Here is a 108,852-nt window from a genome sequence, read left to right as displayed (position 1 = left end):
CAACGTTTTTATTATACGATGTTACATTCTACTGTCCCAACCAAGATATGTCAAATAAAACTATTTGAACATACTAAAAATACACCGATGGTATTCATAGTTTTTTCAAGCAATTACAAGTGGTGTGCAGTATACACAACATATATCAATTAACCTAGAAATCACCAAAACGTGTTTCTTACTGAAAAAAAAAATTGTCCTTTTTCATGAAATATACAAGGCACTGGCAGTTTGAGCCGAATATATAAGCAATGCATTATGGGAGATGAATTATCATTGTACAATAGAAAACTAGTGTCAGCTTGGAAACTCACTAAATTATGTTATTTGTTACGACTTTTTCACCCCATGTCCCGAAGCAACATTTTTAGTGCGAAGAATATTATCTCACCATAGAAACCAGTGTAAAAATGCCAGTTTTGACTATTTTTCATTTCAAACCCTTGTATCTCAGAAAATCAGCCGTTGACCCAATTTGTTTTCTTTTCCGATGGTATAAAAGTATGACGAACAAGACATATTTTTTTTTCCATACTTTTCAATTTGGCTCTAAACCTCCTCAAGTGTATCTTGATATGTCAGCAGTATAAGTTGATAATAGACCATTTTCCGTTCACTGCGAGAATCACGCGTTATGCGTGAAATCGAACGTAAAAACAGGACAAACAAAGGTCATAGCGTCGTAGTCGCGTCAAACATCGCGTGGGATTCGACAAACGCGAAAGTATTTCGAGGACATTTCCATGCTTAATAATGTGCTGTCCACATTTGATGATAGGCAATTTCGATTAAGTAAGGGTATTCGGAAGCAATATTCCTCTGTCGAAGATCGGCCGGTCAATGTAAGTACAGTCCCTCTATAGAGGGACTGTGATGTAAGCTACGAAATAAAGAAATTCTAGTTCAAAATCAAATCGTTCGATTTTTGCGGCAGACGTTCGACGCGCGTCTTTCATGCATCTCGCGAGATCTCGCAATTGTACGGAAAATCACCTATTGTCCGAGTATTAAGCAGATTAATATGCATTGCACACGGATGTCACGAACTGTAGCATAAATTTCTGTAATGTCGACTATAGGTGGCGCTGTTATGCTGTGAACCATGTGCAGTTTAAAAAGCCATGCTGTGTGCATTTTGGCTTTTTATTTTTGGAAATTGGCATCCCAAAAGTCTATTTGTTCCATATTTGATCTTTGTAATGAAATGGACACATATACATACTCATTTAAATTTCCTACTAATGCCTACTGGTCTTAACCACATTATTGAAAAATGTTGGAAAAAAATTAATTACATTAATATTGTGAAAAACAGTTGGCTTTGTCGTTATATCAGTTGAGAACAGTCTGCAGTTGAGAATGATTTTATAATAATAAAGAATAATCGAAATAATCAAGAATAAAAAATAATAAGACAGTAATGAGGACAATGCAGCTTTCCTTCAGTCGTTGGGGATTGTGTCTTGGGGTAACATGTAGTTATATACAAAATGTAGTGAGTTTTTTTCACCTATGTCATTTACAGCGTCGTCATTGTTCAGGTATAGCAGCCATTGTGGAGTCCAAGCTCTAGCCTTTTCACCACCAGACTTCCTCGCCCAAATTTGTTTTCACTTTTTTCTTATATTTTTCAATAATTCTGGAAATGAACCCTAATTTTGAAGCCAACAGACAAAATTTTCAGTTGCTACTCGAAAGAATTTGGCTATTTTTGTCCTAATCTTCTGAAGGAAAGAATTTGAATTTGTGAAGAAATAAGGGAACTGGTGGTGAAAAGGCTAGATCCATGATAAACATTGTTTGTGAAACCCACTCATGCTGGAGGTCAGATCACGTACGCACAAAGACCTACATAGAGCTCCATTGATTTAAAATGAGAGCAGCGATTTTTCTACTTCTTACAAACACACATGCTGTCAACCACTATCATCTACATGGTATATTTAGTAACTGCCAGTGAGAAAAAATGAAACCACACATCTCGTACAAAACACATAGCTTATACAGGTGACATTTTTAAAACACTTGGTTTTAAAAACTCCCAACTTTTATTGGTTTATTTACTAAAATTTACGTGTTTGTATCTTCAATAGTGATCAGAAAATACAGATGAAATGATTTAATCATAAAGAAGAATAGGTACAATAATATTCAGACTTTTCAGACTATTCAGACTTTCTCTTCACGTTCTACACGCGTTTATAACAGTGTTCTATTATTTACGTTGAATGAAACAACTGTATCAGTAAAAGCTATGATCACCGATCTGATAAGTTGAAGACATCATCTACTTGAAAGAAAGTACTGTACACGTTATTTCAATTTTATATCAATAATTCATTGAATTGTAATTTCACTAGTATTGCTGATGAAGTTTGTTACAAGTACCGGTAATACAATTTATTGTTTCAATAATAAATTCATTAATTTAAAACTCTGCCAATATTCTCAAAATATTAAAATAGTGAAATTAAATCGCAGTGAAAATTAATTATTTTACAGGGCAGTATGCCTGCTGACACCGTTTTTTTTCCCCATTTATTTTGGCTACCCATAAAGGGCTGTCAGCTGGTGATGTATTCAATGAATAAACATGGCAGTGAAACAACAAATGGTACTTATAAAAGAAAGAACAAAACAATATGTTTTTTTCACTATAAACTGGCAAAATAGCACCGTACAAAAAAATGTCTCATTCACAACAATTGCACATGATTTTATATTTCTAACTACTAGAAATTCAAATTGTGGCACCCATAAAAAAAGACAAGTGAATGAAAAAGACACTCTAAAATACGCTTTTAGGCTAAAAGTCAGAAAAGAGTATTCTAAAACACAGTTAAGCAAGCTGAACATCTCGATAATCATAGGTTTTTTTTTTCCCCAACAGCAAGACTTGTCACACGTAATTTGCTTTGCATGAAAACTATGACATAGGAATGTATCTCTTGTGTACAAGAATACACAAAAATAAACTTAAACTTGAAATGTCAAGAAAAAAAAATCCCTTTGTAAAGTTTAAAGCTATGCCACTATATTTTCTCAGATAAATTATATGAAACATCAGGAAAAAAGGCGGAACAGAATAATGCTCATAAGATCACATGAATTTTTGCAACTTTTTTCACAGCTGAAAATAAAAATGGACCCAACAGTTTTCAATTTAAAATCTCCACAAATATGAGGTACAAAAAACAAACAAAAAAACGCCCTCTCAGTATAAGTGCATTTGCAACGAGATGAATGGAAATATCAGAAATATCTCGTGCCAATTTTCTATTTATCCTCCCTCCACTCTAAAGTACCGGGTAGCGTGCAACCTAAATTCTGTAAAGTATTCACACATTTAGTTTCATCACAAGACATTATGTACTGTATGCACGCATAAGATGAAAAACTTTGACGCCAAATAAGAGTTGGTATAAGTCATATCATGACAACATTTCCCTCACCAGCATTATTTCGCAACTACGACTACTTCACCTGCGACGTAACCGTTGAAACAGAAATTAAAAAACAGCAGGAATCATCCTATCCGAAAAAAAACATTAGTCCAAAATTCACCCAAAATGTTTTAATATACAACATTTGTATAGATAATTATAGATAAATTGTATATATGTATAATATTTATTTACAGTTTGGTTGAAAATGAGATTGCTTTGAAAAAATGTGAAACTAGTTTTCTGTAATACATTCGTAATAACAAAACACCTTTAGGAGCACCGTACAAAAGCTGACATCTCAATATTTTTATTATATTATATTATATATATATGATATCTGATATATATAGATATTATGATGAGAGTAGGCAAACATCATAAATGGACAAGGTTTTGGAAAATATGCGTGGGGGAAAAAACTTGGATTCGCTTAAAAAGCTTCTGACACCAATTGTAAATAATTTTTTTCAGTAGCCGTTCTTTTCTTCATTTTATTGCTATAGTAACTTTTGTCATCTCATCATTCCTCCTCTGTGTTGTTTCCGGCGGCCACATCGCCATAGTGAGATCTTCCACAGAACAGGAGCTAATAGTAGGCTAAGCGTAGTTATGCTTAAAATTAACAAATAAACCTGTAAGAGAAGGTAAAATATTATTAAGATAACACAAAACAGAGAACTTTGATCTTATCAATTTTATTGTTATAATAATAGAGTACAAAGAAGGTAAAAAAAAATCCTTTACCTCTCTTGATAACATTCCTAATCTTCTAGCACGACTGCCGAGCACAAAGGAGAATTCACTGACTTGAGCCAGACCCGCAGCAACTATCCATTTTATATTGCTACCACCAACAGGCAGGAGAACGCTTAGCACAAAAACACCAGTCACAAACTGTGAAAAGAATAAACAAATACAACTCATTTGAATTATAATTAAAGCAGGCTACATGATTTATACAAATGTATTATATTGATACATGTGTTTGAACTCTGCAGAAATAAATACACGCACACACACACACAAAGTTAACAACACAACAATAACGCTGCTGAAGACATTATTTGTATATAAGGCTAATACCCCAATAAATGTTGATTCTAGTATTAATCATGGCTGTAAACATACAAAATGTTATTTTTTTGGACATAATTCAATTTTCCAAAAATAATGACCAAAATTCAGTATAGGACTCACCTTGATGATGACTACTGTGAAGGTCAGTGTCAATAACACAGTGAATTCATAGGCAACAAATGTAGGGAACACATGAAGACCTGAAATAGATTAAATGAGAGTCAACATACAGGTGAGAAGTCACAATGTTAATACAATGTACAGTCAAATCTGTGTTAATGAGGTATATAAAGAACACCTGTCTATAGTGACCACCTGTCTATAGTGACCACCTGCCTGTAATGACCACTTTTAGGCTGTCCCAGGGGCATAATATGAGAGATACTTTATTTTCCCGATAATTTATTAGGATTAACAGGTCAAATGTGTGATTTCATTTCCACATCAAACAGTGTCACCATTACTTTTGTTCTCTTAGTACACAGGTACAAAGATTCAACTGTCTTTACACATTGTGGATGAAATAAAAAAAAAAAAAAAAAATTTATGGAATGGAATTTCAAAACTGAAGTCTATCACTGTAACACTGCAAGCTGACAATATTGCATTGCAATACAACTGGCATTCAGTATGCTGTTGTGATCATAGGCATAAGCATTTTCAGTGTCAAAATACACAAAATTAATTTTGCAAATATGCTTTTGTTTAGAGATCAAAATAATATTTAGCATTGCATACATAAAACAATTTCTAATTTCCTCAAGTCAAACTTATTTTATTTTACTCAAATAAATTTGTTTTTTAATTCGGTACTATCTCATTATTCTCTGGACTAATGTCATGTCAAATGAACGAGTTGGTGACCCATAAAAAAATAATCCAATCTTCACATAAAGACCATTATAATGATGAAGTCTTATGGGTGGTCACTATACACAGGTTTGACTGTATTAGGAGAAACTATTTTTTTTATATATATAAAGAATAATGTTAAACACATATTATCATTATATGTATACTGTCACACACTATCCATACCAGTTCTTCAAAGCATGGTTATTAAAAACATGACCATGTTTAAAGCAAACAATACAAACTGTAAAACGGTTAATTATTCACTGGGTTTTAATTTTGCTTATTTCACTGACTGGAAAATGCGCTAAATTAAAACCCAGTCAATATGTAAACTTTAGCATAGAACACATTATCTAAATGATAAAACCATGAATATGCCTGAAATGCTAAATCAGTGAAATTTAAACACAGTACTTAAAACAATTTTACAGACAAAATACAAGTTGAAATAATAATATTTATATTTGACAAAACATGTCAAAATTTAACTTGGCCAAGATCCAAAAATGATTAACAATATATCCAAATGTGAAAAAGTTTGATTAGAAACTATTAGAATTATTATATCATAAACCACAATAAAAAAATTGACATGGAAGTAAACAACAAAAGGGCAAACGTTTGTTCCTCAAATAACCCAACTTTCATCCATGATACACGGGCAGTGTAAAGATAATTTCTAAAAATTTGCAAATTTCACAACAATATGAACTGTTACTATCGCTGGACTGATTCTGTCTTCAAACTACAGTTTATTTGGTAAAAAAATTTAATTTTCATGGCTAAATATCTTACCGATTGAGGCAAAGAATAGACAAGCAAAGACATCTCGGACGGGTTCAGTAAGGATGGAGATTTCTTCCGCCACAGTGCCATGTGAGTGGGAACTAATGATAACACCAGATAGGAAACAACCTAATTCCATGGATATACCAAGCAAATCAGTCACCTATGAAATGAGAAAACATATAAACAGACATATAAAAAGCTAAAGTTCAGTGGCACATTCGTAAAACTGAGAAACATTATAATCATTACATTTTTGAAAAAACTATGCAGGTATATATTTTGTGAAGGTTACACTTTGGAAGATTTAAAGTGAGGCTTACCATTAGCATGATGAATGCTAAACTCATGGATCCGAGTACCAGCATTTCACGACAGCCATGCTGTCTCAGTTTATGAAAAAACGGCGGCACCACGTATTTACTCGTTGCAACACTCAACGCCAAAACAAATGCCATAGCTGGAATATAATGCAGAGAATGTTAATCATTCAATATTATTTACATTTGCCATCGTGTTTTAATTATGCAGCATCATACTTTCATATTATGGAATTATGTGCTTGGACACACACCCTATAAACACCTGTGGTCAATCTACTGAAAGTTGCATTGATATACTTTATTCACAAAACAACCAATCATGAAAACAAACATGTATTCTTGAACGAGAATATCAAAAGGTGCACAATCAGACAGTAGTCCAGTCAATTTAGCAAATCAAATCATGCCAAACCTGTCATCTGAAAATGGTCACAACATGTAAAAAGTCTGGCAAAATCTAAGTTGTTTGCTCTAAAGCCGAGGACTTTTCTGGTCTATGGTTATGTAATTGCCATTTAACTTCTCCACTTATGAATGAAAGTACTTATAATATTGATTTAATCATTGAGAGAAAGTTTACTATGGCAGCTTTCTTAAGTCATGCTCGTTTGGAGCAGATTTTTCAGCTTTTTAATGTTACTTTTATCTGTACTTCAAACCAATGTTCAGAATAATAGTACTGGGTATAACAAGTTTGTTTGGAAAATAAGTTGGTTCAAAGTCAGCTCTTTGAATTTTTGTCGATAAAAAAAAACACCAATTATGTAGTGAATATTGAATTTGATGATTTAGTGCAATTTTCTAATCACATCAAAAATCAGAGAACTGGGTTTGATGTTTGTCTGAAAGAGCACATTTTGGTTAAAAGCAGTAGAACAGAAACAAAACTTTCAATCATTTTTGGGTTCCAAGAAATTTAGTTTTTTCTCTTAAACCTATGAAAGGCCTACTGAATTTTTTGATGCAATATTTTGTTACATTTTTATGTATTTTTATATAATTTTTTTGTTAATTTTGAACCAAATGAACAGAATTTCCAATTGGCTATATATAAGGTTTGTTCAACATTAAAAAAAATAAATATGGAAAACGACATGGCAGTTTATTTTTGAAAGATGACAAAAATTGTGTATTCAAAGTGGTAATTAATATAAACCAATACAGATTATTTATAAAATGAGTTTATTCATCGATACTCACCAGTGACAAGCTTTATAAGAAGCCATAACGTCCTCAGTATATCCATAATATTCATCCCTTGATGTGGTAACATTGTAGGTATCGGCGACCCAGCCATGGCAGGCAGAATGGCAATTAAGAGTCCCAGCTGAACATCTTGTACCACCAAAATACCTAACAGTGTAGAACTATACTCGCTGTCCCCCTGACCTGGTAATTTACATAGTGTAAAACACAGTATTAGTATTTGATTGGTCAGTGATGGCACAATGCTGCAGAGAGCAGCTTTTTGATTGGCTGTCGATTTGGGAAATACATGTAAAAGTTTTAATCTATCAATTAAGTAAAAAAAAAAAATAATAGTAAACTCCAACTTTTGTGTTGCATGCTTTAAACGTGCAAATGCATGCATTTATCATGCGTGCAAACGCATGCATATTTAAGGGGATAATGCATTAACCTTTTCACCACCAGTTCCCTCTCTTCATCACAAATTCACAATATAGTCTCATTTATAGTCTGCACTTTCCTTCAGAAAATTAGGACAATCACTTTTTGAGTAAAAACTGAAAATTTAATAAAATTTTTTCTGCTGACTCCAAAATCAGGGTTCATTTCCAGAAATATTGAAGAATATATGAAAAAAGTGATGACAAATTTGGGAAAGAAAATCTGGTGGTGAAAAGTTAAACAAATCGTCTGCTGATGCCATTTTATCTCTCCATGCAGGCTTTCAGCAGGAAACGTGTTATTGATTTAATAGTTTTGAAATCTGAATCGGTATCCATTCTCATAACAGTTACAGCAATTCCAGGCACTGATTTGGCGCTGAAGTAGTGCTAGATGTTGATAACTTACTACAATAGGTTACACACGTAGTTGTTACATTTACAGAAGTTGTTACAAAAAATGCAATTTGAAGCGCACCGGAAGAAAACTCCACCCATAAAAGTGGTGGTACATTAATTTTGAATTTATCCTCCAATAAACGATCGAGGCTCTCAACTTAGTTTCATATTTTAATTTGCGTCACATGTTATTTCAGTAAGAGGGGCACATAAAGTGGTGGCACTGTAAAAAACGTTAGTTACCCATAGTTATTTTACAGAACCAGCTGACCGACTGATCATGACTGAATTGTTGATCAAAGTGCATTATTCCTACTATGGAAATATCTGTATCACACCGATGTATATAACTGTAAGCTGCCTGCAACAACTGTCCTATGAAGACTTCATCCAGTATATCAATAATAAAATTGAATAGAATGGGTGTTATTCGATTATTAGTTCTCAATGATGAGAACCAAAAGGTTGATGTGCTTTAAAAAGCTTATCACTGGCAACACACAATCACACGTTCGGGAAGGTTTGCCGCCGTACAGACTCAAGTAGTTTTTGTCGAATTTCCCGTCCGTAAATACGCGATCGCAATGTTTTATAATATTCGACATAGTCTATAACGTTGTCAGTTAGTTTTTTAGTCGCGGATTGGTCGCTCTTACGCTTTCCTGGCAGGATACTCTCGGTGGTAACAAACCGTTTGACTGTCTGCTTTGAAACACCATTTAGATCTCCAATCTCGGCAAATGACAGTCCAAGAAAATACAAATCGACAACTCTTGTTCTCACTTCAACTGGTTTTTTGACTCATAGCTTCTCCATCGTGGTGTTTACACAACTTGGACAAATGCCGATTTGTAGACAAGCAATCAATACGATGACTGACCAAAAGTTACTGAGGACAGACACGCCACAAAGTCTGGGGCATCGGACTTTGTAGCAAAAATAGAAAACACTGTGGGCAATATCTGTCAATCAGTCCTCTGATTTGCAGCCGATGTTTATATTTCTAGTAACAACTTATGTATATTTGAAAACAAAGTGTGTAACCTATTGTAGTAAGTTATCAACATCTAGCACTACTTCAGCATCAAATCAGTGCCTGGAATTGCTGTAAAACAAATGACAGGACGGATATACTTAACAATGTATATAGCAACAAACAACAAGAGTTTATTATTTTCTAAGAATACAAGTAGGTATCTTTATTGTACATTGACAGGCACAAAGCTGGGACTTTGAGTATAAATGTCTTTATAATCATTTGAATATGGTGAGCTTCAGCGTTCAACTCCAAATATTTAATAGTGATTGGCAGATGGGCTAAACATTGTCTACACTTATAATGCATGTACATGACATATCAACTTAGACTGCCCATATATTCAAAATAAGTGCTCGCTGATTGAAAAATGTTGAACTATCTCAAGTCATTAATATTAATTAGAACTAACGATGATGTTAAGATACAATTTCTGGATTAGTTCATTTGAATACATACATGTAATTAAAAAAATAGCGACCACAGCTTTATACCTGTCACTGCGAAGTGTTAGAGAATAAAAATTAAGGAAATTGGATGAAGATTTTATATAAACATGCCCCTTACACTGGCTCCCACAGCATAACACCTAACATGCAGCTGATAGTAAGCCAATCAGAAATAAGGTTACAAACTGGTACATGCAGCTGGTAGTCAGTCAATCAGAAATAAGGTTATATACCACTAACACAAATAAAGTACTTGTAATGCTTCAATGCTTTAAGCATGCTTTAATTGAAAAGTTAGCAGTTCACTAAGAGTCCACAATCATGGTCAATGCTAAACGATATTATTATTAGTATTATTATGAAGATACTGAGGATACAGGACATATGTACATTCAAAGTGAGAGCTTTGTTTGAATGTGGTGACATAAATTATTATTATTATTATTGGATGTAATTGTCAGTGTAGAATGAAATGATGTCTGCTTGGCACGGTTCCATTGTGGTGGATGCACATAGATCAGATCAGATTAGATTAGATTAGATAGACTGATTTGCTTAACAACATTTAAATAGCTAACTGTATAGCACAGACTTTGACTTAATTACTGACTGCATCCGAATGTTGGAGCAAAAAACATATATTGCATTCATAAAAGTCATATGGGACTAACACATGAACATGACAGGGGGAGAAGAAGGTGGCCTTTTAAATGAATAGAGAAGCCTAGAGTTACACATTTATTATTAGCACATGCCTAAAAAGTGTAGACTGAAAAAAACAAAATTGACACCTAATGATAAATTGCAATCGATGCGCACCACTTATTTATTGGAAATATTTTGGTTTGAATGACACCAGACTAAGGGTAAACAATGGAGCCATACCTTACAGATGTGCATGATTAGTGTCTTTGCCTTATACATAATTCTGACTGATTTGGATAAAGAATTCTGATATAGCATTTTGACTGATTTGGATATGGATTTTTGATACAGAATTCTGATTGATTTGGATAAAGAATTCTGATATAGCATTTTGACTGATTTGGATATGGATTTATGATACAGAATTCTGACTGATTTGGATATAGATTTCTGATACAGAGTTCTGATTGATTTAGATATAGATTTCTGATACAGAATTCTGATTGATTTGGATATAGATTTCTGATACAGAATTTTGACTGATTTGGATATGGATTTCTGATACAGAATTCTGATTGATTTGCATATACATGTAGATTTTTGATACATAATTCTAAATGATTTGAATATAGATTTCTGATACAGAATTTTGATTGATTTGGATATAGATTTTTGATACAGAATTCTGATTGATTTGGATATAGATTTCTGATACAGAATTCTGATTGATTTGGATATAGATTTCTGATACACAATTCTAAATAATTTGAATATAGATTTCTGATACAGACTTCTAATTGATTTGGATATAGATTTCTGATACATAATTCTAAATAATTTGAATATAGATTTCTGATACATAATTCTGATTGATTTGGATATAGATTTCTGATACAGAATTTTGATTGATTTGGATATAGATTTATGATACATAATTCTAAATAATTTGAATATAGATTTCTGATACAGAAGTCTGATTGATTTGGATATAGATTTCTGATACAGAATTCTGATTGATTTGGATATAGATTTCTGATACAGAATTCTGGTTGATTTGGATATAGATTTCTGATACAGAATTCTGATTGATTTAGATATAGATTTCTGATACAAAATTTTGACTGATTTGGATATAGATTTCTGATACAGAACTCTGATTGATTTGGATATAGATTTCTGATACAGAATTCTGATTGATTTGGATATAGATTTCTGATACAGAATTCTGATTGATTTGGATATAGATTTCTGATACAGAATTCTGGTTGATTTGGATATAGATTTCTGATACAGAATTCTGGTTGATTTGGATATAGATTTCTGATACAGAATTCTGATTGATTTAGATATAGATTTCTGATACAAAATTTTGACTGATTTGGATATAGATTTCTGATACAGAACTCTGATTGATTTGGATATAGATTTCTGATACAGAATTCTGATTGATTTGGATATAGATTTCTGATACAGAATTCTGATTGATTTGGATATAGATTTCTGATACAGAATTCTGGTTGATTTGGATATAGATTTCTGATACAGAATTCTGATTGATTTAGATATAGATTTCTGATACAAAATTTTGACTGATTTGGATATAGATTTCTGATACAGAACTCTGATTGATTTGGATATAGATTTCTGATACAGAATTCTGATTGATTTGGATATAGATTTCTGATACAGAATTCTGATTGATTTAGATATAGATTTCTGATACAGAATTCTGATTGATTTGGATATAGATTTCTGATACAAAATTTTGACTGATTTGGATATAGATTTCTGATACAGAACTCTGATTGATTTGGATATAGATTTCTGATACAGAATTCTGATTGATTTGGATATAGATTTCTGATACAGAATTCTGATTGATTTAGATATGGATTTCTGATACAGAATTCTAAATGATTTGAATATAGATTTCTGATACAGAATTCTGATTGATTTGGATATAGATTTCTGATACAAAATTTTGACTGATTTGGATATAGATTTCTGATACAGAACTCTGATTTGGATATAGATTTCTGATACAGAATTCTGATTGATTTAGATATAGATTTCTGATACAGAATTCTGGTTGATTTGGATATAGATTTCTGATACAGAATTCTGATTGATTTAGATATAAATTTCTGATACAAAATTTTGACTGATTTGGATATAGATTTCTGATACAGAACTCTGATTGATTTGGATATAGATTTCTGATACAGAATTCTGATTGATTTGGATATAGATTTCTGATACAGAATTCTGATTGATTTAGATATAGATTTCTGATACAGAATTCTGATTGATTTGGATATAGATTTCTGATACAAAATTTTGACTGATTTGGATATAGATTTCTGATACAGAACTCTGATTGATTTGGATATAGATTTCTGATACAGAATTCTGATTGATTTGGATATAGATTTCTGATACAGAATTCTGATTGATTTAGATATGGATTTCTGATACAGAATTCTAAATGATTTGAATATAGATTTCTGATACAGAATTCTGATTGATTTGGATATAGATTTCTGATACAAAATTTTGACTGATTTGGATATAGATTTCTGATACAGAACTCTGATATGGATATAGATTTCTGATACAGAATTCTGATTGATTTGGATATAGATTTCTGATACAGAATTCTGATTGATTTGGATATAGATTTCTGATACAGAATTCTGATTGATTTAGATATGGATTTCTGATACAGAATTCTAAATGATTTGAATATAGATTTCTGATACAGAATTCTGACTGATTTTCATATGGATTTCTTGATACATAATTCTAAAAGATTTGTATATAGATTTCTGATACAGAAATCTGACTAATTTTGATATTGATTCCTGATTACAGAATTCAGACTGACTTGTATACAGAATTCTGATACAGAATTGTGACTGATTGAAACTAAATACATCAGGCAAAAACACTAGACCGTATTTATCCATATTGTCTTCCTTATATTAAAATGGAATGCATTGTAACCAACTACCTTTAAACAAATCAGCATACTCATTATTATGACCACCCATGGACTTTCCTATATGTATAGAAAATGTAAAACATTCACATGCAGAATAAAAAAATGATTGAAAGGCCAGAGGGAGATTTGGTATTGTTCATATCAGACCATTTTCACTTACAGCAGCTGTGATGTAATCACATGGTATTAGTGATACCAGGTGTTTGTTCAAGCTCTTGGGTTATGTGGCTTCAGTTTTTTTGTTTGTTTTTTTGTATCACAATTTAAATCATAAAATCAAGTAAATTTTTTTTATATATAAACAGAGATGAACATTTTTTATCATATTCAATAAAGTATTGTTCAAAGCAGTGACGCTGAGTGAATGCATGGTCTGATGGTGGGTAGCGGAATTAATAAAACATGCACTGCCACATTTATCGCCAGAACGAACGATTTCAATTTTTTCCAGTAAATATTACTGATAAACTAAATAATTCATGACAAGTTCAAAATGTTGGTCATGGCGAGAACAGGCGAGGAATATGGTGAGTCAAGATATAAAATAATTCAAGAAAATCATGAAATTTTTTGAAAATAACATATTCAACATATTAAATTGAGATGGCATATGGTAACACATTGATAGTATGTAAATGTGGTTAATGACTGGCTGCGATCAATGATCAAAGAACATGCACAACATATACTGGTATACAACACAAGTCAATGAAAGAAAGAGCCCTTCCTATTGGCCAGTTTAATGCTTGGTTACTCTGCTAGGACAGATAGAACACAAAAGCAGACTTTTTCTTTTGTTTTTTCATATCAGAATGCCTGCAAAAAAAATTCTCAGGAACCCCAATATGAAATTTGTCAACAAAGGATGTAATAATGCTAAACAGTATGAAAACTGATAATTTTTATGGTCAAAAGAGAAAATAATTTAGTTTTTATTAGTACTGTTTAAATGTTAACCTTTGACACAATTTACAAAACGATGCATATTTTTTCAAACATTTTGATTAGGAACTGTAGAAAATTTGCACTTGTGTACATTTTGTCCAAAATTAGCAAAGAAATTATGTTAATACACATTTTTTTAAAAAGTCAACAGTAATTTTGAACCAAAACAACAAAATTTGACATTTCTATATAAAAAATTATCAAATGATTAAAATGGGACTACTTTGTCGCAGGTGACAAAACTTGCCATGGCAGTAAAAGGGCTAACACCATTAATGCGGTAATTTGTTATCAACATCCTTTTTTCACCTTTTTTTTTTTCTAACTGCTATAGCAGAGTAATCATTTTTTATTTGAAGACATAGAACTGTTTTTTTATTAATCCTGGCTTGTTATAAGACTCTTATAATGTATGTTACACTGCAAATCTAATTAAAGTATTGTTGTGTTATGTTAAAATCTGATATCTTCCGTTCCTGCAACAGCCCATACTATAACAATAATACTAAATGTGTAGTGTCGATAAATAAGCATGTATTATAGACGACCAAACAGTAAATTTAAAACAGCAGGGCCAGGATTAACCTACATCAAATAATTCACAGCTTTTATGCGCACTCAACTCATGCATTTTTGTTTTAATTATTTTTGGATTTCATATTTGAATTTGTTTTTGACTTTTATCCAATAATGTGAAGTTCGTATATGTAATGGCAGCAAGCCAGCCATTGGAAAAATTCAAAACTGTTTTGTATTATTAAGAACACATTTTTTGGAAAGAAATTTTCTGAGAATTTGCTATAAAAATTATTCTCAGTGATAAATTGTTTTAAATTCTGAAGAAAAAACGTGGCGTACAAAAACTAGTTTAATTATGAACGTCCATTTCAAAGCCTTCTAAAGTAGGATTTAACGATATTAGAAAATTGCAAAGCCATTATTTCCATGGGAACAAGTTTGTGTACCTCTAATTTGTATTTACTTTTTGTCAGAATCTTTCACCTCAACGAAATATTACGAATTCTTTTTAAATTTCCATTTTTTTAATAGGTTATCAAATTATTACCGAAATATTTCAAAGAAATTAAAACCACCAAAGTAGCAGAAATCCAAAAATATTCAAAAAAATCTACAAGTGCACATTTCCTATCCTTCACCACAGAATTATAATAAAATCAGTTTCTTTAAAGGAACAATGTCATCATAATTCCATGTTTTATCAAAGCAATGAAAATTATAATCGTATCTTTATCATTCCGACACTGCTTCAACTGTGATAAATTAAAAAAGTATAAGACCAGATATTTTATGTATGACCTGGTACTTTCTGAGAAACAGATTCACAATCTAAGTGATTTGCTCAATTACCCTCTCCAAGTACAAAAACAGTAGTTATGACGACGCTGTTCATTTTAACTGACTGTATTTCACTATGAATACATTTATACACAGTATTTATCAGCAAACTTTCCAAACCCACTTTTCAATCCTTAACCACTCTTTAAACCCCAATTCTAAAGCAATTCACACTAAACCAATCTTTTAAACCAAATCCAAATTTTAATCACCATCCGTTATCAAATATTATTTTATTTTGTTACCTAGGAGAGAGCTTCTCCTGATCATGTCAAATGAATGATCCCCCTTCTCACGAGGACTCTTTGGATTGAAGCCTGTAGAGTTATTTGTAAGTCATTAGAAGAGTAAGATGAACTTGAACATGAAAAGCATATGTGCTATGCTGTTACAGTTACACTCTACGATCATTACTCAAGCTTTATTGGGTTTTTAATACCAACTATTCAGACAGAGAGCAGCTTGTCACTTCATTGACAGGTTTTTTCCGACATGTCAAACACAGCCTTATATATAAGCTTTGACTCAATTGGAAATATTTGATGATGCAAATTTTCAATGATTTTTTTCAGTACTTGCTGATGTCAGTGATTGTGTAAATTTGTATTCCATATATGTAGACGTTTGTTGCACCAAAATTTATATGTCAAATAGATAATTTATCATCAGAAAATTCAAAATATTGCATTATAAACCCATACCCCTCAGGGCTATGGATAATTCAAAACATGCGCACAGCAAACACAATCTTTTTGGGTAACATTCACCTCCTCCCTCTCATAACGAATGTAACAAACTATATAATCAACATCGGACGTTTTTTGCAGACAATAATAGACCATTTTCCATTCAGTGCGTGTGTGATCATGCGCTATGCGTGAAATCGAACGTACAAACAGGACAAACAAAGGTTACAGCGTCGTAGTGGCAACAAACATCGCATAAGATTCGACAAACGTGAAAGTATTTTTTGGAATATTTCCATGCTTAATAATGTGTTGTACACATTTGATGATGGTCAATTTCGGTGAAGTAAGTATTCAAATAATCAAATTCCCCTGTCAAAGATTGGCTACGAAATAAAAAATTTGATTTTTTTGGCTCGTCGTGCACGTCTTTCACGCAACTGGGGAGATCTCGGAGTTGAACGGAAAATCACCTATTGAAATCATTTTTGAACTCCCTTCTATCTAAACAAGACATAATCTGTTCATTTTTATGCACTTTCTTCTATAAGATACCCTCCATTGACAAGCACAATCTAATATTCTCATTAATAATACATTAAACTAAGTTGAAGTGCATGTAAATCATTTAAAGACAAACTGCTCATGAATATTCATACTACTCATAAATATTCATACCACTCATAAATAGCCCACCTGTGTCTTTTTCCTGGCTTCCTAAGAACTTTACAACCAGTGGAGTGCTGGACAGAGACAGACATGCTGCTACAAAGACGCTCTGACTGGGTATGATTTTCAGCATGTATCCAAACATTAGTCCGCATACCATCATCAAAATCGTCATAGCAACACTACCAAAGACAGCAACCCTCCAAACCTGTTGCATGAAATGAGTGAAGTGATACTGACATTATTAGAAATCACACAGATATCAGAATTCAGGAATCAAGGTGATTTACAATTATATTTTTTAGTACAACATATCATATTATTTTTAATTTGATTTGTCACAAAAAAAAAAAAAATTTTGAAAATGTTGTCATATTTGTCATTACTATGGACTTGCTTTTGTTTCTAAAGACACACTGACCTAAATTTCATCGCCAAACTGAAAGAGGTCGACCCGAAACATAAGTCCAGTTTTGGACTATGTATATCACTGCACATGTTTTGAGGCTGTCTTACCTTTCGTATTCTGTCAGGTGAAAACTCTAATCCCACCATAAAGAGAATAAAGAAGACACCAAATTCGCCAAGAGTTTCTACTTGCACTTGAGCCTAGAATATAAACATATGAACAATATAATATCGAGAAAAGTAAACGAAATGCAAGTGTGTACGACAACAACACAGCGCAACATTCGCTTTATCAGTAACTCAACCAGTATGTTTTTACGTAATCTACATTGTAATGTAAATTACCATACTTCACATTATTCAGTCCACAACCGTTTTACCCTGTTATTTGATTGGAAATCGTACCATAACAACTCAATAAGTAAGTGAATACAAAAACATTAGGCGCTATACATGGTGCTTCATTTGTTGTCAGAAAAAAATATATTCCATCAAAACACAATTTCTTGCAATGTTTCATTGCCTTAAAAATAAAAGACTCGCAAATTTATTGCATAAATGGGTAAAATACATTATACCTGTTATCATTATGAAAGCTGTTAAAACTATTTAAGTACTCATTTTACTTTTTAAAGAGTGCTAATCTTGTTAAGTCTCTTAAAAAAAACATACTGCAACTCTGCAAAGCAATTGTAAATACAAGGAAACTGATGAAAGTATCACACTGTATTCTGATTGGTTAATGGCTTACCAGGTCAAAGGACATATTTGCAGGTCAACGAGTGATAACAAAAAATATGGCTGATACAGAATTGATCAAGTGATCTAAAACATTCATTCACGATATAAACTTAAAGTTTACATTTCAAAGCAAACTAAAAAATAATTTTCTTTTGTATCAAACCATGACTGTACAATAAGCAATATTTTTAATTGTTCATAGTAGATGATCATATTGTCATTTTCAGCAATTATAGAAGCTAAAACCATTGTTTCAAAAAGAAAAACCTGAGGTCAGTGAAATTTTTGAGAACAAAAACCAACCCAAAATAATTAATAACACGCCATGCATGGCACAGTCCCTGTTAGTTATCAAAATTAAGATATATAGTTTTGTTTATAGTAATATAGTTGGAACCTAAACATGTCAGGAGCATGGATCCAGAAGATGATGATTGATTATGATGATGTTTTAACATTAAAATGATTGACATCTTGATCGTCAAATACGTACTTGTCCATATTGAGAAATATTGCTCTGGAACAGCATTAATTAAAGCAAAATGGCCACCAGTCGGCCATTTTTCAATACATCTATATAGCCATTTTGAATACCGATACATCTATATATCTATAACATGATGTAAAACGAATATATAAAATTTGAACATAATCAATCAAAGCATATCAGAGATATGCCTCTTGAAGTGCATTCATTTAAACAAAATGGCCACTAATCAGCTATTTTGAATCCGATCTGAAAAATAAAATGACGTGCATCAGGAACCTATAATCTCTAATGTAAGTACCAAGTTTGATCAAAATCCATCCATAAACGCCAAGATCAAGTTCTGGAATGCCAGAAATGCTTGATTTTGCAGAAATGCTTGATTGCAAAATCCAAGCCAAAAGATCGTACAACAACATCGGCAAATCTATTCCATGCTGGGGTCAATAACATTAACATATTTAAATGTATTATGGTAATTTGAACACATTGGCATCATCCATCGTTTTCATTGATTAATTATCAAGCGGATATTCATTTCTACAGCACCGAGCGTTGAAAATGCAATTGGAATCATTCGCTTATGATGAAATAAGTTGAAATTTATTTGCATTTCATAACAATTCAACAAATTCATTTTTTGCACGTTATTATAATCATTACTAGGTAATAATCAACAATTGTAAAACGCAACATGACCAGATTGTGCTACCACGATCATTCGCTACTAAGCAATGCAGTCGTGTTCGTTGTTATTTGAAACTTCTTTTAGAATATACTTTCGTTAGTAATAAATTGAAACAAAATAATTGTATTTGGCGCACAAGGTTCGTTAATATGATTTTTTTTGGAGAATGATGCGCGGTCTACTTATTAATCCAGCTAGAAAAAAATGCATACAATTTTAGTTTCTTTCGTTTTGGGTGGTCCAACTGCCGGTGTTGAAAGTCGGCGTAGGTGGATTTTCCAATGAAAATATAAGTCCCCCAAAAATATTTGAACATTTTTTCTTTGAAAATTTGAACCCCAAATAAGGGCCCACCAGCCGTGAAACCGCCCAGGGCGATTTTTCGTGTGGGAGAATTTACGGCAGAATCCGGTACATATACTAAGCTTTGGAGTTTAGCTTCTTCAATAATGTGATTGGAATTATGTTAAAACTTTTAAATGAAATGTTGTTCACAGGATTATACTGATTATGCATCTGACGTGAGCATTTTGACGATGAACAACTGATTAGTTATGAAAATTACATATGGATGCGTCTGACCCTAAAGACCCGCATGATGACGTATAAATGCAACAGACGTAGCAGGGTAAAAAAAACAAACAATTCCTTTCTAACCTGAGATTGATATCATGATTTGTATAGAATACATTATAATGAGTTTGTGAAATGAACAACTGCACAACAGCTTGTCGAGGTCTCTATTTGGACAACGCTGCTTATAGGATGAAGGGATCTTGTTATTAGCTGAAAACACAACAACTCATCATCGTCATGACGTGTTTGAATTTACCTTGATAATGTTGAACCCAGATGATCCCAGGATGACTCCTGCCATGATGTAGCCGAACATGGACGGCAAGTCGAGAGAATGACACACCCATCCGCATAAGAATGACAACACTATCATCAGTATGATATCCTAGAACAGACATAGTATTTATTTAGTTTTGATGACATGATATATTATTTAATTAAAACATAGCTTTTATAAATAACATAAAAGTCAAAATGACAGCGTGAATGTTATTCAAACAACACTGAAATGAGTAAGCCATTTTAAATCAAAACTTGTATCTTATTTACAATGTAGGTGGAAAGTTTGATTTCAATCAGTCAAGATATGTTAGAGATATGGCTCTAGAACAACAATCATTGAAACAAAATTTCTGTCTCATTTAATCCTATCGGAAAAACGTGATGGTCCATTAAATTTAAAGTATGTACCAATTAGGTCTGAACAATACTTGTCCATGAGGGATCGAGATCTGGGACCAGATTAAAATGGCAGCCATCTTGAATCTGATTATCACACAATTACATGTGCATATGTCTGACATGATGTTTGATGTATGTATCAAGTTTGAACATGATTGGCATGTTCAAGGCATATTAGAAATATACATGTGGAATCAGATTCATTAATCTTTTCACCACCATATGTTCCTGCCCATTTTTTCTGTACTTTTTTTCTCATATTCTTCAATATTTCTGGAAATGAACCCTAATTTAAGACAAAATTTGGTCAATTTTCAGTTTTTACTCAAAAAATTTTGCTAATTTTGTACCAATCTTCGGAAGGAAAGTCCAGACTATAAACAGGACTATTTAGTAAATTTGTGATGAAAAGAGAGAACTGGTGGTAAAAAGGTTAAAACAGAGCTCCATTATGTTTATATATCTACCAAGTATAAATAAAACCTATTCATACATAACCGAGATCCAGTTCTGGAATGGTAGAAATCTCCATTTTGGTGATTTTTAAAATGGCCACCATTTTGGGATTTTGAATCTGATCAAACAAATGCATGTGCATATACCGGTATATGGAACATACTGCATGAAGTATATGTAAAATTTGAGCATGATTGTTCATGGCATGTCAGAGATATAACTACGGAATAGCAAATAGCATTTTTAGAAACAAAATAATTATCCACCTATTAGCCATTTTGAATCTGATCCAAAAAAATGATAAAAATGTTCATCAAGGTTATATTATATCCAATGTATGCACCTAGGTTGTACAAAATCCATCCATACATGAAGAAGTTCCAGTTCTGGAATGGCAGAATGTTTGATTTTGATGAATTTTAAGCATACAAATTTTCGACAGTTGGCTCACTTAAATCAAATAAATGAATGAACAAGCATACATTTATGTCTCCAAAGCAAATTGTATGTATGAAGTTTGAATGTGAGAGGTCAAGGAATATCCAAGATACAGGTGGGTATCCATGCACTTGGATTAAGGTTAATCCATAAGTTCCCTCCCCCTTTTCAGACTTTGTTCAAATGGGAACTCATAATACCATATATACGAACAAACATGCCTTTCCATGGAAGTGTAAATTATAACTAAAAACAGACATGGTTTTACAGAAATGAACCAGCTCATTTTATCAGTACCACCATTCACAAAATTAAAAAATACATGTACAATTTTTTTTTTTAGAATATAATCATCGCCACGACCACTGTTAGATGAAAGTAAAGTACATGTACATTGCACAGTAATCACAACATCAATTGTTTAGATGTTCCAGCTGGCAAAGGCATGGAAGCAGACTCTGATTGAATGCATGGTTTTTCATTGTACGTATGTAGTGACAGATTTGACATGTCCTTGGCATGCAGTTGACACATGAATGTAAATGAAATATAATACCATATTTTTTCTATCTGAAGCACACATGGCTTACATGAATGGCGGACATGATGATGTTCGATTAACTAATTTTAGTACGCTATATATGCAGCTACTTTGAAAGGGAACATTTTGATGGATGCTTCTATATATGGTGTGGTATCTTTAGGTTATGTAACCCAACCCTTACCTGTATGAAATGGTGGTCTTCATGTGGTATTGAAGGTACCTTTAGGTTTTGTAAGCCAACCCTTACCTGTATGAAATGGTGGTCTTCATGTGGAATGGTGGTATCTTTAGGTTATGTAACCCAACCATTACCTGTATGAAATGGTGGTCTTCATGTGGTATGGTGGTATCTTTAGGTTATGTAACCCAACCCTTACCTGTTTGAAATGGTGGTCTTCATGTGGAATGGTGGTATCTTTAGGTTTTGTAACCCAACCCTTACCTGTTTGAAATGGTGGTCTTCATGTGGTATGGTGGTATCTTTAGGTTATGTAACCCAACCCTTACCTGTTTGAAATGGTGGTCTTCATGTGGTACAGTGGTATCTTTAGGTTATGTAACCCAACCCTTACCTGTTTGAAATGGTGGTCTTCATGTGGTATGGTGGTATCTTTAGGTTATGTAACCCAACCCTTACCTGTTTGAAATGGTGGTCTTCATGTGGAATGGTGGTATCTTTAGGTTATGTAACCCAACCCTTACCTGTATGAAATGGTGGTCTTCATGTGGTATGGTGGTATCTTTAGGTTTTGTAAGTACATACTGATTATTATTAGCATCTATAAGTACACTCATTCCTTGGTCAGCTTCATTTAGTGATTTCAGTGTTCTGTTCTGTTTTATTCCATCTTCATTAATTCGTAGGACAGCTTCAATAACGGCACTTTTTGACTGCAATTTAAAAGTCGAAGTTAAACTATCATCAGAGAAACAGACTGGAGGCTCTAACTGAGTCTCCAGACCAATTACATTCAAGCTAATTGGCTTGATTAACACTGAATGATGTAGTTTATGGTGTGGCCAAAGTAGAGTAAACCTAACGACGGTTCCATACAGTAGGACTGTACAAGTCTTCCAAATACCAAAGACGGTGTGACATTTCGTCACTGGCCATACAGTGTGACATTGTGGAACATGTGAGTTTTATATTTCTCAAGAAATCATCTCTGAAATCATTAGATACCAGTCGCTACATAAAATAATATCGAAAAAATAGAATTATTGACGTGATACATTCCTAGTTGTGAAAAAGTAAAATGAAGTATGAAAGTTACATTATACATTCTACTGTACTGTGATAATAACAATGACAATGTGATGTACCGGTAGCCACATATCTCGAATCTGTTGTGTACAATTAGCCCCTGCATGTTAGAGATATGGCACCGGAACAAAATTTTAGAAAACAAAATGGCCACCAGTCACATGAATTTTGAATTTAATTTGTTATATAAAATGTTTCAACATCCCATAACGTCTGTACCAATTTTGAATGGCACTCCCCCCCTGAACGTGGTTCTGTAATTTTAGAAATGCTTAATACAAATTCATTTTTAGCACTTTAGTCGCTGTCATCTTGAATAAGATCACAAAATGATGGCATGCATGTACATGTATATGTGATGTTTGCGCATGATCAGTTCTGCCATGTATGGCTCCAAAACAGAAATTTTGAAAAAGGCTCACTTGCAAGTTTAAATGAAACATGCATCTATCCCTCATAACCACCCAAATAATTCTTTCTTCAGATGACTGACACTGTTTACGATGATTTCACTTTCAATCAAACAATCATGGTAATGTTTAAAATTGATCTTTGACTGCATTTATTGGCCCTCATGCTTGTGCATACAGTTTTTAGGCTAAAATGACATAATCAGATAATTGTAGTGTGTCTGATATTTTGAGATATCACTGAGATTAAGATGCTTGAAGTCAAGATTCAATGTGGTAACTTTCACCAAAATCATTAAGAGCTCTTTTTGGGAGGACAAAAATGGCCACCAGTAAGTCAACTGTCCATTTGTTAGGTGGGACCCGAATTAACAGTACTCATTTTGTACTTTGACTGACGGTGAATAACTGATTCGATCAACTTCATAGTTATGACAATCCTTTGAGCTCATTTGTGTTGTCAAAGTAATGCACAATCTTGTGCATGAGTAGAGATCCCTAGATAGTGTGTTATATGATTATATCGATTTCGATTTGTCAAAGTCATGTACATGTACACAAGGGTATCAAGGGTATCAGATTTTATGTGGCTGTGTGTTGTAATTTTGTCATTACATCAGTTTGTTGTCAAAATATATAACCTAGTCAATCATTCTTGTCCCAATGTTGGAATGGAAGTTGTTTAATAGATGTATTGAAATAATGGATGTAAATAACAACATTCACTAATTTTTGACCCATGACCTCAGTGGGTGAACCAAGCGACACAAACAGTATATTACATGTACCTTTCCTACTTACCCTTCTTGATTCGTCAAACACATTCTCCATGAGTTGGTTTTCTAAGATATCAGCCGCCTGCGCTACCTCGTCTAACACAGAATCCAACATGGCTTCCACTTTAGTTCGGTTTGTATTACTCATATTTAAATGTCGTAAGTGTTCATAATACTCTAGTTGATGTTTCTCGGCAACTAATAAGTCATTGTATTCCTGTTCCTCCTTGAGAGTAGCCTCTCTGAGTGCGTCTAATCGCTGGCTAGTACTCTCCTTCATATTTATAATATCTTTGTAGTCTCCTTTTAAAGCCCTTTTTAGGCTATTTACAGACTGAAAAATAGAAATCTCAGTTTCATTCAGCTCCTTCTGGAAGATATGAAAAATGTGCATCTGAAAAGCTTTTTCCTGATGTGAAAGTTTCGGGTTAAACTCAACTTCCCGAATAGCACGGTCTAATTTTTTGACCACCGTCCTTTTTCCGATGAGCAATGTTTCTAAGTTTCTGCAAGACTGTGGTAGCCACTTGTTGAATTCCTCAGAAGCACTTGGCTGTCCGTACGATTTCCCACGATGCAGTTTGACAGCATGATCAGCAAAATCCATCCCAACACAGTCCACAGTGTCCAGGAGAGTGACAGAGATTGTAAACAGATAAATCAGCAACCTGATGTTTGTTAATTCCATTTTTGGTATTTTTTTCTCTCTCTCTTCTTCTCCCAAGTGTCACTTAAAGTGAATCGGAATCAGTGTCACATTTTCAATCCATCGTTCCTGTCAAGAGATGGAATTCCATTCAACTACACACAGGGCATCGATGGCATGTCACAAGCGGACAGCCGTGACATACAAAAGTGTCATTCCATTCACAAAACGGGGGAGAACAGCACATTTAGGGAGTGATTGCACTTTGATTTAATACAGTAAAAAAAGAGTCAACTGATTTTACGAATGGATTTGATGAATAAAAGAATTCTGATTTATCAACCATATTTTTTTTTTAAATGTAGTAAATAACGAAACAACTTGTTTTTTTGTTTTTTTAATGGAATCACCTGATACGCACACTGGTAGCACGCACTATATTCCTGATACGTTTTAGTCAACCTTGCACAACCTGTTACCAAGACAGTTAAAGTGGATGATTGTGGTGGCAGCTGTGCGCTGAATATAATTACTATCGTTCTTCAATGAAAACGCAAAAAAAAAAAATATAACTGAATAAAACAAAATGAAGACATCGTAAAGTTCCCATCAACAAGGGAACCCAGAACAAATGCATTCTACAAACATGCTCTCATTCTCACAGTGTTAATATGCTGATTGCGCAGCTCATTATCAGAACAACAAATTTTTATTCCTATTATTCATATTTACTGATATGACATTATTATAAATGGTCGTCCCACATCCTGTACACCCACACAAATACACAATCATATAATGCTTGATATAAATTATATTGACATACAGTTACATATATCTAGAGTTTTTTCCTGACACAAACAACATTCCATTTACCCCTTTATGAGATACATTCTGGCTTGAACTTCAGAATCTAGAGGGCAGTCAAATTCAAGTGTAGAGATATTGAAGTAAATATTTAGATTATCTTAATTTGAGGGCAATTACGATTGACATTTACTGGTAGAATAAGTAGTTTATTATTTCATTTTAATACTCATTAAATATGGAAATCTGCATAATAAATTTAAGGCCCCCCCCCTCCAATGCTTGCAGATATGGCAAGAAAAAAAGTTGGCAGGTATTTTTATTCTGTAAAAAACTAGCTAACACTGTTTTTACTGCTAAATTAATACACAAACTTTCATGTACTAAAGAAATATAAATGAAAAATATTGGTCCAAATCAATAATAATCTTTTCCCGTACATTACCTGATTTTGGTTTGTTGTGTTTTTAAAATTCAATTCAGATGTAGAAAGAAGAAACAAGCACTAAAGAATATTATTGTTATGCTAAATAATTATCATAATAAAAGTATTTTCATATGTAAATTACCCATCACACATGGACATAAATTGGGGAGAGAGAGAGTGCAACTGTTGCTCAAAGCTATTTACTTATCTAGGGTCTGTGGAGATGTAGGTGGGTGGTTTAAAAACTTGGTGGGCGAGGGCCACATTTTTATGAATTTTTTCTACTTTTGAACCAAATGAGCATAATTTCTCCTAGCTACCGGGGAAAATATTGTGACAGATGACCAAATTTGTCAATCAAAGGGATATAAAACATTCCATTCTGTATCCAGAAACTATGGGTTAAAACACAACAACAAATATGGCTGTAATTTTTCTTTGTAAGTGAGATGTTTACAATGATTTCACTGTTAACAATATGAGAGTTTATGTTCATGCGAGCACAGCTGTTCTCAGCTCATAGAGCAAAAACAGGAAATAGACAAAAAAAAAATGACGCAGCTTGACGTTTCCACTTGAGGTCATGCAACATACATGCGATGTCGTCCAGTGACCCGATTGCTACATGTAGTGTTGGCAGTTTTGAGACCGTGTACTTTCAAATGTGTCTTAGAATCTAGAAACAAGGCTTCAAGTCCTGCAAAACATTACAAGATTCGAACAACGATAACTGCAAACTGACCAGTCATATTTAAAAAATACATATAGTTTTAGTGGCAAGAATAATAAATATACCAAATGACAAGATACGAAAACCCAATGAAATGTACACTCAGCCTTCACAACATGACGCACAAAATCAGTCGCATTCTGACGACCGGTGATTTACCATTCATATTAAATGTGGATGCAACCTGCTATATCTATAAATATGTATCAGGATAATATTTACATAAATTAGCATATTTAACATTACAGTTTATTGTTTTGCTCACGTGTATCTTCATAATTATCCTAAATTTAATATGTACATTTTTTAGATGGTAAGGTGACCTACAGTAACATGGAGATCCATAACGACTTGTGTAAGCAAGGTGATAACAATAACATTCTCATCAATGTTTCAACTATGCTAAATAAATAACACCAGTTAAAGATTAAATTGTAAACGGATTAAATAGTAGAAACAAAAATAATCACTATATACGATACCATATCATAAGATGTGTTTTCTTGTTGTACAGGTACCTTTCACTTGCCAAGACAATGTGATTACCTCGTAGGAACAGCCAAGAAATCTGATATCACGTCTTAGCTACCTGGACCTGAGAAGAAAAAAAAAAAAAAGTATAATTTATTAAATATTATCATGTGAAACCACGAAAATTAAATATCAGCAAATATATTTTAGATAATGAATGCAAAGTACCACCATTTCTGGATGTATCTAATACATTGTATATTGTTAATCAGGGAGCACACATAGGCAAGGAAGCAGGGCAATGCCATATCGGAGTAATTTTAGTGCATTTGGTGTCTAGACACATTGTCAGCTAGTGTTGCTGGGAAGTTTTCACAGAGAAAAATATATTTGAGAAAGATTTCATGTTGTACGACAGCAAGGAAGTGCGTGTCTCAAGAAATACAAATGTATATTTTTTGCCAGCCATGAGCATCAGGGCGCTGCACCCCTGTTATTATTGTCTCACCCAAAGCCCTAACTTCTTTTTTTACATAGTACAGGTAAATTGACATAGACAGTTAAGTTGACATAGAGACCATTATGCCCTCAAGTATGGATCAAAGTCATTCATATGAGAGAACAATTTTTTTGATACAATTTTTTGCTTATTGTCTCATGAGCTCTAAATTGACTGTCACTGATGTATGGAAGTTCACGCACTCATGAAAACGTGGTAAAACGTGAATGGGTATTTATCTTTAGTTTATGGTAAACATTGTGCATCCTGCATTCTGGAATACATACTTCATGCAAATAAAGATGCAATACCATTGTCTGAATCACACAGTGTTATGAGCTTAATGTACCATACATGTACATATACTCCTCCATGTATGATTCTACTGTGGGGTAATGTATTTGAACTTGGCATAGCACAAATTAGTGCAGTTTGACAATCAGATAGTGACAATTGTATTTTTAATTAAAATGAGTCAAGTAGTATCTAGACATAACACACACTGAATCAACAAAAGTTAGAGGCAATGTAGCCGCAGATTATTATTACGAGAAGTCGCACTGCCCCAGTAATTGTCACACAGTATGGATCAATACGCGCCATCCGTTTGACGAAATAACCCTATTGATACAATATTATACAGGCTGTACCTTTGATAAACTTCCAATTATTGTTTCAGTAAACCACCAAACAAAACACCAAACAAAACAAAATGTTGCATGCTGCTCGTGTTGAGCTGAGTCGATTTCTGCTGTAAAATGCATAGATCTGATTGGATAAATCAAAATCAGAGTTGGCGAAGCATTTGGCATTACTGTAGTCATAAACAAAATGCCTGCTTGTAGCGTTGTGTTGCCCCAAAATGTCTGCTTGCAGCATTGTGTTGCCCCAAAATGTCTGCTTGTAGCGTTGTTTTGCCCCAAAACGCCTGCTTGTAGCGTTGTGTTGCCCCAAAATGCCTGCTTGCAGCGTTGTGTTGCCCCAAAATGTCTGCTTGTAGGGTTGTGTTGCCCCAAAATGTCTGCTTGCAGCGTTGTGTTGCCCCAAAATGTCTGCTTGTAGGGTTGTGTTGCCCTAAAATGTCTGCTTGTAGCGTTGTGTTGCCCCAAAATGTCTGCTTGTAGCGTTGTGTTGCCCCAAAATGTCTGCTTGCAGCGTTGTGTTGCCCCAAAATGTCTGCTTGTAGCGTTGTGTTGCCCCAAAATGTCTGCTTGTAGGGTTGTGTTGTCCCAAAATGTCTGCTTGTAGGGTTGTGTTGTCCCAAAATGTCTGCTTGCAGCGTTGTGTTGCTCCAAAATGTCTGCTTGTAGCGTTGTGTTGCCCCAAAATGTCTGCTTGTAGCGTTGTGTTGCCCCAAAATGTCTGCTTGTAGGGTTGTGTTGTCCCAAAATGTCTGCTTGTAGGGTTGTGTTGTCCCAAAATGTCTGCTTGTAGCGTTGTGTTGCCCCAAAATGTCTGCTTGTAGCGTTGTGTTGCCCAAAAATTTCTGCTTGTAGCGTTGTGTTGCCCAAAAATGTCTGCTTGTAGTGTTGTGTTGCCCAAAAATGTCTGCTTGTAGCGTTGTGTTGCCCCAAAATGTCTGCTTGTAGCGTTGTGTTGCCCCAAAATGTCTGCTTGTAGTGTTGTGTTGCCCCAAAATGTCTCCTTGTAGCGTTGTGTTGCCCCAAATTGTCTGCTTGTAGTGTTGGGTTCCCTAAAATGTCTGCTTGTAGCGTTGTGTTGCCCCAAAATGTCTGCTTGTAGCGTTGTGTTGCCCCAAAATGTCTGCTTGTAGCGTTGTGTTGCCCCAAAATGTCTGCTTGCAGCGTTGTGTTGCCCCAAAATGTCTGCTTGTAGCATTGTGTGTGCCCCAAAATGCCTGCTTGTAGCGTTGTGTTGCCCCAAAATGTCTGCTTGTAGGGTTGTGTTGCCCCAAAATGTCTGCTTGCAGCGTTGTGTTGCCCCAAAATGTCTGCTTGTAGGGTTGTGTTGCCCCAAAATGTCTGCTTGCAGCGTTGTGTTGTCCCAAAATGTCTGCTTGCAGCGTTGTGTTGCTCCAAAATGTCTGCTTGTAGCGTTGTGTTGCCCCAAAATGTCTGCTTGTAGCGTTGTGTTGCCCCAAAATGTCTGCTTGTAGGGTTGTGTTGTCCCAAAATGTCTGCTTGTAGGGTTGTGTTGTCCCAAAATGTCTGCTTGTAGCGTTGTGTTGCCCCAAAATGTCTGCTTGTAGCGTTGTGTTGCCCAAAAATTTCTGCTTGTAGCGTTGTGTTGCCCAAAAATGTCTGCTTGTAGTGTTGTGTTGCCCAAAAATGTCTGCTTGTAGCGTTGTGTTGCCCCAAAATGTCTGCTTGTAGCGTTGTGTTGCCCCAAAATGTCTGCTTGTAGTGTTGTGTTGCCCCAAAATGTCTCCTTGTAGCGTTGTGTTGCCCCAAATTGTCTGCTTGTAGTGTTGGGTTCCCTAAAATGTCTGCTTGTAGCGTTGTGTTGCCCCAAAATGTCTGCTTGTAGCATTGTGTTGCCCCAAAATGCCTCCTTGTAGCGTTGTGTTGCCCCAAAATGTCTCCTTGTAGCGTTGTGTTGCCCCAAAATGTCTGCTTGTAGTGTTGTGTTCCCCAAAATGTCTGCTTGTAGCATTGTGTTACCCCAAAATGTCTGCTTGTAGCGTTGTGTTGCCCCAAAATGTCTGCTTGTAGCATTGTGTTGCCCCAAAATGTTTGCTTGTAGCGTTGCGTTGCCCCAAAATGTCTCCTTGTAGCGCTGTGTTGCCCAAAAATGCCTCCTTGTAGTGTTGTGTTCATAATGCAATTTTACGCAATTTTGTGTTGCCCCAAAATGTCTGCTTGCAGCGTTGTGTTGTCCCAAAATGTCTGCTTGCAGCGTTGTGTTGCTCCAAAATGTCTGCTTGTAGCGTTGTGTTGCCCCAAAATGTCTGCTTGTAGCATTGTGTTGCCCCAAAATGTCTGCTTGTAGGGTTGTGTTGTCCCAAAATGTCTGCTTGTAGGGTTGTGTTGTCCCAAAATGTCTGCTTGTAGCGTTGTGTTGCCCCAAAATGTCTGCTTGTAGCGTTGTGTTGCCCAAAAATTTCTGCTTGTAGCGTTGTGTTGCCCAAAAATGTCTGCTTGTAGTGTTGTGTTGCCCAAAAATGTCTGCTTGTAGCGTTGTGTTGCCCCAAAATGTCTGCTTGTAGCGTTGTGTTGCCCCAAAATGTCTGCTTGTAGTGTTGTGTTGCCCCAAAATGTCTCCTTGTAGCGTTGTGTTGCCCCAAATTGTCTGCTTGTAGTGTTGGGTTCCCTAAAATGTCTGCTTGTAGCGTTGTGTTGCCCCAAAATGTCTGCTTGTAGCATTGTGTTGCCCCAAAATGCCTCCTTGTAGCGTTGTGTTGCCCCAAAATGTCTCCTTGTAGCGTTGTGTTGCCCCAAAATGTCTGCTTGTAGTGTTGTGTTCCCCAAAATGTCTGCTTGTAGCATTGTGTTACCCCAAAATGTCTGCTTGTAGCGTTGTGTTGCCCCAAAATGTCTGCTTGTAGCATTGTGTTGCCCCAAAATGTTTGCTTGTAGCGTTGCGTTGCCCCAAAATGTCTCCTTGTAGCGCTGTGTTGCCCAAAAATGCCTCCTTGTAGTGTTGTGTTCATAATGCAATTTTACGCAGCTTTTCCATAGTTCCCACTGTCAGGGTTGTTGGTATGTGTCCCAGTACTGTAAAGAATACAATTGGTCTAACTATTTTTGCACACTATCACTGATCCTATAACAGTGCATATTTTATACAGGTATTGTATTGTCCTTTGATTTTGTGTGTTCAGTTTTATGACATGCTTCCTCTCAACCATGAATCTCTCTTAAAGGGGAACTAAATAGAGCCTATTTTGGTGTTTGTATTTATCAAGTTATGTATATTGATTATAAATTTGAAAAAAAAAATTAAAAAAATGATTATCTTCAGAGTTATGATGATTTAAATATGAGAAACCATAAACCTGCGAAGGACTTCCGTTTGCGCCATCTTGCCATAAAAAACGCCCTCATGAGGTATAAACAGGTAAGGCAACAAAGCATGATGACGAAATAGTATCTGATTAAATATAAGCAACTTAGGGAGCCATAGTTAGCTGGACTGGTAAATTGACTTCTAGTCTAGGTTGTTTCGACTTTTACGTTAATGTTATTTACAAGCATATCAACATACAAACATTATGGATGTGAGATTGATCGAGACAGGCATTTTGTTTTGTTTTTTGTCTAACTGTCTAATAAATGCTGTTTCCAGTACTGCACTGTGCGGCGTGCAAATTATTCAAAGTATGGATGCTGGAGTATGCAATCTTGAGTTCGTAGGGTGGTGGTGGAAACATTTTCGTCTATGTATTCACGGGGCTGCACTGGCAAATCATGGGACAAGTGTCACAGGAACACCAAGCAGATTGTTCACAGACTTCCGTGTAATTTGAAATAAAACTTTCATCCGAACAAGGGGCATCGTCGACGATATACTAGTACTCTCATCACTCACACTGGACTGATCTGAATCGCCACAGTATACCGTACTTCCCTGATCATAAGCCCGGAGGCATGAACATGTAAGGGAAAAGTAAGGGATGAGCTTGTACTCGAAGACCAACTCAGAAAAAAATATTTTGTTTTGGGGTTAAACACTGTAACCATCTTGCAAACAACGAAAAATTATCCAAAAGAAATATTCGTTCACCACGCCGGGCTCGGGAAAATAATACTTATTTTTGAAAAAAAATGTGTCATTGATTTGAACGATACTTAGAATGAAGAAACAAACATGTTCATAAAAAACACACACATTTTATTACAATACGATTTACATACCGTCTGAATTTATGATGAAATAATGGGTAGGGTCTATGAGGAAACAGTGGACGAAGGCATTTATCATTATCTTCGTTTTGGTATGTTTTCGATCGTACGCAAACTCTCGACGCAAAACAATTTTCCACCATGAGGTTTTTCAGCACGATTTGACCTGGAACAACTTCCTTTGACATAACAGGTCATGTCTTTCATTAACCAATCAAAATGATGTGTCGTAATGATGCAATTTTCCGATTATTGACGATGATTTTTTAGCGCAATGCAGAAGTGAATTACCGCAATGTTAAAATGCGATCTGTAGCACTGATTGCAACGAAAAAACGATGATTTTTTTCCCTAAAAACTGGCGATTCGCAATTTCCGAAATATAAACGACGGTTAATAGTAACCGTGGGTAAACTGAGTGTGGAGGAAGAATTTAAACACCTTTCTCGGTCGCCAACATGTCTCATCGTTCAAACCCTAGGCCTTTCATGATAGTCTCAAAGTAAACCATGCCCGATAACCAGGTACACGTCTTGACGATCACATTTTTGGCTTTTCGAAGGCTACTACTCAAAGAAATATGAATTACTCCAGAATTGCAACATCGATGTTCATCCTGAGTAAATGACAGAATAGAAACGATGCGAATCACGTTGTGTACGTTCGCCATGCACTCTGAACTTGAAATTAATGCAAGTTTTCTCATAAAACTAAAAGCATGAACCAAACTAACATGCCAATCACGATTATTATGAAATGAAACACACCTTTTACAGGCATATTTTAAAGAATATCGTCGACGCCCAGTAAAAACACTCTGGGCTTATAATCGTGAATGCCCTCAACTCGATAAATACCAAGTAAAAACATAGGGATGGGCTTCATACTCGAGAGGGGCTTGCGATCGGGGAAGTACGGTACTTTAACGCAATTGGGCTTTCACTCTCAGAATACTGTGGTTCAAACGCATAAGGCTCTAACCCAAGTTTTAAAAAGCACATTGTGCATATAAAAGTTGAGTTTATACTAATAGTACACGATGCTTGGCAGCATGAACGGCTATGTACAATGGCGGATACGAATGCGATCAGATACTAAAACGTCATAGCTTTGAAAAGTACCCGGATGTTAAATATGTTCGTTCGTTAATTATTCCCCTCCATGAAAGACCTCCATGGCAAGCACTTCAAATGCCTATCCAAGCTACAGTTATAATTAAAACAAAATTAAACCACTGCAATATTATTTCGAATACAGTTTAGAATATACACAACTATAAATTAAGGCCGCATTTAGGTTCGCTTTAATTCTTGTTGCTCCCACCAGAACATAAGGTTAATACAAGATCCCTCCACTTAACACGGTTTTTAGCCTTGGTTTCTGCCTCTCCCCATGTTAAACCCATTTCCCTGAGTTCTTGCTCAACGGTTCTCCGCCAGGTGTTCTTCGCCCTGCCCCTTGGTCGTTTTCCTTGTGGTGTCCAGCGAAGAGCTATCTTGGTGTTGTATGAATCGGGCATTCTGAGAACATGCCCAAGCCATCTGAGTCTTCTAAGCCTTATTTGTGCAATGATGCAGGTGGCTCCAGTTCTTTTGAGTAGGTCCAAGGAGGATATTCGGCAGGGCCAGAACACTTTGCAGATGCGCCTGAGGCAGTTATGGTGGAAACTTGATAGCTTTTTCATGTCAACCTTGGTGACCTCCAGCTTTTGCTCCCATACAGTAAAATGGATTTTACATTGCTGTTATAAATTTTGACTTTAGTGCTGATGTTATACTGGCTGGATTCAACCATGAATAGTCTGTGCAAAATATTGAGAAATCAATGTTTTGTTGACAGTTTAAACCCAGGAAACTTACCTTAATACAGTGTGACGGTTGAAAATCTATGATCTATGCATTATGTATGTGAATATTTTTGTGTATATGATGGTGGCTGTGTTTACAACTGTGTTTCTTTAGGGAGAACATTTATTCGAGTGAACTAATTTATTTGGAGTTTCAGCCCCCAAGTAACCGATTGTAAAATGCAAAGGAAGAAAATCTTTTATTGTACCGGTAGATGCATCTATTTTGTCTGCAATGCAGGGATTTGATTCATTTGACATTGAAGAAAATATCACTGGGATTGCCAAAGATGATGTACTCAAATACACATCGACTAAATAGAATCTTCAGAGATTTTAAATTCATACGCCTACTATATCAGACTAAAGTGATACTGACTATTATTATACACCTAGCTCTGTAACCTATGATGCTGAGTGCTCCAATAATTGTTATTAATATACTCGTGTTACTGTAAATCAAGTTATTGTACTCTGTTTGACAACTTTTGATCAATGAAAACACAAAGCAAATAATCGCAGAGCATATATGCCAATTTTATGATGTACAAAAACCTTAATTTGGGTATTTTGATAATACCACTGTTAACCTTAATATACATTATTATTTTTTAAAGAAAAATATCATTTGTCACCAGGCACTGTCAGTGTATATTCGACGACATATGAAATTGGCATCTACATCTACAGAGTTTTCTTGAAGAAGCCCTATTTCTAGGGCGAAACGTTGGAATAAACATCACAGAACTGACCAGATGTATTGTTGTGACAATCCTTGTGTTATTTGCATATTATCAACCCGCAATACTAGCTACTGGGGATCGTCTGATTTATTAATATTGTTGATTATTAAATAAATAAATATTAAATATAATGGAACCACACTATTGGAGAAAGAACAGTACATAACCTCTTATTTGTATGAGATCATTTATATTTTGCTATTTTCTTGATCACGAAGGCTATAATGACCCTCAGGGGTTCGGTTGTATACCGACGATGTGTATATAATTGACAGATGAAGCAAAATACCTTCCTGGACCCAAAACGCTGCGAAACCACGGTTAGGCAGTGAATGACATTGACATTGTCAATGCTGGACATTGTCTTTAAGTCACATCCACAAGTAATCTGAAACTGTGTAAGTCAGGTCTAAAATGGTTTATATAGTTATTTAATTAATTTTGAGCAAAATATAAAATATCTAGTACACTGCTAAAATCAAAAATCGAAGTAAATTGCAAATCGCTAATCACTGTTGGACGTTTTACATGTACCTAGGGGTAATAATTAATTTTGATTTTCCATTTTTGTAAATAATGTCAAAAATAAAAATAAAAAACTAAAAATATTGCTACATATTCCTCATATAATTCAATATCAACGATTACAAGTTGAACACTCCTCGTTATTAGTGTGTGCGTGATCATCTGATGATCCTCGGATCAGAGTGAAACTTATCATTCAATCAATGTCAATATTTACATGTGTCGTTGATCGCTGACTTGTTTTTCGTGATTTACCACCAGTAAATCAGATGAGACACTCTTACCTTTAACTCCCTGCTTTAACTTATCGAGAAAGACCTACTCACTGATCGACTTGAGGTGAAATGACGATCACACAAGTTAACACATTGGTGATATCTCTAGTGCATGAACTCAGTGTGTACTATTGCCACGAAACATGTTTACGGAATCATCTGTGGTCGGTCTTTCTGTCAACTTCACAACAAACAAACTAACACTCTTTCATTTTCACTAATAAAGGATTATGTTTAACGGTACATATACTAGTAGTTCATATTCCATTAGCTCAAATAGTTCAGCTTGTATATTTTCGTTCATAGTTGACATTTTTTTTACGATAATTACTTTGAAAACGAAAAAAAACATGTATTGGAGGAAAGACTTCACAAGTCTCACGAGAATACGCGAGATGTAAACAGCTGAAACAGGAAGCAAAGTGCGCGTGCAGTATGTGATGTATTTACTCCAAAATTTTGGGATAATATGGCCAAAGAATCTGGAGATAGAAAGAACGACAAGAAACGTGGGGAAGTGAAGATTAAAGATAAAAGGAAAGAAAAAGAACTTCCTCCAACGAAGGTAATATAAGCACGTAACAAAATACAGTCGTGACTGTCATTCAATGATTCATTTTCATGTAACCTCAAAGTTTATTCACAATATTACTATCAGAGGGACTGTAACAAATCGTAATAACATTCGCTGTTACTATACACATTACACATTCCCTGTGAATTACATGTATGTTGACATGAGTCAATTTATAAGGGGTCGGCCATAATTTTTGCGGGGGGGGTGGGGTGCAGGCATGTAACACTTGCTTTATCCTATTAACAACTAACTTTCTCTTTGTAGTAATAGTTATCACAACTAATCTTTATTGCTATTAACTGATAGAAACATTGTATTTCTAAAGATACAATAAAGTTATTATTATTATTATTAGTCAGCTGGTACCATCATTATCATTTTTTTATTACTTCCTTATTAGTGTATTAATACTGTATTCTTTTACTATTATCTGTAACCATTGCTACTCTCTCCGGGGAGTGCGTAAGTGTTAATAAATAAATACTAGTAAATTATCGACACGGTTACTAGAAGAACGGTTAGGAAACTCTATTTTTAGATATGCTAATCACCATTGACTTCACTTTGCGTGTCCAACCATTATGACGTCATCGCTTATATTGCTAGCGCTGTTCGTTTTTTATGCGAGTCCAATAAATTGAAGAAATAGAGCTCATTAAGCCGAAAGATTGACGTATAAGCGCCACTGACTTCTATGCGAATGTTTTGTGATACTCAAAAAATGAAAATACCGATAGTTTGTTTAGTTGACAGATTTGCAGTCTGTGAATTGAAATTGACCATGGCATTTTGTACCCAAAAACACTGTCTGTATTGTAATGTTGGGTTACGAATAACATAACTAGTTTCAATCATAACTTTAGACAATAACGCTTTTTTTGTCTTTGTCGTAACAGTTCGAGAAAATTGCTGAAAAATCAGATTAAATTATATTTTAGTACAACGCATTGTTAAATTAATATTTATAGTTTACATCAATTCTGTGGGTTAAATACTCTAGGTTGATGTAGACAATTTTCATCGTTTCAGTAGTCTGTAGATCTGTGTCTGCTGATGTCCAAAATGGCGACGAAGATTTGTACCCCAAAAATGCATTTCTGAACATTTCATAAGTTTATTTTGTACATTGAATTATAATCAGCGAGTCTTTTATGAGAACTCTATGATAGTTTGAACAATGTTAGTTTCATTTTATCAGAGTTTGCAGACATTTTACTCCCAGATAGCAATGTCAGCCATCTTTTTTTGACACGGGTTGTATGGTTACATAGTGCAGTTTTAATCTGAATATATATATTTTCAGTGTTCATATTCCTACTAAATCCTGACAATGCTGTATAAATTTGTTACGAAAGAAGACATTACAGAAAACTGCAATTGATGGAATTGTCTTCGAACGAATATGTAATTTTATGCAAATTATGATCGCCGCAATGTCAGCAGTATGCTAATTCCCTTTGTTCTAAATGTTTATCGAGACACGCATCCTAACAACAGGAGTGAGAAAGTTTCCTGACCGTTCTTCTAGTAACCGTGTTATTGATGGCCAGGGGCACAGTCCCTCTATCTAAACGCTATACTGTCAAATGACTATGCAACTCCAACAACTGCTACAGGCATTCACTCGATGTTTATTGCTAATCCCCCAAAAAACCATGGTCATTTCGAGACCGCTGATAGAGGGACTAAATCACTGGATATCATAGAGTGGGTTGATATGAGCATGGAAATACAAACCACAGAAAGAATGTGAATGCATATTTTGATTGTTTATATCATCGCATTAAAAATAAGCTAATTAACACAAGTTAATGTTTTCTTTGACTTTGGTAGTAGATCAGGTCACATTACTCACAAAATAAGATGGGCACTGTGAACACTATAGATATAATACTGACTGATAAAATAAACAGGACGTGAATGAATAACAAGCTTCGTTTTATTTTTAGCTCCGCTGTCGATTTTGTCGAGCGGAGCTTATCATATGAGTGATTGTCCGTCGTCATCCGTGTCAATGTTTTACTTTTTCGACTTCTTCTTGAAAACTACAAGCCTAAATGTTTTGATACTTGGTGTATATGTACCTTGGGTAGACCTCTCTTAGGTTTGTTCATTTCATGTTGATATCTTTAATTCTCTAATTTTGGTGAATATTTTTGTCATTTTTGGTAAAAACTGATATTTTCGACTTCTTGTTAAAAACCGCAAGTGCAATTGCTTTGATATTACATCTATAGGTACTACATGTGGACCTCTCTCAGATTTGTTAATTTTGTAATGATATCTTTAATTCTTTAATTTTGGTGAATATTTTTGTCATTTTTGATAAAAACTGATATTTTCGACTTCTTGTTAAAAACCGCAAGTCCAATTGCTTTGATACTACATATATAGGTACTACATGTGGACCTCTCTCAGATTTGTTCATTTCGTGATGATATCTTCAATTCTCTAATTTTGGTGAATATTTTTGTCATTTTTGGTAAAAACTGATATTTTCGACTTCTTGTTAAAAACCACAAGTGCAATTGCTTTGATATTACATATATAGGTACTACATGTGGACCTCTCTCAGATTTGTTCATTTTGTAATGATATTTTTAATTCTCTAATTTTGGTGAATATTTTTGTCATTTTTGGTAAAAACTGATATTTTCGACTTCTTGTTAAAAACCGCAAGTGCAAATGCTTTGATATTACATATATAGGTACTACATGTGGACCTCTCTCAGATTTGTTCATTTTGTAATGATATCTTTAATTCTCTAATTTTGGTGAATATTTTTGTCATTTTTTGGTGAAAAGTGATATTTTCGACTTCTTGTTAAAAATCGCAAGTGCAATTGCTTTGATACTACATATATAGGTACTACATGTGGACCTCTCTCAGATTTGTTTATTTCGTGATGATATCTTCAATTCTCTAATTTTGGTGAATATTTTTGTCATTTTTGGTAAAAAGTGATATTTTCGACTTCTTGTTAAAAATCGCAAGTGCAATTGCTTTGATACTACATATATAGGTACTACATGTGGACCTCTCTCAGATTTGTTTATTTCGTGATGATATCTTCAATTCTCTAATTTTGGTGAATATTTTTGTCATTTTTGGTAAAAAGTGATATTTTCGACTTCTTGTTGAAAACTGTAAGTCCGATTGCTTTGATATTACATATATAGGTACTACATGTGGACCTCTCTCAGATTTGTTCGTTTTGTGATGATATCTTCAATTCTCTAATTAATTTATTTTGGTGAATATTTTTGTAATTTTTGGTAAAAAGTGATATTTTCGACTTCTTGTTAAAAACTGTAAGTCCGATTGCTTTGATACTATTCATATTGTTCATTTTCTAATGATGTCTTCAGTTCTTTAATTGAAATGTGCATTGCTAACAGCGGAGCTATCTCAGCCGATAGGCTGCTTGTTTATTTATTTATTAACACATACTTACTCCCCAAAGGGAATGGCAATGGTTACAGATAATAGTAAAAGTATACAGTATTAATACACTAAAATTGAACAGAAATTACACTTTTCGCCTCATCATGAAAGCCCAATTTTAAATATTAGAAAGGTAATTGAAGTATTACGTATTAAAACGAAGATTCACGGTAAACCATGTACATTTGAAAGTGAAACGATTTGCTAGACTGCACATGTCTCTTGGCCAATGTGCCATGTGACCACCGTGAAAGTAATATCTGGACAATAAAACTCTTCACAGCAATTCATGTACTACCGAGTATGAATCAGCGCTATGACATTCATAATGTGCCAATATTGACAGAGTACCGGTAATACAAATTTTACAAGACATGGGCTTATTTATGCTAACTAGATATATAACACCTAGGGTGACACATATTTGGAGTTGCGATTAGTTTTTGATAATTAGCAGACATTTTTTCTTAATATTATGAAATTCAAAATTTTTGTGATCTGTAGGTCATCATACGTCGATTACCACCATCATTTACTGAAGAAACTTTCAAAGAAGCATTGGAATATTTACCACACAACAATTACTTCCATTTTGTAAAAGCTGATAGAAGGTATCTTTTCTTCTTCTTTGAATTCTGCCCCCAAAATAGTACATGTATCCTGGTATGAAATATTATTGAAATAAAAAAAAATGTCGTGTCTCTTAAAGGGGAACCGATTCTATAAATAGGGACAAGATGGCCACCGCAATTAGTATGCTAATCCGAACCAAGCCGCTCACATCGTGGCAGGAGCTCCTGGAAATGTGCCATTTACGATATTTAGAGATCAAGCTGTGATTCCAAATACATTTCTACGGGAGTATGAATATGTACGCTAGTGATTACACTCACACGATTACACACTTGGGCTTTTGATGTATAAATGTTGTTGTTTTCAGTCAAAACGTGCCGCGACAAGTAAAAATCCTGAGTTTAAAATGGCGGCTAATGTATTCAAAATGCTTGTCAATCACAGTTTGTGTATTAAGAGAGCATAGTAAGCATTCATTTACTTAGTAGACAGAGGCGGAGTTAATTACCAATGAGCACGTGGTGCAATCTATGGGATTGAGCGGTTCCCCTTTAACATTTTTGCATGAAACAGGGCTCTGATGTGATTGTTTGCTGAAGTACAGTACAGTACAGTCCAGGCATAACTTATAAACTGGCTATTAGTTAAATATGCCTTTTCATAAAAACTAATAATTTTTAAAGTGAGTATCATTGTCATCAAAATATTTATTCTAGTATTTATATCACTTGTATGAAGTCAAACATACAGATTTGTTGCAGTTTTAAAAGCATGCTGAGCTACCTTTAAGCTAGCTTAATGTTACAGCAATTCCAGGCACTGATTTGACGCCAAAGTAGTGCTAGATGTTGATAACTTACTACAATAGGTTACACACTTTGTTTTCACATTTACATAAGTTGTTACAAATAATGCAGACAGAATGTCTGCAATTTGAAGCGCACCGGAAGGAAGCTCCGCCCATAAAAGTGGCGGGACATTAGTTTTGAATTTCTCCTCCAATAAACGATTGAGGCTCTCAACTTAGTTTCCAGCCTCAATTTGCGTCACATGTTATTTCAGTGAAAGGGGCACATAAAGTGGTGGCACTGTAAAGAACGTTAGTTAGAGTTACTAGTATTTTACAGAACCAGCTGACGGACTTATCATGGCAAAATTGTTGATCAAAGTGCATTATTCCTACTATAGGAATATTGGTATCACGCCGATGTATATAACTGAAAGCTGCCTGCAACAAATGTCCTATGAAGACTTCATTCAATATATCAGGAATGAAATTGAATACATAAATAGAATGGGTGTTATTCGATTCGATTTGTTGCCCTCAGCGACCGACCGAAAGTATAAAATATCGGGTCGCGTTTTTTTTTGGTTTTTTTAACAGGTTCAAATATTAAAAACTCGCCATTTAAAAATTAACGATCCCGGACTGTTGTTTGATCCCCAGGGTCCCCGAGGGGGATAAGTGGCGACTTTTAACCTCGGGTTAATCTGTATTTCTCGAAAAAAAAAAAAAATCCAACCGACCGACCGACCCAATTTTTCAATTTTCCAAATTGAGAGCAACATAATTTTTTTTTGTTGGCCTTATTAGTTCTTGACGATGACAACCAAAAGATTAATGTGCCACCAAACAATCGCTTTAAACAGCTTATCACTAGCAACACATGATCACACGTTCGGGAGGGTTGCCGCCGTACATACACCGTCTTTGAGTAGTTTTTGTCGAATTTCCCGTTCGTAAATGCTTGTTGGTCTCTACAATTTAGATATTTGACAGTTAGTTTTTTAGTCGCGGATCGGTCGCTATTACGCTTTCCTGGCAGTATAGTCTTGATGGTAACAAATCATTTGACGATATTATATATACCAATAAACGATATTTTATGGTATTTGTATTTCTTTGTATTTATGTTCTTTACCATACAAAAACCCTCTGAGGGTTTTTACCGTAGTAGTGTAATAAAGTTATTATTATTAAAAGCTGTTTGCTTTGAAACACCACTTCGATCTCCGATCTCGGCAAATGACAGTCGACAACTCGACAACCCCTTGCTTCTCCATCGCGGTGTTTAAACAACTTAGACAAATGCCGATTTGTAGACACGCAATCAATACGATAACTGACCAAAAGTGACTAAAAGACAGACGCGCCTCAACGTCTAGAGGCGTCAGACTTTGTAGCAAAAATAGGAAACATTGCGGGCAATATCTGTCAATCATTCCTCTGATTTGCAGCCGATGTTTATATTTCTAGTTACAACTTATGTAAATGTGAAATCAAAGTGTGTAACCTATTGTAGAATGTTATCGATATCTATCACTACTTCAGCGTCAAATCAGTGCCTGGAATTGCTGTAAGTAACTGTAATGTTCAAGATCACATTTTGCTATTATTTGCCCATCTTTGTTATTGATCTGTGTATTACCTTTTTATTATGGTTATGTATTAAGCGTTGTATTTCTTTTATTTAGCCTTGGGCCGAATGCATTCTCCAGAGTATACATCAATATTGTAAAACAGGAAGATATCATTGCATTCAGAGACAAGTATGACGGATACATTTTTAATGACACCAAAGGTACCTAACTGATCTATTTACACACAAACTATTTCATGTCTGCTGCTGGAATTGGCAATTCTGATACATAGTTACTGAAGCTATACACACTGTGTACGGTAATAACTTTGTAATGTATATGTGTTAAAAAATGAAAAGAAAATAGTGTGGGAAACCAGAAAATGCATTTTTTATTTCTGTTTGGACCATACCCTATTTACTCTATTAGCAGCATGTGCTAATGTAAATAACAGGTGTTTCTGATAAGCATGTATACATATTCACATGCACGCACGTGTGTCTGTAATTGTTTGTCGACATTTTTCTGATATGCTTGACCACATTCTGTTCAAATTTGGTACAAAGGCAACACATAATGTTATACATGTATTATGAATTTGTTTTTGGATTCATTGGCATTCGTTTCTGGTACATGTGATATTGTGTTTGATTTATGTCAGTGGACTTGGAACTTGGTTCACGATGCATTGTTTATTGGGTCATGCCTACCCCAAATTGTCTCAAAATTTTCAGCATTCTACAGTAATTGAAATCTACTTGACAAGTCATGTCATTGGTGTATTATTGCTAAACAATATCAGTAATTCTACCTTGACTAGCTATGAACTAGAATGGTCAAGGTGTTAAATATATATTCCTTATCACACATGGTAGGTTACTGATGCACATGATGCAAAGTGATTGTTTGGTGACAATTTTTGTTTTACTTACACTGTAATTGTATGTCTTTAGCCACTCCTTGGACAAATTGACAATGACTTATATTCCGCTAGGTGAAGAATTCCCAGCAGTCGTGGAACTTGCTCCTTACCAGAAGATACCAAAGAAAGCATTGAAGAAACCTGATGTAAAGTCAGGATCCATTGAGGATGGTAAAGCATTCTGTCACTGTAACATACTGTCCCATAGATCGCATTGTGTCTTGCAGTATCTTGTATACGTGTTATGCCGGACACTTTTGCAGTTGATGAGATTTCATTAGCTCCAAAACTGGACACAGTCCACAGGCTTATTGATTTGGTTCCGTCCCGCTGTTCATCTGTCGCAGAATCTCAGAAGTGCATTGAATGCTTGAATGGCCGACTGGCAGCCATATTTGACCCCAAAATTGCTTATAGACGTACATTTTACTTGTGTTAGAGCAGTATTTCCAAGTTGTGATAGCCAGCCTGTTTAAACTTACAATATGGCCTCCAAACCTCATAACTGGCACGTTTCCCAGACCACCTCACCATGATGTTACTAGCTTAGCTTACTAATTTCGGCTACTGTCTTGCCCTGTTTCTACCCTTGGTTCTCTCTTTAATAACAGCTGCTTCACGTTATTGCTACATTCATAAAATCTCGTCTCTGTGCTTTAATATCCTACATTGCACTGCTTTCACAATAAATATTTCCCGCCTATTTGATTTATTTTATTCTTCATTTTTCTTAGATCCTGACTATGTTAAATTTTTGGAGTCTCTGAATGCTGAAGTGGAACCCTTACCAAGTGCAGAATCATACCTTGAAGAGATTGAAGCCAAAGAACGTGAATTGGAAGGTAGAGGAAGTTTTGAATTTTTCTTATTTATTTCATTACCGGTGGCCCCATCACAGGATTCTCATGCATTTGGTTTTGTCTGTCCGTCTGTGCATTCATGTCACATCACAACTCTGAAACGCATTTTATTTTAATGTAATGTCTTTTTTATCAGTCATGCACATTTAGGGGTATTTTAGGTAATTTTTGGTCAAAAATAAATGATATTTTTACCTGTTCTTGGTGATGCATTGATCAATTTTATTCAAACTTTACATATTGGTAATACACAATACAATAGACACACTGATGGACACAATTTCACAATCAAAATGTTTGAAGGTTGTCTTTTTGGTTCAAAAATGATGTTTTTCCTAATTCTTGTCCATGCATTGACCAATTCCATTCAAACTTAACATATGGGTAGTACACAATACATTACATATGTTGATAGACATTATTCCGCAATTAAAAGTATTTTGGGTCGAAAAATATTATGAATTTTCATTTCTTCTAAATATTTCATTATTGACTGAAATGACATATATTATCATTGATCCAAATGTTATCCATAAAATGATTCATTCTCTCAATACAGCATATATTGGTTACATTTTTAGTAGTATTATATGTTGAGTATATGATGAGTATGCTTCAATTTTTGTCTACAACATTTCTTACAGCTGCAGGTCCACAGAAAAAGACAACACCTCTTATTGAATATATCAGGAATAGAAAGTTGGAAAGAGAGGTAAAGGTACTTTCGATAAATCTGTAGTACAATCACAGGTGTCCATACTCATTTCATAAAGCTTTTAAATAATTTGTCACCTTGTGTTTAGCGTGCTAGGGAGGAACGTAGAGAAGAAAGGAAGCGAAAAGAGAGGGAGAGGATTCGACAGCGAGAAGAGGAGCGGCGGAGGAAGAGAGAAGAGGAAAGGAAAAAGAGGAGAGAAGAAGAACGAAAAAAGAAAGAGGAGGAGAAGAAGAAAAGGGAAGAGAGAAAGAAACGAGAAGCTGCTGAGAAGGAAAAAGATGGTGAGAAAGAAAAGGAGAGTAAACTTGATGAAAAGAAAGATGAGGAAGATCTTCAGGTTAAGGTGAAAAAATAATTAATTATGTATTATCATGTAGAAATTTACTGCTGTTATCTAAAAATTGCGCATTTCTGCTTATCTATTATAATACTGAAAATGGAATTAAGTCTAGTAATATGGTGGTTTTCGTCTCATTCATTGTTGTTGTCTTTTATGAAGACATATTTGAATGCTGATCACATACTAGACACCAGGGAATGGAACTATCAAAAAACAGCCCTGCCAGAAAGTTACCAGGCCTGCATTAAAGATCACCATTGCATCATCAGGAATGCATGAAACTAACAAAGAACAGCCCTGCTAGAAAGTTACCAGGCCTGCATTGAAGATCACTAGTGCATCAGCAGGAATGCATGTAACGAACAAAAAACAGCCCTGCTAGAAAGTTACCAGGCCTGCATTGAAGATCACCATTGCATCATCAGGAATGCATGAAACTAACAAAGAACAGCCCTGCTAGAAAGTTACCAGGCCTGCATTGAAGATCACTAGTGCATCAGCAGGAATGCATGTAACGAACAAAAAACAGCCCTGCTAGAAAGTTACCAGGCCTGCATTGAAGATCACCAGTGCATCATCAGGAATGCATGTAACTAACAAAAAACAGCCCTGCTAGAAAGTTACCAGGCCTGCATTGAAGATCACCAGTGCACCATCAGGAATGCATGTAACTAACAAAAAACAGCCCTGCTAGAAAGTTACCAGGCTTGCATTAAAGATCACCAGTGCATCATCAGGAATGCATGTAACTTACAAAAAACAGCCCTGCCAGAAAGTTACCAGGCCTGCATTAAAGATCACCAGTGCATCATCAGGAATGCATGAAACTAACAAAGAACAGCCCTGCTAGAAAGTTACCAGGCCTGCATTGAAGATCACCAGTGCATCAGCAGGAATGCATGTAACTAACAAAAAACAGCCCTGCTAGAAAGTTACCAGGCTTGCATTAAAGATCACCAGTGCATCATCAGGAATGCATGTAACTTACAAAAAACAGCCCTGCTAGAAAGGTACCAGGCTTGCATTGAAGATCACCGGTGCATCATCAGGAATGCATGTAACTAACAAAAAAACAGCCCTGCTAGAAAGTTACCAGGCTTGCATTAAAGATCACCAGTGCATCATCAGGAATGCATGTAACTTACAAAAAACAGCCCTGCCAGAAAGTTACCAGGCTTGCATTGAAGATCACCAGTGCATCATCAGGAATGCATGTAACTAACAAAAAAACAGCCCTGCTAGAAAGTTACCAGGCTTGCATTAAAGATCACCAGTGCATCATCAGGAATGCATGTAACTTACAAAAAACAGCCCTGCCAGAAAGTTACATGTACCAGGCTTGCATTGAAGATCACCAGTGCATCATCAAGAATGCATGTAACTAACAAAAAAACAGCCCTGCTAGAAAGTTACCAGGCTTGCATTAAAGATCACCAGTGCATCATCAGGAATGCATGTAACTTACAAAAAACAGCCCTGCCAGAAAGTTACATGTACCAGGCTTGCATTGAAGATCACCAGTGCATCATCAGGAATGCATGTAACTAACAAAAAACAGCCCTGCTAGAAAGTTACCAGGCTTGCATTGAAGATCACCAGTGCATCATCAGGAATGCATATAACTAACAAAAAACAGCCCTGCTAGAAAGTTACCAGGCTTGCATTAAAGATCACCAGTGCATCATCAGGAATGCATGTAACTAACAAAAAACAGCCTTGCCAGAAAGTTACCAGGCTTGCATTGAAGATCACCAGTGCATCATCAGGAATGCATGTAACTAACAAAAAACAGCCCTGCCAGAAAGTTACCAGGCCTGCATTAAAGATCACCAGTGCATCATCAGGAATGCATGTAACTAACAAAAAAACAACCCTGCTAGAAAGTTACCAGGCTTGCATTGAAGATCACCAGTGCATCATCAGGAATGCATGTAACTTACAAAAAAACAGCCCTGCCAGAAAGTTACCAGGCCTGCATTGAAGATCACCAGTGCATCATCAGGAATGCATGTAACTAACAAAAAACAGCCCTGCTAGAAAGTTACCAGGCCTGCATTAAAGATCACCAGTGCGTCATCAGGAATTCATGTAACTAACAAAAAACAGCCCTGCCAGAAAGTTACCAGGCTTGCATTGAAGATCACCAGTGCATCATCAGGAATGCATGTAACTAACAAAAAACAGCCCTGCCAGAAAGTTACCAGGCCTGCATTAAAGATCACCAGTGCATCATCAGGAATGCATGTAACTTACAAAAAACAGCCCTGCCAGAAAGTTACCAGGCTTGCATTGAAGATCACCAGTGCATCATCAGGAATGCATGTAACTAACAAAAAACAGCCCTGCTAGAAAGTTACCAGGCTTGCATTGAAGATCACCAGTGCATCATCAGGAATGCATGTAACTTACAAAAAACAGCCCTGCCAGAAAGTTACCAGGCCTGCATTAAAGATCACCAGTGCATCATCAGGAATGCATGTAACTAACAAAAAACAGCCCTGCCAGAAAGTTACCAGGCCTGCATTGAAGATCACCAGTGGCATCATCAGGAATGCATGTAACTAACAAAAAACAGCCCTGCTAGAAAGTTACCAGGCATGCATTAAAGATCACCAGTGCATCATCAGGAATGCATGTAACTAACAAAAAACAGCCCTGCTAGAAAGTTACCAAGCCTGCATTAAAGATCACCAGTGCATCATCAGGAATTCATGTAACTAACAAAAAACAGCCCTGCCAGAAAGTTACCAGGCTTGCATTGAAGATCACCAGTGCATCATCAGGAATGCATGTAACTAACAAAAAACAGCCCTGCTAGAAAGTTACCAGGCTTGCATTGAAGATCACCAGTGCATCATCAGGAATGCATGTAACTTACAAAAAACAGCCCTGCCAGAAAGTTACCAGGCCTGCATTGAAGATCACCAGTGCATCATCAGGAATGCATGTAACTAACAAAAAACAGCCCTGCTAGAAAGGTACCAGGCTTGCATTGAAGATCACCAGTGCATCATCAGGAATGCATGTAACTAACAAAAAAACAGCCCTGCTAGAAAGTTACCAGGCTTGCATTAAAGATCACCAGTGCATCATCAGGAATGCATGTAACTTACAAAAAACAGCCCTGCCAGAAAGTTACCAGGCTTGCATTGAAGATCACCAGTGCATCATCAGGAATGCATGTAACTAACAAAAAAACAGCCCTGCTAGAAAGTTACCAGGCTTGCATTAAAGATCACCAGTGCATCATCAGGAATGCATGTAACTTACAAAAAACAGCCCTGCCAGAAAGTTACATGTACCAGGCTTGCATTGAAGATCACCAGTGCATCATCAGGAATGCATGTAACTAACAAAAAAACAGCCCTGCTAGAAAGTTACCAGGCTTGCATTAAAGATCACCAGTGCATCATCAGGAATGCATGTAACTTACAAAAAACAGCCCTGCCAGAAAGTTACATGTACCAGGCTTGCATTGAAGATCACCAGTGCATCATCAGGAATGCATGTAACTAACAAAAAACAGCCCTGCTAGAAAGTTACCAGGCTTGCATTGAAGATCACCAGTGCATCATCAGGAATGCATATAACTAACAAAAAACAGCCCTGCTAGAAAGTTACCAGGCTTGCATTAAAGATCACCAGTGCATCATCAGGAATGCATGTAACTAACAAAAAACAGCCTTGCCAGAAAGTTATCAGGCTTGCATTGAAGATCACCAGTGCATCATCAGGAATGCATGTAACTAACAAAAAACAGCCCTGCCAGAAAGTTACCAGGCCTGCATTAAAGATCACCAGTGCATCATCAGGAATGCATGTAACTAACAAAAAAACAGCCCTGCTAGAAAGTTACCAGGCTTGCATTGAAGATCACCAGTGCATCATCAGGAATGCATGTAACTTACAAAAAAACAGCCCTGCCAGAAAGTTACCAGGCCTGCATTGAAGATCACCAGTGCATCATCAGGAATGCATGTAACTAACAAAAAACAGCCCTGCTAGAAAGTTACCAGGCCTGCATTAAAGATCACCAGTGCGTCATCAGGAATTCATGTAACTAACAAAAAACAGCCCTGCCAGAAAGTTACCAGGCTTGCATTGAAGATCACCAGTGCATCATCAGGAATTCATGTAACTAACAAAAAACAGCCCTGCCAGAAAGTTACCAGGCCTGCATTAAAGATCACCAGTGCATCATCAGGAATGCATGTAACTTACAAAAAACAGCCCTGCCAGAAAGTTACCAGGCTTGCATTGAAGATCACCAGTGCATCATCAGGAATGCATGTAACTAACAAAAAACAGCCCTGCTAGAAAGTTACCAGGCTTGCATTGAAGATCACCAGTGCATCATCAGGAATGCATGTAACTTACAAAAAACAGCCCTGCCAGAAAGTTACCAGGCCTGCATTGAAGATCACCAGTGCATCATCAGGAATGCATGTAACTAACAAAAAACAGCCCTGCCAGAAAGTTACCAGGCCTGCATTAAAGATCACCAGTGCATCATCAGGAATGCATGTAACTAACAAAAAACAGCCCTGCCAGAAAGTTACCAGGCCTGCATTGAAGATCACCAGTGGCATCATCAGGAATGCATGTAACTAACAAAAAACAGCCCTGCTAGAAAGTTACCAGGCATGCATTAAAGATCACCAGTGCATCATCAGGAATGCATGTAACTAACAAAAAACAGCCCTGCTAGAAAGTTACCAAGCCTGCATTAAAGATCACCAGTGCATCATCAGGAATTCATGTAACTAACAAAAAACAGCCCTGCCAGAAAGTTACCAGGCTTGCATTGAAGATCACCAGTGCATCATCAGGAATGCATGTAACTAACAAAAAACAGCCCTGCTAGAAAGTTACCAGGCTTGCATTGAAGATCACCAGTGCATCATCAGGAATGCATGTAACTTACAAAAAACAGCCCTGCCAGAAAGTTACCAGGCCTGCATTGAAGATCACCAGTGCATCATCAGGAATGCATGTAACTAACAAAAAACAGCCCTGCCAGAAAGTTACCAGGCCTGCATTAAAGATCACCAGTGCATCATCAGGAATGCATGTAACTAACAAAAAACAGCCCTGCTAGAAAGTTACCAGGCTTGCATTGAAGATCACCAGTGCATCATCAGGAATGCATGTAACTAACCAAAAACAGCCCTGCTAGAAAGTTACCAGGCCTGCATTGAAGATCACCAGTGCATCATCAGGAATGCATGTAACTAACAAAAAACAGCCCTGCCAGAAAGTTACCAGGCCTGCATTGAAGATCACCAGTGGCATCATCAGGAATGCATGTAACTAACAAAAAACAGCCCTGCCAGAAAGTTACCAGGCCTGCATTAAAGATCACCAGTGCATCATCAGGAATGCATGTAACTAACAAAAAACAGCCCTGCTAGAAAGTTACCAGGCTTGCATTGAAGATCACCAGTGCATCATCAGGAATGCATGTAACTTACAAAAAACAGCCCTGCCAGAAAGTTACCAGGCCTGCATTGAAGATCACCAGTGCATCATCAGGAATGCATGTAACTAACAAAAAACAGCCCTGCCAGAAAGTTACCAGGCCTGCATTAAAGATCACCAGTGCATCATCAGGAATGCATGTAACTAACAAAAAACAGCCCTGCTAGAAAGTTACCAGGCTTGCATTGAAGATCACCAGTGCATCATCAGGAATGCATGTAACTAACCAAAAACAGCCCTGCTAGAAAGTTACCAGGCCTGCATTGAAGATCACCAGTGCATCATCAGGAATGCATGTAACTAACAAAAAACAGCCCTGCCAGAAAGTTACCAGGCCTGCATTGAAGATCACCAGTGGCATCATCAGGAATGCATGTAACTAACAAAAAACAGCCCTGCTAGAAAGTTACCAGGCATGCATTAAAGATCACCAGTGCATCATCAGGAATGCATGTAACTAACAAAAAACAGCCCTGCTAGAAAGTTACCAAGCCTGCATTAAAGATCACCAGTGCATCATCAGGAATTCATGTAACTAACAAAAAACAGCCCTGCCAGAAAGTTACCAGGCTTGCATTGAAGATCACCAGTGCATCATCAGGAATGCATGTAACTAACAAAAAACAGCCCTGCTAGAAAGTTACCAGGCTTGCATTGAAGATCACCAGTGCATCATCAGGAATGCATGTAACTTACAAAAAACAGCCCTGCCAGAAAGTTACCAGGCCTGCATTGAAGATCACCAGTGCATCATCAGGAATGCATGTAACTAACAAAAAACAGCCCTGCCAGAAAGTTACCAGGCCTGCATTAAAGATCACCAGTGCATCATCAGGAATGCATGTAACTAACAAAAAACAGCCCTGCTAGAAAGTTACCAGGCTTGCATTGAAGATCACCAGTGCATCATCAGGAATGCATGTAACTAACCAAAAACAGCCCTGCTAGAAAGTTACCAGGCCTGCATTGAAGATCACCAGTGCATCATCAGGAATGCATGTAACTAACAAAAAACAGCCCTGCCAGAAAGTTACCAGGCCTGCATTGAAGATCACCAGTGGCATCATCAGGAATGCATGTAACTAACAAAAAACAGCCCTGCCAGAAAGTTACCAGGCCTGCATTAAAGATCACCAGTGCATCATCAGGAATGCATGTAACTAACAAAAAACAGCCCTGCTAGAAAGTTACCAGGCTTGCATTGAAGATCACCAGTGCATCATCAGGAATGCATGTAACTAACAAAAAACAGCCCTGCCAGAAAGTTACCAGGCCTGCATTGAAGATCACCAGTGCATCATCAGGAATGCATGTCACTAACAAAAAACAGCCCTGCTAGAAAGTTACCAGGCTTGCATTAAAGATCACCAGTGAATCATCAGGAATGCATGTAACTAACAAAAAACAGCCCTGCCAGAAAGTTACCAGGCTTGCATTAAAGATCGCCAGTGCATCATCAGGAATGCAGTTTGAATGGCTGTTACAGCGGTATACAGCTGTTATCACTGCTATGTGAAACAATTATTTGTTTTGAAATAACCTTATTGACATGCTTTGTTCAACGCTCAAGAAAGCCACTCAATTTATTGAATGCAGTTTTCTGGGTTTGTTTTGCTCGTGGTTGACAGTGAAACACTGTTCCTGTACACAAATGTGTATCTTTCAGATAACAGCCCTTTTCAGGGCCACCAAATATTTAAAAAAGAAAACTAGCGAATTATCAACATCTTGCACCATGGAGCTCTTTTTATTTACCTCCACGCATGCACAAACTACATTGAGACAGATTAGTTGCATATATCGTCTGCCATAATGTTTCTAGTCGGCTCAACAACAATGTTGTTAAAATAAAATGGGGTCTTCTCAAACTATTAGTACATTTATGTGTGGGATTTGGATCACAATAAATATCAATTATTGTATGTCTAGCTTGAGCCAAGCTGAACTGGCAAATCTGGATAATTTTTTTTGTTTTATCTGAAATAAATATTTTAGTTAGATCTTCACACTTTTAGCAGGCTTTTAGCAAACTGGTCTGATTGTGAATAAATTCCAAAAACAAAAAAGAATTTGTTTACCAGGTTGGCACGAATATAACTGTTTGATACGAATGTAGTTCATCATGACTACCACAGTGTCGTCAACCAGGCACTTCACACACCCGCCAATGATTGAATCTACATTTGTAGGTCGATACCAGGGCATGCAAATTTGTTATATTTAATAGTTCGTCTTTTTCAGTGACAGTGGGGTGAACAAAATATCATCTTCCCTTTATTGAAACCTTATCGCCTTCAGGACAGTGTTCTATTCTGTTGCCACTTAAAAAAGACGAACCATTTAAGTTTACGAGCTTTGTCACTGCTGTTTTCTCTATATGTTCACATGCTCCAAGGAAGTATGTGTTGTATCAATATGTTATATACTATAAAAGCGATGAAAGGTACATTTTCTATAAGACATCAACTCATGTATAACTTTTAGAACAATTTATTCATGTACATGTGTACCAGCCCTACTGGAAAGTTATTAGTTGCTGGTGTTGACTCAAATTTTTTTTTCATAATACATGTATACTAGCTGCTGAAAAATACTGAAACCAATGATGACGCTGACAAGCTAAATGATACTGAGAATAAAGGTGACCTTGAAGACAAGAAACAAGAAGAAGTCAAATCAAAGGATGATGCCAAAGCAGATGTCAAGGTTAAAGATGATTCAAAGGAAGTCAAGGCTGAAACTGTTGTAAAAGATGTGAAAACAAAAGATGATGTGAAAGGCAAAAAGGAATATTCAAAGACAACTGAGAAGAAAACAGATGAAAGGTATACCATGTTAGTATGTTGTAGTTTATTGTTAATGTATGTTGAATATTGTACTACTGCATGGTGTTTATAGTGATTGGAATGATGTAGATTAGCCTGTTGGTATAAGGCACATGTTTCTGTTCATGAAATTTTTGGTATATTGTATACCCCAGTATGGGTTATTTTACCTCCTAGCCAGAGATGATGACACTTATGATTGTCTATTTCACATGTAACTATCCCCAGCTTTAAATTAATATCCCTCAGTAGTGGTATTGTCGGAGAGGGATATAGTGGTGACAAGCCTCCTTACAAAGTCATAAGTTAAAATAAGTTAAGGCCAATTCCTTGCTTTTACACTTACGGTACAGCTTACAATTTTACATACACCAGTCTGCTCATCTGCTGTTTCTTGGAGTTGGAGTTTTCAACAACTTCTTGCTTTTGATGTGTGTGGCATGCATTTTTCACAATTGATTCATGATGACAGATTTCATTATAAACTAAATAAATGTTCAGAACTGTCTATTAGGCACCACAGCGTATTAACACTTAATAGACCTTTCATATAAACTATTCCACTGTACAAACATGCTCCTTCCTCCTTGTTGTTCACTATAGAACCAAATCAGGAAGAGACAGACGAGATGACAGGGATCGACGTGATGAGCGAGACAGAAGATACGACAAGCGTGATGACAAACGGTCAAGTTACGGTGATAGATATAGAGATCAAAGGAACAACAGGCGAGATGATAGATATGACAGAGATAGTAAAAGAGATGATAAACATAGCAGCCTAAAAGACTCTAAAACTGAAATAAAAGAGAAAGATAGTGGAAGAAAAGATCATGATAAGCTGGATGGCAAAGACAGAGGAATGTTGAAAGGAGATTACAGAGGAGATTATGGAAAACCAAAATCATATGAAAGAGACAGACGGGGTGAGAGAAAGAGTTACAGATACAGTGACACAAGGAGTGAGAGAACTAAGAGCAGAAATGATGACCGAGGCAATGACAGGTCTAAAAATAATTACAGTGATAGAGACAAGGAAGATAAAACAAGAAAAGATGAGAAAATGAGCAACAAGAAGGATGACTCAAAGAAAGCAGCTGTTGGTGCTGATGATGACAGATCAAAAGATAGTTCTGGATCCAGTCAAGATCGGGACAGGGATCGGGATAGATACAGTGAGAGAGAGAGTACTAAACAGAAACAGAGAATAAGAAACAAGGTAAGTGGTGGATCTTAGTATTAAAATACAGAAAGAAATGTGACACGACATGAGAAGAGTCAATAGCTTGTATTGCCCTTATTTCAAAATCACAGTAGACAAGCTAATTTATCAAGAGCAAATAACTTCAAGTTTAGTCTTCGTAATTAGTATGCATTTGATTGTCACAGCTGAAAATAATGAAACCATAGTTGCTTATTAAAGAGATAATTGCATTTGTCCTGTTTTCGCACAATGAAAGAGTCATTGTTAGAAAGTCAAGTTATTGTTCAGTCTGCTCCTTTCAAATGAGTGGTATTAATATAACTGATATACTATGCTAAAACGTGTGATAATCATTATTTACTACCATATTGCATAGGACCGACCAGCCATGCAACTGTACCAACCGGGATTACGATTTTCAAGAACTAACAGCAAGGAGAAAGACTCTGACAGAGACAAGGAGAAAGATAAGGAAACTGACAAATTTAAAGACACCAAATCACAAGATGAGAAACCCCAAACAATAGTCAGTGAAAAAGAATAGACTACAATGTGAACTCAGAGCATTATAAAATATTAATAGGGTATTTATTATGAAGATTATGTTCTACAAAAGGGAATATGTATTGATTAAATTTTTGTGCATTGAAATAAAAAAAGTCGAACTGATTGCATCTTATTACTTATTAAGCTCTACAGTTACCGTAGTATAACATACCACCCCAGTCCCCAGTGGCATGCCAAGTTGACAGGGACTGAATTAAGGTATGGTTTTTCACAACAAAAAAACACAATAAACAGAACAAAAGGTGCTTTAAATTGAATATTTTTAAGTTAGCACTGTTAATTTAAATGAGTCATGATGAAAAAAAGGAAACATCTACCAATATCAGGTGTGAGTATAGCAGTTGTAAATGTTGTTTTACATGATAGCTTGTATTTCCTCTGTATATCAAATTTAGCACTGAGCGTGCATTATGAAAAGATGTATATTCTGTAATGTTTGAAACTAAGTAATTCAGAAAATATTAATAAGACTTTGTCCAGTGCATTTTGAACTGTTACCTGAAATTAAGATTGCTCTACCTTGAAATTGTTGACCTTACCGGTAATTGAAGTCAACTGAAATTTAAGCTCTTCTTTACTGTATTGTGGCTGCAAACTAGGCACAACTAGCTTTCAGTAATATGTGTGCTTTTATCTAATCCTACTTCCTATCTCACTGTAATCGTATGAGCTAGGACCTCGCCGCTAGGTGATTGATATCTTGCAATATTTGTCATTCAAAGCAATGTACAAATATACTTCAAGCAAATTTGGCCCAAGATATCTTATGATTTCATCTCATTCATAATTGAGTTTTTTTTTTTAATCAATGTATATCTATGACAATGTATATATATTCTGATGAAGTCCAATATCTAGGACTATCTGAAAGCATATCTCAGACATTCATTGAACAATTTCTTTTAAACTTGGTACAAAGACAATACCTGATGTCATACTTAAGCATATCTATTTTGTTTTTGTTTTTTGATGTAAAATTTGCCTCAATCATAGGTATGTAAATTGTGTTTGTAAAAGAGACGACTTAACATTTATTCGATTGCAGTTTGTTTGTGTTTTAAATTGGAGGCTACAAAGGTGAACTTCAAATTTTATTGATTTTTTACACTGTGTGCTGTTACCAAAATGCTAGTACATGTAATAAAATTCAGAGAATCGTTCTGTCAGTTTAGTGTCTTGAGAAATCACTGAGAAATTTAGCAAGCACTGGATGAGAACATGCACAATGAAATCACTTTCTTTTTACCTTGTTTACTAGATTGCCTGTTAAATAATCTGATGTATATGTAGTAACTATTTTCATTTAAATCACTTTCAAACTAAAATTCAGCTACAAAATATATACTTCAAATGTGAATTTTATTTTTTAGTACTGTACTACTAGTTGGCAGTTAGCAGCATTTACTCAATGATTCAGGAAGGTTCCAGACAAATTGAAGATTATATTCCATGAATACGTCATACTTTCATTGTTATGGGTTCTTGTCATCAAGATACCAAAAATGACAAAAAAAATTTGGGTCACTAGACTATTTTTCGAAATACAACAGTCTGAAATGTTACAGAAAAAAAGTCAAGTATGGTATTTTAAACTGGTTTCTACGGTGAAATTATTTATTCATATTTCAAAAATTTGCTTGGTGATATGGAATAAAAAAAAAAAGTCATCATTATTGGCGTGAATCCAAATATTGTGAAAACATTTCAAAAAATTGATGTAGAATATATAATAACATATATTTGACATATAATACGTTTGTAGTATGATATTAATTTACCATTACATACAATGAGAGGTTATATATACTGTGTAGTAACATGCTCAGTGATACAAAATTTGAATTTGGTTCAAAATTCCCTAATCAGTATCACGTTTATTGTTGAGGATACTGTAAAATAATTTATTTTCCCTGGTTTTTAATTTTGCTATGTTAATGCTTTGAGCAATTTCACCGGATTTTGAGTTCATGAACTTGACAGGGAAATAATGAGCTCTATTGTTATTCTTCATGTTTGCATGGATTTAATTTGGCAGACTTATCGATGAAAATAGCAAAATTAAAAAACAGCAAATAATTAATAATAATTACAGTATGTAATATATATTGGTACATTTCTTCACCTTCATGAAGATGCGTTACATGGTTTAGATTAGGAACACTCAGAGAGTATTCTGCAGTCCTGTGAAGCTTGTATTCACTGTAACTATTTCAACAACAAGATGGTGATCATTGCCAAAGTTCAGCTGGATTTGGTCAACAGTTTATGTACATGGTGGGCATGGAGAGGAATATAATGCAAACTTGTGTATTTTGAGTAAAACACTCTGGTTTGATCATTATAAAGGGGGCTGTGTGTGAATACATATTACTGTAATACATTATGCTTATTCTAGAAATAGTACTTTGCTAGATGACAATGTTCACAGTGATGCATAGTTGCTACCAGAATATTGAAGTTGATATTCTGTTTTAGGTAAAATTGTACATGGATTCATCATTTTTTTTTTATAATATGATTTTTTCAGATAATGAATAAATATCTATACTGAATTTATTGTTATGTCTAATCTTCTTTTATGTAATATATGAAAGCTGAGTTAGTCATTTTAGCTCCTGTGTTTGAAGCATACAAGGGAGGTAATGAGTTTGGTGTATCTGTCTGTCTGTCTGTGTGTAAGCAAAATCTAAAAAATCTCCGAGCATATTTGATCAAAATTTTGTACATAGTTACCTTTCGATGATGCGCAGACATGGTCAGTTTTGGGGCCATCACCGTGCATATTAAGTAGCTAATTTACATCTTTATCTCATTTTAGCCTTTGTAAACAAAATCTTAAAAACTGAGCGAATATTGATCAAATTTGGTACATAGATACCTTGGGGTAATGTGCAGACACTGTTAGTATTGAATCAATGATCATGCATATTAAGTAGCTAATTTGCATATTGTCTCATTTCAGCCCATGCAAGCAAAATCTTCTAACCTCTAATGCCATTGTTCCTTCACTGTGGGAATTTTCATTTTCTAGATTTTTTTTTATAAGTCGACAATGATTGCATAAACTTTTTATTCACACGATTTGCTGGGTTTAACTTTGATCTCACATTTGGTTGTTGATATCATTATATCGTGCCCTATAAAATAGTTTATGCTAAACATTAATAGACCTTGTTTGGCCATAGTTTAGTTTTCAGACCAACTGTATTCAAATTAAGTAGTGGGTTATATATCTTTCTTTGTTTTAATCAACTTTACAAAATTAGGTGCAAGGGATGTTGTTCACATCACCAAGGTTTTTTTTTTTTTTATCTGTGGTTGTTCCTCGATGAAACAAATGAGAAATTGACTATAATATTTCAAATGATGAATGACTGAATAACCAAACAAATCTGAATGAATGACATTGCTTTCACCAAAGTGCGTATTTTGACGTCACGGAAGCACTCACTAGAGGTGTACGTTGTATTATACAGTAGTTACACAATTAACCACTGTTTGGAAGATTAATGGGCTATATTAATCTTCTGTATTTAAAAAGGCTGTCATAATCCTATTGTATGAGAATTAATATTACTTAAAAATTAGTCATGGTGAGTGATACTGATAGATAAAGTGGGTGTGTTTTAGGGGAAATGTCTGTCTGCTGTGTTCTCGCTGTCTGCATTGTTAACTTTTCATGTGGTTACAATTACTCAAATATTTTGTATCTCCCAGTAATCATTTCCTAACAAGAAAATATTGTCAATCAATATAATTTTTTTTCAATTTATACTTTCTTGTGAAATCAACACTACAAACCAAAACCAACTCAAAATTCAGGGTTAGGCCATCAATGAAGTTGATGACTTCACTTACCTGGGCAGTAATGTGAGCAAAAAAGGACACTCACAGAGAAGTAAAGACATCAAATCAAGAATAGCCAAAGCCAGGAATGCTTTCATAAAACTAAATCTAATTTGGAAATCCAGCCAATAAATTCAGGAACTTAAACTCAAGCTTTGCAATAGCGATGTAAAATCTGTCCTTCTCTGTGCATCCATATACTGGCGTGTAACAAAATCCGACATGACCAAGCTATCGTCTTTCACAATGGTTGCCTAAGGAGAATTTGCAGAATATTCTGGTCAGTGACCATCTCCAATGATGACCTTTATAAACACATTCTCGGGACATTGTTATTAAAATAAAGAGCCGAAGAATGGGTGGTTGGGTCATGTTCTCAGAATGCCACAAGACTCAATCTCCAAAACAGCACTTTGTTGGACGCCACAGGGTAAATAAAACAGAGGGAGGCCAAAAACCACATGAAGAAGAACCATTACCACAGAACTTGCCAAGGCAAACCTGACCTGGAGTGGAGCAGATATGGTGGCCAAGGATAGACAGGAATGAAGGACCTGATTGCAGCCTTATGTCCCGGTATGGGATGAAGAGGACCACACATATGGGGTACTTACAAAAAAAGATTTGGTTGACACACCTTTGTTTTGCATAAACCTCACTAAAACCTTGCAAACTGACAGGCAAGCCGATCACAAACAATTTTTTTAGAGAAAGGCGTACAGCAACACGAGATAATAACACAAAAAGAGTGTTATACACATACATTGTTGGTTGGTTGGTTGGTTGGTTTGTCAAGCTGTTAGTCACTCTGCCCAATAAGTTATGATTGTATACCAAGAAACATCATTTTGTGGTGGAAATAATATTAATCTCACTCAAAGATAAATGCACATTGCTGAGGATGTTGGTGTTTGCCAAAAATGCATTCTATGGTTTTCCATTTTTTAGTTCGTTATTTGATGTTACTGAATTGTTTCTACTGCCCTCAACGACCAGTACTTGTAGTACTCCATGTCTGAAATGCTCAAGATAACCGGTTACTGAAAAACAACAACATGGTTGGTTACAAACAGGGTACATACAGCCATCAGTGGGTACAGACAATACTTGACATTGAAGATGCAACTTACAGAAGTATACTAGTACACATCTGGGCTATACATACAGCCACAGATATGTATGTTATGACTATAAACTTTATTTATACACAAAATATACAAGACTGTGACCAAAATCGAGATAAATAAATATTCACACATTAAAATATTGAAGCTCTAACAATAAATGATAATTTCTACTAATTTAAACATTCTTCCAAAAATATCAGTGTTACGGAACGAATATATCTCTTAGGGTGATAGCGCCCTCCTAGAGTTATCCAAAATTCTCGGGTTAAAGGCTCTAAGTTGTTGCCGGGTGACCCTCTAGCTTTGCAGCAAAGATAAAGGTAAGCGTGTTGTATCCACACCGGGAGCTTGACGATATATTTCGTCTCGTGTTGATGTATGACGACCAGTGACGCCAATTGACCATACTCACGACGTGGTAATTAGTGGTTACGGTATGTTCGTCTTTTCATTATAATGTGATGTACGGCACTGTTCTATTTTGACATACAGAACTTAACAACATGGCCGCAGTAGGTGACAGTTGCAGGACTTCCTGGGATGTCTACATATATGATCTAAGGATATAATCAGTCTAGTACTAAATAATAGTATGAAATACTGCTTCCTAAAAAAAATACTACCGAGGATGAATGATAGCTGTATGTTAATGATTGTTTACGCATGAACAGATAAATGAAATATTGATGGTACTTATAAACAAAGGTTCTTCTTTCTTATGCTTTTCATAAAGTCCGTATGTTTTGTTCTAGGACGATTATAGTTCTTAATGAAAGGCAGGAAAGAACTACCAATGAACAGTAGACTAATATATTTTTCGAATTTGTCGTGTTTTTCACAACAATGAATTTCAAACGACCTTGTTTTCAAACTAGAGCTCCAAAGTTCAAGGTTTGACCTAGTTTTACACAAAATGGTGATGGTGTTTCGTTCACCAAGAAGAAAAAATCAAAAACCCTTTTTTATGGAACCCATTCTGGCTACCATTTCTTTATTTTCTAGTACTATTTACACAACAAACCCATTCCTTTTCTTTTTATAAATATTTATAAATTTCAATGGCAGTTGAATCCAACCATCCAATCAGCAAGCGCAGTGAATAAATGAAGTCATTTAAAAATGTTCTAATGATTTTTTCAGCCAATAGAAATCTCGTTTCAGTTTGAATCTTGAAATTTATTAAAATGAAGGTAATTAATTTGTTGTGTTGATAGTATTAAAGTCTAATTAATAGGTATTGTTATCTGTAAATATCAAGAAAATTTAGGTTCTGGGAAAGTTATAATTCTGCAAATATAATTCTAACCTAAGGGATTTTGTTGAAATATAGCAATATACGTTAGTCCTTGGTTGATTTATGCAAGAAAAATGAGTCATTCGTGAGTGGTGACAAATAACCAGACAGACACATACTGTGTTGATGTCGCTGTGGTCATTCAATCTTTACAAGTATGCATTTGTTCTGAGAAAATCTGTAAACTTATATTTGTATTGCATTGAAAGTTAAATTATAAGTTGACGAGTTATGACGACATTATAGTGTTGAGGTAACTGTATTAAAAAAAAATGTCAACAGTAACCAACATAGTTCTATAATTTGGTATTACAAACATTTGTACAAATTTGCAAGTGAAATCATTTAATCCATGTAAAACTGAGACCATATCACTTTTGTGTTATGAATAAGACTCAATCGCTTCAAAATGACTCTAATTTGTAAAGTGGTATTCACTTCATCTTAATTTGCATGAATGTTTGGCAAGCACAGTGATTGTTTAGAAATTTTTCGAGTATAGCTAAATAATTGTTGGGTTGGGGTCAAGCGTATCTGTGGTTTTGAGCTACTGTATTTATTTGTATGTTTTCTACACAGAAACGAATTATTTAACGTACAGAATGTTAGAACCAGGTGATATCCTCAATCCACCAGAGGATGAGCCGACCCAGTCTGACCCGGTAATTCCAGTGGAAACTGCACCACGGCATATGGAAAACATTGTTTCACTGGAAGGAACAACAGAAAAGACTTGTACTCAAAAAAATGTCAATGAAGATGCTCAGGATTTTGGTGTCCTAGCAACAGATGTGTCCAATGTTAAAAATGAGGATATTCCAGAGGACGGTTCGTTAATGAGTCTTCCAGAAAAAAATAAAACTCGGGGAACTTTTTTACATGAAGTGGAAGATTCCAATGTAGCTACCCCGGAGGAAGTTGTTCCTTCACCAATTGTTTCCTCGCCAAAAGCCGATACTGCAGATGTTGATAATGGAAATGACGGCGTGATTGTTACCGAAATGTCCGTGGATTCAGAACAGACTAATGAGGCCAAAAATCATGAAAGAGGAGATGAAATGGACTTCTGGGAAAGGTACATCTATTAAATTAGTAATGATCATAGTTTCTGTTTTAAAAAACTAGGAACCCAGAAATTTGTTAAGGAAGTCAAAACAAGGCAGAGTAGATTACCATAGATTCAGTGAGAAGGGTTTAAAATCAGAGATCCAGTAGTTGGGAATACAGCCATTCCAAGTACACTCTAAAATGGGTGGCAAATTGCTATGTAACTATGTATTGGGCACAAAATCACTGATTGACTGTCTCCATGAATTCTGTACATTACCATGGAAACTGGCATGTGCAGACTGTCCCGTACTTAAGGCCCGCCTCCACATTTTAGACTGGTATAAAATGTTATTTGACAGGCAAAATGTCTAACTTTTATTGAAAATTATCAGTAAATTACAAAAAAACTATTAATAAGTCGACAAAAAATTGATTGTAAGTCTGTGATTACAGATTTGAAACTGCTATGAAGTTTTTAGACAGGCACTTTTCAACATGGGATAGTTAAGCCTCCATTTTATAGAATCTTATAAAATAGAAACAAACTGTTATATATGAATCTAGTGCTGTGGTAGTTTGTTCCAGCGTGTCAAATCATGTGGTACAATATTTGTATCAAACAAAAAATCAATCAAGTAGTTTGCTCACTTTTATAATGAATTGCTTTTACTCTGTCTCTGTATGATAAAACTGCAATACAATTACTAACATAAGTCAGTTATTGTAATAAGTGCTTGTTCTTTAGTTATAGCAATGCTTCTACCATTCCATATGACTTCAGTTGCACCCATCAGCTGGCAGGCTCATGGAGAGATTTTGAAAACGACAAAGCCAATTTTTTGAAGGGATGTAAATGGTATGTTTATTTTTGTTTTCTCATAATGTTTGTATCTTTGAATGCCATATTTTTTCCTTTCAAAATGTTGATGGAACATTTCACAAATTTTTTATGTATTTTTCTATGATTTCAAAATAACATAATTTACCATTGCCTACAAAGCCTTGTGCAACAATATAACAAATATTTTTTTTTTTTGCAAAATGTGATTTAAATTTGACTTTGTTCAAAGGATGAAGCAGACAATTTTTCACTCAAAAAAGACACCTGTTTCCAATTTAAAAAAAAAATATAATGTTGTTGTTCTATTATAAATTGAATAAGTACTCGTATCACACACAAGGCATGAGCATCATTTTATATGAGTATGCCCTCAGTGTTCAAATTCAGTAAACCAATCAAGGAAGTCCATTGTTTATGATCTTATCCAAATTGGGCTGCTATACATATAATTTATGCTTTTTTGGTTCTGTTTACTTTGAATGTCTTCTCACTTTACCCCTCTAATTTTACTGAGTTGCACAATATTTTGAAACTACAGTGTTATTTTTTTTAATTTAATTGTAATATCTTCATAAAGTAATAATAATAATAACTTTATTACACTACTATGCCATCAGAGGGTGCAGTACGGTAAATAAAATAAAATACAAATCATAAAAAATACAGCAGCTAAATAAACTAAACTATGATAAGAAAAAAATGTATAATTAAGAGATGTTTAAAGCTTAATTGGATAAAAATGTAATGTTAATTAATTAATTACATTAAAGATGTGAGTTGACTTTTGGAATGCCTGAACAAATCTTTCATCTAGTATGCACCACTGTGAACGATACTGAGCTTTGGGTGATACATTTTCTATTGCAAACAAACTTCGCTAATACAAAACTGTATTGTTCATGTGTCTGATTTTAGTTGCTGGGATAGTTTTACGGAATATCAGATACTGTACAGAAACAGAATTGTGCGTACTGACATTGAGGGTACTAACTTATACCAAAATTTGTCTTTCATGAACCGATTTTGTATACTGTTGTGAGCTCATCCTTAATTTCAGTTTGTGTCAGAGTGAATCCCTCATTGAGGGTACAGTACCTCGCACTGATTATGTCAGGCTAACTGCCGTTTATGACTGATTCAAATTGAGGGAGCAGTAACAATACGTTTATGGTGATAATGTCCTTAGGCATAGGTACATGTATGTCAGACCACAAACTTCAAGATGGCAGTAATATGCCAGTTTCAAGAATATAGAATTGAATTTTAAACTAAAATTTAAATTGTTTACTACAGTGGTTTTAACAAATGTTGAAATGAATCTTAAAATTTATTTATAGGTCTCCCGATGGATCATGCATTTTAACAAACTCTGATGACGACATCCTGCGAATCTTTAACTTGCCCGGTGAAATGTATGAAGGCAAGTATGATGACTTGCCGGAAATGAACGCTGCCTTGTCAATGGCAGAGGGAGAATTGATTTACGACTATTGTTGGTATCCAATGATGACTTCTACTGATCCCAATACCTGCTGGTGAGCATCTCAAAAATTTTTTCGAATCTAAGGTTATATGTCAAATGTCACAAGGTGAAGTGAACAACTTCTCTGAAACTTTTAACCATATTACTTGGCCATTCATCACTACTTTTTTATTTTTTCACAGTTTAGTGAGCAGTGCCAGGGACCATCCCGTCCATATGTGGGATGCATTTACTGGAGAACTGAGGTGTACATATAAAGCCTATAACCACTTGGTGTGTAAATTATCTTGTTTCTTTCCACCTGATTGAATAGTTAAACCATGACATCATCATTGCAACAGATTTGTATGAAATGACCACTGAGGGCACTATAACTAAATATCATTTTTGGCTGAAAACATAATAATAAAGCAAAGCATCTTTACTGTTTCTAAAGGTCTAGTCATTTATTTATTTTCTGCTTTCATCTTACACTATAAAACATTTAGGATTGCTACTTTTTTTCTGCAAATTTGATTAAAATATTTTTCTACCTACCTTCTGATCGGGGTATACCTAAATTGCAATATTCACTTTCAACAAAATAAGTATAACAAGCTGTGAACAAGTCTGATGCAAAATTTGCCAACTTTAATTTTCATAAATTTGCATATTCTGCGGCAAGTGACCACAGAAACAGGTTATCCGTTATCAAGTATTAGCAACAAAGTACTCGGGTCAAGTCAAGGACTTCATCCTATAAACTGCAATGTTCAGCTGCATGGTAAAGTTTAACCATGTTTTTGAGTTAGTCACTTTGAGTCAGACTTGTGTAGCGAGGTCCCTGTGGTTGATTTAGTTGACCTTTGAAAGTGTCATAATGCAAGTTTTTGGCATACAGTTGTCAGTAACATGCCAGTAGTTATTTGGTGGTACAGTGTAGTTAGAAAACGTAGACAAATTAAGAAAACTCAAAACAAGATCCTCCAGCAATCAATAGGTCATTTGAGTGAATGGAAGGGATTGAAAATGGTATTTTTAATAATCAGAATTGTTTGTGTCTTCTCCAGGATGAAATGGCAACCGCACATTCCTTAGCATTCAGCTTAGATGGGAGAAAGGTATACTGTGGTTTCAACAAAATGATTCGGGTTTTCACGACAGAAAGACCAGGGAGAGATTGTGAGACAAGACCCACGCATGGTATGTGTACATACAGATTCTGATTCATGTTTGCTACTGTAAAATACTTTATTAATAGTTGGAATTAATTTTCGCTTAAACAACATTTTGACTCTTTTGTATGACATTTATTTCAACAGAATTGTGATGAGTTGAATGTAGAACATAGGGAAAACAAAGTATTTTTACTGAATTTTATTTTCACTGATTCATCTCTTCAACAAAAATAGTAAAAGTAAAGTACATCACAGTATGTTAATAGCAAAGACACTGCGCTAGAGAATACAGATACGGCAAATACGACATTTCCTTTAATTTAATTTGTCTTGGGATTTTAAAGGAATATTGAATGTTTGATGTGTGAGATTATGTTTTAATATTGCAAAACAAATTACATCACACATTTATAAAATAAAATAAAAATGTTAGTTAAATTTTGTTATGAACTTGAAATCAAATAAAGATACCCACTCAATACATTATAAGCAGCATAACGTAGGATAATATGTATTGAGCAAATTTGTTATTTTGAAAGCTGGCTAGAGAATGTTGTAGAAACAATTACAAATTATTTTTATGCAAACCACTTGTGGGATTGTTTACATACAATGTTGCCAAGGTTGTCTTTTTGAGTAACATTCCTTACATCTATCTATGTCGAATTGTTGTTTGATCAGATGGTATGACCGTTAGCTTACTAGTGCATGGGGGCTAGTACTATGTGTATCTTGACTTTTCACCACCAGTTCCCTCTTTTTATCATGAAATATTCACGTTCATAGTCTGCACTTTCCTTCAGAAAATTGGGACCAAAATAGTCAAATTTTTTTTAGTATTAACAGAAAATTGACTAAACTTTTGTCTGTTTGCTCCAAAATTAGGGCTCATTTCCAGAAATATTTGGGCAAAAACTCTGGTTGTGAAGAATCTACATAAGGCATGTTACTGAACATAACTTTTGACTGGGCATTGAACATTAAAACCCAGTGAATAACACAAAGAGATTGGATTATGCAAATTAGCAAATAAGTTTTGAATGACAGTTACTAATTTATTATTTTAAAGGGAACCTCAATCCAAACAACATAATGACCCCTAAAGAAAAAGCTCCACAAATGTAGGAGAATGCAATTTACAGTTTTGTTGTATCACTTTTCATTCTCTCGATATTCCACTTTTCATCAGTATTACGTAGTCAGCCATCTTGATTTTCAAGCAAAGGATTATGGGTAAAGTATGACATCATAGAATCTGTTGTCAGAAATTTAGAAAATGATTTCATCTATAACTTCAAAAGTTGAACTTCAAATTGGCTGAACCTTTAGAAATTGGTAGCATACATGTACTGGTGCCATCCATGCTTATAAAATAGTTGTCATGGAAACAGAACTGAAAATATTTATTTTTATGTTTTTCTACCAAATGCCAAACTTTCCTTATATTGTATACAATTTACCAACGTGAGTAGGTTATATAGGTGATATATCACATGTTGAGCACAAAAAGGGGACAAAAAAGTACCATTCTATATTTCACAACTAAAATATTGATTTTTATTTTTTTAACGTTTTTAAAAATATCTTCACTTTATGTGTATTTGTAAAATTCCAATTTCCATTACTATAATTATATACATGAGTAATATGCACAACGAAAATTTGAACTAATTCGCATCAGTATTTCTCATGTTATAGATGAAATAATTTTCTCAATTTCTGACAACAGATTCTATTATGTCATACTTTACCCATAATCCTTTGCTTGAGAATCAAGATGGCTGACTACATAATAACGATGAAAAGTTGAATACCTAGAGAATGAAAACTGATATAAAAAACTGTAAATTGCATTCTCCTACATTTGTGGAGCTTTTTCTTTACGGGTCATTATGTTGTTTGGATTGAGGTTCCCTTTAAGTTTGATTTTCATTTTTCATTATATTGACCATGACATGACATATCTTTATAATGTCATCTTCATCTTAATTTTGCTTATTTTAAAAAGCATTGTTAAAATAGTGCATCTCTTCTGTATTTTCCTCCATGGCGGTATAAGTTTGCATAAAGTATAATGGTGTGTGAAGGAATGAAAAATAAAGTTGCTTTACGTTTTTAGGTAACAAGCCTTTTTACTGTAATTTGATATTTATCAAATAAATTTTTTTTTTTTTTTTAATAGCCAAAAAGATGGGTCAGTCTGGTATTATATCATGTATAGCTTTAAGTCCACAAGAACGAGATATTTATGCTGCTGGCTCCTATTCTAAATCTGGTAAGTGTTCATTCTGCATTTGTATTACCTTTACAGCTTATTTTGTTATTCATTAGTGTATTTGATCTATTAATAGTGTGACTGATTTTCAGCGCGCCTGATTCTCACTGATTTCATTTAACCTTTTTTGTGTTAGTAGAACAAATAATGTTAAAACCTCGAAAATTTCAACTACTTTTTAATAATTAATTTTGAGAAATCGTTGAGTTTTTAAAAAAGGCATATCGCCTCTTTGAAAAAAAAACGAAATCAGCGCCAACGAATTGTATTGCAATTTAGAGATATCAAGAATCTCAGACGTAATGTATCAAGTGTGAAGCATTGCATGGACATCTAGTGGGCAATGCTAAATCACTCTTTAATAATGAAATTTACTTCCACAATGCATTCTTTGCGATCATCAATTCAGAAGATGTCAGAAACTGTCAGCAGTACCACACGGTGTTCTGATTGGTTAATGGCATTCTTGACCTATCAGGTCAAAGGACACCATATTAGGTCAAATTGTTCCCCCGAAAAACGTGGCAGATCTCAGCATCTGTATGAAATCAATCAAGTGTTCTTATCTTTTTTAAAGACTAAAATTGAGTTCAAACCATTTGTCCAAAACGAAAAATCTGAGGTGAACAAAATTTTGGAAAACAAAAAACATCACAATTTTGTGATCAATAACAATTTTAGAAGCCAATTAATTAAAAAGATCTTTATAAAATTTTTACATTACATCATTTCTTTCTTTTAGTTGGAGTTTACACCGAGCCTAGAGGGGAATTGCTTTTCCTCTTGCAAGGACACCAGGGAGGTGTGACACATCTCAAATTCTCACCAGATGGCAATAGACTCTATAGTGGAGGACGAATGGTAAATACAATTCTTAATCTTTTTAACATCACTTTTTTTTTTTCACATGAAGTACCGGTAATACATTTTTCTAACCAATTTATGAAAAATTTACAAATGTTGGATTGTGTTGAAAGGACTATTTTGACGACTGTGGATTACTTGATGTTCGCTATTTTCAGTCGAAAATCCACCCCAAAAAAATTATTGTACAATATATATACTCTGACTACTACATGCAGTGGCAGTTACTTTTCAGATTACTATTTATTTTCAACTGTAGTCTGACATCTCTCTTTTCAACTTCTCTGTGGATGTCTGTGCACTATAATTTTAACAAGAAGGTATAGTGAACCCCCTCATATAACAACAGACCCTCTAAGTTTACTCATATAACAACAGACCATCTAAGTTTACTCATATAACAACAGACCATCTAAGTTTACTCATATAACAGACCTCCTAAGTTCACTGATATAACAACAGGCTCTCTAAGTTTACTCATATAACAGACCTCCTAAGTTCACTGATATAACAACAGGCTCTCTAAGTTTACTCATATAACAGACCTCCTAAGTTCACTGATATAACAACAGGCTCTCTAAGTTTACTCATATAACAGACCTCCTAAGTTCACTGATATAACAACAGACCATCTAAGTTTACTCATATAACAGACCTCCTAAGTTCACTGATATAACAACAGGCTCTCTGAGTTTACTCATATAACAGACCTCCTAAGTTCACTGATATAACAACAGGCTCTCTAAGTTTACTCATATAACAGACCTCCTAAGTTCACTGATATAACAACAGGCTCTCTAAGTTTACTCATATAACAGACCTCCTAAGTTCACTGATATAACAACAGACCATCTAAGTTTACTCATATAACAGACCTCCTAAGTTCACTGATATAACAACAGGCTCTCTAAGTTTACTCATATAACAGACCTCCTAAGTTCACTGATATAACAACAGGCTCTCTAAGTTTACTCATATAACAGACCTCCTAAGTTCACTGATATAACAACAGGCTCTCTAAGTTTACTCATATAACAGACCTCCTAAGTTCACTGATATAACAACAGGCTCTCCAAGTTTACTCATATAACAGACCTCCTAAGTTCACTGATATAACAACAGGCTCTCTAAGTTTACTCATATAACAGACCTCCTAAGTTCACTGATATAACAACAGACCATCTAAGTTTACTCATATAACAGACCTCCTAAGTTCACTGATATAACAACAGGCTCTCTGAGTTTACTCATATAACAGACCTCCTAAGTTCACTGATATAACAACATGCTCTCTAAGTTTACTCATATAACAGACCTCCTAAGTTCACTGATATAACAACAGGCTCTCTAAGTTTACTCATATAACAGACCTCCTAAGTTCACTGATATAACAACAGGCTCTCTAAGTTTACTCATATAACAGACCTCCTAAGTTCACTGATATAACAACAGGCTCTCTAAGTTTACTCATATAACAGACCTCCTAAGTTCACTGATATAACAACAGGCTCTCTAAGTTTACTCATATAACAGACCTCCTAAGTTCACTGATATAACAACAGGCTCTCTAAGTTTACTCATATAACAGACCTCCTAAGTTCACTGATATAACAACAGGCTCTCTAAGTTTACTCATATAACAGACCTCCTAAGTTCACTGATATAACAACAGACCATCTAAGTTTACTCATATAACAGACCTCCTAAGTTCACTGATATAACAACAGGCTCTCTAAGTTTACTCATATAACAGACCTCTTAAGTTCACTGATATAACAACAGGCTCCCTAAGTTTACTCATATAACAGACCTCCTAAGTTCACTGATATAACAACAGACCATCTAAGTTTACTCATATAACAGACCTTCTAAGTTCACTGATATAACAACAGGCTCTCTAAGTTTACTCATATAACAGACCTTCTAAGTTTACTCATACAACAACAGACCTTCTAAGTTTACTCATATAACAACAGACCTTCTAAGTTTAATCATATAGCAACAGACATTCTAAGTTTAATCATATAGCAACAGACATTCTAAGTTTAATCATATAGCAACAGACCTTCTAAGTTTAATCATATAGCAACATACCCTCTAAGTTTAATCATAGAGCAACAGACCCTCTAAGTTTACTCATAAAACAGATTCTCTATAACACTGCTTTAGACAGGTTCCACTCTACCAAGTAATTGTATCATACTGTAATAGAAAAACCAACAACATGAATATCATCATTTTTATTCCCCGCTTATCAATGATTTTCAGGATTCTGAAATTTTATGTTGGGACATCCGTAATCCGGGAGTGGTTGTACATCGCATCGTGCGTGAAGTGACAACCAATCAGCGGGTGTACTTCGACATTGACAGGTGAGTGTACAACTATCAAGGGGATTGAGATACATGTATATGTTTATCTATCTTTAGCATGTAGATAAGACAAACTTTATGGCTGTATAGAAATAATTTTTATTTGATTGGAAATATAAAATAAAATCTCTCGTCAAAGCTAACGAAAGTGGTTTACTGTCTTTTTTTGTCTCCTATTGAATAGGCTAATTTTATGAAAACAATGACTTCTTTTATCGATACAAGAAGTACATGTCGTAAGATGTCGCATGTCTTTTTCGAGCTTGTGGTGTGTAAGCTGTTTCCGCTTGCATTCAGCCAGGGAATATCTGAATATGTAGTTAATTAGAATGCATAATAGAAACTATGTTTCATATCCCATCCTGAATAAGATGTGTTAGATGCGTTCTCTTCATAATTTCTGTCATAGTTTCTGTCATAAAAATGGAGATATGCCCAATTTGAAAGTGTGGCCCAATTTGATTGTCATAGTGGTATCCTTGAGTCATGAGTTATGGATCTAAATGACCGTTACCATGGTGAAATATATTTTTAAATAGTATTTAATACAGTATTTTTTTTCTAGCTCTGGTAAATATGTTGTTTCTGGGTCACAGAATGGTAGCATAATAATTTGGGATACGTCGATTTCTAGTGTGAGTGAGGACAGTAGAGAACCAGTGATTTATCCTGCATACAGGTTTTGTGCACATAATGATGCAGTAAATGGAGTCAGGTAAGAGTCAATGTCAAGTGTGAGTCAAGTTGTGCATACAAAAAACAAACCCTATCTTTCACATTACTCTTTTTTTTCAGTTTCCACCCAACACTTCCCATGCTAGCATCTGCTTCTGGGCAGAGGAAATTTCCAGTTCCTATGGCAACTGAAAGTGATAGTGATGATGATATTCAGTGCATGGATCAAATTGAACGAGACAACTCATTGCGATTGTGGTCATTCATGTCAGCATCAGTGTCACATTGATGTAAGTATAGCGCCATCTAGTGTTATAACTTTGTGATAACTTTGTTTTGACTTGTTGGGCTACTGGGAAATGTTGTTTCATGATTTGATTCAAACCTATTACTTCTTTTACCCAGTTGGTAACTAGACAGACATACATGGTATTTAAAAAATGTATATGTATACTGATTTCCTTTTTGATGCTGTCTTAGTTGTTTGTCAGACTGGCAACAATTTTTTTTCTAAAAGCCTGTTTACTGTCGTAATGTGAACTAATAAACCATTTCTTGGACTTGGGCAGATTTTCTTCAAATTTGGTGCAAATATCAAACATGGTTGATTACTCATAAACATTGTTTTGTTTTTATGATTGGATTCAAAATGGCCTACTGTATACACAAAAAGAACTTACTTTTAGATTTTCTACAAGCAATGCTTATTATGATTCCATGCAAAAAATTATATTTCTTTTGTTTGCTATTTAATACTTGTAAATTAGCTTTATTGTGAATGAATGTTGTAGAAGACCTTGTTGATGTTATTCAAGGCTCAGATTGGCCATGTTTGCTCACACATAAAGTTGACCTGCAACTGTGCAATTTACCAATCAGAATACCACATACCACTGTGGAAAGAGTGCATTGCACGAGCAAAATACCATAAATACTCTATATTAGAGTCCCATTTTGTTCGTTTATCGTGGCTAGCGTGAATGGATGAACTCCATTTTGACAATGAGATGTTATTACCATATCGCCGTTCACAATATAAACTAAGTTGAATTTATGTCCTTTTTATAATAATCCAATGAATTTATACTTGTTTGCATTGTTAGAATCACAACTGAGTAATAATCAACAATCGCAACACCGCGAAAACAAGTAAATTCACTTGTGAAACACAGCATGACCTGATTAGATGCTGTAAAATTAGTGCCAAATACCAAAATCAATACTTGCTCATGTTCATATTACAATATTATTGTTTTTTCTTTATTATTTTACTCTTTGATCATATTTATATCTTTAATTCATTATGACGATATTTCTTATCTTCTTTTATCATTATGATGTTATTATTTGGCAATGTTTACATTCTTGTTTCATTAAATGGACTTTATTGCATGGTTGTCTGATCATTATTACATCATGTATGCATGAGTTGTTATATTATTACTACACAATTATTTGCCATGTTTTATTTTATTTCATTATTTTAGACATATTTATTTTCAGATTTTTTCAACAATATTTTCGATCATTATTGGGCCAAGTTTACTTTATTTATCGATTGTTACAACAAGTTTTGATAATGCTATAGTTCAAGTATTATTTGATCATTTTTACACTGTCCTATTATAATTGCCGGTATGTTATTTAGTCACGGTTGCAGCATTTTTATGTCATTATTGCAACATGATCTAGTGACTCCCCAGCACCATGCAAATTATTAGATTACGCACCTGGTTTTGAGGGATATTGTTATATTGTGAGTAGAGTAAACATATTTATAATTTAAAAATTAGATTGTTGGATAGTTCAAAAGCCATGCAAGCAAATTTTGGCAGACAATGAGAGAGCCCTGGCGCATGCAATCAAGGAGCTGGATGGTGTCATTGATGCACACTCTACTTGAGATGATCGCATATGTGGCTGGTCCTCTTGGATAGTGATTCGTCCTGCCATCAAAAGAATACTCACAAATGCTGGTTCGAGGGAAAAAAAAATTTGTATGCCAGTCAGCATCAACAGTATTGAGGTAGTTAATTTCCTTGCCAAGTTGGTGAGGGAATATGAAATTTACAATCTTGTAAGAGCTCTCATCCATTCATTTAGAACGATTGAGAACAAAAAATGTGTAGATGCTGTAATAAAAATCGTATCCCCTCTGTTGCATTGTATCATTTTAATAGAAGCCGCTGCTTCTAACACAAATTGACAGGAGTACTGTGTCGACCTGAAGAATATACCGATACACAGGTGGTTAGGGAGTCAACCATTTAAAATAATAGGGGTGGCTGGAATATTTGCTGAAAACAAAAATTGCAAGCTGAACACCAAGAGAGAAAAAAAATTACATGCCAAGCGTTGGTGTAAACAATTTTGGAACATTCAAGAAAAAGAAAAATGTACAAACAAGACACACCTGGAAAAAAAAAATTGGACAAGTCACAATCTGTCATACAACATTCATTTGGGATTAAAATCAGGCAATTTTGTTTTCAACTGTAATATAACTTCTAAACAAATGATATATGTGCTCACAGACCACATTGCATAGCCTTTTAAATTGATATGTCATTTAGATGGTTGTTAACCGTGGTTGAAAATTAGTTTGTACACCCTTGCTGTTCACATATAACGCAAGTGCAAAGTAGAAAGTAAACAACACACTTGGTGATCGGACTCATTCCTATGACATGTACAGGTTACTTGTATTACATTATTTATCTTCACACCTTATTACAATTGACAGACACAGTGCTATGTCCAAGTTTCTCCAGTATGTCACCACAAGTGGCTCACCGGGCATCCTTCTGGTGCCTAGGCTAAGTCACATTAGCGTAGCGGCAAACGACTGGTACCGACTCTGCTTTAATTTTAACAGTTGAAATTTATTTTGCCTATACTTGCATAATATTACAATGTTTTCTACTTAGTGCTAACTAAATTGTAATATTTTTTTTGTTTGGCCATGTAGCATGGCTAAAATCCAATGACTGATGGTTTGATGACCATTTTGCCTGCCCTCTATAAAATCAAAATCTTATTATTTTTGTGTTCTTATGATTTTCCGTTTTGCATTTGTCAAATCCCACGTGATGTTGACATCATCACAATGTTATGACCTTTGTCCTGTTTTTACGTTTGAATTCACACATAACCCAGGATCTCTCCGTGAATGGAAAAATATTCTTTTAGAAGTATTACCTGGAAATCACGTTTAGCTTGGATTTTATGTCATTGCAATGTTTTTCTATTAAACACTGTTTCAAAAACTTCTTTTGATACCCTGAGATGCACATGTCCAGTTCCACTTGATGACATGCATGTCGACTGACTTTTCCGTCATAATACAGAAAAGTGAAAAAAATTGTCATCAAACAAAATTTCCTTCTTGTTGCATTGGTCTCTATGCCAAAAATATTTCATTGTATCTGAGACAAATTGTGAGCTGAGCTGAAAAATTCATTATGTTTATTTATATGAATCCTAACATTATTTTATCTTAAGAGAATTATTTTTTTTTTAATGAGTTTTCAATGTGAGACTGGGGATTTGTCTATTTAGTGATATTCAGCGCAAATTTCTCTCCCATATTGCATTGCTATATGCTCAGTATTTTTGGAGCATTTTCTTGCTGATGTCGATTTCACGTATTTTATATTTCTGTTGATACTATAAACAAGCCAATTATTCACTCTAAATTATTAACTCTGAATATTACTTTATTTCTAGCATGAATAACATTTCCCCTAATTCCAAAGGGAACTATGTCATTATTAAACAATGAATTGTCATTTTTGATGCATGTCAATTTGCTCTGTGATTTGATCCGAAATGACTGACTGGTGGCCATGTTGGTTTTTCCACTTCTCAGCCATACTTTGACCAATTTTGTTCAAGAATGTTTTTTTATTACTCAGTTGGTGGCATATGTTATGCTGAATACTCTCGCAACATTTTATTATTTTATACATTTTTCTTTGTTTATAATTCATATAGTCACTAAAAACTAGACTAGGACATTTGCAACAACATGTTGAATGTAAGACTATAACCTCACTCATTTTCATTTGAACAATCAAACATTTCCAAGCATTTTGATTTCTACATTACAGAATCAACATATATGTTGATAAAAACAGGGTATAAACTGCCTAAAACTGCATATTATTTTCTGCTAAACAGTACTGAATCCATGCAGATTTGACAACCTCCTTCGCGTGCATGGTAGCTAAGCAACCAGAGAACTCAAGCAACCTTAAACTAATCTATTTCATTCTGTGTTCCATATTGGTCTGAAATAAGTTTGATTGATGTGCACATGGGATATGGGATCTTCATTACCATATATGGATATGAAAGTTACATACATCTTATAAATCCTTGAATATGTTTATTTCATCCCCTATGTAGTAGAGTAAGTTTTACACATTGTTCTCATTACCTATATTTAATCTGTGGTATGTGTATCGTCAGTCAGCTGAGATAATACATTAGGAAACTCAATAAAAACAAATAAGCATTTGTTAAAGTGTCTGGCAGTTGTTCCATATATTCATACCACGTTTAAGTATAGACATGATTGATCCATTCTCACTGTTCTTCTCGTATTGCAATGGGGATTATATCTTCTGCCTGAGTAAATGATTCTTCATATTCTATCATACCAAACCACATACTGATCAGCCGCATGTTTCTAGGAGCAGAGAATTTCAACAGTGTTTTCTGAGTGTGAAATTTTGAATTTGTTTTCAAAGTGGAAAATGATGATCCCTATTTTTGGAGTAGAACATTTGAACTAGGTTTCCATGCAGTAAGAAAAGCTACTAATAGTTTTCTTATTTGGGTGATAGAGATTTTATCCAAGTTTTGTTACGTGCGTTGAATCAGTTGTTTTTCTTGGAGCAGGGAACAATCCTGAAAATATTTAACTAGGTGAAAGTATTTCTATGTTATGTCTGCTTACTATGTACTGGGTCAAAGGTCCAGGTATTTATAACTATCTGAGGGCATTGTCCTAATAACTATTTAACTTCTGATATCTTTGAGTTAAAAACGTCCAACTATTATTGTCTCAAGGTTCATTGACCTGTGTTGTTATTTCACACAACTCCCTACATGCTTCATGCATATTGGGGACCTGTAATTTAATTGCTGTAAATGCATTTTGTGATATCTGGAAATGAACTATTTTTAGTCCCAGTTTTGACCAATTTCACTTCTGTGCATGCATCCATCTGTATTTTTTACATTCCTTGACAGATCACATACAGACTTTATACATACATTATACTTCTTGGAATACATATACACATACAGTATTTTTGTTTCATGATCTGATTCAAGATGGCTGATCAAATTCTGTCATTCAAGATGGCTACATCTTAGTCATATATGGTCAGATTTCTGTTTGGTAAATACATTGGACATAAAAAAACACATCAAACATTTCTTTCATAACATCATCCACTGATGAATCTTATTAATCATGTTTATCAAACATAATGTTACCTCGGTGCATGTGGTTTTGTTTTTCAGATTGGATACAAAATGGCTGTTTGATGGCCATTTAGTTTTAACGAATGCTATCTGACATGCCTTGTTAGTCCCTGTTTGGACGCACTCAGAAAATGAGGACTTATATGTGTATGTGTGTGCATCCATGCATGTATCTTGGACATGCATGGTCTGATCAATTTCAAACTTCACAAATTCGTTTCATGATCAGATTCAAGATGGGCGAATGGCGGCTATATTTTTTGTGCCAAAATTCATCACAATCAAGCATTTCTGCCATTCTGGAACCAGAACTCAGTCATGTATGGATGGACTGTGTTCAAAATTGGTACAAACATCATGGGTCCTTGATGCACATCATTTTGTTTTTCTGACCAGATTCAAAATGCCCGACTGGTGTCATTTTGTTTAATCAAATTTGGTTCCAGAGCTATATCTTGAACATTCCCTGAACCAACATGTTCAAATTTTAGATATGAATCATACATCATGGTATACATATGCACATGCATTGACAATTCAATTCAAGTTAAATGGCGGCCATACACATACATCGCATCGCATCACATCACATCACATGTATACATCATGTGATGCTCATGCATTTGTTTGATGTTCTGATTTATAATGACTGAATGGCGGCCATTGTAATGTTAACAATTTTTCAAATTCAAGCATTTCTTTCATTTTAGAACCAGATCTTGGTCATGTATGGATGGATTGGACATTATGGGACGTTGATGCACGTCATTTTGTTTTTCAAATCGGATTCAAAATGGCCAACTGGTTGCCGTTTTGTTACAATGTGGTTCTAGAGCTGTATCTCTCTGACATGCCTTAATTAATGATGTTCAAACTCTATATACACATCATGCATCTTGTCACACATACATGTACATGTATAAACATGTATTTGTTCGACAATCAGATCCAAGATGGCCGAATAGTGGCCATTTTAGTGATAAATACTCATCAAAATCAAGCATTTCTGCCATTCCGCATCCAGATCTTGGTTTTACATGGACAGCTATTTTTGATCTTGGTATATTCATTGAACAAGACCACAATGTTTTTTTCAGATCTGATTCAAAATGATTGAATGCAAATGCTGTTCGAGAGCTATGTCTCTGACACACATTGACTGATCACAATCAAACTTTACTACACATTATACATAATGTAATTTGTTTCATGTACTGATTCAAAATGACTGACATATTTTCGTTTGTTTTACTGTTGAACTAATAAGAAATATTTCATGCCATGACATGACTTGTTGGAACATTTTGGGATCAGAAATAAAAAGAAATTTATAAAAAATACAATTATACAGTGTAAAGCAGAATGCTGGAGTGCATTAATAAATATGCAAATCAGATGATTAATATGCAGATATTCGTTTCAGAAGTTAATTTTTAACAAAACTTTAGCAAAATTTTTGCTAAGATAAAAATTATTCAAATATGCTATTTTGCATCGTTTAATGTCAATATGTTGTAGACTGTAAAATACCAATGGATCACATAAACATATTTTCATTGAACTCGAAGGATAGTTCATGTTGGAATTAGGGTCTAATAACAAAATTTGCAATTTAATATAAATGTAAATGAATTTAATTCCAAGCTTCAATTAGACCCAGACAGGTCAAGCTGCATATCATCCCATTTGAGTATTACAGTAATTATAGTTAAAACATGACAACATTCTCAAATTAGTTTTATGATAGTTAATACGTACAGGGGTGATTACAAACCAACTGTTACATTAGACACTCTTCTCAATAGAGGTGCACATTAGTCAACAAGATTTTATAGGATTGGAAGTACTTTAAAATCACACCATTTATGCTACGATCATTTTAGAGGGATAATTTTATTATTTAATATTACAAGATCATGTATTGATAAAATAGTAAGTGTGGTACATGTACAATGTTTTCATTTGAGCAATTGAATGTTTATGGTTTATGGGGTATAAATGTTTTCTTTGCTGACCAAATTGTTGAAATGTTTAGTTCACCAAGTTTTATAACATTCAAGAAATGGTCAAACCTATGTATAGTTCGAGGAACTTCATTAAAATGTGTTTATAGATAACAGGTTGCTATTATATGGAAGTTGGGTTATTAGTCCCCATTCAAACAAAGTTCAAAACGAGGACATATGGTTTTGTGCGTGTGTTTATGTGTGTGTATCCATCCATCAGAAGCTGTATTTCACACACACCTCAACGAATTCTCTTCAAATCTCGTACAACTTAGTAGTTTATCTGATGCATTTGCACGTTTAGTGATTCAGAGAAAGATGGCTAAGTGACAGCCATTTTAGTTGTAAAAGTACACCAAAAATCGTGTATTTTGACATTTCTAGTGCCAGATCTCAGACATGTATTGTCTGATTTGCTATGTTAACTCATAATTATTGAAACTTGGGCTTGGTGCGACCTTGACCCCAAATTCTGTTATTTTTGGCTCAACAGACCATAGGTCCGCTGAGCCTATGGGATGGGTTTCTGTCCTGCGTCTGTCGTCCGTCTATCTATCTATCTGTCTGTCTGTCTGTCTGTGCACGACTTCTTCTCAAAAACTGCCAAACCGTTTGACTCGATCTTTGGTGTGTGGATGCCTAGATGAGTGTAGATGGTAATTTGTTCATGAGAAGTCGATCTGCTAAAAATTATGCAAATTAGCCCCCCAAAACTGTAAAATTTCTTCTATGCTACTATGACACTAAGTGGTCTACAGTGCTGATATTGATAGTGCATGTGCCTTGGATTGTCCTCTATCAGTTTTGTTAATTTGGTAAGGAAATTTTCAATTTCATAATTTTGGCAAATATTTTAAAATGGTAATTTTTGGTCAAAAATTCTATTTTCGACTTCTTCTTCAAAACCGGTAGCCTGAATGCTTTGATACTTGGTGTGTATGTACCTTGTGTTGACATCTACTAGATTTATTCATCCCATGGCCATATCTTTAATTTTCTAATTTTTGCAAATATTTTTGTCATTTTGGGTTAAAAATGGAATTTCAACTAACCAACCACTATTTCCAATGTCAACTGTTTCTCATTCTCACATAGCACATGGGAGTTCTACGTTTTCTTTGATTGGTCTATTGTGATTGTAATGAAAACATAACCACTCAACATATTTAAATGTGTATAGACATGATTGATTTTGGTGGAAAATTATGCAAATTGCCTAATTTACATACCAATTTATTTATTTTGGTGATATCTTGAGAACCATTTATTATGTTTTAATAAACTTGGTGCATAGATGTGTTGGGGCAGTTTCCAGATATATTTAGTTTTTGGTGGAAATTTATGCAAATTATCTAATTTGCATATCAGCTAGTGAAATTCAAGCTATTTGGGTGCTATTTCAAGAACCATTCAACATATTTCAACAAAACTTGGTATATACATGTATTACGAATTCAGATAATTGCAAATATCATGTTATGTTATTCTATCAACATACTGTACCGGGTAGTTCTTTTTAAACTTTTTGATTCTAATTTTATTGAATATTTCTGTTATTTTTGTAAAAAATTCCACTTTTAGCATTATGTTTTATTGTCTCACTCACTACCTTTTGGGGGTATTTGTCATATACAGCACTAATCTTTTGTACAATAGCCGTTGAGCAACAGGCCATTGGCCTATGTTTATTGATTGGTATAAGGTAAGTATGGTTTCACTATCATGTGGATTTAATTTAGTGGAATTTGCATATCGATGAAAAGAGCAAAATTAGAAAACGGGTGCATGTCACTGTGCTTTGTAAATTTGGTTCAAGATGGCTGACTGATGGCCATTTTTGACAAATTATATTTCCAACTTTATTTAGACAGTTTATCATTGCATACATACAGTAATTATCTTGTCCTCTGGTTGAAGATGACCAACTGCTGATCATTTTAGTTCAAGAATTTTGACATTTCCTGAATCTGACTTTTTGAATAAATTGACATTTACAATTCTTTGACATTTCTTTTTATTTTTTAAGTATGCTTCCTCATCAACAGTGGCCTATATTCACAGTAGATCCCAAAATTTGAATTTGGCATGAGCTATATTTAGCAGGTGTGCCTAAAAGTGGTCACTGTAGACAGGTTGTTGCTACAGAGTTGTTACCTTCTTTATGTAGATGTAGTCGCTAACAAACAGGTTTGACTCTTGATCATGTCCTTGATTTATTTTGTTTTTAAAACTCAATTCAATCAAATAAATCAATAACTTCAGTAACCAATGCACTCACATATGCTATGTTCACCTTATGGGATCTCTGCACGTGCTAAGATTTTTAACCATTTGTGTTTGCAGAGGGATTACAGCAGTAGCAGTCGCGTTAGTCAGGACCCACTTGTCTCATACCGAATTCACGCCCTCATTCGTTGACCCAAATATGGAAAATGACGCGCATATGATGATACCGGTAATAATAATTGCTATATTGAAATTATATTCATTTGCTGTTAAGGTATTTATTGCGAGTCATTGTGTACATGAACGGCAAAAAAGATTTGAAAAACAATTATTTTTTCTCGCTGATGTAGCATTGCAAGAAACTGCAGCAGCACATAAATATGTCTCGCTGACGACTGTTTGCATCCATTTCATTTATTACTGCACCATCCGACCATATCTAGCTGCACTTCCCTTCACCGCCATGTCATACTAGTATGAATCAGTAAATCCACCACTGAGGACGTGATATTGGTTCATGCCGAGCGTTCAGGCAGCAAATCTCGGCAGGTGCCAAGTTTCGGTCTTGAGCATTTATCGGGACCGAGATTGAGTTTTTTCCTTTTACCCTTCACACACAAATTTTGGCACTACCGTCTCGGCCCGAGTCTCTGCATGTGCTATGTTTCTAATATAAACATCACTTGTGGTAGTATTTCTAAAAATATGTCTCTGTCACATGATTAATTCTTACATGTACCAAGACTGCTGCACTATCTCATTTAGTTAGCTGCCTTTGTCAATATACTGTTATAATACGTGCACCATGTACGTGTCTAAAATCTATATTTAAATGCATGATGGTAGTTTGGCTACAGAATGTCAAATTGAGCCAAATTTGCTAAAATGATAGGTACATAGGTGGCTAACTAAAAGCCGACATGCACCAGGTTTCTCTGCTTTGAACTGAACATTTTTGCAATCAGAAAATAGAATGATCTATTTGTTAGTATTCAAATTAGCTAATATATATTCATGGATTAATCAAGACCTTTATCACTCACTCAATTTATTGCAGAAACATGTATTAAGATATAAATAGTATGCAAATTTCCTAATTAATATGCACAGATATGTGCTGGAAACCAAACAAGCCTTTAGTACTAGGTCATGTTTCTGGAAATCAGTAGAGCAACATATTTGCGCAGACAGAAAAACAAACAACTTGTTTTGATAGATGTAGTACCCAGCATTACCAACATACCAGTACTTGTGCAGTTGAACTTTGTATGTATTATGTCCCTACTAGGTATTACTTTGCAACACAAACTGTTTTTCCAAACTGTTAAATATGACCCCGGAGTGCATATCATTTTACTGATTGTATGCTGTTCTTTCATTCATTACCTGGCGAATTATTTTTTCTCTCTGAAATTACGAATTGCTTTCATATTTTACCATGCAATTTATCAAAGCACTTCGAAATTATGCAGTTACTTTAAAGTTACTTCAACACACTTTAAGTCCAACGTTTAACGCATGATTTCGAATACAAGCAATAAAGCTGATCTCCTAAGAACGTTCATTTACCTGTTTTGGGTCTTTAGACGAGCTTTTATGTTACATATTTGATTTTCTGAATTGACAATGTTTCTAATATAATTTTAATGTGTTCAAACGCTGTTGATTATTTGGACTAACCATTTGATTGTGCATTTTAATTTCTTTTGTAAACGTTTCAATTCTTCTCCAAATTACTGTGGATTGCAGTAATTTGAAATCATTTATGATCAACGCAAAATCCAGGTGAATACTTGTTTTTTATTCATAATTTATGCAAATTTAGATCATCAAATAATATTCTCAATACCGCACTAAAGCTCTATGAAATCTCTAGAGTCCAACTTATCCAACGTTAAGAACTTTGGAGTTTGCCTTAGCAGATCATGTTTAAGAAATTGTTGAGTTCAAAAGAGTTTTTATCCCTGTAGTGACAACTTGCCTGTAGCCCTGCAATGGATTTGGAATGACTAAATCATGTCTGAAAAACATGTCCTTGGAATAGGCAATAAACATTTCCTCAATCTACTGTTAGTGAAATTGAACCAAAAAAATACGTGCGAGGCTGCAGGTTTCCAACTATCGCACACTGAAGCAAAAACTGTGGAGGGGGAAGAGGTGGCAGAGCTAATGCAAGATTTTCCTACTATGAGTACTTGAAGGTATTGAAAATTGACCGCATCTCATGTGTATGGTGCCACAATTTTGGTGACTGCTGCTCGAGTTCACAGATGTCATTGCTCTGAAGCTATATACTGTGGAATACTTTATTTTCGCTGGAATTAATTTTCGCTGAAAAGGCATTTTGAGCGTTTTATATGGAATTTATTTTCACTGATTTTTGATGAGTTTAATGTGAAATATATGAAAAAAAAGTATATTCGCTGGATTTTATTTTCACGAAATCATCCTTTCAGTGAAAATAAATTCCAAGCGAAAATAAAGTATTCTACAGTACTTGTAATATATGCTCGCATGCATACATTCCATACATGTCAGGATGGAAGGAATCAAACTGCAGGATTTTCAAGCTAGTTGACAGGTTGCACATGTCTATCAGTACAGATATCCTTTGTAACTGCACTCACTGTGTTTATTATGAATAATACCACTGTGACTTGCTCACTTCATTGGGAGGTGTTACACTCTTTGTCGCCCTAACCAGTATGTAGGGGTCAGAGGTCGTCACAGTTGGTCTGCTTAATCAATGAGGAGGAAGTTGATACAGCATGCACAGTAGCTGTCATATTCTGTGCAACTGCTGACAGTGAAAGTGTAGAGAAGATAGAGGTGATGGGTCCTGCTATAATTATAGTGGCTTTTTTTTTCACTGAAAACTCTTATACTATGACATACTTTATACATCCTATGCATGTGATCAACAGACACAACGCGTCACAGACTTTTATGGTAAATTTTAAACTATTTTGCAAAATGTGATCAAAGGGTGTAGCAATCAAAGTGTGTTTGAGATTTGTTTGTTGGAGATTACCATAATATAATGAGTTCATTTACATAATTTAACTGGTACATTTGTGGATAATAAAAGTAAAATTACTCAAAACATTACTTGTCAGATATCTGTATTACCAGGTACACAATTTATTCAATAATATGCATTCAACATAAAAGATACAAAATCCAACTTTAATGAATGTCATGTTTGCAAATTTATGCAAATTGTATGTAATTGACTACAAACTGTAAGTGAATCCAAATTGTATGTAAATGAATCCAAATTGTGTGTTGTATGCAAATTGTATGTAAATGAATCCAAATTGTGTGTTGTATGTAAATGAATCCAAATTGTGTGTTGTATGCAAATTGTATGTAAATGAATCCAAATTGTGTGTTGTATGTAAATGAATCCAAATTGTGTGTTGTATGCAAATTGTATGTAAATGAATCCAAATTGTGTGTTGTATGCAAATTGTATGTAAATGAATCCAAATTGTGTGTTGTATGTAAATGAATCCAAATTGTGTGTTGTATGCAAATTGTATGTAAATGAATCCAAATTGTGTGTTGTATGTAAATGAATCCAAATTGTGTGTTGTATGCAAATTGTATGTAAATGAATTCAAATTGTGTGTTGTATGCAAATTGTATGTAATTGACTACAAACTGTAAGTGAATCCAAATTGTATGTAAATGAATCCAAATTGTGTGTTGTATGCAAATTGTATGTAAATGAATCCAAATTGTGTGTTGTATGTAAATGAATCCAAATTGTGTGTTGTATGCAAATTGTATGTAAATGAATCCAAATTGTGTGTTGTATGTAAATGAATCCAAATTGTGTGTTGTATGCAAATTGTATGTAAATGAATCCAAATTGTGTGTTGTATGTAAATGAATCCAAATTGTGTGTTATATGCAAATTGTATGTAAATGAATTCAAATTGTGTGTTGTATGCAAATTGTATGTAAATGAATCCAAATTGTGTGTTGTATGCAAATTGTATGTAAATGAATCCAAATTGTGTGTTGTATGCAAATTGTATGTAAATGAATCCAAATTGTGTGTTGTATGTAAATGAATCCAAATTGTGTGTTGTATGCAAATTGTATGTAAATGAATTTAAATTGTGTGTTGTATGCAAATTGTATGTAAATGAATCCAAATTGTGTGTTGTATGCAAATTGTAATGTAAAATGCATGCAAATAGTTTGTCAATTTTTGAGCAAATATTCAAATAGCCTCTTATTTATTAGTTTGTAGTACCACTTAAAAATCAACTGCATCTTGTTAACTGAGTATTAATTTACAATAAAATGTGGTACATGTATATCACAGTAATATTAACAGCTCATTTTACTCCAAGCACCCAGCCTGCAGAAAATACTACCAAACATTTTTCAACTTCCTCAATGTGTGACACCGCAGCAGTGTAAATGAACTTAAAATTTTTGTATTTTAAATTTTGATTATCGGTACATTGCAGGATAACTTACAAATATATAAAATCACAGTCGGAAGATATTAGCCGTGATTTTGACTGATATGCAAGTCATTCTGCTCACTCCTAATATGTCTGACTGTTGAATGCTGCTTTGCATTCTGTTAAAATAATCACACATTTTAAACTCACCAGTTGCAAATATTTGAGATTTTTAACATAGTGCTGACTTATAATTACACCCAGCCTGCATTTAAAGATTCTCAAGTTATTTTTTGACAGTCGTCCAAGTCAACCTCAAACTATGTGTGGTATTACTCATTCGTTTATAACCAGTATATGGTTACTCTATTTGCTTTATTTGTAGTATAAGTTTTAAGTATCTTAACAATTCAGTATATAATAAATGCAATTTTTGGGATATGTATATCCCTTTCTATGTATGTATGTAAATGAATCCAAATTGTGTGTTGTATGCAAATTGTAATGCAAAATGCATGCAAATAGTTTGTCAATTTTTGAGCAAATATTCAAATAGCCTCTTATTTATTAGTTTGCAGTATATGTTTACTCTATTTGCTTTAATTGTATATCCCTTTCTATTAATGTGCACTTCTTATAGAGCAAATACTGTATATCTCTATTTTAAGAAAAAGTGGACATTTTATAAAATTGAATTAAGCGACCATTTTTTTTGGTCAAATTATTTATATGAACAACAAACTGAATTGTATGCTTTAAATTCGCAATATACAAATTATCACAAATTGATAATTTCGCTAGAACCTTTGACACGGAATGTCAGTGATTTTTTGTTTCTCTCGAATGCCATCAAATCTTTAAATTGTGACAATTCCTAGCATTAAAAATTGAACGGTTTTTCAGTACTAATTTAAATCAGTTACAGAATTTTGAAATTATACTTTCACATGAGACGGGGAATCAAGTGTTTTGCTTTGTTTAATATCGATATCTGCAGATGATTTGATGGAGGGGTGCATATCACTGTATAGAACAACGACATGAAGTTACATAATCCAATTATAACCCCTTTCTGCTTTTTGATTAACCTCTGTTTTGACAGCCACTTGGCAGCAATATAATTTATAATGCTTCATTTACCATCCATCTCTGAGTCTCAATATTATCTCTTTACAACATCCTCCTTTGGGATGTTAAAGCTGTAATACTTCTTTGAAAAAGCTTTTTAATTTGCATAAGTTGCAATGTGTACGTTACAGAACCTGTGTTTTTGTAGATCTCAATCTCTAATTTTTTTTTTTTTAATTTATAATGAATTATTTTCTTTTTTACAATGTATTTGGTTTGTTGTCTGAAACCATTTAGCTAATCTCCTGGCCTCAGAGGAAAATAAGCAAAATGCATTGTCACTCAATAATAATGACCAGTCAAAATGATTTAGCTAACATTACGGGGTCAAAAAATACTCTGAACTGTGAAAAAACTTCATCTCAAAACTATCAGGACACATTTTCACTCGGTGTATCCTGTTAAAGGCCCGAGTCAAGTATACAGACTTCTGAACAGTAAGGATTATTTCTTTGCAAGTCTCGCTGTGATGAAAACCTCCAACTATCCCCCAGTAAAATAATGTTTCCTCCAACTTGTAGATCTATTATGTAGTACCAAAGTGGATGAGACTCGATCACATCATGTAATCATTTGATGATGGTATTAAAAATGGCCTTATCATTTCAATGTTAAAAATTCAACAGAATTTGAATCCGGATCTTGGTCATTGTACATTTTAGATTACAGTATATGTCAATGATAATTTGTTTTACAATCAGATGAAAAATGGCTGACTGGCAGCCATTTTATTTTTTGAAAATGTGGTATCTTATGCATGCTTTGTCAGTTTTTGTTCAGATTTAGTATATACATGTCTATGACAAGTTGTTTTACGATTGGATCAAGGATGGCCGACTGACAGCCAGACTCGATCATGTATTCATTTGATGATAGTATTAAAAATGGCCTAATGACAGTCATTTCAATGTTAAAAATTCAACACCTTAGCAATTCGGATCTGGATCTTGTTCATGCACTGACAAATATTGTTTAAACAAAGTATAAAAATTGAACATTATGGGGCCGTTTGTTTTTTAGATCAGAAATTAAAAATTTGAAAATCCTCCTTTTTTGGTCTTGCAAATTACAAAAATGAAAGTGAATCATAGGTCACAGCTTTACAATATTGTCATGTGATTATCCTTGGTATTGGTTTTAGGGATTCTATCCATCCCAGCTGACATTCCTACATATAATTTAATTTGACATACACTTTGAAGTCCAAGTAACAAACTCATTTCGCATTCTCAGTCATTCTATCCCCGCCCAAAACAATTGGCTTTTTCACATTTTTCGAATTTATATAGTCACGTTTTGAGTTGAAACGATGATATATGGAGTCAAGGATTTGTGATATATTGTTATGTCTCGTAGTTACCTGATGACTGGCTTGGTCACAGCTGCGTTGATCAGTTTGATCTTAATCCAGAAAAATTAATTTAACATTTAGCTTATAATATAACACCAGGACAATAAAACGCTTATTTTTAAGTACTATTGCAAGCCTTTAAACTTACTTTTTCACAGCTAGCATGATAAATGATTCATTGTTAAGTCGTCTATGCAATCAATCAGACCAAAGCTGGTGGTGTATTTTTTTTTTTTTTTTATAGCTCACTCCATTAATTTATCTGCCCCATCTATGATCTGGTGACAGTAAAAATGAATTCTTTTGAAATGCTTCTGTCCAGTTTGGTTGTTTCACTGAATGTCATTCGTATAATGAATAAGGTCGGGATTTGACTTATTTACATACTCAATTGTAATAATTAATTTTACTGTTTGATTGCTTAAAGTTGCCTTACAGTTTAATTTTTTAACAAATGCAAGGCAGTGTGGAAAATTCATTCCTTTTTTCAAAATTTCCTATACATGTAGTCTGCTTCTCACAACATAAATTATTGATAAAAATTGACAAACTTTCTGATCTAAAACTAAATGCAATAATTGAAATTGCCTGTATAGTCCAAAATAATGATAAAATTTAGTGAAAATTTTACAAAATGTGAAAATATTTCACTGAATTTTGGGTGAAAAAAATATTTTGCACTCAAGGGGTTAATATCTCAATGAAAATCCATAAGTTTTCCAGATAATAATAAAAAGTTAACTGACGTCTTAGCACTGATTGGATATACATAGACAGTTTCTAAAGAACATAAGAGTTTAGTTTAATCAATAATTTCATTTAAATTTTTTGATTTAGTTAATCAATTTTCTATTTCATATTATTCTTGTATAGCAGAGAGGCATACCTGGCAGCACATTTTAAATTGAATAAATTTATATATATTATCATCTTCTACGGTATGCAAATGTTTCTCTTTTACTTCATGACAGATGTTTTATAAACAGTTGAAATGGTCTGTTTATGATTGTTGGTACATACATGTCTGTTTCTTATAGCTAATTAATATGTATAATATGTCTCGCTTTACAGTGGCATATCTACTTCATTTCCGGTCTATCATGCTCGGTCAACAAACTTTATTTTATCCAAACCCTTGGTAATGATGGGTGGTTGAAGCATGACAGTATGGCGTACCTGAATGTACTCCCCTCCAAATTATTGATGGTCTTGCCAATCCCTGCTTGTGTAGGATAACTGTTATCATGTTTTCCATTACAAGGACGATTTTGCGTAGTCAAATATTGTGCACCCAGCAGCATATACATTCAGCCGAGTGGCGTCCAATCGGATGGATGTAAAGATGTTTCTGTAAGCTGGCACTGTGCATTCCCAAATTACAGTATCCTATTGAGTTTAAAGCGGGGGAGTCGTCACCTGCGCATGCGTCAGATGGCCGTAGTGTGTCATTGTTTACAAACAAGCGTCTACCCATGAGCCTTTGCGTTTTTAGCGTGTGTTGTTATCATTGTTTGGGACTCGATTCTCGTGCCTGCGTAGGTGACGACCTTCCCGCTTTAAAAAATTAAAAATCCTAACAAATATAGAATAATAAATTAAAAAAACATTGCTTGCTGTATAGATGAACATGAATTTATTTAATGCAATATTATTATTTTTTGCAGATACATCTAACGGAGATCTGATTTATGCAAGTACAATTATGGTGGCTACTATAGTATGGTTACTTTATATTAAAGGTTTTACCAAGACGCTGTATCATTTGTCTATTTATTGACTACCTCTATTGTGAGGCTAACCTCCACATAAACAGTTCTACACGATTTATATTTATATAACTTGTATATACAGAAGACCACTCTTTTGTAACGCTTTACTTCTTTTAACATCTGAAGTCCAGAATAAACGAGTGGTATATCCTTCCGAGTGGACATTTCACATCGTCAATTCAAGGTGTGCATTATACGGCCAGGTTTGTTGTATCTATCTATCATGGAGGATCATATCTCAAAGTACAAACCAGAATTTAGGCAACTAATGTGATGCCATCAATCTTATAAAATTTTTTCTGTTTTCTAGAAAAGTTTTTTTTTTTCGTACTCTTTAATATTTATTACATACATTTGTATATTTAATGTGTGCAATTGTATTTTTTTTCAGTAAAATTACAGAGGAATTGTTTTGTTCTATTCTAGGGGTGGTGGGGTACTGATTTAAACAATAAATTGTAAGCATGGAGTCTGTGATTGAACATGTTACGTTTTATTTAAATAATGTATCTGTATATTAAAGGGTCACTCTGTGCTGCAATGGTTTTAGTATAGTGTTCATGATTTCATTCTGAAACAATACATAAAGGAGTATTTGAAAATTTGTTGTCTTGCTCTCAAATTTTTACTCCATTAATGAAGCCAGGTATAGTGGTAAATGTACTCCCATAAGTCAGTCGTTATGTTCTTGACTTCCTGTTATAAAAAAACAAATCATTGTGATAAAAATTACTTATCCACTCACAATCTAAGCACCATTGGGTATATGCTCACACTGCCAATCTTTTTTTAATTTTGTTGTGTGTGTTCCAGTTCTGAACATTGAATGTCACAGTTGTCTCTCAAGGGCAAGTGCTGACACATAGTGCTTTTGCAACTGGAGCTCTATTCATGCTTTTGGCTACATGACAGAGCTATTGTACACTATCCTTGCATCAACCAGGCCCGGTCGAACATAATTAAGCACCTGTGAACCTTAACCAAGGTTCCCCCAAAGTTGCGTTCGTTAGTGAATGAATCTCAGCCAGTGGTATTGTCCTTCCCATCAAGTCTGTGCTACACTCACCCAGGGTAGGGAGGTCGATCCTTTTTGCCGTTCAACCTGCTGTGATGCGACAACCACAAAGGTTCCAGTTATCAGTTTAAATCTGATATCTGCCATTTAAAAAAAAGTGTATTTGTGATATATTCACTATGTTATAAATGAAGAATGCCTACAACACCCAATCACACCACGAATAAAATTGCGTTCATTCATTTCTGCATCATCTTCATTAGATGGTACAAATTATGCGAAAGGTATACTGTGCAGCGGAACTCCTGCTGAATTTTCTTCTACAGAGACGATCTGAAGTTTGATTAATTATGCAAGCGCCAACATTTGCAGAAATTCAGATATTTTTGCTTCTTCTTCCAATTGAAATTTATATACCGGTACCTTAAACTGTTGAAATGCTGAAGTTTTGTAGTAGTAAACATTTCTCTGGTGTCGGTGATATTTTTTACTTCTCAAATGTCATAAATTCTTCAGATCGTAAAAATCCCTAGCAATGAAATGAGATGGTTTACAGAATTGTAAAATGTTACTATAAACAGTATCTGTATAATTGTGCACAATAGATATTCATTCAATTGACGTGCCACAGTCGTCGTACTGCGTAATGTGTGCAACCAGAGGTACATTACTTGAGGTTTGCAAGTAGCGTGACATGATACCAAGATCCTGTTTCAATCTCGCTCATGCAGAAGCGTTCCAACTCAGAAAAATGCAAATGCTCATGCCCAAGGTAACTAGGATACTGGGAGGTCCAGGTGGATCAAAATAGCTGCTCACGATATGACGGATTACGTGAACTATATTTTATGTACATTTTTGATGTATTACATTTTTTCACTGTGATAGTGGTGAGACATGTTTTATTGTTCTATTACAAGCCATACACGTCATGTAAGAAGGTTGTAGCATCAGTCTCGCTATTTACAAGATGAGACTTGAATGGGATCTCGACACGATGTCACCGTACAATACTATGTGCGTTGAAAACCCCATGTAATGTACCTCTGGTGCAACATATGTAAAGTACATTATTTACACAGAAATTGAACGACTGACTCTCTAATTGTCAATTTCAGTGAAATTGTGAAGAGGTGTTGGGTCATCACATTTTGTGTATGAAATAAATACTCTGTTTATGGTTGTCACTAGGCAACTATATACACCCACTATTTGGATATATTCAGATATTTTAGTACTCTATGAGTACTTTCACTAAAGTTGTGTCATTCTATTTTCTCACTGTCACAGTTCCTTTTATTCAACCATGCGCTTGTATGTCCGTTAAAGAGATTGTTGCAGGCTTCTTTAATAAATACAACAAGCGGGTGTTGAAACACTGAAAAAACAAATAGATTTGTTTAATCATTGTCATTTTCAGACATATTTGACTAATTCCATTCAAACTTAACATGCTGGCCCTGTATGATGCACATCAATTTTCATTACCATTTGATCAAATATGACTGACTGGCGGCCATTTTCGTCCTCATTTTCGTTGCTAAATTCTGATACTGAATATGCCCAGGGCTGCTTCTCAGTAATGAAGAGGGTGAGTTCATTCAAACTTTGTATCATGTCTGTCTGTCCGACTGTTTCATTGATATCTCAAGGTTTTTGATGAAACTTGATGCATAGATGCTCTGGGCTAATGCACAGATTTGATTAGGTTTTGGGCTAAATCCATGTGTATTATTTACCTATTTACATAATGATTAGTCAATTTTCGGCTTTTTGACATATTTCAAGTACTAATCTCATTACAATGAAACTTGGTACATAGATGTCATTGGACAATGTGAAGACCTGATAAGTTTTGGGTTATTAAATGTGCATATTAATTACCTAATTTGCATAATTAGTAACTTTTTGGCATTTCTGTCGATATTTCAAGTACTAATCATTACATTTCAATGAAATTTAATTGGTACATAGATGCTCTAGGACTACCTAATTAGTTTTAAATAAAAATCTGTGCGTATTAATTACCTAATTTGCATAATTAGTAAATTTTTGGCTTTTCTGTTGATATTTCAAGTGCTAATCATTACATTTCAATGAAACTTGGTACATATATGTTCTAGGACAATTGACATGCCTGTTTAGTTTTGGTTTAAATCTGCATCTTAGTTACGTAATTTGCATGATAATTCATAAATTCGGCTTTTCCATCGATATCTCGCTCTAATCACATTTCAATGAAACTTGGTACATTGATGGTCTGTGACATTGTGCAGACCTTGTTTGTTTTTCATTAAAATCTATGCATATTAATTACCTGATTTGCATAATAATTAGTTGGTGTTCAGCTTTCCATCATCTCAAGTATATTTTTTCAATAAATATTAGTATGCAACTAATTGGTTTGGGGGTTTATATACGTCTATATTAACAACAAAATTTGCATAATAATTTATTTTTCAGCTTTCCATTGATTTTTTAAGAATTAATCATCACATTATATTGAAACTTGGTAAATATGTGCCCTGTAACAATACACAGACCTAATTAGTTTGAAATCTATGCATAACAATTGCTTAATTTGCATAATAATTACCAATTTTTTTTTTAAAAGACCCCTTATTGCATTTCAAATAAGACTTTGTAAAGTGCCTGGAACAATGTGTTAGTTTGGGTTTGAAATTTGGACAAAGTAATTGGTGATTTTGCACAATGTGCATAATCATCACATTTCATTGAAATTTGTTTCACAGATGCTCTGGTGTAATCCACAGACAATAATAAAAAACATACATATTGATTATCTAATTATTATTTATTATTATTATAATAATTATTTCTGGTATCTCAAAATGTCTGATTTAAATTGAACTTGTGGTAGAGGTGTTCTGGAATATATTAGACTTAAAATCAAATGTATTATAAACTTCAATAATGTGGATCACATTGTTTTCTCAAATAGCAGACAAATATTAGTTGCTAAGCTTCTTGTTTGGAAGGCTAATTAATTTTAAATGTGTCCCCAATTCTCTTAGCACATGGGAGTTTTTTCTAAGCTTATTTGTTTCTTTGTTAAATTGGGGAAGGAAGCTTCAATTGTATGCATTCTGTTGACCTGTACTAGGTTCCATCATGACAGTTTGAGAAGGCTGTTTTATTTTAGTGTTCAGTGTGAAAGGGGCTGTTAAATCACAAAACTATTAAAAAACTGCTCACCTGCATTAGTCATGATTTTTTTACTTTTCTCCATCAATTTTGATCAGAAATTGCATGTTCACATAGTATAAATTCAACATTGATGTTTCTTATTGTTGACAAGAAATAAATCTATACCACATTAACAATATGCAATTACAGAAAAACAATCACCTTTCTAAATGTGTCAGTTTAAGTTGGTGTGATTAGTATGATAGCTGATTACATCAGTGTTCATTAAAATAAACTGCCAGTATATCCAATTTGGGGTAGGGGTACAATCATTTTACAATGAACATGAATTAAATATTTCTACAAATGCTTGATATTGTTGCAATTTTACCATAAAATTTCGGCCATCTTGAATTTGATCATCAAATGAGTGCAAATGTGTGATATGATGTAAGTGTAAAATTGTAATAGCCAGATATGGTAATGTGATCAGTTTAGAACAGCATTAGTTAAAACTAAATAGCCACCAGTTAAGGACCCAGTATGTTCAATGGATTATACCGAAATACCTCCATGTACAACTAAGATCGAGTTTTAGGATAGCAGAATGTGCATATGTATACTATGTTGTATGGTGTGTGTATAAAATTTGAATATAATTGGCCCAAGCAAGTCTGAGACTCGCATAGATGAACTATAAGTTTCCATTTTCGCAATACATTCAAACGGGGACTGATATCTATGAATCAAATTAATACACTTGTGAAAAGCTTGAAGTCTGACGATTCTAAAAATATATACTTTCCCGGGTCTATTTGTAGTCATTTAGTCACAATTAGAAGATGAAAACAAGTATGCAAATAATAGTCTCGCTACCTTAAGTCACATTTTAATGATTCTGTGTACACTGTAATCAGCCATGGCATTGCGAGATACAGGTGTGGACATATACAAGTCATTGCTGATGTCGTGGTCGTGACGACACTACTTCACCACTGCCCACAAAATTGAATCATCTGAAGTAATGTTGGGTGTATCAAAATCTTTAAATTAAGTTTGAGCAAAGACACTAGAAAAGATTCCTTCTTAAGATTACAAAATTGCACCACGTTCTGTTCACACACAAAATATAAGGTGTGGTGTTGGAGACTTGGACTCGGCAACCTTGCTTTTGTTTAAAGGAGAAGTAATCTTGCCAGCGAGTGTGCTGTCATCTTTCATTCCGGGGGATTGGTTGCTGAGATTGTTCAAACTTTCATTAACATCTACAAGCCGTGTTGTTTGAAATTTTCCGGCAAATCTGCCAGTTTGTAGCCCTGGCATTTGATTTCACCAGTCACAGGTCAATGCCACTCCGAATGCAACTCCATTCTTTTCCAGTTCAGACAGGACTTTTCTGGGAATGGACTTCGTAATAGCAAGGAAGATGTGCTGCATTTAAAGAAAAAATGCGACAATCTCGTTTAATTAATCAATTGATTCAAGGGCGGGTGACATCAAGGCGCTGTTTCTGGAGGGTCGGCAAGAATTATTTTCGTAAGCTGAAACCAATTGTTTTTATTTTCGTAATAATGTAATTTAAATAAATGAAAAACGTAAATTCGTAGACATGGACAAGGTGTAGAATGTAATCTGCTATTTTATTCGTCCGTTATTGTTTTTGTTTTGTTTTTTTTGTAAGTAGCGTATTTTTCATTTTCTACTTTAACAGTATCAACAGTCAAGTGATCCGTCATGATAAGACCATTGCTACCTGTTATGCGTTTGCTCAATGAGGTTGTGTGCCTTCCAATACAAGTCACTGTCATTGAAACAGGCATTGGGAAATTAAACCTTCCCATACCACTGTCAACTTCATATACTATATACACTGTATAGGGATGCTTTTAATCATATGGAGGCCATTTTCCATGCAAATACTGGAGATCACTTTTCTTTGGTACTGGACTTGTTTTGTTTGTACAAAGGTATTTTACTTCTGAGTTGCTTGATATTTGACTATTCTTAATTTCATATGTCTTGATGATAACGCGGGATCCATTAAAGAGATTCGTCGCATCTTTTTTGCTAAGTCGTATATTCAGTTTAAAACATCACTATTGTATGAGCACTATAACAGGTGCCCCTCAGTATAATTTTAGTGACTCTTTACAGCCGTTCTGAGAATTATTCGGACAGCCAGTTAGCAAAATAACTTGCAACTTTGCAAAACACTTTGGTCTTTGCCCAATCTAGACTTGTCGGCGCCACTTGAGTGACGGGCGCGTGGTTTGGGATTACTATTTCATAGGGGTTGTCAGCTTGGTGAATTGTAAGTATTATCTAGCGTGCGTTCACAGCAACCATTCTTTATTTTTATGATTATATTGTAATTATTTTCAGTAATTTTGAAAATCACAAGTTGGATGTTGCTTAAATCTGTCGAAAAATGTCAACCCCTCGCTCATTTTAGTCAGTTGTACCTGTTACAAAAATGGACTAGACATAATAACGGTCGTTATACCCCGTCATTTTCAAACTGCAGTTGAAAAAGTGATTCGATCAAGGAAGGCACTTTTGATTTGACAAAATCCATCAAACCATTATAATCGAGTTTTCCGTCTGTGTATTCCTGACGTACTCACAGCACCAGTAATGTAAAAACAACTTTTAGTTTGGCGCGAAACTGCAGCGCGTCCCGCTAAGAAACTTTACTTTGAGCCTTCCCGCCAACGACGAGTTCATTAATACCTGGGGTTACTCCACACTCGGGAGTTGTTTTGTAAATTACGCTATGTCAGGTGGACTCAGATGGTTATAAAAATTTAAAATAACACTTTGAATGCATATACAACTTACATATAACCTGTTAATATATGGTAACCAGCGCGTGTCGTTTTGAAAACAGCGTTTTACCCGCATCTTGCAAGATAATGGAATGATTCCAATTGTGGGCGTGTCAATACAACGGCGCCATCAAGTCTAGATTGGAAAAGACCCAATTGTTTTGCAAAGTTCCAACATATATTGCTAACTGACCGAATAATTCTCAGAACGGCTGTAAAGCGCGGTGGTCGTCGCGCAGCACGTGTTCGAATTTCATGTAAATAAACAATGTATTTTACACGTCTCATGAGTCTCATATCGAACAGAACGCGGCACGGCAACTGCTGCCCTTTAACATCTGTTATGGACATGGACTTGGGAATAAAAGTCGAATTCAGATCGTAATGCAAAGTAAATTATGTACCCTTTTTCCTGTGAAGTAAGATCAATCTCGTCAGTTTCTTTTATTTCACCAGCATTCTGCTTCTGTATTTAGTATGAGCCCAGTTCTCTCTTGATATGTGAAAGTGGGAGTTCGATTCGAAATAGATTGGGGGGTGGTATCCATAATCTGATGGCTCACACATAGGGTCAGGTACGTGTGGCCAACAGTCATACAAATACTGGCTATCTGCTTTTGAATCACGATTACCTGATTGATACACTTCATTGATATGTTCAGATTTGTAAAATATACATCCCCATACGTTCTATATGATATCAATCTCAGATTCAAGCTATCTCGATGTATATGTATGTGAAGAGATCAGAGCTTCTGCGTAACAATGCAAGCTGGCGTCCGGGGGCAGTCAGTCTGAAAGAAGAACTCGTTTTTAAAAGGCCCCATTACCTATGTTTATAATAATTGTGTTTGTACATGCACCCCTTACATGGGCTACAATTGCAATGAGATGATCAATATTATTGGGAATTATTTATATGCATTATCCACATGTGATTTATAATACAGTAACTTTTTAAATATTTGGATGGCGACCCAATGATGAATTTACCTGTGCATAGTATGTTATGAATTTTGGAGATTTTGAAGTTGTTTCCGCTATCTTATTTGGTATGACCTTTTACTGATACCATAGATGATTTGGCATTATCAAGAATGTCACCACTACCCATTTCCTTTAATACGTTTCAAGAGTTCATAATAAAGTGTTGACCTCTGTTGATATCGGGGCTCCATTAGTATTGATCTAAGTGGTGTTATCCTTTAAAAACTTGGTATAATTGAGTCGTAAAGTAGAGCCTTCGCGAGATGTTCTATTGTCGTTTATTACTTCTTTCTCAGTATTGCAAAATGTTATAGTCAGTGCACATATAATGAATAATATGCTTAAAAACGACATTCGTTGAAACTCCTATGTAGGAATACATTCAACTATTTCCAAACGTGTAACAATTTAAACTGTGTATTAAGAGCACGTCATCAAGGCAGTTCACAGATCAATTTATTTTTGTTCGCTTGTTATGTATTTTATGTATGACACTTTTGTTGTATTTCTGTATTTTTGTCCGTACACATGGAGTTCAAAAAAGAAGACCTCATGGTAACCTCCCAAGGAAAACTATTTGAAACTTGATTCGTTCACATTTGTGAAACTCGTGTACATTTCATTAAAAAAACAGGAAGATTATATACGATTGATATAAAAAATATTGTACATATAATAGTATAAGTATATAAATAAGATCTGTTTTTTTTTTGCCTCCGTCAGGTTAGTGGGGCATAGAAGACTTTTTACTCTGGGACAGTCAATATTAAGGAATACACAACTATTCCTAGAAGTATGTCAGTGTTTAATAATACTTCCCTTAATTCTGATATTGATATGTGTCTGCACTGAATAGTTTTACATCTAAGTTATTAAATCATTTGAATTTTTAATTTTATACTTATTAATTGTTTTATGCTGTCTTTGTAATGTCCGATGGTCAAACTGTGTAATTTGCTGCAAGATATGTTTGTGGGTGTGCCCATTGATCTCAGTATTGAACAAAATAAAATTATTTATCACTATTTTGATATTTGATGTTTTGTTGAATGTAAAAAGCACGGAGGGTGAAGAAATCTGTTATTGAATATATAATGTCATTGAACCACTACATCAAATGTTTAGTTGGCATGACTGGTGTTAACAGAACAATATATAGTCGTAATCAACATGGTATGCATAGAACATCGCGATTTGATCACCAAGCGACGACAAAGAGAAATTATCACTCAGTGTAATTCACACACTTGTGAATTAGCATCGCAAACTTGTTTAATTGCGTCAGTTAAACGCAGTTTATAGTTTCACGACGCTTTATTTAATGCTGACCGGTGCTATGGCAACGATGATTAATCGATATCTCTATGCCATGTCATGGACAAAAACTAGCATTATGATATTCCAAAACTGTCACATATCTAATTGATTGTTGTTGTACATTGTATATTCGAAACGAATGAATACATTCGTATGGCACCCTCCATAAGCATGATATACCTGTATGATACATACCAAGAAAAATAATGACACAGTGGTAAGTCTTTTTCTGTAATCCAAGCTTGTAGTTTGAAATATGAACTACATAAGAAAGTTTATTATTTGTGCCTATTTACGTCATCAAAATACAATCTGAAAATATGTGTTTCTATTCTTCGATTTTAAACAGTTTTCTGGGAAAAGTTGCTCCATGCTTCTCATCAACAATCCTAATTTTAGTGGCCATATTCCAGTGATATATCCAACTGAAGTTGAGATTAAGGAGACAACAAAATCTGTTTTTTTTTTTTACTTAGTTCTGTGTATTTGGGCAAGCCATCTACAAGGATACATCTGTTTTCTACACCTTCACAGAAATACCACACACTCTTCTGTCTATGGAGTAGGTATTTCACATTCTCATTCGCTATACTAAGAGACTATAGGACATGTGCAGACTTTTGGGAAAGACATTGTCTTTTTTCGTGTAAAGGATTAAAAACAATGGTTTTGTAGAAAACGACGAGCATTTACATTTATGTATGTTTTGTTGTTGCAAATACAATGTGGTACATGCTTGTGGTTAAATACAATAACATCTGACATCGTCAGATATCATCAATGTCACTTGTCCGATGTAGACCCCAGGTTTAAAACAGAAACAATTGATTATATACAAATAAATAAATAAATAAATAAATAAATAAATAAATAAATAAATAAATAAATAAATAAATAAATAAATAAATAAATAAATAAATAAATAAATAAATAAATAAATAAATAAATAAATAAATAAATAAATAAATAAATAAATAATAAATAAATAAATAAATAAATAAATAAATAAATAAATTCTGGAATAAAAATATATGGTCACCTAACTAATTTTTCCATAAGACGACCTCGAAATTGATCACACATGCGTTTTTTTTAATACTTTACAATTAGTTTCCTATGCTAACAAAATTATATGTAGTGTCATGAGGACTACATGTGACTGTCACAAAAAATGGGAGAATTCAAAAAAAAATATGTTATTCATTGAATAATGTGTTTACATGGAATCCTATGAAAAATGTTCCAAAATGGCCACTTTTTAGATTATTTTGCGTAATTATTTATGTTTTCTTAGAAACACATCCTTCTTTCTTTAAAAAACACTTTGAAAAAAGATGACTTGCACGTATGTGAATCATCACGCAACAATGATTTTTGAAAGATTCTCTGTGATCATTTGTGTTCGTGTTTTAATGGTAGTGGAATACCTTCATGGAGATTCAGACGTAATTGTTCTTGATTGATGTGTTGGAAAGATTACGAGCGTGTGGTCGATTTGGTGTACATTTCTTACATAAATGTTACCTTCGTGGAAATCTTTTCGCAGAAATGGCCTGGCCGACTTCAAACAGTCATTTTTTCCGTGAACCACTCAAATATTATATGACTAACTGGTGGTCGTTTTGATCTGTTTCATGCTCAGGCTGTCAAGGTATAGGTTCTTTATCGAATATATCAATGCAACAGAATTGGCGTTCGAGTTCTCTAATTGAATTCACTTAATCTGAGGCGGTTCTCTGTGGGAAAGTTTGTTTAAACCTCAGACTAGTAATACAATTTGACAAAATTAAGAAGTGTTCTCACTTGGCGAAATGAGTGGCAATCAGAAATAGTAACATTCACCCATTTCTTCATTTTTTGTATAAAGTAATAATATATTGTTGAAAAATTAGTTTGAAGTAGTCGACCGCAAAAATAGTTACATAAACTACAAAGCTATGATCACGTAGTGGCGTAGAAGGCGTGAGGGGCAAAATGTGTCTGTGAGTTTTTGTTTCTGGGGTCTCCGAGCAGAGTCAAAGCAGTATTTTGTTCGAACATCCTCTTCAATCCACAGACGTATGAACACTGGGGCCGCGAAAAAAAAAACGGGCTTCCCATTGTAAACTAGTATTCAGAGCGCCGTGCGTTTGGAGCTCAGTCGCAAGTGGGGCATATTTTGTTGTAAATGGCCATTGTCTCCCGTAACAACAATAAATACAAAGCACCATGAATTCAATTTAGCAATTTTTACTTATCAGCGAAATTAAAAATAATTGACGCATTTGTAGTTTTAATACTTGGTGCTGATAATGATTTGTTTCTAACAAAATTACTCATATTTCGTAAATAATACAATATTCAAAAGCATCAATGCAATACTCTCCTGCTCGTAAAAACATTTTATACACATAAATGCATGGGGGTATTTGCGTTTTTGTGCAACTTTGCAAGTATAGAAATCTGCACAACTATACAGTCGTAATTATACTGAAATTACTGAAATACCGAAATCTATTAGTGAAATGCAGCACTTCTCGCCTGTTGTTAAAACTATGCCTCCCTTACTCCCGTCCGACAAGGAATCGATATCTATTGGCATCCAGGCTATTTGACCAAAGCGAGAAGGTTGTGTCACGTGGTAGTCGATATGTAAATCCTATTGCATTCTAGCACGTCAATGAACATGAACGAACGCGTATCGGAAATCGATTGGATAGGGAGTAGCCTATTATATTTTCTCGTGAATTGTCACTGCAGCTGTGAATGTTGGTCCTTTGTGCAGATTCCACAGGGATATACAAATCACATTAATTTAATTTATGTCAGATCAAGATAATTACGAGGGGTTACCATAGATTAACGATAGTTCGTCACATTTTGCTGCTTTGGCGAATAATGTTGTTTGTCGATTGTCTTACACTTTTAATATCAACGCTATGACAGTCGGTGTATTTCCATTAAGTTTATGGTGTAAGTCATCGAAGACATGTTAAGATCAACGTTTCAAGCATTTGTTTGAATTCTGTCATACAAATGACGTCATCGGCTAACTGTGACAGATTGGAGTGTGTTTTTAAATTGTAGTGTGAATAAAACTCACTGGTCGACAATCGTCATACACAATAAAAAAATAGATTACTTTATTATATGCTATGACGTTTATTTGCGCTTCGTTATTCATAGAGCATATAAGCAAGCGATTAGGGAAACGTAATTTGAAGTCAAAATCTCAAAAGTGCCCGTAACTAGATCTGCCTTGCAATCCAAGTGGTTTGGAACGAAATTGAATATTCTTAAAATTTCATACTATTTTATTTGTTATAAATTGGACTTTAATATGTAATACAATATAATGTACTATTACAATTGTTAGACGTAGTAAATTCCTTTGGGTTTCTGAAATGCGTTTGGAATCTTGTGTGTGGTTAGGTTTGGTGTCGGAATGAAGGTAGATTGGAATCTCCCAGGAGTATGCTATTCCGATAATTTACGTACTACTTTCGAATGCATCATGTTAACTGTAAATCAATAAATTCACAAGACAGTAATACATTAAACACTGTGTTTTAATTAGCATATACTGTAAACAGTAAAATGTTATCGTGTGCGTTTCGATAACGATAACTTGGAAACTGGGGTTAAAAAACAATATAGTTTTCATCGGAAGAAATACTTTGAGCTTTACTTAGTATTCACTGTATATAATCGCCATGATGAAGAGACGCCATAAATCTACAATCGCGGTATGCTGGTGTTTTTATACTCAGATAGCAATAAAATAATATTATCCGAGGTCTATATTACGAGTTGCTTGCCAATCCTTCTAGTCTCTAAAACTATACAATGCTCCGGTAACTCATGACATAAAAAAAGTTTTATATTGTATTGGAACGTTCTGGAGATATTTATATTAATTCACACACACACACACACACACACAAACAGTTCGTGGCTTAGGATAGTAAGATGGAAATTTGTTAAACTTTTTCATACATGGGACTGTGGTAAAAAAAATGCGATGCAAAGAATGGCATAATTACAGGCTATAAGATGTAATAATATGTTTTTACTATTACATAGCAACCATCGGAGAGGAATAAAAAAGGGTTACAATTGAGATAACAGCAAATACACAAAATCCAGTTTAAAAATTAAGAATAATGTAATGTTCACGTAACGACAACGTCACAATATGTATATATAGAGGCATACAAACATGTATCGGTGTGTAAGCAAACCATTGTAAATAAGTTTTTTCTGTCTACTTGATTGCCCTTTTTAATAAATAGCTATTTACAAATATATTTTGATGGGAAATAGACTAGACTAGCTCTGCATGAGCTAATTTCTGTTTCCCAGCCATAGATTAATATTATTATTATTTATCAATATTTATTAGTTATTATTTATTGCTGTATTGTTATTTTTTTTATGTAATCTATGGCAAATAAACATTATTATTATTATTATTATTACATATACTACAGCTGATAACTATATATATACTTGACACGAGACTCATTCCATATGATGCAGACCAGCCTTCGACTCTGTAGATGTCAAATGACTGTTGGATCAATAGTTTTCTTGGAATTGCAAGCTCAATACTTCAGTTTACGCCTGAGGTCATATTCTCCACGTAGTACGTGGCTGTATCGACTGCGCTGGTCATGTACCAGTACATACGCAATGTAACTGTTGACCTCGACAGTGCTAATTTTCGCAATACTGATGTTATAACAGGCTCAGTGGATACTATGCGGTTATTACGAGGATACCTCAAAGTATGCACGAAGACAGTACAACGGCAGTATCGACCGACGCGCAGCGGAGTTCGATGCGACGACGTACTGTCTTCGTGCATACTTTGAGGCATTCTCGTAATAACCTTATTATTATACATCTTTTCCTTCCAAGGATACATCATGGGAATGCCGAAATCCAAAATGTTTAGAACAGAATCAGAGAACTTCTTTGTGTGGAGTCCGGTGACAGTCAAACCCTGGTGGCAGTCATGTTTGTTTTTATTATTAGAGGACGCGTACGCGCGTAATCATTCCATATTTTGAATTCGCATTTTCTTATATGGTAGGATGAAAATATCCCGTAAAATACCGCAAAATTACGGCACTTATGGCGTTACGGTGATAGATGTATAATAATAATAGTATATATGTCGATACATCACTTATCTAAATTAACCCATACACGCGCTTTTTATTGTGAAATGACTGTAAGATTCACACCTATCACGTTCAAATGTCATGATGTGGATATATTGGTACTCAACGTGTAATTAACCTTCAGTGTGTCGTTGAAAAGAACGTACGTAACGTAAAGTATAGTACACAATCCGATCTAGTAAAAATGATAATCCGTTCGTCTATCGTGAATGGAAAAATATAGGGGACAAACCATTTTGTAATGGTTAGTGAGCGGCATTTATGATGCTTTTATAGTTGTATATATATATTCTAATTTGGTGCGTTGGGTGAAAACTTAATTACGTTTTTTTTTTTGAAATCGGTTATTTATCTCTCGGGTGGTTTTACCAAACTGCAGCAACTTAGGGAAACGCGCACTGCAGCATAACCACACCATGCATCGATCGATGTTACCCTAAATATTGCTCAGTCGGAATTTGGTTTATCAGTGCCGAATTTAGATTGTCGTGACTGGGATAAGTGTACAACACTTCAATACGGTTAATGAGCGGTATATATTCATATGCACGTGGGCGGGGGAGGGGATTGTTAATACATGCGCTATTACCGTGGAACTATTTCTTGATAGAGTTCGTGACGCGGTCGTTCATTGAGTGTAAAACGTATGTCACATGTATTCACTGCTTATTAATTTACATCCATCTGGAGGACCCTGCTGTTTGTACTTTCAAACACAATTATCGAGTTGGTATCGCTGAAAACACCCTGAAAAAAAGACGCAACTGATGATGATATTTATAACAATTCTCATACAAAATCCTAAGCCCAACTTTATTATGATATTTTTCTTAAAAAGAAAAACATTTTTAAACGTCGCATATCTGACTGAATCGACTGAAAATGCACTAATTATTATTTTTGGAATATTCTACATATTTTTGTTTTCTTTAATAGTATTTAAATAGTAGTGACGTACAGTTGTTTTGTGTCCGGCTGTGCGCAACGGAGATCATGTGATACACAGGGTCCTTGGTATATTGAAAAGGAGGAGGAAGTGACGTAGTTTTTCTCCCTGGAAGTTTAATTATATTATAATTATTATACCACATTTCCGACAGATACGTGTTAAAATACAGTCGAAATAAATATTGTAAAAAGTCACAGTCGTTGCTCCGCGTCGTGTGCAACGTGGGTCCCACGCAGCGTTCTACATACTAGTAATAATTCGAATGCGCGATGCAAGACGACGATGGCACAATCACCCCTGATCGAAGCTGTTGGTTTAAACAAATATTATTGATATATTAAGAATTACGTAAGAAGATAAAGAAGAAGAACTTAAAAAAAATAAAAACGCAACAACATGAACACGAGTGTGTACACGAGTTGTTATGATATATAATATATACCCGTCACTCCATAGTCTAATCGTGGTTATATATTACATTACAGGGGTTAGTAAATTTTAATACTCGCATCACCGTAAATATCTAATTTTGCTGCTTTCACTTCATTTTTAGAGACACTACCAAATGCGCAAGAACTATCCCGGGTTTTACGTAGGGTATCATATTGACAAAAGTAATTAAGTGGCGCAGTGAAGTTATTTTCCCTCGAGAGATGTTGACATTCTCTGCGTGTGTATCAATATCAGACACAATACGGGCAATCGACATGGACAGTCAACGTGTTTGCTTGTTCATTGCGTGTTTGTTTGTTCATTTCCCCCATACTCAACACGTTTGGTTTTGTTTGTCGCTAGGAAAACAAACAAACAAGCAAACAAAAAAACATTTCTTTGCGCATAATAAAAAGCAAATAAGAGGGGCGTTGCCACCAACGTGACCGATCGGCTATACTTTGTAACAAAATACTAATTATTATTTTTAGAATCACGCATTAATTATCTGTGTCACAACACATTTCGCTTTCTTTATTTTTTCCAATTCATGTTACTCACTGAGATTCAAGAAGAACTAAAGTAGTACGTGTATACAAAATTGAAGAATCAGTAAACTGTCACTTTCTCGCGACTGCACCTTGGATCCAGGTGCACCCATGATCTTATTGGTGAAATGATTATATGTGTTTCTATTGTTTAAATAACGATTTTTAAACAAATTAATTCATATATTAATAACCAACCATCGCTTATTTTATTTATTTATTTATTTACTAACAGTCGTGAATTAGTATGCGCCCTGGAGAATATGGACGGTATCAAATGAGCTGTTTCAAAAAAGATGAAATAATGGGTAGTGCTACATTCCATGATCAAAAGGTGTTGCTTAACTTTTGTTTTCATGTCAGAGTTCCAATCGCAACATGAGCAATAACAGATATTACTATTTACTACAAATGCGACCACATGGCAGAATTATAATCAACTTTTAGAACCCCTTCCCGCTGATTGCGTCATAGAGCCTCTCCCTGTCATGTTGGAGTCCACGGCCGTTTTTATCCGAAGACAGTTTTAATTGAGGGTAAACACACAAATACAAATTATGTTTTCCAACCGCAATTCGATGTTGGGGGAAAGTCGTTCAACTAATAAAACAAGTGGAGTTTGTAGTGGTGTGCCGTACGTATTCTCGGTATGTTGCAAAATCGCTAAATAAATAGGTT

General features: G+C 34.7%; 4 protein-coding genes across 8 annotated transcripts; 2 read left to right on the top strand and 2 right to left on the bottom strand.

Annotated features, from left to right (window-relative positions):
• Window positions 1–1,995: 1,995 nt before the first annotated feature.
• On the bottom strand, window positions 1,996–36,732 carry LOC100370580 (solute carrier family 9 member D1-like). Of its 5 annotated transcripts, none has more exons than XM_085499232.1 (14): window positions 36,551–36,732; window positions 27,863–27,975; window positions 24,796–25,545; window positions 23,023–23,211; window positions 20,458–20,586; window positions 17,818–17,910; window positions 17,329–17,509; window positions 16,192–16,263; window positions 7,688–7,876; window positions 6,488–6,624; window positions 6,174–6,327; window positions 4,644–4,723; window positions 4,191–4,340; window positions 1,996–4,078 (listed from the first exon to the last, which is right to left on the bottom strand). In XM_085499232.1, exons 3-14 carry the CDS (start codon window positions 25,456–25,458, stop codon window positions 3,959–3,961), a joined length of 2,157 nt encoding a protein of 718 aa, XP_085355358.1. In that variant the 5' UTR covers window positions 25,459–25,545; window positions 27,863–27,975; window positions 36,551–36,732; the 3' UTR covers window positions 1,996–3,958. The 5 variants fall into 5 exon arrangements, with proteins under 5 accessions (XP_085355358.1, XP_085355375.1, XP_085355369.1 ...); XM_085499249.1 differs by lacking the exon at window positions 16,192–16,263 and adding an exon at window positions 13,655–13,702; XM_085499243.1 differs by having other exon boundaries at window positions 27,899–27,975.
• LOC144361756 (uncharacterized) lies at window positions 34,456–34,836 on the bottom strand. Its single transcript, XM_078013553.1, has one exon. The coding sequence runs from the start codon at window positions 34,834–34,836 to the stop codon at window positions 34,456–34,458; it is 381 nt and encodes a 126-aa protein (XP_077869679.1).
• A 175-nt stretch (window positions 36,733–36,907) lies between the features above and the next one.
• On the top strand, window positions 36,908–58,963 carry LOC100370734 (uncharacterized). Its single transcript, XM_006822886.3, has 10 exons — window positions 36,908–37,106; window positions 41,068–41,174; window positions 43,612–43,718; window positions 44,492–44,590; window positions 45,154–45,261; window positions 45,924–45,991; window positions 46,083–46,340; window positions 54,396–54,640; window positions 55,244–55,859; window positions 56,221–58,963. Exons 1-10 carry the CDS (start codon window positions 37,011–37,013, stop codon window positions 56,386–56,388), a joined length of 1,872 nt encoding a protein of 623 aa, XP_006822949.1. The 5' UTR covers window positions 36,908–37,010; the 3' UTR covers window positions 56,389–58,963.
• A 2,708-nt stretch (window positions 58,964–61,671) lies between these two features.
• LOC100370874 (telomerase Cajal body protein 1-like) lies at window positions 61,672–92,391 on the top strand. The gene is made up of 12 exons (XM_002739821.4): window positions 61,672–61,818; window positions 63,258–63,753; window positions 64,474–64,584; window positions 65,907–66,104; window positions 66,235–66,325; window positions 67,102–67,234; window positions 69,392–69,484; window positions 70,227–70,345; window positions 72,617–72,720; window positions 73,286–73,435; window positions 73,516–73,685; window positions 91,685–92,391. Exons 2-11 carry the CDS (start codon window positions 63,281–63,283, stop codon window positions 73,682–73,684), a joined length of 1,641 nt encoding a protein of 546 aa, XP_002739867.1. The 5' UTR covers window positions 61,672–61,818; window positions 63,258–63,280; the 3' UTR covers window position 73,685; window positions 91,685–92,391.
• The last annotated feature ends 16,461 nt before the right edge of the window (window positions 92,392–108,852 follow it).

This window comes from Saccoglossus kowalevskii, chromosome 1 (assembly GCF_978046115.1).
Source record: "Saccoglossus kowalevskii chromosome 1, keSacKowa6.1, whole genome shotgun sequence".
Classification (NCBI taxonomy): Eukaryota; Metazoa; Hemichordata; class Enteropneusta; family Harrimaniidae; genus Saccoglossus; species Saccoglossus kowalevskii.
The sequence above is the reverse complement of the archived record's forward strand: the minus strand, read 5'-3'. Positions and strand labels throughout refer to the sequence as shown.

What these genes read in the sequence shown, in the direction of transcription:
- LOC100370874 (XM_002739821.4), top strand. Translation starts at nt 63,281, where the DNA reads ATGTTAGAACCAGGTGATATCCTCAATCCACCAGAGGATGAGCCGACC. An exon ending in TGGCTCCTATTCTAAATCTG is followed by an intron (nt 69,485 to 70,226) that starts GTAAGTGTTCAT and finishes TCTTTCTTTTAG; the next exon opens with TTGGAGTTTACACCGAGCCT. An exon ending in GTGTACTTCGACATTGACAG is followed by an intron (nt 72,721 to 73,285) that starts GTGAGTGTACAA and finishes TTTTTTTTCTAG; the next exon opens with CTCTGGTAAATATGTTGTTT.
- LOC144361756 (XM_078013553.1), bottom strand. Translation starts at nt 34,836, where the DNA reads ATGAAAAAGCTATCAAGTTTCCACCATAACTGCCTCAGGCGCATCTGC.
- LOC100370734 (XM_006822886.3), top strand. Translation starts at nt 37,011, where the DNA reads ATGGCCAAAGAATCTGGAGATAGAAAGAACGACAAGAAACGTGGGGAA. An exon ending in TTTGTAAAAGCTGATAGAAG is followed by an intron (nt 41,175 to 43,611) that starts GTATCTTTTCTT and finishes TCTTTTATTTAG; the next exon opens with CCTTGGGCCGAATGCATTCT. An exon ending in GAGAAGAAAACAGATGAAAG is followed by an intron (nt 54,641 to 55,243) that starts GTATACCATGTT and finishes TGTTCACTATAG; the next exon opens with AACCAAATCAGGAAGAGACA.
- LOC100370580 (XM_085499232.1), bottom strand. Translation starts at nt 25,458, where the DNA reads ATGGAATTAACAAACATCAGGTTGCTGATTTATCTGTTTACAATCTCT. An exon ending in CTGGGTTCAACATTATCAAG is followed by an intron (nt 17,911 to 20,457) that starts GTAAATTCAAAC and finishes TTTATATTCTAG; the next exon opens with GCTCAAGTGCAAGTAGAAAC. An exon ending in TAGCATTCATCATGCTAATG is followed by an intron (nt 6,328 to 6,487) that starts GTAAGCCTCACT and finishes CTCATTTCATAG; the next exon opens with GTGACTGATTTGCTTGGTAT.